The 103687-nt window shown below is 49.5% G+C and overlaps 30 protein-coding genes and 2 non-coding genes across 32 annotated transcripts; 16 read left to right on the forward strand and 16 right to left on the reverse strand.

Moving 5' to 3' along the window:
- Positions 1 to 395: 395 nt before the first annotated feature.
- On the reverse strand, positions 396 to 2417 carry C8Q69DRAFT_84333 (immunogenic protein). The gene is made up of 4 exons (XM_028634098.1): positions 2079 to 2417; positions 1814 to 2012; positions 1311 to 1758; positions 396 to 1259 (listed from the first exon to the last, which is right to left on the reverse strand). The coding sequence occupies exons 1-4, from the start codon at positions 2321 to 2323 to the stop codon at positions 592 to 594; spliced, it is 1560 nt and encodes a 519-aa protein (XP_028482268.1). The 5' UTR covers positions 2324 to 2417; the 3' UTR covers positions 396 to 591.
- Positions 2418 to 8385: 5968 nt separating this feature from the next.
- On the reverse strand, positions 8386 to 11891 carry C8Q69DRAFT_84459 (sulfate transporter family protein). The gene is made up of 4 exons (XM_028634099.1): positions 10254 to 11891; positions 9999 to 10198; positions 9713 to 9946; positions 8386 to 9663 (listed from the first exon to the last, which is right to left on the reverse strand). The coding sequence occupies exons 1-4, from the start codon at positions 11704 to 11706 to the stop codon at positions 8482 to 8484; spliced, it is 3069 nt and encodes a 1022-aa protein (XP_028482269.1). The 5' UTR covers positions 11707 to 11891; the 3' UTR covers positions 8386 to 8481.
- Positions 11892 to 13221: 1330 nt separating this feature from the next.
- On the reverse strand, positions 13222 to 14225 carry C8Q69DRAFT_447304 (PSF1 domain protein; the record flags this gene model as incomplete). Its single annotated transcript, XM_028629195.1, has 4 exons — positions 13222 to 13315; positions 13377 to 13867; positions 13960 to 13988; positions 14195 to 14225. 4 exons carry the CDS (start codon positions 14223 to 14225, stop codon positions 13222 to 13224), a joined length of 645 nt encoding a protein of 214 aa, XP_028482270.1.
- Positions 14204 to 14293, forward strand: C8Q69DRAFT_t118. Its single transcript has one exon. It is a non-coding gene; the product is annotated as a tRNA-Asp (tRNA).
- A 322-nt stretch (positions 14294 to 14615) lies between these two features.
- On the reverse strand, positions 14616 to 16674 carry C8Q69DRAFT_84492 (hypothetical protein). Its single transcript, XM_028634100.1, has 3 exons — positions 16224 to 16674; positions 16096 to 16167; positions 14616 to 16039 (listed from the first exon to the last, which is right to left on the reverse strand). Exons 1-3 carry the CDS (start codon positions 16428 to 16430, stop codon positions 14756 to 14758), a joined length of 1563 nt encoding a protein of 520 aa, XP_028482271.1. The 5' UTR covers positions 16431 to 16674; the 3' UTR covers positions 14616 to 14755.
- A 7627-nt stretch (positions 16675 to 24301) lies between these two features.
- On the reverse strand, positions 24302 to 24392 carry C8Q69DRAFT_t126. The gene has a single exon. It is a non-coding gene; the product is annotated as a tRNA-Tyr (tRNA).
- An 812-nt stretch (positions 24393 to 25204) lies between these two features.
- Positions 25205 to 28074, reverse strand: C8Q69DRAFT_407490 (hypothetical protein; the record flags this gene model as incomplete). Its single annotated transcript, XM_028628157.1, has 5 exons — positions 25205 to 26446; positions 26496 to 27326; positions 27380 to 27599; positions 27667 to 27764; positions 27904 to 28074. The coding sequence occupies 5 exons, from the start codon at positions 28072 to 28074 to the stop codon at positions 25205 to 25207; spliced, it is 2562 nt and encodes an 853-aa protein (XP_028482272.1).
- A 2219-nt stretch (positions 28075 to 30293) lies between these two features.
- Positions 30294 to 31430, forward strand: C8Q69DRAFT_84671 (hypothetical protein). Its single transcript, XM_028634101.1, has one exon. The coding sequence runs from the start codon at positions 30465 to 30467 to the stop codon at positions 31260 to 31262; it is 798 nt and encodes a 265-aa protein (XP_028482273.1). The 5' UTR covers positions 30294 to 30464; the 3' UTR covers positions 31263 to 31430.
- A 586-nt stretch (positions 31431 to 32016) lies between these two features.
- Positions 32017 to 34017, reverse strand: C8Q69DRAFT_477851 (hypothetical protein). The gene is made up of 3 exons (XM_028631348.1): positions 32659 to 34017; positions 32454 to 32576; positions 32017 to 32391 (listed from the first exon to the last, which is right to left on the reverse strand). The coding sequence occupies exons 1-3, from the start codon at positions 33739 to 33741 to the stop codon at positions 32128 to 32130; spliced, it is 1470 nt and encodes a 489-aa protein (XP_028482274.1). The 5' UTR covers positions 33742 to 34017; the 3' UTR covers positions 32017 to 32127.
- Positions 34018 to 37681: 3664 nt separating this feature from the next.
- C8Q69DRAFT_477864 (S-adenosyl-L-methionine-dependent methyltransferase) lies at positions 37682 to 39703 on the forward strand. Its single transcript, XM_028631349.1, has 10 exons — positions 37682 to 37942; positions 37999 to 38030; positions 38106 to 38191; positions 38243 to 38404; positions 38481 to 38503; positions 38554 to 38591; positions 38647 to 38784; positions 38834 to 39083; positions 39141 to 39307; positions 39354 to 39703. The coding sequence occupies exons 1-10, from the start codon at positions 37892 to 37894 to the stop codon at positions 39382 to 39384; spliced, it is 978 nt and encodes a 325-aa protein (XP_028482275.1). The 5' UTR covers positions 37682 to 37891; the 3' UTR covers positions 39385 to 39703.
- Positions 39704 to 40254: 551 nt separating this feature from the next.
- C8Q69DRAFT_501004 (hypothetical protein) lies at positions 40255 to 40996 on the forward strand (the record flags this gene model as incomplete). The annotated part of the gene is made up of 2 exons (XM_028632353.1): positions 40255 to 40899; positions 40934 to 40996. The coding sequence occupies 2 exons, from the start codon at positions 40255 to 40257 to the stop codon at positions 40994 to 40996; spliced, it is 708 nt and encodes a 235-aa protein (XP_028482276.1).
- Positions 40997 to 42017: 1021 nt separating this feature from the next.
- C8Q69DRAFT_447311 (hypothetical protein) lies at positions 42018 to 43179 on the forward strand (the record flags this gene model as incomplete). Its single annotated transcript, XM_028629196.1, has 2 exons — positions 42018 to 43044; positions 43106 to 43179. The coding sequence occupies 2 exons, from the start codon at positions 42018 to 42020 to the stop codon at positions 43177 to 43179; spliced, it is 1101 nt and encodes a 366-aa protein (XP_028482277.1).
- A 956-nt stretch (positions 43180 to 44135) lies between these two features.
- C8Q69DRAFT_84909 (putative cell differentiation protein) lies at positions 44136 to 45842 on the forward strand. The gene is made up of 4 exons (XM_028634102.1): positions 44136 to 44794; positions 44889 to 45044; positions 45104 to 45479; positions 45551 to 45842. Exons 1-4 carry the CDS (start codon positions 44341 to 44343, stop codon positions 45723 to 45725), a joined length of 1161 nt encoding a protein of 386 aa, XP_028482278.1. The 5' UTR covers positions 44136 to 44340; the 3' UTR covers positions 45726 to 45842.
- A 2014-nt stretch (positions 45843 to 47856) lies between these two features.
- On the reverse strand, positions 47857 to 48945 carry C8Q69DRAFT_447313 (hypothetical protein; the record flags this gene model as incomplete). Its single annotated transcript, XM_028629197.1, has 6 exons — positions 47857 to 47971; positions 48039 to 48065; positions 48128 to 48217; positions 48364 to 48452; positions 48691 to 48729; positions 48919 to 48945. The coding sequence occupies 6 exons, from the start codon at positions 48943 to 48945 to the stop codon at positions 47857 to 47859; spliced, it is 387 nt and encodes a 128-aa protein (XP_028482279.1).
- A 1490-nt stretch (positions 48946 to 50435) lies between these two features.
- Positions 50436 to 51079, forward strand: C8Q69DRAFT_85022 (hypothetical protein). The gene has a single exon (XM_028634104.1). It carries the CDS (start codon positions 50677 to 50679, stop codon positions 51001 to 51003), a length of 327 nt encoding a protein of 108 aa, XP_028482280.1. The 5' UTR covers positions 50436 to 50676; the 3' UTR covers positions 51004 to 51079.
- A 2323-nt stretch (positions 51080 to 53402) lies between these two features.
- Positions 53403 to 53981, forward strand: C8Q69DRAFT_509759 (Prefoldin; the record flags this gene model as incomplete). Its single annotated transcript, XM_028633126.1, has 3 exons — positions 53403 to 53432; positions 53520 to 53686; positions 53813 to 53981. 3 exons carry the CDS (start codon positions 53403 to 53405, stop codon positions 53979 to 53981), a joined length of 366 nt encoding a protein of 121 aa, XP_028482281.1.
- Positions 53982 to 56045: 2064 nt separating this feature from the next.
- C8Q69DRAFT_85107 (hypothetical protein) lies at positions 56046 to 58102 on the forward strand. The gene is made up of 3 exons (XM_028634106.1): positions 56046 to 57301; positions 57376 to 57441; positions 57555 to 58102. The coding sequence occupies exons 1-3, from the start codon at positions 56228 to 56230 to the stop codon at positions 57762 to 57764; spliced, it is 1350 nt and encodes a 449-aa protein (XP_028482282.1). The 5' UTR covers positions 56046 to 56227; the 3' UTR covers positions 57765 to 58102.
- C8Q69DRAFT_85117 (mitochondrial carrier protein) lies at positions 58005 to 59815 on the reverse strand. The gene is made up of 2 exons (XM_028634107.1): positions 59449 to 59815; positions 58005 to 59387 (listed from the first exon to the last, which is right to left on the reverse strand). The coding sequence occupies exons 1-2, from the start codon at positions 59537 to 59539 to the stop codon at positions 58441 to 58443; spliced, it is 1038 nt and encodes a 345-aa protein (XP_028482283.1). The 5' UTR covers positions 59540 to 59815; the 3' UTR covers positions 58005 to 58440.
- Positions 59816 to 60185: 370 nt separating this feature from the next.
- C8Q69DRAFT_85127 (hypothetical protein) lies at positions 60186 to 61441 on the forward strand. Its single transcript, XM_028634108.1, has 4 exons — positions 60186 to 60454; positions 60590 to 60895; positions 61026 to 61103; positions 61165 to 61441. The coding sequence occupies exons 1-4, from the start codon at positions 60321 to 60323 to the stop codon at positions 61226 to 61228; spliced, it is 582 nt and encodes a 193-aa protein (XP_028482284.1). The 5' UTR covers positions 60186 to 60320; the 3' UTR covers positions 61229 to 61441.
- Positions 61442 to 61747: 306 nt separating this feature from the next.
- On the reverse strand, positions 61748 to 63039 carry C8Q69DRAFT_447318 (gibberellin 20-oxidase; the record flags this gene model as incomplete). The annotated part of the gene is made up of 3 exons (XM_028629198.1): positions 61748 to 61977; positions 62067 to 62508; positions 62617 to 63039. The coding sequence occupies 3 exons, from the start codon at positions 63037 to 63039 to the stop codon at positions 61748 to 61750; spliced, it is 1095 nt and encodes a 364-aa protein (XP_028482285.1).
- Positions 63040 to 64222: 1183 nt separating this feature from the next.
- C8Q69DRAFT_85172 (rox3 family protein) lies at positions 64223 to 65989 on the reverse strand. Its single transcript, XM_028634109.1, has 3 exons — positions 65249 to 65989; positions 64513 to 65147; positions 64223 to 64459 (listed from the first exon to the last, which is right to left on the reverse strand). Exons 1-3 carry the CDS (start codon positions 65886 to 65888, stop codon positions 64376 to 64378), a joined length of 1359 nt encoding a protein of 452 aa, XP_028482286.1. The 5' UTR covers positions 65889 to 65989; the 3' UTR covers positions 64223 to 64375.
- A 1380-nt stretch (positions 65990 to 67369) lies between these two features.
- Positions 67370 to 70219, reverse strand: C8Q69DRAFT_85192 (putative C6 transcription factor). Its single transcript, XM_028634110.1, has 4 exons — positions 69983 to 70219; positions 69400 to 69898; positions 68578 to 69340; positions 67370 to 68513 (listed from the first exon to the last, which is right to left on the reverse strand). Exons 1-4 carry the CDS (start codon positions 70124 to 70126, stop codon positions 67439 to 67441), a joined length of 2481 nt encoding a protein of 826 aa, XP_028482287.1. The 5' UTR covers positions 70127 to 70219; the 3' UTR covers positions 67370 to 67438.
- A 1251-nt stretch (positions 70220 to 71470) lies between these two features.
- Positions 71471 to 73925, forward strand: C8Q69DRAFT_85305 (fungal-specific transcription factor domain-containing protein). Its single transcript, XM_028634112.1, has 3 exons — positions 71471 to 72172; positions 72222 to 72824; positions 72879 to 73925. Exons 1-3 carry the CDS (start codon positions 71775 to 71777, stop codon positions 73777 to 73779), a joined length of 1902 nt encoding a protein of 633 aa, XP_028482288.1. The 5' UTR covers positions 71471 to 71774; the 3' UTR covers positions 73780 to 73925.
- A 2625-nt stretch (positions 73926 to 76550) lies between these two features.
- On the forward strand, positions 76551 to 80699 carry C8Q69DRAFT_85206 (hypothetical protein). The gene is made up of 9 exons (XM_028634111.1): positions 76551 to 77101; positions 77168 to 77207; positions 77276 to 77301; positions 77363 to 77690; positions 77753 to 77952; positions 78015 to 78336; positions 78409 to 78548; positions 78605 to 78735; positions 78796 to 80699. Exons 1-9 carry the CDS (start codon positions 77051 to 77053, stop codon positions 80312 to 80314), a joined length of 2757 nt encoding a protein of 918 aa, XP_028482289.1. The 5' UTR covers positions 76551 to 77050; the 3' UTR covers positions 80315 to 80699.
- Positions 80700 to 81771: 1072 nt separating this feature from the next.
- Positions 81772 to 82685, forward strand: C8Q69DRAFT_509767 (putative phosphatase-like protein; the record flags this gene model as incomplete). Its single annotated transcript, XM_028633127.1, has 3 exons — positions 81772 to 82316; positions 82396 to 82535; positions 82612 to 82685. 3 exons carry the CDS (start codon positions 81772 to 81774, stop codon positions 82683 to 82685), a joined length of 759 nt encoding a protein of 252 aa, XP_028482290.1.
- A 165-nt stretch (positions 82686 to 82850) lies between these two features.
- On the reverse strand, positions 82851 to 84854 carry C8Q69DRAFT_85371 (alpha and gamma adaptin binding protein p34-domain-containing protein). Its single transcript, XM_028634115.1, has 3 exons — positions 83538 to 84854; positions 83161 to 83466; positions 82851 to 83095 (listed from the first exon to the last, which is right to left on the reverse strand). Exons 1-3 carry the CDS (start codon positions 84466 to 84468, stop codon positions 83016 to 83018), a joined length of 1317 nt encoding a protein of 438 aa, XP_028482291.1. The 5' UTR covers positions 84469 to 84854; the 3' UTR covers positions 82851 to 83015.
- On the reverse strand, positions 84855 to 86044 carry C8Q69DRAFT_85370 (putative small nuclear ribonucleo protein SmD3). Its single transcript, XM_028634114.1, has 4 exons — positions 85851 to 86044; positions 85713 to 85773; positions 85465 to 85594; positions 84855 to 85343 (listed from the first exon to the last, which is right to left on the reverse strand). The coding sequence occupies exons 1-4, from the start codon at positions 85905 to 85907 to the stop codon at positions 85241 to 85243; spliced, it is 351 nt and encodes a 116-aa protein (XP_028482292.1). The 5' UTR covers positions 85908 to 86044; the 3' UTR covers positions 84855 to 85240.
- Positions 86045 to 86312: 268 nt separating this feature from the next.
- On the forward strand, positions 86313 to 87092 carry C8Q69DRAFT_447326 (mitochondrial PGP phosphatase-domain-containing protein; the record flags this gene model as incomplete). The annotated part of the gene is made up of 1 exon (XM_028629199.1): positions 86313 to 87092. The coding sequence occupies one exon, from the start codon at positions 86313 to 86315 to the stop codon at positions 87090 to 87092; it is 780 nt and encodes a 259-aa protein (XP_028482293.1).
- A 1332-nt stretch (positions 87093 to 88424) lies between these two features.
- Positions 88425 to 90346, reverse strand: C8Q69DRAFT_407196 (putative homeobox transcription factor; the record flags this gene model as incomplete). Its single annotated transcript, XM_028628146.1, has 3 exons — positions 88425 to 89701; positions 89757 to 89965; positions 90033 to 90346. The coding sequence occupies 3 exons, from the start codon at positions 90344 to 90346 to the stop codon at positions 88425 to 88427; spliced, it is 1800 nt and encodes a 599-aa protein (XP_028482294.1).
- A 5668-nt stretch (positions 90347 to 96014) lies between these two features.
- C8Q69DRAFT_514321 (putative cation diffusion facilitator) lies at positions 96015 to 98304 on the forward strand (the record flags this gene model as incomplete). The annotated part of the gene is made up of 4 exons (XM_028633338.1): positions 96015 to 96780; positions 96883 to 96929; positions 96993 to 97846; positions 97910 to 98304. Coding segments are annotated over exons 1-4 (1737 nt in total), but the record flags the coding sequence as incomplete, so codon positions are not given.
- Positions 98305 to 98875: 571 nt separating this feature from the next.
- Positions 98876 to 101403, forward strand: C8Q69DRAFT_477962 (putative signal recognition particle protein). The gene is made up of 4 exons (XM_028631351.1): positions 98876 to 99408; positions 99501 to 99774; positions 99832 to 99976; positions 100031 to 101403. The coding sequence occupies exons 1-4, from the start codon at positions 99079 to 99081 to the stop codon at positions 101238 to 101240; spliced, it is 1959 nt and encodes a 652-aa protein (XP_028482296.1). The 5' UTR covers positions 98876 to 99078; the 3' UTR covers positions 101241 to 101403.
- A 41-nt stretch (positions 101404 to 101444) lies between these two features.
- Positions 101445 to 103001, reverse strand: C8Q69DRAFT_85525 (putative NAD binding Rossmann fold oxidoreductase). Its single transcript, XM_028634116.1, has one exon. It carries the CDS (start codon positions 102826 to 102828, stop codon positions 101632 to 101634), a length of 1197 nt encoding a protein of 398 aa, XP_028482297.1. The 5' UTR covers positions 102829 to 103001; the 3' UTR covers positions 101445 to 101631.
- Positions 103002 to 103687: the final 686 nt, after the last annotated feature.

The raw sequence follows: 103687 nt of genomic DNA on the forward strand, positions 1-103687 counted from the left end.
GGGTCGTGGTGACGACCGGTATCGTCTTCCATCATACTCGAAAGAATGGTAGACATGCAACACCGAACACACCCTCAACGGGTATCAAGATAAGCGCAGCCAAACAATAGGAAATCGAAAACGCAACAAGTGGTATCAATCTAGTCGGGTCGCGCACAACGTGAACACACGGTTCGGGTATCGTTGCGGAGTCAGACATAAAGAGCGAGAGCAGCCACACAAGCCACCACACACGTTAACGAAAGACGACTTGTCGCTGTTTTTTTGATAAAGAGAAAGGAGATAATATGGGTATCGTTGACATCCGCCACCTGGCACGTCCTTCAATGGCACATTATCAAGGTACAGCGCGAGAGAACACCAAAAAAAGAACGGGAGCGGTAGATTATTAAAAAAGCGAGTTTGAAGAATTGGAGGGGGTGGGGTTTTCCATCTGAAATCCTGCAGAGAACGATTTTTGCTTTTTTTTTTGTATGAAGATTCTCATGGAGCGACGTCAGTCATCAGGGCTGTAGAGATGCCAGAACGAGACGTATACCGCTGGTCCCACCACTTCTCAAACTCGACGACGCTCGTCCTGGTGGGAACCCTTCACGCGGCGGCCTGGATAGGAGCAGTGGTGGTGGCGACGTTGGCAGCAGCGGGAGCGTCAGCAACAGCCTCCTTCTCCTTCTCCTCCTCCTTGGCGGCCTCCTCAGCGGGCTTCTCCTCGGCGGGAGCGTCCTTGCTGATGGGCTCGGGCTTGTCCTCACCCTCGGGGATGGTCTCAGGCTCAGCGGGAGCGGCCTCCTTGTCCTTGCCGGACTTCACGGCCTTGCTGGGCTTGCGGAACAGACCACCAAGCTTGTTCTTGGGCTTGGCCTCGCCCTCGGAGTCCGAGGCCTCACCCTTCTTCGCATTCTTGCCGAAGGTGCCGAAGAAAGAGGTGCGGCGCTTGTCCTTGGGGGTGGTAGCCTCAGCGGTGGCCTCAGCAGCCGGGGCGGACTCGTCCTTCTTGGCAGCCTCACCCTCGGCGGGAGCCTCAGTCTCACCCTCAGCGGGCTTGTTGGCCTCCTCGACGGGGTTCTCCAGCTGAGGAGCGGTGCTGGAGACAGCAGTGGTCTCCTCAGTGCCGTTGGCCTCCTTCTCAGACTTCTCGGTGGTCGGGCTGGTGACCTTCTGGAAGAAGTTGCCGAAGATGGAGGTGCGCTTGTTCTTCGCAGGAGCCTCAGCCTTCTTCTCTTCCTTCTTGTCCTCGGTAGCCTCAGCAGCAGCAGGAGCTTAGGAAATGTTAGCTAGAGTTCTTTAGATGCCCAGTCGGATCGACTTACCCTCAGCAGGAGTCTCAGTGGCAGCGGAAGCCTCGGTGGTCTCAGCGGCGGGCTCAGCGGGCTTGGCCTCCTCAGCCTTGTCCTCCTTCTTCTCCTCCTTCTTCTCCTCAGCAGTCTCCTCCTTCTTGTTCAGGAAGGCACCGAAGATGCTGGCGCGCTTACGGGACTGGGAGCGGCTCTTGGTAGCCTTGTCCTCGTCAGCGGGGGCGGACTCGTCCTTCTTTGTGGCCTCAGGCTCAGCGCCCTTGTTCAGCTTCTCCAGCTCGGCCTTGTAGCCCTCGCTGGAGGTGATGGCCTCCTTCTCAGCCTTGGCCTCAGTGGCCTTGGCCTCGACGGCGGCGATCCAGCTGTCACGCTCTTCCGCAGAGGCGGCCTGGAAAGTGTGCTTCTGGCCGTTGGCCTTGATGATGAACTCAGAAGAGCCCTCCTTGGAGACGGTGACGTCGGCCTGTGCAGTCGTTAGTTTTGTGTTGTCTTCCTCCTGCATTCTCATCTAAGCTTACCAGAGAGAGGATACCGGCGGGGGTGGCCTTGTCCTCAGCGCGCTTGGCGAAGAACAGCAGACCCTTGCCAGACTGGCTGGCCCAGGCGGCGAGGGGGTGAGCGACGGAAGCCTTCTCGGTCTGGAGGTACTGGGAGAGAGACTTGACCTCGACGGGCTCCTCGCTGAAGTAGAAGTAGCGCTTGACGAAGCGAAGGCTCCTATTGTCATGATTAGCATCTTGGATGTTCCTGCTGGTCGAACCCTGTCTGAGGAGGATGACTCACTTGACGAGACCGGGAGCCTTGTATCCCAGCACACCGTCCGTCGCGGGGGTGACCTCCTTCTTGGCCTCCTCCTCCTTGGGGGCCTCCTCAGTGCTCTCCGCAGCGGGAGCAGCCTCAGTGGCCTCCGCGGGGGTCTCCTGGGGAGCTTCAGCAGCGGGAGTCTCCGTCGCAGGAGCCTCAGCAGGAGTCTCAGTGGCGGGGGCGGCCGCGGGGGTTTCCTCAACAGGCTTCTGGGTGTCCGACATGGTGAATTACAGGTGGTGGGGAGATTAGAATTTCAGTTAAGAAATTAATAAAAAAGCCGGTAATAAAGGTGTAGAAACGGGGGCGCGAGATCTGGGGTATCAGGGGTATCTCAACAAGCAAAAACAAAGGGGGAGCTTTCAGAGACGAAGAGCTCGGGTATCACAAGGGGACGCGCAGCAACCGGCTGATGGTCGAGAAGGAACCTGGGAATGGAACGGAGAGAGAGAAGAGAGAGGGAGAGAAAAGAGAAGCAAAAGAGAAAAAACGGGAGGGAGAGGCCAGAAAAAGTATCGGGGTTGTTGGTAAGGGGAGAGGGGGGGGGTCGGACGGGAGTGAGCACAGGACCAGGAGGGCAGGGAGCAGCAGGACGCTAGACGGTCTAGAGACGCTCTAGAGAGCGCCGGCGGGGACGTCGAGGGGCGGTCTAGTGGGTGGACAATCTCCCTTTTCCAGCTGTTGTTTCGCTCAGGAGGCCGACCACGCAGCACAGCAGAACACAATTTACCATACTGTATCTATGGTACAAAGGGATCTGGAGAATAATAGTGAGTTAGTTAACTAACTAACTAACTAACTAGTTAGTCAGGCTGGCTCGAGTAGCCTCCGTGCGCGACCCAAGGGGGCTCGACCCGTGCGGTGGAGTTGGTCGCCCAGGAACGGGCCCGTTTTGCGGTGACGGTACGTTGTAAATTCAACGACAATCGACCTGCGAGTCTTGGGCGTCTATCTAGTTACTAACAATCTACGTCTATTATGATTATTATCGATTCTTATTGGATTGACGCTCTTGTCTTGTCTGTTTCATGTGGAATGGCAGAACAACCAGTGACCCGTTGGCAGCACGGGCGCCGTGTTCGTCGACCTGAGACTCGTGCTATCACTGTATCATCACTCTAACTAGCTACACCATTGCGATACCAATCACTACTAGATTATAGATATTCCTACGACTCCAGCAAAAAAAAAAGGGTCGTGTCTGACCCTTAGTTTGCTGCCGCCACGCAGACCTGACAGGTCTTCTCCTCCTGATCGGCCGCCGGTGCTGCACGCTGCACAACGGTCGCCCAGTCGGATCTGGAGAGCATCACGATACAGACGCGATCCCGCATGCTGAATGGGCCAGCACCATCAACAGGGCTCTCCACTGGCAGCACAAGAATGGGAATTCTTCTGGAATCTAAGCCCTCTCCATGGAGTCCATGCTGGTTTCCACCCGTCCAAGAGTTGAAGTTGCATCTGTCTCCGCTGCTTGGGTTGACCCGTGGGGGAGTCTCTGACTCGAGCATCGCGACACGCAAGAAGAAGTATCTAGTAAGTACTCCGTAGAGCATGTAAGTAAAATACCATACTGACTGCTTCAGCCTTCGACACACCTTTCACGGTGGCGTCTGTCCCTCCACCAGGGATCATCGGACCAGCGTCGAGCACAATAATACATTGATCAATACGAAAGAATCTTTGCCCATCAAGCCATCTCGCTTCTCCCTTCTCCCTTGTCTTGTCGTGACGAGCGAATCGTGGCCCGTCGGGCGCATGACCGTTTCAAACTGCGAAGTTAGCGGGCCAGTGGTGGGATCCACTTGGTCTGCTTTCTTTTTTCTCTCCGGTCAGAAGCTCAACCCTGCAGCAAGCACGCGATGGGAGAAGAAGAAGAAAGAAGAGGAAGAGGAAGAAGTTGAACACACCTTTACTGCTCGCGTGCCGGATCTCATCGATGATGAGATTGCACGGGATTGCTTACTGTAGATAGATAACTCTCCTCGAGGAGATCTATGGTATAGTATGCAGCACAACCCTGAGAATTACTGGTTCCAAGTTACTCTAGTCTAGATATAGGAAACAGAAGCTATTCGTTAGTTAGCTACTTAATTATCACGGTTCACCACCACTCTCTCTGGCCACATCCAAGTGCAATAATTGCTGCTTTCTGTCTCTCTCTCTCTCTCTCTCTCTCCTGCAAATTATCTATCGAGTGCGAGACGCGGCTGCTGCCCAGCAGGGTGGAGTCCTGCTCCGTCCCCCGTGGCCATCGGGCGATCCTTTCATGTCGTTTCCCAGTTTCATATCAAGCACATCGGGATCACTTCAACACCGTCCAGATTGGCGCCGTCGACCACCCCACCGGAAACCGCCATGCTATCGTCTCATGTCTCAAGCAAGGTGAAACGGTGCATCGCAGGGCCAGCCCTACCGCGTCCCCTAGAGCAGGTACCAGCGTTAATAACATGGCTGGTCTTAGTTATATGTTACTACTAACTAACCTCTTATTGGTAATATTGGCAATAATTAATAACTAACTACTATCAACACCAGCGACCAGACAGCATGATACTACTGTTTGCCCTGCCCGATCGAAATAATGCTTCTGCTGCGACTAGACTATCTAACTATCTATCTAGTGTGGCAGCAGCCAAGCATCTCGACTTGCCGTGCTGGCATCGAGAACGTGCGATGCCCCCCTTTCTTTCGGGATGGGTTGACAGCCCACGACGCCGATCCACTGATCTCACCCCCCTTTCGCCTTCTTCCGGTAAGGCTCGCTTCCTGACTAAACAACCTTGGGGGAGCTCTCTGCCAATCCGTCCTCGCGTCGCCAGCCGATCCCAGGTCTATCGTGAGCTTGCTTTGCTTTCCTCACCACCACCATTTTTGATAAATAATCAAAAACCCCGTCCTTAGTGAAACGACCGTAACTAACCCTCTTTCAGCATGGACGCTTCCAACCGAGTTAGATGGTCGCACAAACAAGAAAAGAAAAGAGGAAGAAGGAAAAAAAAGATGAGAAAAGCAGAAACCGGAATGGAACACCGCCAGGAGGGTGGGTTTCGGTCCCTGAGTCAAGACAAGCTTGTCCAGGATGTTTCGCGGAGCTCTTCCAGGCGCGCGTAGATCCAGTCGATCCGTGGTCACTGGTGGATAGCGCCGTGACATCGTGGCTGGCCGGATTACTCAGTGTCAGACTCTCAGAGGCTCAGAGCTCTTCGCTCTGAGTCGTTATTTACGCTACATACGGAGCACTAGCTACGTATCTATCTAATATGCTGATCCTGAATAATTATTGTCTGCGATCAAATCACACTCGGTCAATCCGCGTCGTGATGACTCTCCCAGTTGCAAATTATTAACTACTTATTATTTATCTACGTAATATTCCCTTACTATATTATGATACTCCACTGGAGCTCCGCGGTCGGCCAACGGAATCATTCTTGGCGCCCGCAGCCCGAAAAGGCAGGCAGAGGAAACTTTCCGTAGTCTTTCCCGAACGAGTGGACTTTTTTGCGCCGCAATTCGGCCGTCTAGGAGGCAAAATATTAGGTACCAATACCATACTTAGCAGGTCATCGTTTCCTGATCACCGGGATTCTGCTTCCCGCCCATCTGGACAGAGTTCTCGGCGGGAATTTGGAAAGCCCATGATGCGCGGGGCAGTATAGCAAGATCGCAAGATGCGACTACTACTACTCCGTATCTACCCCTAGAATAATAATTCCCCGGTTCTAGCTATTCCATATGATCCGATCCCACATTGAATGGCCATCTTCCAGTCCCGACTGGCTGACCAGACAGTCAGGCATACGAAACAATAACGTGGCATCACTCAATAATAATAATAATAATCAATAAATTGTCTCTCGGACTTTTCCTCGCCGCCCTCCCTTGCAGAGTCTCGATTCTGGACCATTGCCCCTGCGGAGCCTTGCTTAAAGACCGTTTATTATCCCGCCATGGCGCTTATGATGGATTCAATGGTCTTGCTGGATCTGACTATTATTCAGATGGCTTTTCCATCACACTGGAATTGAATCAGAGTTCACACTGGTCTTTCTTTTTGAGTTTCCTATATTCATCCATTATTCCCCTTGCCGTGGGACATGTCACCCTGCACGTGAGAACAGCTGACCTCGTCGCGAACACGAGAGATGAACCTATACCTATCTATCTTTAGAAGATGGCGCAAACCCCGAAAGGAAAGACTGGCAGATCCGGGAAATTCTCCGGTGAAGATACCATATCCACGTCCCAAGGGAAAAAAAAAAACAATCATTTATCGGGAGAAGGCCACACCCATCCCATGAACCCCCCCCCCCCTCCCACGGTCTTTGCGTTTATAAGGCGCGGATTATTTATCCAATAGAAACCTCTCCCGCGTCACCAGAAGATCGTCCCATGCTTATCTATCTACATACTTCGCTCACGAGATCGAGTAGATTCACACACACCCCTCACCTACCATCAAATCAACAAGCAGTATACTATAGTACGAGCCTCAGCCTCAATCAGTCCAGTGTACCATAGCCCGCTGCTCGCGTGAGCGAACCCCCATATTGCGCATACCTACGGTAAGGGTCCTGGTTACTCGCTGTTATCTTTTTCTGTACGGTAGCACCCCTCACTCCACGAGTATTAAGAACGCCCTGACATCATCACGTCTAGTCCAAGACTGATATCTATGGTATGGTATGGCATGGTACTCTAGTTACATACCTACCTACGGTGATAATGGAGTGGTCGTCTGACCATACCATACATAGATAGATGCCCTCTCTACAAATTATCGATTCTGTTCGGTTCGGGTTGAACTTACTTGGTTACGCCTCATGGAATGTGGCGAACACATGACCATGAAGTAAAAAAAAAGAAAAGGTACTACATACGTACTCAAAACTCAAAAGAAACTTTACTTACTTACTTACTCACTAGAAAAAAACTCCCTTAGTTAATGAGAGTAAGGTGCCAGTTTAGTAATAGTAATAGTAATATACCACTGACAGAGGAGTATCTAACCATCTAACTAACTATTCATAGCGCTCTAGTCAAGTATCTAGTTACTCTATCCATATCCATGGAAGGATAGACGAGTACTGTATGTATGTACATATGCTAGGCGGGGCATCCCAGATCCCCACGTGAACCTCACATACCACATGCCACACCACACCACACCACACCACGCCACGCTATGCCATGCCATGCCATGCCACACTCCACCTGGATCTGGATCTGGATCTGGATCTAAATCCCAATTCCACGAGATAGACAAGCAGCCGATCGATCCGCGTGTATGGTATCAGATTCTTCCGATCGGAATGCATGAACAAGACAAGACAAGAAAAAGCATGCTAGATTGGATTAGATCGTATTAGGCTAGATTCTATCGGATAGATTGACTAGTTATGTATTTGACGTACCATATATGCGTTGATTATGGCATGCGTAACTTGTGCCGGTCTGCCGTTTGTGCCGTGTTATTCTAGGTATAGTATAGTAGAGTAAAGTGTAGTGACTTGATTACTTACTCTGTATACGTAGAAATGGAAATGGAAATACTATTGCTAATTACTATTCCTATTATTAATTAGTGGTATTGCTATTATTGTTCAATAACAGAGACAAAAAAGAAGAAGAAGAACAGAAAGGATGATATACGCTATTCATTTACTATACAGTACATATTACTGGTATGACTTAACCCGTAAGCTAATATTAATATGAAAAAAAAAAGGAGATTAGACCCGTCATTGACTTTAAATTTATAGAAAGACGGATCGGTAGAGGTTGGTAGGTAAGTAATACATACAGATTCAATGAATGGAGAGGTTTCTTTGGACGGGAGGAATATGCGGTATACGGTGTAGGAGAGAATGAAGCGCGGGTTGCATTGCGATGAGATATGGGTAGTTACCTAACTATGGTTATACATACTGAAGTTGATGCATTGTTGGATGGTAGCTCAATAATATACCTGATCCTGTCCAGCGCTGTCCAGCGCTGTTTTACGAGTTCGCATTGTGTACGATGGACTTGGATAAATTTACATACGATTACTAGATTGGATGACTCATTCTGTAGATTTCCTCATTTCTCAGGAAGAATCGAAGCAGGGCTCCAGTTGAATTTTTCTTCTCGGACAACAGAAGATAACAACCGCTCTTATATAGCAAAACGTAGCAAGTACAGTTGATTTCAATCGCTCAAAATACCACCCGCCTGAAATGGTTCTAGTCGCTATGTAGCAATGCATCGCTGGAAAAGAAACATAACACCAATAAGATAGAACGCGAGCAAAACCATCTTGCTCATCCGGCCATAGTGAGAACGTATCTATCATGCTAATGTCAGTATCAAGTACTCCAACAACCAGACTCAAGTCAACTTACGCTGTGATGCTCTCCATCCGCTCGGCTGTCAGCTTCAAACTGACTCTCAACAGCTCCTGTGCGATCTGCGGCTCGCGTTCCCGCAGTTCCTCCCACTTCTCCGCGCTCAGGCACCATGCAGTGCAGTCTTGCTCCGCTGTCACAGTGGCCGTCCGCTGTGTCTCGCTGAAGAAAGGCAGCTCTCCACAAGGTCGTCCTGCCACTATGAGTTCGAAATACTGGCCCTGCGGCATATGATACTCCGCACGGAGCATGCCAGACTCCAGAAGGTAGAAGTTCCTGGGCGCGTCGCCTTCATGGAACAGGACAGTTCCGGCCGGGTAGAACTCCTGCACAAAGTACGTGGTGGCAGGAAACCAGAAGTCTTCGTTCTGGGTCGTCATACCCTGGAAGGTCTGCAGGAGCAACGGCAGGGGCTGTCGGAAGGTGGACCACTTCGGCAGAACGGCCATAACAGCTTCGTCTTCGCGCAGAGTCGTTGTCGCTACCTGGTGGAGATAGCGCCGCCGCGGAGAGCTGAACAACGTATCAGCCGACAACGGAGCGCTATGTGCCTTGGGGACCTCGAGGTATTGCGTCGGTTGCTGCGGAATCTCAGATAACGCCTCCTTGCGGCTGTAGAACACCTTGAGGTAATCGTTTTCGCAGAACTCCAGCGCCGAGTTCAGATCCTCGAATATCTCCACACCAGCCTCCTCCTCGAAGAGCCCGACATTTTGCAGACTTCTTCCCACTTCACCTCCAACATTTATCCCCGATATGATGGTCTGGACGTTCCTCTTTCGAAGAATTCTGTTGATGCGCGTGAACGCTTCCGCGGCCGAGAAGTCCAGTCCGTAGACCCGGGAAAGATCGAGCACCAGGAACCGTATTGGACGCCGTGAGAATGCTTCCTCTTCTATAAGCCCTCGAGTCGTGTTCTCGACCTTGACGATGGTTCCGAAAAACAGGAATCCAGCCAGCTTGATAATAAGCGTTTGCTGTCCGGCTTCCTTTAGGTACCGTTGCTGGATAGGATGCCGTCTGACGGTTGAGCCAGCAACTGCGCCAGAGTAGGTCGCTCTGATGGCAGATTTGCGTGACGTCTGGACGACGAAGTTGACACACGCGAGGATTATGCCCACGAGGATACCCGCAACGAAATCCCAGGCACCCATTGTGACGACGATGATCACCACCTATAAGCGTCAGCATGCCGCAATCACAGACAGCAGATAAAAAACATACCGTCAGATACTCCAGTCTGTGCAATTTGCCCCACGTATCGATCAGCGCCTCCTCCATCAGTTCGATGCCCAGCAAGAAAATGAGAGCACCGACAACCATGATGGGTATGAATCCGATGATGACCGGTCCCACAATGAGAATACCTCCCGTAGCTACAGCCAGGAGTATGCCTGCTAGACGCGAGCTACCGCCGCTATCAATAAACAGGAGGCTGTTCGTGTAGACGAGATAGTTCTATTGCCGGTCAATACAAATCTACAACGAATGAACAAATCAGACAACGTACCTGTATGCTGCCCGCAAATCCAGAAAGGGCGTTCGTAACTCCATGAGCAATAAGCTCTCTGTCGACGTTCAAATTGTCTTCACCAGTCGAGATGCCCAAAGCCGGAACATTGATGGGAACGTGAAGCACACCGAAGAACGTCAGCGCAAACATGGCGGGAATAGTATCAACAAGAGCAGGCCAATTGACGGTGGAGAAGTCTGTTAACAAGTGTTAGCAGAACTCAGCCTATGTTCCGTCCCAAGTTGCACTCACCATAGAGCGTATAGAAATGGTACCACGGATTATTCGACGAAGGGGCATCAAATACCCATCCATTCTCTCGCAAAGTGCTCAAAGGAATCTTGGCGATAGAAATTACCACGTAAAATAGACCCGCAACCGCAATGAAGTAGCCACCAACAAGGAAGTTCGACTTGATAAAACGTTTCAGAACAAGAAGGAAAACTGCAAGCAACAAGGGTATCGTCCAAAGGAAAATTGTATCAAACTGAAAAAGCTTGTGCAAAGTCTCAAGATTATATTCGAGCGAGCCCGGCAGTCGACCTGAGACCTCGACACCTGTAGCCACCAAGAACCAGCCAACACCACCAATACAGCCTATAAGGATATGACGAGGGAAGAATCCAATAAGAGACCCGAGCTTGCAGGCACCCATGAGGAAAAATACAATGCCTGTCAAGACGGAGCTCATTGAGAAAGACAGAATAGTAGTTGCCAGAACGGACTTTGGATTATCCTCGCCCACTCTGTTCAGGATCATGAAGGCCATTTTGTGGAAAAATGGAACGACTTCAATCATCTCGCTCCCCACACCGCCTCTGAAGATGGAGCCGCCACTGGAAAACACCAATTGTGCAATTATAGTACTGACATAGAACATGGAGATGCCATCAGAACCAAGATCTGCAAATATCGGTTCGCCCAGCGGAAAGAGAATCATGCCGTAGGACAAAGCATCCAGGACGTTGAGAAGAAGTCCCAGGAACACAGCGGGAAGCAGGCTAACCGGCCGAACCACGCCCTCTTTCCATATCGTTCGTCTATTCCAAGACTTCGGATTCAGAACGAATCTCCGGAACTGCTCACCCTTCGAATGGGCCAGAGTGAATATATTCTCTTTCCTTCTTATCGCTGGGCCCTGGTTTTCAATGTCACCTATAGAGCCATAACCCTGTTGTTGATTCGACGATCTTGATGGCTTCCTAATCAGCGATGTCTGCTCGTTATCTGATAGCTCCGACTCGTCCGTCACTGTAAGGGCCGGTCTCGGGGTCAACTGCCCTTCACCATCCTCCTGGCTGCCAGTGTCATTGGGAGGGGAATTGCGTATCAATTCCGTCAATGCTGACGAACTGGGCTGGCGAGAGGGAGCAACCTGCGTCGATGGCAGTTGCGGGATCTCCTTTAAAATCTCTGTTGCGGAACTGTTCGCCTCCGACATTACCTCCGGATCATGTTGGTCTGGCTGCATGACATCCAGAATGGGCGGGATATCGGATATTTTTGGAAGCGACGTGCCGCTCAGTGCTGATTCCGCATCTGACAATGCTAACGAGGCCAGTTCAGCTGTCTGTTCCCGAACACCTTGAGAGGAATACTGGGCGGGGTCTGTTCGATTGCTTGTCAGTACGTAGATCTGCCTCAAATCCACCCCGTCTTTTGCCCGCGAAAGATTGTGTCCGGAGGGGCATACCTTGGGAGCCATGGAATAATGACCGATGGTAGAAAGATCGAGCGGGAGTCCGCAGACTGGTACCTGTGTACGAAGTCTCAGGTCTAAACGAACCGGAGGCTGCGTTATTAGGAAGATTCGCTTGGCCTCCAACAGCTACAGCAGCCTCTGAGCTGTTCTGGGCCCCCTCCTCCGCCATCGAAGGCTGTTCATGGCGTGACAGCGCCGAAGCACGGGAGTCACTCCGGCCGCGAGAGGTGAAAACACCCATGTCGATGCAGCTCAGGACCCCAGAGGCCTGTGTCGCAGCCGATGCAGCCGGACGGCCAGTCTCACGCGGAAATTTGCTGTGGTAGATCTCTGGCCGTGCGGACAAGTTCGAAGATCCTGGTGTATCGATAAGGATGACGCAAAGACAGGAACAGATCGAACAAGTGGCATTGCTCTGCGATGGAGGAAGAAGGACACGGAGTGATCAGAGCAGACGATGCAATGGCTCAGATACAGATAAGGTACGGCCCAGACGACTAATTGCTATCTCCAAAGAAAACCGGCCAAAGTCAATCATAGGACAAGCGCTTTAGTCTATCGCGGTGGAACTGCCAGGCATTCCGTCAGAGCCGCAGGCGCCCCTCTAGCTCGCGTGCTCTCCCGTGGTTATGCTGCTCAAGCGAGCTCAACAATGGGTTTTTGCGAGAGAACAAGAGCGCCCTGATCACTTAGCAAAAGAATAACTGAATAAAAAATTTCTCAGCTTGCTCGGGCCAAGGTACTTACTGCCTGCACCAGCAACGTGCATTGACATCGCCAGGCGAATTCTCGCGGAGCTAACGGGCATTTTACCGACCTAAGGTTGACTGGCCTCGATCCTTTATTCCTCCAAGTGTACCCCTCCTATCTAGCAGCTACGCTAGCAAAGGAGAACTGTCCGCGAACCAGATTCTACGAAGCCTCGAAGCTTGACAAACGATGCAAGCTGCCGCTTCATGGCAAATTATCCGACGAAGATCCTCCTCGAAGCCAGCAGATCTATAGCTGAAGAACGAACCGTCTCACGGCCGGGCTCACATATGAGGCCAAGATTGTCTCAGCGTTTTATGGTTGAAGTTAATTCTGCATAGCATATCGTCTAGACCCGAAGGAACATTTTAGCATATTTTATGGCCCACCTGGTTCAGGTTGTTGCTCTGCAAATCGTATAAGAGTACAATTCACTTTTTCCTTGATCCCTGCTGCCCTCCCGCCTGGACGTGATGTGCTGTGCTGTCTTACGAGTGTGGAAATGGTACGAGGACGAGGGAGGAGGACAAAGAATAAGCCGAGTTCACATGTCACTGTCATCATGATCATGTCGAATTCATATGCACTAGAGGAACATGACATGAGCTAATACTGGCCCTCTGGAGATTAGTTAAAGCAGGCAAAAAACATGCCTAAGCGTCATTGTGCCTCTGTAGTATATACACATCAATGTTTGGGTATCTTGACAAAACTCCCCAACTCCGTTTTATTTGCCCGGGGACGAGCCATCATGATCTCAAGCCAACATTAGCTCAGTCGTTGGAGGAACCCTTGCGCGATCAATCGTTCTACATCGCCCTGTCGCACATAGAATTGACTATTCTTGGTCAAATTGATAGCCCTATAGCGGCAATATCGGTCAGCATGGAGATCCCCACGAGTCGATCAACAACGCAACATACCCGTATTCTGTCTGGATCTCTCCTGCGTCCTTGAGAACACGCACATCGATAAACAGATCCTTCGGGGGCTCCAAGCTGCCCGTTAAATCGATATCGGTCCATTGACCCTTATATGCAGCAAGTAGATCACTATATTGTCGGAAGTATTCCTCCTCTTCCGGGCTGAGAGAGCTCTGACCACCACTTTGCGAGCTCATCGGGCCCTCCTCAGACTCCACGGGCTGCTGTTGCTCGAGCACGTCAATGCCGTTCCAACACATCTCCTCAAGCTTTTCCGTACGGACTCGATGGTAGGCGAGCAGACAGCGTTTGTTGCGCCGCATGCAGAGGTGATCGACGAGCAGTGCACATGCAATCGCTGGTTCCGCGGAGGGATTGAACGACCCCTCGAAGGGGGCCAGTGTGCGCGCGTTGTCCTTCTCTAGATCACGAACCTCACGAGCTACCGCCCGTACCATCTCGGTCTGATACGGAGGTAGATGGGCGAGGGACTGGGTTCGTTTCGCATGTTGGACCTGCCAGTCGTGGATAAATCGCGTCAGTGCTCAGCTCCGGCTTCAGGATCGGCCGGTCATGTACGTACCAATTTGTTCCCGATGTCACCGTACATATCTGCGGTATTCCAGAGTGGCTTTCGAGTAAAAATGTCAGAGACGTGGTGATCGAAGTTAAGTAATGTCGATAAGCGAAAGCAATCAGCTTAGGTATGGAGGCTATCCCGCTTAATCGGTACGCGCAGCGGGACGTGGCCGTGTATCACAGAAGAGCGCTTGGCGCATGCTTTGTCCCTTATTCTATCAATATCGCGCGCAACTAACCAATAAGCGTCTTCGATGGTCTAACGGTCATGATTTCCGCTTGTCACCCTCGAAAGGGAATAAGCGCGGGAGACCGGGGTTCGACTCCCCGTCGGAGAGTTTATTTTTTGCTTTTTTATTTTCGTTCCCCCCGGTGTATATACGCATCACTTGATTCTTCCTGTTTCCTCCCTCTCCCTGGAAGATATCTACTGCACATCTACATCGTCTATTATCTTGTCAAACCTGCTTATGGATCATATTCGACAGTCTTCTTTTTTGTAATGCAAATGCCTACGTGAGCTTATTATCGTACATACATAAGAGCACCCAAGAGCCGCTAGCCGTGTAAAGGCCTCAGAAAGCAGCGATCAAACAGAAGGAAACCAAACAGATTCTTGGAACAAAATGCAACATCAACCACTTAAACGCCCAAATGGACTCTCTCAAACTCCAGAATCCCCCCACCTGACTTTGCATTTCCCAACATGCCACCGGAATCCCGAAGTTCGAATGAGGACATACAGATCATGACATTCGTCAGTCACAAAAGACTCATAACGAAAGATGCATCACACCAGATTAGGTATCGATCCACTGGTCAAAGTCCTTGCCGACTTCACCGATGTTGGAGCCGTGACTAAGGTCCCAGATTTCGTGTCCATCTGGGAGGGCCTGCACAGATGGGTGGTAAGGGGCGTCGACAGTGTATTGCTGCTGTGGATTCGAGGTCACTCCCGTACTGAGAGGGAAATAACCATTGGCGCCACTATCGGCCTGCCAGAGAGTATACTGCGAGCAGTTGTAGGCTCCATTGCCACCCTCTGTTCCCCTGATGCCGTTGTCGAAGGCTAGCAACTGAGGATCCAGCTGACTGTCATCGGACTGGCCAGGCGTCGTGACGTTGGAGGGCGGCTGGAGTAGCTCATGATGCACAGCTCCCGGAAGACCCGAGAGCATGGTCGATGGGCTGTACTGGAACCCTGGAAGTCCCATCTTGCGGAATCGAACGTCTTCAACGTTAGGACCCATCATGCTTGGGTGAACGGACGGCTGCAGGTAGTGCATGTGCTCCGGAGGTGAAAGGATGCCGGCAATAGGTCGACCGGGGTTATTCATCTGCCACGAAGACCGGTTGGAGCCAGTGGGCCGAAGTGAGTCTCTATCATACGGAGTCGAACCGCGGCTGTAGCTGCTGTCGCAATCACCACTCCTTGCCCGCTTCCGTCCTTGCATCGAGTGAAGATCATAATCTGGATCACCAAGATCGCTAGGCTCTCTCTCCTCTAGAAAACGCTTCTTCTTGGGCGGCGTCTGGTTCTTGTTCGGTGTGAATTTGTACCCTGGATGAGCCTTCTGATGGTTGTCCCTCTCCAGCACTGCGAAAAGCTCGAACTTCTCTCTGACCTCTGGCGGCTCTAGAGGCCAGCTTTGACCAGATACTCTGGAAACCACTTGATGGTTGTTCTGCGAACACCACTCTTTGGTCCTGTCTGCGTATGCAGAGCGGTAGAGCATGAAGGAGTTCATTGGTCTCCCGATCCTCCCAGCTTTCTGGGCCTCCTTGTGACGCACATCGGCAGGTCGGTTCACCCAGGCCTCCATGTCTTTGACTGGAATGTGTGTGAGATGCGCTGTTAGCTGGCTCAACGGGGCAGATATGACTGGGCTAGAGCTTTTGTCTGGCTTTTCCTGCTTAGGTCGACGTCTTGTCCTAGGTGGCCTGATGACTCTTGGTTTGTCGCTTACAGTCTTCCTAATAGGAAGAGGGGATCCAAGAGACGCGGTTGACCTTTCGCTCCTTGCCATAATGCCTTCATCGGCAGCTGGAGGAGGTGTGGTCATCTGGACTGGCCGCACAAAAGCCTATCGATAAATGTTAGTTGCACAGCTCGATTCACATATACTGAGGTGAGTCTTACTGGATCGTGCATTGTCAACATCTGTGAACAGTTGTTCGACACATGGTAGCCGTTAAAAGAATCGTATCCATCCTTATCTCGTTAGCACTTTGTTTTGATCTCTGCAATAACAAGTCATCTCCACTTACGAACGCAGCTGTACCGTCTGGATGAAACATCATACCATGTGCAGGTATTTCAGGGTGCATCACCTGGTTGCCAAAATGTTCATTGTGGCCATATGTATGCTGCTGAAGGATTGCACAAGGTCCTAGCTGACTTTGAGTGAACTGCTCACTGTGCGTCGATTGCTGTGGCGACGGAGGAAGCCCGCCATTGATAGTTCCTGTGACCATCACGTTCGATGTCTAGGCTTGCAACAGGAGTGTGTGAGAAAATAGAGGACTCTGCCCTTCGCAACTCTATCGATCGTCCAGACCCGCTTTATGGGAAGGCACTGGAAAATTGAGTGGCGGGGCTCGATTGACAATAGAGCTTTGCTCAATGATGACAATGTGAATGAATGGGGTATTGGTGTGTTGTGTGTTATTGTCCTTTTTCTATTCAGCTGGTCGTCCGGGGCAATAGAACCTGATGGCTGATTCCGAAAAGGAAGACACCGATGCGTATGAACACCGTTTCTCGAGTGGCTTGCAATTGAAAATAAGCCAGAGGAAGATACCGATTCGGTTTCTCCCTTCTGAAAGATGATCGTCCCGTCCTCAATCAACCAAAAAGCGAAGTTAGGAAACGGAGATTGCGCGGACCGTTGTCGACTTCCCAACATAGGTCTGCAGCTATCAACAAGGAACTGTCCCTTGATATATCCAAAGACTGATCTGCAGAAGATATGTAAGAGAGAAGATATCAGAAGAGATATTAAAGGGATATCGCACTGCTTATGACCAAAATAATGCGGGGACTGAATCTAGATCCGGATGTAGGAAGATACCGAAAACTGGATCCGGGGGCGACCTGGCGGCGGCAGTGCGATCAGGCAGTGCCAGCAATCAGGCTCTTGGTGTCCAAATGCAGGTACTGGCGGGGAGATGTCTCATGGAACTCTTTGTCATGAGATTGGCGACTGTATGCCAGAACCCCAACGCTGAAGGTTAAGCTTTCAAATGGATGAAGGCTCTTTGTACTAGTCAACAGATTGCTATACTGGGAACGCGACAAGGACGGTTCTTCAGCTTCAGATGCTACAGTTTTGGCTGCTTGCGGCGGTGGACGTTCCCTGATATAGTTCACTGGACAGCAGTTGACCCGGTCAGGAGACGATGAGAAGCGATCTGAAGCCCCACAGAATGGCTACTGCCCCGTATGAAAAGAAGATCGGACGGTTGGGAAAAAGGTACAAGTTGATGTGTGTCGAAATGATATGCACCAGACTCCTATTTACCTACTTTTATGCAGTTGCCACGAGTAGTCCGTGGTTGTGTCCAGCCCAGGCAGGCGATGCTTGGCTCACTCTAACCCAACAGTGCTGATCCAAAAGGATTGGACCATAATTGAAGAGAGGGGTGCCATAGGGCGATGCCTTCTGGGATGCAAACGATAGGTAGCAGTCCGTCAAGACGCCGGTTCTAGCGGCTACGTAGGGTGAACAAACAAGGCCCCATGAGAGAGGCTTCTTGGGGATCTGACTGACCCTGCAAAACATCCCAATCGACCAGCAGGGGAATGCTTGTCGCAGAGGAGAAATATGGATACAATGCAGGAAAGCTCGCAAACGCCCAGGTACATTTCCATGGGACATCTTTGGGAGTGCGACCTGGGATGGGAATGGAGCCGCCAGCAGATCCCCTGTCGACACTAGTTAGTTCACGAACTGGAGCCGTCCGTACTTTTCGCTCTTACTACAATGTATCTAGGCGCCCACCAAATACCGATCTCCTCTCCACTATTACCAGGTGCCATACTATGGGCCCGATCAATACATGCTTAGTTCTACGCGGGCTGGTGAGAATTGAACCTAGATAGATACGAGACAGCACTCAGTCAGGTCCGGTGAAGACAGCATTCATGGGAGCTAGGCCAGCCCGGAGTCGAATTATCCGTCCTGCAGATTATGATGCGAAATATGCTCCCCAGTCCCTGTCAGGAAATATCTTCATTGGTCATTCGAACCGTCTTATTTTTGAGCCCAAGCCACACCGCTGTCGAGTCTTTCCCTTACCTCTTATCCTTCAAGTTCTCTGTCAGCGTCTAGGTTGGTCCTACCATGCCTGCCCTGTCTCTTCAGAAGCGATACGCGGGAAGGGCTCCAGTGAGATCGTGTAGATCTTCATGGTGATATTCTTCCAGGGGAGGCGACATTATGATCTTATCACGTGTGGGCGCTGTCCGTATGCAGCAAATACACACAGAGGTCAGAGAAGCCAGACCGCGGCTAATTCTTCTTAATAGGCTCAAATCGCGAACAGTATCTTTCCCTTACAGTGACCCCAGAGATTACGAGCTATCATGAAAGTGTCCTGATATCGCTGATGATTTCTAGTAGTACCCGTTATTGGTATATGCAGCACTCATGCTCAGGGGTACTGTGGTGGACTCCGTGAAGGAACCAACGTGCGAGGGATGATGCGATCTGCTGCCATTGGCGCGAACACCCCCGGGCTTGTTAGATTTTCCGCGGCTCCATTGGTTTGATTCCTTGTTTATTACCAAATGGTATCGCCATTACTAAGCTCTCTGGTTCTTAGTTAGTGTTGCTGATGGACTGCGCCGCATACAAATATCGGCAGGGATGAGCGGCTGGATTATGGGCCTAAAATGATCGCTCTTCACGATGACGGGCCAGTCGCACGATTTCTTATCTAAAGATATACGTTGGAGAGAGGGGTAAGGGTATCCAATCATTCGGCCGTACTGAATATGGGGCTTGATATGATGCGTGAGAAGCTTACTTGGCGCGAGTTCGAATGCTAACGGCTAAGCCAGGATCTATAAACGGCATGGACCAAGTTAGGAGCATCAATGATCTGCCGGCTCGCAACCTTCAGCAAGGGTCTAGCCTAGTGACTCTTCGGGGTCACATTGGGATTTCTCCGACTGAATGTATGATAGTTAGTTGACGTCTTGGCCAGTATATCATATGGCGGATGATCTACCAACTCCAGACCCTGCTCTTTTGCTATTTTTTCCCTAGCGCCCCTCTAAACGCTGCGGAAGATCATGGACTACCGCAGGGGCTGTATGCCACAGGTACCTCGATCCACTTGGTTCATCATCATTTCAGGATAGTGTTGGAGATATTTTTACATTTGAAAGAGAAAATAATGGCCGGGCCGAGCAGCTGGATGGCTTAACTATAAGCGGCGAAAAAAGCATCAGCTGTTTCAGACTGCTGCTTACCCGGCGCCAGAGAGATATCGTCGAATTGAACTTAATATCCATGACCTCGACAGTGCAATTGAAGTGAGAAATAAATCATCTGCTGGGTACATGGCGGAAGTAAAACGCCACGGGCTTAAGAGGAAGTTCTGGTATGTGGAGAAAATATGGAACTTGCAGCTGCGTGGTAGGGGTCAGTTAACTAGCAGTCCTGGAACCCAAGTCGGAAAGCCGGCTCCTATGAGATTGCAGATCCCCAATCTCAGACGATTTGCACCCCCGGCTGATCCCATCTGGGGGATCACTGTTTCAAGTTCTCCGGAGATCGAACGATCCTTTGTCACCGGTTCGTTTCAGTCCCATAACCAGCCTTGCGATCCGAATCCGAGATGATACTTAATTTAAACTCCGTGATTGCGCACGGGACCGCTCAGGACGGAGTCGAGAACAGGTGATTAGCATTTTGAGAACGACCTGGCTTGGAGGACCACCAGGTGAGTGTCTCTGGCTGTATGGTGCCAAGACGTTTGTGTGATACCTCCAGAAAGGAAAGGGATTACGGAGTATTATTAACTAGAGTACTTCGGCTAAGGGTCATCGGTGGTCCCGCACATGCTGAACGCAGATCAACCGAGTGATCGACCGTAGTGTGGTTCTCCAGATCACGATGTATATCTAGAGTACTATCCACAATGATCCCTTAGGCGAGATCTGATCTACAGGAAAAAGTTGACACCTTCTCTTTCAATGGGCTTGGGGACACATTGGCCGGACTTCAGTCTAGTCACCTCGTATTAACTAATACTTAGGATCACGGCCAGGGACTGTTCTAATTATTTTCGTCGTCGCATAGACCTCGAAGCGAACTAACCATGGTCTAATCTGCACATCTGACTAGGGTGATTTCCACCTTTGGCGAGAACCCCTATACATATTATGCTGAACTATTGTGCCGGCCGGCCCGTCATCAGTGCTCTCTGGACGTCGATATACGCAGCCCTCGAGTGGTACGCAAGGAAGACTACATGTTACTAAATGATATCCCCTATCATAGTAGATATCACTGCAGTGTCACTGTCACGCAAGCTATCACGAACTCCTCTGCGGTTCTCAGACCATGACTGACATGAAAAGCAGTTTAGTGTATGAATTGCCCCGACGCATAGACATGGATGTCAATTTGCACTGAAGGTTGCCTAGAAAAGGGACACACAAGCGCGGAATAATAATCTCTCGCTCTAAGCAAGTCAGTCTACCCCAACAGCGCTAATTTCAGAGCACTTATCAGTGATAGCTCAACGTGGAAATTAACTTTAAATGAGTTAGCCGAGCTCCGCTGTCCGAGCATCAACCGCTGATCAACTCGCGTGGACCCTGTGCGCTAGAACCTGTCAGCACGACTCAACACAGCCTGGGCGATTCTATCCAAAAACCGTCCGAATTTAACCGGATAGGCATCGCGAAGCTCAAAATGTACGTGTTTCTTTCCCCCCTGCAGACGGTGCTAATAGCCTAGAGGCCTTAGTCGTCCTATTATTACTACCTATCTACAGCACTTTTGGAACCCGTTTAACGAGCTGATTAGGATGCAGTCGCTTCTCTCCCCCCAAGCGCTGATCTTGATTCCCGTCTATTGATTATTCGTGATGCAGCACATGCTCGAAAAAAAAAAAAAAAATACACTCAGGATTTGGTGCCATATGAACGCTAGAATACTTCACGTGTCGATCATACCACTCCATCTTTGGGGCTGGTTAAGAACCAACGGTAAATCTATATTTCCTAGTCTGTTTTCCTTGGCGCCGTACCAACGCTTCCCTGCTTATAGTATCCCTGTTGACCAGTGTCCCATTGGTTATATTTGGCCACATGCGCTCGGCCCTCTTGTTTAAGGGACACTGGCAGACGCATCCGTGCGTGAAGACTCACCGATCATGGACAAGGTTAGTCTAGGGAGTACGTCCATGGGGACAAGTTGATAGGTTACTTACTCTCTTCGACGGCGCTTGGATATTGCTTACGCACTGAGAGGACTCAGAGGAGCCATCTCATAGCTCCAGAACATTTAGCGCAGCTCTTGCGAAGCGCGTAACTAATAGTAGATAGCTGAAAAATCGGTATCGACCCCGACGCTGAGATCGAGCAAACCCCTCAGGCAAAAGATGAGCCGAAAGCAGAGCGGCTCGAGCAAGTCTCTGGTGCGGCTTGATACAGGTGGTTAACAAACTCTTGCGTCTCTAAGACGATGATCATCCCGCCATCCGCTTCCTACACGGGATAGACGGGTGCACGCCAGAATAGAAGGTTCAAGTATCCCTGCTGGGATCTAATGATGGCGAGGTCATAGCAAAGCCAGACCCAGAGAGGCACTTCTAGCCATGGAGCTCACAGGGGGGCCGAGGAGCAATGACGTTTGGTGCACGATGCCACTAGGTCTACTCCGTACTATTTTGGAAGGCCTGGTTCGACCTCAGGAACGAACATTTAAGACGAAGCAACAATTGCCCTACCGCACCGTTGGGATAATCAAGGTCCGGCAGGCTGGTTGACTCGGCCTGCGGGAGTGATCGCCGCCTGGTCCGGAATCAGACACGTCAACGTCGGCTTCTTGGGATTGCTGTCTGCCAATCCCCCTCGATCACAGCTGCGGGGTGTGTATTACAGGGAAGGCATGGAAGGGGAGTACAATATCATTCGGAACATCCAAATTTGACAGAGCCCGCTTGTCATGTTGCTTAAGCGCCCCCTTTCGGTGCATGGCGGAAGATCACGCAGCGATGGGCATGAGAAGTGCCAAAAACGACCCTAGCACGGAGTCGTGCTTGTTTCCGGGTAATCCATGTGATGTCCATGCTGTATACGAGAAACGATGGACTCGTGAACGGAGCACTTGGTGAACACTCTACCTACCTACCTCTCTGCGCTCCGGGTAAGTTGCTATGACAAGCGAAGAAATTAATATCAGTTGAGACGCACACACAGTACTTTTGCAAACTTGAGCACCAAAACCAGTATGAAAATGGCCACTCCATCACTACTGACTACCAGATGAGCCCTCTCACTCCCAACGTCAAACCTACAGACTCCGCGCCCAGTTGCAGGTTCAGCAACCATTTGTGGCACCCTCTATATCCCATTTAGGCAGTTCTCGTCCCCCTCCCTATTTCACGCACCAGCGCGCGGGCGGTAACACAATCGAGGCGCGAACCCCGGCCAGTTCCTATTGAAACCGTGCATAAGAGTGGCCAACCGATAGTTACACCGATCTATCATGAAGGGAGAACAAATGCCTGTCCGTTCCATACTTAGCCTGGCGCTTCTCTCGGTAGCCGAGGACAATCACCATTTGGAAGTTCTTTTCTTTGCCTTCTTGTTCTTTTTTAGAACAATCCATTTGTCATTCTCTTATCACGCCGAAGCGGAAGGGGGTATCCCGGGAAGGCATCTCCCAGGGAAAAATTTAAAGTTCTATCACTGGCTTTCCTGTGCGTTTCTCATCGTGGGATTCCAAATATTATTCATTCGTACATTTACATACCCCATACATCCCTGTTGACTTGTACGTTCGAGAATCGCAGTTAGGATGCGGTGAGGGCTCTTTTCTGCAATCTGCGATGCATCGTTCTGAGAAGGACCGTCACACTGTACGTGGTGAACCGTACTTTACAGCTCCGCCTGCTTTCCACTTCGTGAATCAAATCCCTTATCTGCCATCGAACAAGATACGACTGAGAAACCTACGATCTACATCTATCTCTCAGCGTTGGTTGACTGTGCCATGCGTATAGTACAGTACTTTAGTTAGCACATCAGAGTAGTTACGCGCCCAATGAATAAGGCGCGAAGGAGAATCAATCAATCACCAACAGATATAATTCCAAATAAAATGTCATGTACTTCAGGAATATACAGACGTACGTAGATTACCTAACTATCCCCAATAACTAGTTAGTTGGTTATACCCCTCGATTACACAATACATCTAAAACATTCGGAAACCCACCTTAATCCGGAAATAAGGGTCTTCGAACCCCTCCTTATTATCCCTCTCTTACTCGCATAAAATATCATCATGATCACCAAGCGCTAAGTAGACAATATAACACCCCACATATGTTATCTGCAAGTACCCTTCATTCACCACGGCCGAAAGCAAACGGGAAAGCTTTCATAATCGTAACTTTCCCCCGCTCAGACTCAAACTCAAAGAAGTCTCATGCGAGCAGCCGGCTACTCCTAATTTCACTTCCCTTCTCTCAATGGTCAATAATAATCCCTAGTATACGTCACTAGAAGTAGCAGTAGTATAGCTAAGATGCATGGGTCAAACTCGAGCCAGCCAGCCCGTAGCAAACAATCTGCATTGTTCTAGAGCTGCCTCCTTGGGATTAAGGCAAAAAGCTTAGACTTATTGAACGATTAGTTATGTGCAGACTTGAAGGTTTCTGATGTGCAGATCCGTGAAGATAATGATAATGTATTGTATGTACATACATACATACGTACATACGTACAATGTGTATGTATGTATGTGCCCGGTTTCGAGTACGTACGTTATTCCTCGTAGAGAGAAAACATAGAGTAACTATCAAGTCCGATGGATTAACGACTACCCTCCGATACAACTTGATCTCGTAAAGTGAGGGCATCAGAACGATAATATATAATTCTGGATGCTCTCGCTTTCTCGAGGCCTCGATAGTATTATTCTCGAGACTCTATTATTATAGCGCTCGATATCGACCAAAAATATATAACTATTATTTTTCACTCCACCACTAAGAGAATAGAAAAGCTCTACCTTTTTTATTCACTGTACTCATTGAGAATATCAAAATAGATAGATACGAACTGAAGGGGGAAAAAAAAAAAGAAAAAGATATTATCCAACTCCCCCGAGCCGGAATCGAGCCGGCGACCTTTCGGTAACAATGGAAAATCCTATTACAGCCGAACGCCATATCCAACTAGACCATCGGGGGTTTTCGGGATGGCCGATCGGACGGGTTTTCGTCTCAACAGTGTAATGAATACGAAATACACTGTTTATTGATGCGATGCGATGCGATAACTAATTGGCCTGTTTGCATGTCGCATCGTGGGGTAATTCGAATCTTCGAATTCTATGCAAGTAGAATACATTGGAAAGTGCTTTCCCAAGGCCACGCTTGTCTATGAGATGGCTGCATTCTCGATCGACGTGTGGGATAGCTTTCGAGTGAACGCGCCAGGCGGCGTATAACTATCATAATCTTGAGAGTTTCTCTTTCCTCATTTCACAATACAGGACATTTATTTCCAGCTTATCCTCAAAGAACGACGGAGAAGTGTGTCTCTCGTTCAATGACTCGAAATTCTATTGTACAAAATGATCTTTGGGACGTACAAGACTCAGTGTTAAATACATGATGCGATCCCTTTCATCTTCATTGCCATGACCTGAGACGGAACCCGTCCATCACCAACGTTAACTCAAGTTTGAGAAGCAAAAGCAAAGAATACAAGCTGATCCCCTTTGACATTAGAAGTGAAATCTTGCCCAGCGAAATATATCCGAACTGGGCCCATCACAGGGTGCCCCAGCAGGAATAGCCACTTTTTTTCTTTTCTTTCTGGTGCGTGTACACCATGTGTTTTCCAATTGAAACATACCAAGCAAAGCCCATCCACTCAAGAGATGCCAGAAAGTCTATGACTCGAACACCACCAATGTCTATCAAAAACACGACGCGCGTGTTTCACACTCCAGACTGCGCCGAAAGGAAAATTTGGGGCCAGAAGAAAGCACAGCTGCTTATTGACGGTTAGGGTTTCCCGTTTGCTGGCCACTAGGCGCCTGCGCCTGTGCCATCATCTCATTCTCTCTCTGTCGCCTTTCTTCCTGCTCCGGTGTCATACACTTCACTGGCGGAGGAATTGGTGCATCAGCGGAGCTCCGGCCCATCAGCTTAGGGCTTGGTTCAAGTCGTTGAATCGGAGGCAAAACAGATGCAGCCCCCATGCCGCCAGATGTCATCGGCCGCGGAGAATGCTTCGTAGGGCTGAGACCGGACAAATGAATGCCCTGGGCGCCTTGAGGAGGTGGTGGCGTGTGAGAGAAAGAATTTCCAGCAGTAGGTGTGGCGGCGGAGAATGATGGAGGACGGCTATGGCCTGAAGAAGACGCGACAAAGCTAGCACTGCTTGGACGCGGTGTCTGCTGTTGTCCGAAAGGCGTAGAAGAGACTGCCATGTTTGGATGCGCAGGAGACGGAAAACCCGCAAGAGGACCAACATCGCGATTTCCCTGAGTCGGAGACATAGGTGGCCGGTTCTGAATTGGTGAGGGGAAGGAGTGGCTCTGAGTGGAGTGAGAGGAAGAGGGCCGAGGAGAGTTGAATGAGCCTCTGTTCAAATGAGCATGTGGAGTAGGCGGCGCAGTGTAGTTTGCCTGCTGGACAGGGTGTGGAGGAGGGTGGCCAAGAGTAAATTTAGGTAGATGATTCACCGGTGACATTCCAGTGCCGTTGAGATTCTTTGACGGGGAGAAAGGAGGTCGAAGATGACCATCCGAGCCGAAACTTCCATTCATAAAAGACAGCGAACGTCGTTCAGGTGAGGAAGGAGCGGGAGCGGTTTGGACCGATTCTTGAGCGCCATCTGTCTGTCTGAAAAGCTGCTGCGGAGGCAATTGCTCAACTATTGGCTTGTTGTCGGTATTCTGAGCCTGTGCAGATGCACCGTGGCCAACTTCTTCGGATGGGCGAGGGACGGAGACATGTTTGAGCTTGTTCGGTGTAGGAGAGGCATCGCCGTCCACGCTCGTCGGCTTCTCCCCATTGACAGCGTCGGTGGACTGCGGCGGTGAAGAAGAACCTCCAACGCGAAATTTGAGAGGCGGAAGCTTCGGACGTTTCGCTTCTTCCTCGTGGCGCTTGCAATCCTCACACACGAAGTGGAAGTCCTCCTTCTCCGCTTCTGCCTGAGGGATCCCTAGGCACTTGCTGTGCTGCCAGACATTGCACCTCTCGCATGCGACACTGTGAGAGCCATCATCCTGTCCCAGTGTCAGGAGTATCCACACGTAATCTGTAGGAGGGCCTTACCAAGTTCTTGCCATGGACACCGCAGCCGGAACAGTCAAAGACCCATTGATCTTCCTGCGCGAGCTCCTCCAGACTCTTCTTGCGCTTTTCCATCTCCGCTTTGAGATGTCTCTCAGACACTCTGCCCTCGCCGTTTTCAATCTTCTTTTGCTCCTCCGCCATCTTCCTGAGCTCCTCTTCGTGAAGGATCCGCTTCTGCTCCCGGTCCCTGATGCGTTGCTCCCGCGTCATCATACGTGACCGTCTCTCTTCTTCCATCTTCTTCTGTTGTTCCTGCGCCTTGCGAGCGGCAGCTAATTCCGCTTCACGCTTCCGTGCAGCCTCTGCCTCTTCTCTCTCGCGCTGCTCTCGCTCCTGCTTCTCGGCCAGACGGCCTGACCGCTTCGCTCCAGCAAGCAACTGCATGTTGAAGAGCTCTTTCTCGCGTTTGGCAATCTTCCGCTGCTGCGACTCTTCGATCTTTTCGAGTACCGGAAAGACGTCCTCCAGCAGTCTATCTCTGAGAATCTGCTCATTGGGATCTTTTGTCTTCCGAATTGTATCGACAAACGCCTGATATTCAGCGAGAGTAACAGCAATGCATTCCCATTTCAGACCGCCGGACGTGTCTTCCGCCTGGTTTTCATCGGCATCGTCCTTTTCTTCCTCATTCTCTTCGGAGACTCTCCTCCGTTTGGCAGCCCTGGCAGCAGCTCTCGCCTTTCTGGTATTTGCCTTGGGCTTGGCCGTTTTAGGTGCTGGGATAGGAGGGTCGGTACGACGGTACAGACGATTATCGTCTAGAACGTAGTATAGACGGTCTTCACGATCGTATCCTAGTTCTTCTATACGCTGTGGACAGAGTCAGAAGGCGGACACTCTAGTAACTGTCGTGAGGAGCTTACCCATTGTGTCTGTTCAGTCTCTCTCTGCTCCGGCATCTTTTCCCGGATGCGATCTGGGTTCCAGAACGTCCACACGGACAGCTGATGTAGGACACGCAGCTTCAGGAAGACATCGAAATCATTGAACTTCTTTGGCTCTTCTTCATATCCGAAAGGGTTTTTCAGATGAGGCGCCTTCGCGTTGTACTGACGCCGGGTATATTCGTCAAAATTGTCGCGCCTGTAGCTCATCGCCCCATTAGTACTGTTATCCACCACAGTCTCCTACCGCGATGTTGAATACGTACGTGAGTCCACGATGCGACGAAACGAACTTGAGCAGCGACAGCCCGATGTCGAGAAGCTTCTCCGAAGGGCCGGGTTTGAGGCATTCGGTCTCGAGATCCTGCGACCGGGGTAACACATTAGATCCAGCTCTCCACCAGGCACGTAGGTGATAAGAAGCGCATTGCATTGTAGTAGAAAGGAGGGCCTTCAGATAACACACGCGTTTCCGCAAATGACAGGATGAATTGGTGACATACCTCGATACCGAACTCTTCATCGATCTTGACGACCTTTCCGAAAATGTAGATATACTGCATGAGATTGGCAAACTCCCAGCAGTTCCGCAGGCGCGCGAGCAAGCCTGGCTCCTTGGGTTGCTGCTCGGACTCAGCCTCCACTTCGGAGTGGGCACGCTTTCGCGACACCATGGCGGCGGAAGTAGAGCGTCAGGCGCGGCGCCGCAGGGATGGTTCCCTCAACTTTTTTTTCCCTTTTCTCTTGCGGATGGTGTGGCCTTCAAGGAGCGGATACGATGGGGGATGGACTGAGTCAAAAGGAGTGAAGAATGACAGACAGACCCGCGAGGGACCAAAGGTGAGCTGGTTGTGGGAGAGAAAGTGGCAGCGCCAGAGAAGGGAGATCGCGGAGGACGTGTGGTTAGCTTCGTGCCTCGCTGGATGAGCTCACAGAGTAGACAGAGTCGAGAAGTCGCGTTCTGCCGCCCTAGACCGCGTCCGGTTAGTTTGGCCAGTCCATGATTATTTCGAAGTATACACAACTTCAACTTGCCTGCTCGCCGTCCCCATCCCGTTTTCTCTTCCCCATCTCCCTCTCTCTTCCCCTCTCACCCCCCAAAAGTCTCTCTGGCTGTGTGTTTTTCTCCCTCCATTTTTTTTTTTTTTTTTTTTTTTTTTTTTTTTTTTTTTTTCTCCGGCCCACCAACCCACCCGCGGCAATTGCCGCACCGGAACTATCTAATAAGAATATGGCGGGCTACCCCCGCCCCTATTATATACATGTATAAAAAAACAAAAACAAAAAAGAACGCCCGACCCCTTCCACCCCTATTATATACATATATAAAAACATACAAAAGAAACGAACGCCGGCCCGCCAAACCCTCCACCCCCCGCCGGGCCCAGAAAAGAAAGAATAAAAGAAAAAGAAAGACAGAACTAGTCGCTGGGTCCCTTACCTGTTCCTCGTCCTGGAGCCCTATCGATGTGGTCAGTACTAGTCTTACTACTATAAGCAGGGCATGTGAGGTATACTGTTGGGCTTCCACGTCGTCACCCCTGTACGAGCAGGTGATGCTGTCCGTTGACCCGCCGGACGGCGGGGGACGAGTTGGCCTTGGCGTATGCGTGCGAGGTCAAGGCGATCCGGATGGATCCCAAGACTATAACAATTATCATAAGTATCATTTTGCTGTTTATTCTCTTGATTATTCCAATTGACTTACCGAGCTCGTATGCGCGCCCGGCCCCACTCGAGGAACAGCACCAAACATGCCGTCCAGAAGGTGACAAGCATGAAGCGCAACAAGGCGGTCCAGTCAGAAGCAAAAGGGAGGTCCATATCGACACAAAGTTAATGAATGTATGTGGATAGTGATGTAGCAATAGTGATATACAGTATTGCTGTGGTGAGAAAAGGAAGAGAATAGTTGGGGGGGGCGTCCTCCAGTTCTATACCCGTTACTTCTGTCTCATCAGGAAGGTACCAAGTTACCACTACTCTACTACTGCTGTCCGTTGTTGCCCTTGCTCATACCCATACAGAAGTGGAAGCTAGAAGGAAAGAGCAAACGCCAGGTAAAGTGTACGGGAGGGATCCCCGACGTCTTTGCCGGAAACCGAGATCTTAGCTGTCTGGTTCTTGGAAGGTGAGGACTACCTACCTACCTAGGCAGGCAGTTAGGGAGCCCTTATCTCTTAGAGACTCAGTTGGAGTTTCTATGCGGACATTAATAAGAGCCAGTATAATAGAACCCCGAACGTAAACAGTAGGAAAGCTCTGCTAAGAAGTAAGCGTCGGGCAGGTGCAAGCCACGTACTTCTCTTCTCGAGCGTCTCCTCGATCTCATATGGAACCCGCTCACCCTCAAGCTCGACATCGTCGTAGGTGAAACTTCTCGCATTGCAGCTTACAGCAAGAATATGTGAATCAGCGCTGCCTCAGAGCTGGTTTCTACGTAGCCCAAGGGGACCGGAATACCGGGCCCTCCTATTTCTTTCATCCACACGATTGCATGGGAACTAGGTAGATTCTTGTATCTATATTGATGGCAACAAGTGCGATTGATTAATTGATCAGTCTAATGATAATCGACTAGAGTATTGCAGATGTTCTGATCGTAGATCGGATAGACTAAGTATCTAGAGTGGAGCGGCGGCAAGCAGCGGTTGCTGTGGCAGGGGATGTCGCAGTGGAGACAACTACTTAGCAGCCCATAATACATCACTTCTTCCTCCATCAACTAACTTATCTGCCACCAACTGCATGGAACCCATCAGGCGCCTTTCTCTTTGTTATCGGATGAGCCCTGTCTTACTCGCACAAGTGCCTGAAAGGAGCTATTAGCCGAACAAAGCTAATGCGCATGAATGTTTTGCTTGTGAGCAGATGTTGATAAGGCCCAGCACCCGGCTGTATGTACCTTGCACGATTTAGGTATCTGGTGAACTGTCGGACATCGAACGTCGCCGTCATACGGACGGGCCCTATTTCCGCTGGAGGACTCAAACGCGATTCCAAGGGCTATCGAGGTCAGAAATAAACGATCGAAGGGCAATTGGAGTCCCTCCGGGCCGCAACCATGAAGCCCTCTATACTTCCCGCTGGCCTGCTTCTCGCGCTATCAGTGCTAGCGATCGATACATCTCCTTTCTACCCACCATGGTCGGATCCGACAATCGAAAAAAGAGCTGCGGAGGTTCTGGATATTTTGTTAAAGCGGGATGATAACTGCCCGTCGGGGTATAATGCGTGTACTGGCCTGGGGAACTCGGGCGCATGCTGTCGAGATGGGACAATATGCTCTCTTGACGCTGCAAGCCACATTGCATGCTGTCCAACTGGCGCCAGCTGCACAGGATCACTTTCTGGATCGCCAACGGAGACGGGATCAACCTCAAGTGGATTTATGTTTCCGCAGCCAACATCCGCCTCCACCACGACCTCGGACTCGCCTTCGATAACCGGTACCACGGTCACCGGGGCGCCATACCCATTCGTATATATCCCGACGACGTTCGCAAATGCGCAGACTTGCTCTTCATACTACTCCCAATGCCAAAGTCAATACTCGAGCTGCCAGTCTTCTCTAGGAGGGACCAACGGGGTGACGGTGGCAGGGTCAGGTGGTGCCGGCATAACCGTCCAAGGAGCCACAGCAACGGCGGATGCACAGTCGATCTGTTCAAGCTTGAGTCGAAAGGCCTGTTATGGATTGCAAATCGGCTACTGTACTGCCTTTGGGAGTTCAGGTGAATCGGCTACCACAACAAACGGCCAGTTCGTCAACCCCAACGATGCGCCGTCCATTCGCGTATCGTCGAGTCTATACGATCTAGGTGTAGCTGTTGCTGTTGGTATCGCTGGAATATTTATCTGACGATATGATCTTTCTTCTTCTTTGGACGATTCTTTGAATTATTTTTTTTTTTGGATCAGAAGCCTATCATTCGAGACGATGAATGCATGATGAATGATTTGTGGTGGTGGACAGCGATCTCACGAAGTCATGATATCTCTCTTGATTTCTGAAGTACGCTGAATGAACAATGGGGTTCCTCATGGTCTTTATCTTGGGATCCCAGTTCCCCGCAACGGTTGGAATGCGATACGATTCACGTCCGGTATGCAAGATCGACGCTTAACGTTGAGTTATGACCATTATAGCATACGATTGGTCAAATTGTATTAGTAAATAAAAATAATATATCACCAGCTCAGAAAAGCGGACAACCGTAAGACCGTTTTGCCTTCCTGCGCTCGTGTGCTGTACATCGAATTGACTTTCCATATACATATGTAATTCGCGCGGCTCGCATTTCCTTTCCTGGAACGCCGCCCGTGATCATAGACAATAATAATAGCTTCTTCGTCGACAACATAGTCATGATCGCTCGACGCTGCGAGATGAAAAGTTGGACAAATTACCTAGATGATGTGAGGAAGAGGGGGGGAAGATGGGACGATCTCAGAAGTCTTTCCTTTTTTTTTTTGCGTACGGTTTGAGAATGTGGCGTATCTATAAAATGTTTTGTCTGTCAAGCTGCTGGTGAGAGAGGTAACTTATGTGCTTTATGCTTAGTTACCCTCTATTTCTTTACTTCTTTCTTTCTTTCTAATGGTGATCCGAGTTGACGGGTTCCTCGAGTATACTGAGCATGCGCATTAGGTATTTACGGTATGTCTGATACAGCTATATACATGTCCTAGAACCAAAGAATTTCAAGGTACTCCAGGGCAGGCCCTTAGATAGTAAACCCACCAGCCAGTTCCATGATTCCTTCAGGATCCACTTCCTCCCTGATCTGGCGCAGACGAGCTGCATTGGTCGCACCGTACAGCTCCTCAGCAGTCTTTCCGCTGATAGCGTAATTCGGATAGGCAGTATCCTCGTCCCTGTAGATGCCTTCGGAGATGGCAACCTTCTTGAGTCTCTCGATAGAAGCCTTCATCGCAGCGTACCAGAACTCGTCCTCCGATTCAAGATCCCATGCGAAGTAGAGATTGAGCTGAGAGAAAAGTTAGAATTGGGGTCTTGCACTTTTGCTTTTCAGATCCGATTGAAACGTACCGGAAGAGGGGAGTCTGAGTGTGGATAAGCGCTATCCGTAGCATATTTGCCGTAGTCCAGGAAAGGCTCGATGTCATAGCTGATGGAGGTACCGCTGTGCAGTGCCGAGATAGAGCCAAAGTACTGTTAAGAGAAGGGAAAAAAAAACTTCAAGTCAGTGATTCCGAGTCATACAGGACAGGACAGTATATCATGGATGACTCACATCAGTCTCGTTCTTGACGGCGTCGACAAAGCCCTGGGTCAATTTCGAAGTCGACAACGTGTTAAATGTACCGCGGATGTTGACCTCAAGGGTTGCTGGGAATTCTTGGACCACCTTGGAGAAGCTTTGTACCTTGGCTCCATTATATACGGCCGGGATCCCGTCGAACAGATCGAAGATTGCGGGCTTCGAAGGACCATCGTAAAAGAACAGGGTCAGCGAAGAAGTTCCTATCCCACTGCCCTCGAGGGTCGTGATAATCTGGGCCCTCGGGTCGGTGTTTCGTTTATAGAATTCGACAGTTGCATTCAAGATTGCTGGGACCTGGTCGGCAGCATAGTAGGCCAGGCCTCCATACACCTGATCGGTCTGCGGGTGGGTTCTATAGACCGCCGATGTCACAATGCCGAACCGGTTCAGACCTCCCTTGAGAGCAAAGAAGAGATCGGGCTGGGACGAGTCAACCGTAGTGATTGTTCCATTTGGCAGGACCAGGTTGAAGCTCTCTACTGTGTCCACGGTCAGCCCGTACTGGTTTGTCTTCCAGGAGAATCCACCGCCAAGTGTGAATCCTCCGACACCGGGACCAAGAGTCCTCCCTCCGACGACGTTCACTCCACTGCCGTCGATCTCTTCATAGAGATCGGACCAGATCACACCCATGCCAAGCTCAACTGTTGATTTATCGTCGTTGAAGATAACCTGGGCCATGCGGTTGAAAGAAATATGGACGCCAGTCGTGCTCGAGAACCCAGGGTTGGAGGCATGCCCGCCCGATTTGACCGCGAAGGGGGTCCTGTTTCTTGCGATGATCTTGATCGCAGTGGAAACATCGTCTGCAGAGCCTGCCTCTAGCACGCACGTTGGAATCTGCGTTGAAGAGACATACCAATGGTGAATGTCGCAGGAGAAATTGGCACTCAATGGGTATATCACATCACTGGCTCCGGTGATGCTGCCACTGATTTGCTCGCAGACGGACTTGACATCTGTACCATTTGATCGAGCATTAAGCTCATGCACGGCGGCCGACACTGATTGAATCGCCAGCACTGCGAGGAAAGACCGCTTCAATAGAGACATCTTGACAAATATCCGTGGGCACAGGCGTCAGTCCAGCTGCAAGCAGGGGGAGCAGCATTGGACTCTTTATAACTACATCTTCGGATACCGTACCGGGTAAACAAACATGTGCATCCGAGGGTCCTTGACTCGATTCAATAATGATTCGATGATGCTAATAGAAACCGCTTGTCCCATAGGAGGACCCGGGCCAGTTGAGGGCGGCATTATTAGCGGCGGCATCCAACATATCAAGGATGGGGCCCTAAAATAAGCGATCTTTTGAGTTTTGATGATCCTCCGAGTCAGAGTTGGCCATGGTCTTGGGCTTTTTCTTGTCCGCCGCCTCCGAGACGCTTAAAGTGGTTATGATCTTCACAGAATTCTGCATACCAGATCCCCTCGGCCTTTCCGCTTATGGTAAGTGATCCAGGTACAGCGGACGCTATTCCGCTCTTTCGAATGCTCATCCCATCAAGAAGGTCCATTCAATTGAATAATATCCACAGGAGGCTCTCTTTTCTGCCATGGGAATGCAATAATATTAATGTTCAGGCACCTCGTTTCTTTATACTGCCGGTGTGGGGAAATAGGCTTTGCCATGCTTCTTCGGTCAAACTTTATACACGTACGGCTTAATCGTGGGGTTGACAAGAAACGCCTGTACGGAGTAACTCAACATCATGGAACACGGATGCTGAGATGCCGCGTGGCAGCGCAAAATTGAATCGCGTTTCCGTCCAGTTGTGGGTCAGTGATTCATATCAAGGCCAATACTCTAATCCTCTTCAATCGTAGTTCTTAGTTATACCTATCCTAACATGGTAATTATCCGAAATTACCTGGACGATTGATAAGACAAGAAGCATCTCCGATCTCGCAGTGCAGCTGAGACCTTTCGAATCGAGGAGAATAAGGGTGTGCATGTGCTTGTATGTACTACCTGCAGGATATGTCCACCAATGATCCGTATCCCTGACAAGCCGGAACCCAGGGTATTCCCAGATAGTACCTAGTAGTTTCCGAGCGAAATCCCTCGTTCCTGAATTTCCTAACTAAGCTTCCGCTTCTTTAAAGTTTATGGTGTATGGTACATCCGCTATGTAGTTACGATCTGTTCAGAATCTAACAATATGCTTGAAAGATGAAAGCAGGTATCTATGATGAATATTAAGATGGACTTAAAATGGCATAGGTACCTAATCGAGTGCTTTTCTAGCTAGAAGAGAAGACTGAGAATACTCACATCATCATCAAATAGTATCTCAACCACCATCTGTGAGGATAAAACCGAAGTCAGTCTAAATAGAACAGTCAGTTACTCTCGTATGTCTCCACTGTCCTCGGAGTCTTGTGGGGCATCAGTCGTGTGGAGTAAAACGGCGAGGAGTTCCCGTCTCATAGTTATCCGAGATAACTTTTGATCGGTCTAGGTTCAGTTAGCGAGTCCTCATTTCTTCTAAACTAAAAGAATCGATGTGCATGTTGATGTGTACCTGACTAGTAGTCAAGATCTGCAACGATGTTCATTGTACAGTAGTACATAGCAGAAGCTTGGCTCCGACCGATACCTCCGAGGTCGGCTATTCAGGAGTTAGCATCACGGCATGAGTATGGTCGGGGCAGGCATGACTGTAAAAAAGTATTGAGAGTCGATCGGTGTCTGTTCATAACTTCATATAGTAGTTTGCCAGGTAGCTGCTCTATGAGATTTGATGTCAAAGTATATCTGCTGTACTTTTCTGTTTCCTCTGTCGTATTCCTCGTATCCCCAGAAAGCTAAAAGGGGAAGATCTAGACTTTCTTCAGGATACGATCTACCTTGCGGCCCGTGTTGAAGAGAGAGAGAACTGATGAAAATCTGACCCTCGCGATGGATTCATCAGTGCGTGCACTGAGAAAGAGAGAAAAACAAAATCCCAGAAAGAAAAGAGAAACAGAGTTCCAGTTCCAGTCAGGTCGTCAAAGAGCCATATTGGCTTGTGACTGTGCGGAATAGCTTAGTGCCCATCGCGTCCGGAAGGATCGTAATGGGCGGCGAAAAGGGAGACAGAGCGAAGCCAGGTACTGGAACACAAGACGCGCTCCATGATCTCGAAAAGGGGAAACATGGACTTTGATGCGTCTGGTGCGACAGACAGTCCATTCGGTTTCCCTACCGTCGAAGCTGCCGTATTCAACCAGTTTTATCAATTTGGACGTAGGAGTAGGTGTTTTTCTTAACATCACGTGCGACAGCAGTATATATGTCTCTTGAGTATTGGAAGCTCAACGATTCTCAGTAGCATGATTGGTGTCATAATCAGACCACGACATCATTAATTGGGAGTTTGATTCAGGAGAAGAAGAATATTGAGCATTTCCGAAAGTCTCAACAGGATGTGCGGAAGTATGAGATAAGAAATCACGAGTATGATGGTTATGAGAAGTGTTGTTAGACTTTGTAGATGTTTTTCGGGAGAGGTCGTCTCTGCCTGATGACTGTTCGAAATATCTTGGAAGTCTTATTGATAGACGGAAGGAGAGTTCATTGCGACTTTAGAACTACGCCTTGCAGGCTGTCTAGTCGCATGGAAGTTTCCTTCATACCAACACCGAATTCGTCTCGTACGCTTGGGACAAGGAGTTTCAGGTTCGCCTTCATGAGAAATGGCAGCAGAAAATCCAGAAGAAACAGCAACTCCGCGTCCACGGTTCCTATAAAAACCGCGACTGCGACTACTACGCGTAAAACGTCCTCTACCACTATAGCCCCGAGAAGTGGAGGTAGTTGCAGAATTAGAAAATTAAGGTTAGCCAGGAAACAATTTTATAAGGCATTTTCGTGAATATTATTGAGAGTAGACTGACTGATAACCTTCAGGAGCAGTAGCAGCGTTGACGCGAGATTTTGCGGCATGTTCTTGAGCAGCCTTTGATTTACGTTTCACGCTATCCGTAGCTGACTTCCTGAGTGTTGAAACCATGCAGCTTTGCTTATTATATAGAATGTTTAGAACGGTGCACAGTAGAAGGAAAGATGATGTTGATGTTTGGAGAGGATATAGAAGAGTCGAAGATATTTCAAGATGTTTAGGAAGGAAAATGTCTAAGACGGTGATAATTGCAGATGAAGATGCTGCAGGCGAAGATAGTCAAAGAGGAAGAGTTGAAGATGCAGAGAAGTAGTAGGTTGTAGAGTTCAGATACAGTGGGCAGTCAAGGCATGGATGAAGGAAACACCAGCCTCACTCGGGTCCACAGTGAACAATCCTAGGAAGCAAACCGAGGCTTGTACAGTAAAATTGCAGAGATCGAAGTGCAGTAAACATGGATGGGAATCAAAATGTACTTGGTGAGATCTTCTGCGGAACCAGCTGCGCCTAGGACTGAAAACAGGATGCCGGAAGTGTCCCTATTACCCACATGGAATTCGAACAGGGAAAATTATGGCAATGGGATTGATGTGCAATGAGAGGGTCATACTAGGTAGGTAAGAGAGAAGAGTAGATTACTGGAGCCGACACGATCAGAGAGTATGTCTAGCGACCTGGACTAGTGGAGCGCAAGCACGTCGCGGCTAAAGAGGCTGTAGATCCGTTCCTGTGCTCGCAAAGGGTAGATATCTAAGGCATGGCAAGGCTACAAGTGATTGGGTTCTCCAAGGTTTCAAGCGCTGAGGTGGCATCACGATGCATATGTAGGAAAAGCACAGCTGTCGCAGCTTGGCTTTCTTTGTCTAAAAACCATTCTTCGACAAGCCTGTCCTAATCCGTTTCTCCGAAATAATCTCAATAGTTAGACATTATAACTGATTGGTTTGAATAGTAACACCACAAGCATTCTAGCATGTTAACTGCAAGTACTACCGGGAACTAGAAACACTTCCCCGACATATTAAGCAGTTCTCATTGGCAGACATATCATATGATATACTCCTTCCCAACACATACAGGATGGACAGGCATTAAGAAATATTAACCTAGATGATCTGTATGCACCAGTTGCCTCTTCTAGAGTGTACGCCGTAATAGCCCCTACTTATTTGGAGCTTCGCTAGTCGGCTACTGGGAAAACACTAATAACCTCGTACAACATAGGTCATGTGAATTTCATTTTGGACACAAATACAAAGCTGACCCAGTTACTTCTTTGACTCTGAGAAAACCACCTTCTACAAATTTGTGCCATCATGCAAAGTACAGAAGGTGACAACAATACTCCAATCGAGGTTGATTATCAGGTTCGCCGTCCAGGCCGGTCCGAATTTTCTGGATCAACTGTAACTCAATATCGCAGACCACAGGTGACGAGTCATACGAAGATAGACTGTATGCTGGCATTGCTGTCCAAGCTCTTGAATGAGTGAGCATTTCACTTTGGGACCTTGTCTGACTTAACTCTAGATCAGCCTACAGTGCTTCTCTAACATCGTCTGTCACCAACTATCGCCATGAGAATGGTCGGAGATACCACGCATATGATGATGGAAGTATGACTTTAAAGATGAATTCTCTGAGCGAAACTGACCACTGAGCGCCAGGATACTTACTGCCAAATGATGAGCACGAGCAAGACCGTCTAGACATACACCATGCGCTATGTAAACAAATTCTCGACGGAAAACTTCTCTTAGCTCCGATTGAGAATCCCCAGAGAGTTCTCGATCTCGGAACGGGAACCGGAATTTGGGCGATTGAATTTGGTATGTAACTCTTTGCACGGATAAGATTCTAGGGCGGCCCTATGGGAATCTCTTAAGTACTAAAATACCTCCTTAGCGGACCAATACCAATCTGCGGAAGTTAGTTAGAACAGGAGAAATAATATTCAGATGGGAACTAATCAGGTCAGGTAATTGGTTGCGATTTGAGTCCGGTTCAGCCTGCTTGGTCAGTTCATATTCCTATCACCCATTCTAGATACTGAGAGGTTGCCTTCGCATAGGGTTCCTCCAAACGTACAGTTTTACATCGATAACATCGAGAAAGACTGGAACTATGAATCGCCCTTCGATTTCATTCACGCCCGTTATTTGGCAGTGGCAATGGAGGACTATGCCGGATTAGTGAAGAAGGCTTATCAGTCAGTGTTGATTTTTCTTAATTTTTGCAGAAACTGACCCGAGTTACAGACATGTGAAGCCAGGTTCTTGGGTAGAATTTCAGGACTGGGATCAATACCCGTTCTCCGAAGACAAGACTCTAGAAAACACCAACATGGAGAAATACTTCGCGGAAGTCATAGGTGCATTCGCTGAGAAAGGATACGAGGCTAGCCCAGGTCCAAAACTGGAACATTACTTCAAAGCTGCAGGTTTCCAAGATGTCCATGTTGAGAAATTTCGAGTGCCTCTCGGAATATGGCCAAAGTCACCACATCTTGTCTGCAAATATCCCGAGATCCCCCTAGTCTCGATATGCGACTGATATTCTTCTTAGAAAACGATTGGGACCTGGATGATGTTGCAAGGGGAAGAAGGTTATGAGGCAGGAGCGATGGCTATTCTGACTCGATACAAGGGCTGGTCGGAGGATGAAGTCCGTGTATTGGTGGACAAGACAAGGAAAGACGCCAAGGATCGTGATATCCATACTCAATTCCATTTGTAAGATCCTCTCACCAGATCATGAATTCTTGCTGATTGTATTTAGTTATGTGGTATATGGTCGCAAACCGGAATGAAAAAAGTTTCGAGCGACCAGAGACTGGGTGCTTTTTGAACACATCCATCATGATGGCCAACTCTCGTTTCATCGATTATATATGGAAAAGTGAATGAAATTTATTATTCACTTGGTAAATCTTAACGTTAGGAAATGAGAACAGCCAAGATGCGTAATTTCTCGGGGCAAACTGCTTTGTCGAGCCATATTTTCTATTATACTGGAACTCATAGCATGATCGGAATCAGTCTGCTTTCATTCTCTTTAGCTGCCAAAAATGGGGCATTGACCTGTCATTCTAATAACAAGCCACCGTAGGAGTCGATAATATGTGCTCGAGACAAACTCCATTTTCCCTTTCCCGCTACCTTATGGACAACTCTTTTTGTCTTAATACCTATCTCTCCGTCTGGGAATCGGACCTAAACTTTTCCTTCTGCGGAACGGCACTTTCCTCTTTAAAGCGATTTATTACCCATGGATGCATCTACCGTATGGTTCGGACGTCGACAGTATGTAAACTCCATTTTTCCTTTCCCGCTACATTATGGTCAACTATTTTTGTCTTAATATCTCTCCTTGTTGACATAAGGCGACTCGGGTAACTTCTACGGGCATCAAGTGCAGACGTTAGACACGAAAAGCATAGGGCACCGTGTATTCTAGCATGAGCTCACAGGATGACTGGTAAGTGACGCCAATGATACCTGTCTCCATTTCCTTTGAAACCATGGAAACTTCAAGGCAGCAATGATACGCAGTATACTGAGCATATATAGGTATCCTCTGTCGCTTCTGATTTCCACCCACAAATCGACCATTTTCATCAAATTCTCCGAGAACACTGAATATCCTCTTCATCGTGCACTCTGTTATCAGACCCCACAAAATGATCGAAGAGATCCTTGAATGTCTGGGTTTTTATCGACTTGCAAGATCGCTACGTCTCTGGCGAATCGAGTGCCAGTTTGAATGTGACCATAAAGATGAGATTAATTGGATCAGGGCATACAATGCCACAGAAAATCTCCAAATTGCTATCCTACAGCGCATACGTCGCCTCGAACGAGATCAGCAGGAACTTATGGCAACGGGAAAAATCCCTACCACTCCTCGCGCATTTGGAGATGACTGTTCCGACGTCTCAAAATACGGCGAGATTCTGGAAAAGGAGCTGGAAATGGCCCGGTGCATATGGCATACCAACAAGAAGGAACTGGCGGAGCTTCTGTTGACTCTGCCAGTGTATGGACGGGGCTTACGCCTTAGAGAATGGCGGAAGATTCGCGAGGTTAAAGAATTCCAGGACAAATCGATGCTTTGGATGGACGGCAGGGAGCGCTGTGCAATGATGGGAGGATGTTGTGGGAGAACTTGTCGCTGCTGCGACGAGCCATTAATGACATATTTCAAGCCGACAATGGATACGTTCGAATTGCAACGAGTCGAAGCACTCCATGGACATTGTACCTCAGAATGCAGATGCTGCATCCGACACCAGCGAGCCTATGTACCCGATGAGGATATCGAAAAAGTGCGTCGTAATTTATTGCTAAGCGACGTTGAAGAATGGTAAACGGCGAAATGAGGATAGTTCTTCAGAGGAGATGTGGGAGACGTGTTCCGGATGAAGCAGTCTTCTTAGCTATAGGACCAGTATTATTATTTGGGTATCCGATCATGCTATGAGATTCTGACTACACTACAAAGAGAATCTGGTAAAAAGACCGAACGGGTTATAGGATTGTATCGACTCAAGACTTGCTCAGCTTTAAGGGATATATTTTCTTCGAGACGTAAGTATTCATATGCTTCATGAAGACGGATCATAGTTGTAATTAAAATAATTAAAACCGGGTGTTGTGTTTGCTGAAACAGCACATATATCGCTAGCTAGCTGTGCACCTGAATGAAACGTGGGCTCTCATGTCAAGAGCACTGATTCTGACGAGGGGTAAACGGGCGTGCCTCTCCCCCGCGCCTGGATGAATTGACCAGTGATGAGCATTTCTACTTATCGTCGCTTTCTGTTGGAGGTGCGGTCCAAGGGCGGACGGGGTCCCTTGCCAACTCAACAGTCCAGCGCAGTATGGTGGTCATAGCGACAAAGTGATGCTAACTTGATTATTATTATTATTATTTAAATGATGCCCAGCCTCCTTGATGTACCGAGTAACTAGCTAGTAAGAGATCTATCTAAATTTGGATGTTCTCTTTGTGCCGTCTGCTGCCTGTAAACTTGCGCGATTGGCTGGGGTGCGCCCTCAGGAAATCGGGTGGTTGGTGTATGTACCTGGGAGGCTGGGATGGAAGGACATCGTCACAAGGCATGAGCAGGGCCCTCGCACTCTCTTTTCTCCCATCCTCTTTCTCCGTGAATTCATTCTCACATTCCTGGTACTCTTATCCAAACGTTAGGGAGTCGCAAGAACTACACTCGTTTCTCCGACAGTTGCGGTTGTTGTGCTCAGGCGATTTACCAGCCGACGGCTGTGGATACGACTCAAGCATAGCAACGCTTACAGCTGCTTTTCCACTGGCATTCTACGAGGAATTGGCAGTGTGAAGAACATACTCAAGGGCAAATTCGCCCATCTTGCCCTCATACTCTCGTTTTTTTTGTCTGTGGGTCGATCCAGCATTCCTTCTACCATGCGATCCTTCGAGATAGCGTCCGCGGCCTTATCGATACTGGGTCTGCTATCGCAATCACAGATCTCCCATGCAACTCCATTCCCACTCGAATATGATCTTGTTCTCGTGAATCGAGCCTGCGCAAATACGTGTGGTTACTACGGCCAGCTTTGTTGCACTTCCAGTCAAACCTGCAGCACAAACAGCGAGGGCCAGGCAGTATGCCTCGACGGGGAGAGTTCTGGCTCAGGAGAGGAATGGCAAATGTATACGACTACCTATGTAGTGACGGAGACGGACGTGGCGACCATTACCTCCACATGGAGTAGTCTCCTTGCCAGTTCTACAGCGGCGCCCGCCACGGGTACTTGCAGGCCAACGCTCGGAGAAACACCTTGCGGAGAATCCTGCTGCAGTGCATCCCAGATGTGTGAAAACAAGGTCTGTGTCGAAGGCGCTTCATCAGGGTACTGGAGCAGTTGGGCCTCCGCCTCCGCCACGGCAAGTCCTCCTCTTCGACCGACCAGCAGCGGTGAAGCTACCGTGACCCAAACCGGCGCAGCGACGACAACTGAGCCCTTTATCGCTCCGGTAGGAACTGGTGGAGCGACGCTCACGAGCGCCAGTGCAGGAAACAAGGGCCTCAGTGGAGGCGCTATCGCAGGAATTGTCATCGGAACGATTGCAGGCGTCATCTTCCTATTGGTTCTATGCGCCTGCCTCTGCTTCAAGGAGGCTCTGGATGGTCTCATGGCATTGTTCGGCCTAGGGGGACGAAGGACAAAGGAGACAACTTATATCGAGGAGCGTCACTCGCATCGTTCCCACGGCAGCAGGCCTGAACGGCGTACCTGGTTCGGCACTCGACCATCACGGCCAGCTGGTGAGAAGAAGTCGGGTGTTGGTGGACTCGCCACTATCGGACTGATTCTCGGTGCACTCGCTCTGTGCCTTGGACTGAAGAGACGCAGAGATCACGAGGATGAAAAGAGCGATTATACCTATCCTTCCTCGTACTATTATTCAGATTACTATACTAGCGCAAGTGAGTGATTTTTTCCTTTTCGCGGATCAATTGGGACAATGACTGACTATCTGTTCAACAGGCAGCGAAAGCTCAGATCGACGGACTAGAGACACGAGGAGATCACGGAGGTCACGCTCGCGCTCATATCGATAACGAACCTGACGCCACCAAAGAACTTCACGTTCCACTTCAACTCGCAAATGGATGTGCATGGTGACGGCACTCGCCTGGTCATCGGTATGCGGGGTTTGAGACGCTGTTTTCAACCGATACGAAATTCTTGTACATGCTTTCTCCGTCTTTTTTTGCGAATCATGACCAGGTACCTCGGGGATAGTGGTGCCAATGTAATTATGAGTGATATGGTTGGATGCTTTAATGACATTGATGGGTATGACTTTATGTATACTAAAAATAAACTGAAGAAACGAATGATAGTTAGAATGAAAAGGAATATTACTTAAGCTTCACGATCTAAGGTCCTTTGAAAAAAGTACTCTTAAGACCATCCACGACGGGCCTATACCACAGCAGCAATGATAGGCGAGCGGTTGAGCCCGACCAAACGCGACGCCAGTCGGGGACGTCACACATGCAGGTACTCGGGCAGCGTCCGGAAGCGATGCTCGTTCGTCGAAGCTTGAAGCAAGCCAGAGCTGTCAACCGGTTCAGCTGCTTTGCAGTCGCGACGTGGAGTACAGAGCAAGCCCTCGAGCCCGGATGATCCCGCTGGGTAGGCGATACCTTGCATGTCAGTCTGCTCGTGCATCGCTGCCCTATGCGAGGGAGACGTTGTCCTGTGGCGTGTCGTGGCTGACTATCCCGAGATACCCTGGTGGTGTAGCAGTCCCGGGAGCGGCGCAATCGAGACGGATGCTGTTGTCACCCAGGGCAAATGTATGATGTGAACGCAAAGTATTAGCGGTCTCTATCCTTCAACCGCAATGAGGTTGTTCAGCAGGATCGAGAGGAAGTTCAGATCAGATGGTGAAGGGTGGCGTCGACGCCAAACAGCACACACCCGGCGCTCGCTCCCCGCTCTCTGGCGTCTTCCCGCCCGATTACACATCCCCGAACTAACTCTCTTTCAGTTCCTCGACCTCGCCTACCCAGACTTCTCCATTTCTCTCTTCCGCCGCTCCTTCGACTCCCTCGGAAGCGCCCATGATTTTGCGCTTGACCCTTGTTCTCTGACGACCTTTACCTCCTCTGTGAGTTGATTCTGAGTTGGCAAGTCCTGTCTGTTACTCATCCCTTCGCGATTCCTCCCGACGAGGACCTCAATCAACCGACCCGTTCCTCTATCGCTTCGCCATGCTTCAAGCTCAGACTCCGCACGTCTTCTCCCACCAGCACCAGTATCCGCAGGCAGAGCCTTCCTGGCTCCAGCATCAGCAACAGCAGCATCACCAGCACCAGGCGCAGCACCAGCAGCACTCCTCCCTGGCTGCTCAGCAACATGCTCAGGCTCAAGCTGCTGCCGCGGCCGCCGCGGTGGCTCAACACCAGCATTATAACCAGATTGCTATGAGTGGCAACGGTGCTGCCAACGCTAGACAGGGTGCCGGCGCAGGAGCCATGGCAGCTGAGAATGCCCTCACTACTGCGGCATCAGCCATGGACGGTGGTATTAGCGAAGAGAACCGCAAGGTTTTCATCTGGGTCGCGGAACTGCTGGACCCTAACCGCAGGGAGGCTGCTCTTATGGAGCTCAGCAAGAAGAGAGAGCAGGTGCCGGAACTTGCATTGGTGATCTGGCATTCTTTCGGTACGTTGGACCCGTCATTATCCTGAGAGACACATCAATTGGGTTTCGCTGCAAACTACTTTTTAAGACGGCCATGCTGACTGCAGTTGAATAGGTGTTATGACCTCCTTGTTGCAGGAGATAATCTCCGTCTATCCTCTGCTAAATCCGTCCCAGCTGACTGCGGCCGCATCGAATCGAGTCTGCAATGCTCTCGCTTTGTTGCAGTGCGTCGCGTCTCACAACGAGACTCGCACTCTCTTCCTGAACGGTATGCTCTTTGGTCTTTACAAACGAGAGTCTAGGGTTCGACTAACTGATGTGTAACAGCTCACATCCCCCTTTTCCTCTATCCCTTCCTCAACACAACTTCCAAGTCGCGCCCTTTCGAGTACTTGCGACTCACTTCCCTGGGCGTCATCGGTGCACTGGTGAAGAATGACTCGTCCGATGTGATCAACTTCCTCCTGACGACCGAAATCATCCCGCTTTGCCTCCGCATTATGGAGACGGGGTCTGAACTTAGCAAAACAGTTGCAATTTTCATTGTACAGAAGATTCTCCTTGACGATATTGGTCTTGCATATATCTGTGCTACCTATGAGCGATTTTATGCGGTGGGAACCGTACTGAGCAACATGGTCACGCAGCTTGTTGAGCAACAGACTGTGAGGCTTCTGAAGCACGTCGTCCGCTGCTTTCTTCGGTAAGCTTATCTGCAGATGTTTTGTTTTGGTTTGGTCCCGTCTTTCAGGTCTCTTTACTGACTACTTCCAGACTGAGTGACAACAACAGGGCTCGTGAAGCTCTCCGTCAGTGCCTCCCCGAGCCACTGCGCGATGCCACATTCTCCTCGGTTCTTCGTGACGATGCGGCTACCAAACGTTGCCTCGCTCAGCTTCTCATCAACCTCTCCGATAACGTTGTCGATGGAACCGCCGCCACTATGTAAAGACAATTTCACTTAATATAATTGCTAAACCTTATGAACTTGCATGGAATGGCTACAGGCGAAATCGGATATTTACGGCGCAAAACAGCAGAAAGGTAAAATGTGCGAGAAAAGAATAATCGGGGGCGTGACGAAAAAAAAAAAAAAAAGAAAAAAAGAAAAAAAGCTGGGGCAAATTTTTTCTAAGCTTGAGATCGGAACATTGGGACTTTGGGCATCTGCTGTTCACGATGTATGGAATTTTTCTTGTTTTTCTGTTTCTTCTGTGTGGGTTGTCTTGCTTCGGTCTCGAACATCATGGCACGGTTTGTTTGGTGGCGGCGATATGGATGGTCTTGTCTCCCATGTGCATTTCCCTCTTCCCTTCTAAAACCCCCCTTTTTTTCTCTGTCACCACCTAGTCGGATAGACCTTCCTTGAGCGAGAGATACCAGGATCTATGCATTTTTGTCTCTTCTACTACCTTTTCAGTCTCTTCTCCCCCGACATGTCTTGCTTCATCTTAATGTGTAACACACCCATTCTTGTTGTACATGTCACCTTATTCCTGACTACTTGATGACTTATTTAGAGGCTCAGGTCTCTTTTTTTCTGTCTTCCCCCCTCGTCTCAGACTTGTCAAGGATCCGCGAGTGAGGAGCGCTCTCAAGGCCTGATTGGGGAATTTTTTTTCCATTTTGCATCAAAAGTGTTTATTGACGTCCATCTGTAATAATGCAAAGACATCTTTTTCAATCTTGTCGAATGTATGATACGTTTCTTTTCATATTATGTGAAATCCTAAAGTTATTCTGACTATCTTAGGACTCATCATTCTAACTTGCCGATCTCTTCCTCGCAACAGACGTGAATACTGGGTGTCTGGAAACCATGCTTCCCAAACTCCTGTCCAGTCAGTCAGATCTTAGTTATAATCGGAAATTCAACTAGTTATACATCTTTCCTGGAGGTATTCGGATCAAGATTGGGTGAAAAAGACAAACATCCTAGAGTTGCCAGACAAGCAGATATGATAGGCTTATATGTACTGTACAGTGACATCACACAGTAAGATGGGGAGAGTGAGTCTATTCGAGTCTTGGGAGTCCTATCGATATAGTAGTGATTTATCATTATGAACAGCCTTCCGAGGCTATCTCCGTAGCAGCTTGGGCACATGGAATGATTTCATTTGGCTGCTAATTGCATTAATGCCTTATCTTTTTTACCGTCGAAAACCTGCTGTACAGTCTAGTGTCGAATCTAAAAGCGCACGGAAGCAACGATATGATGATTTGAACCTCCTAGCTACTACCTAGGTTGCTTGATTTCCTTGCTTGATTTTAAGACCTAGGAGGGAGATTGACTCCATATTTATCTCTATAACGTACAAAGAATCTAGATCCTAGCGATCTACTAATGGGCTCTATCCTATAATTAGGATGCAAAGGACCTGCTCCAAACGGATGATTGACAGATCACCTGGGCGTACGCTTTGTTATGATATCCAAGTGGCGAATGTGAGGCGATCAACGACCCAATTGTGCTGATAACTTGTGTCTGAACAGTGAACTTTTGCCTGAACAGTGACAGCCCATAACCAACTGAGAGGATGTTCGACCTCAGTTTCGGAATAAGCAGACGTAACCTTTTTAAAGAGGCAGAGTGCAAAAGAACTTGGAACCTCCCAACCACTAGAACATCGTCCTTTCCCTGTACCGGAAACAGGCAGCAATGGCTTCCAAATAAAGTAAGAGCTTCCGCGAAATGTACAGGCTAGTCGCTTGTTCCGGGTCTTTTCACATTGTATATCTTGTTGTCATCTTTTAGCAGCCTCTTGGTTGAAGCCATGGGATTTGTATTGGCCGCTTCAGAAGTGCAGCAGATGAGGATTATAAAAGGCTAAAGGATGATGTGACAGTATAGGCATCCAGAGAGGAAAAAAAATAGTCTAAAGTACGTCAAGGGTAATTCTCTCAGGAACAGTCTTTGGAAAGTGAGAAACAAGACAAATTCTGGACATGGAGATCTGAAGCTATATTAAGGCTTGCTTGAACTCAACTTGAGGGCGAAGCTCCTGGGAATGAAAGGAAGATGCCCGCAGGTCCTATATGGGATATAAAGGGCTGGTGTGCAGGCGACTTCGCTTCCTCTAGAGCTTAGATGCGTTCCTAGTATATCTCTCGTGATTCAGTAAAAAATATGTCAACTCTTTCTTGCGTTCCCGCCGCTTCCGTAGACCGACAGCGAGATTACATGTACGTGTCCTAAGCGCCGATTAGTTAGTACTATACTAGTATTTGATATGTGAAGCAGCTTAGGGCAATCAAGTACCATAGGTGTATTTTCGGCATTGACGCTCTAGAAACAATCAATTAGTACCTGTACTTAAAGAAGTGAAGGATTAAGTACGGAGTACATACATTCGGTACGCCACCGCAGCGCCTAGTAGTATCAGTAGTACCACGCCAGCAGCCCCTGCAAAGATATGCGCGACGAATTTATTTGTGGGCCTAATTATATATTAGTTAGTATTTATTAATGCTTATGGGAAGAACATCCATAAGATCAGCCAGCGAACATGCCGTGGAGGATCGATAATTCATGCCGTGGAACTTTCTTCCATGCCTATTCTCCCAGTTTATCCCAATTGACCTACCGGCACTCGACGAACAGCACCAACAATGCGATCCAGAACGTGAGAGACCCGAAATGCCACCAGGCGTGCCCGTCAGAGAGTCGGGCCCCCTAAACGCCAAACGCCAAGAAACGAACGGATAGCTGCTCGTGGGGACTTGATAAATTCAATATGTAGTGAGTATGGATGTGGTCATCTCCTATTTTCGGGGGCAGGTCTTTTGACTTCGACCATGCCCCTGGCTCTCACTGGTGGGCGGTGCCAGTCTGCATGAATCCCCGCACTATTTAGCCACTGTTAGTTTTTCCGCAGTGTGAAAGAGTTATCTTCAAATTGCTGCTGACTTACAAATGATCCGCTGAGTTGTCGAGCCATTTTCTTTGCTATCTGTAGCATGAATATAAAAGGATTATTAAGTCTACCGGCTTTCTGGAGTTATTGAGCCTTCGATTTTTAAGGTATCCATTACCAATGGACCTTAGAATTTAAAAAGAATGTGTGCCTAATCTATGATAGTAGTGATTAGCCATTAGCTTTTTCTTGTGAAAGAGTCACCTTCAAATGCCTGCTACTTACTAGGAATCCGCGAGATTGTCGGACCATTCTCTCAGAAGTATGAGAAGAAAGTATAGAAATAACCCACTAATGAACTGCCTGAAGGTCAATGAGGATTTGAATTCGATCCCTTCCATTAAAGATGAGTAAATATGGTTAAGTATTACTGCAGTATAAGTGATAACAACATCCCCACTGAAGAGAAACAAAGGAAAAAGAATATACAGCCGGGGTGCTGTCCTCGAGCTCTATCAATATGGTCAGTAACAGTCTTTTTATAAGCAGGACTTCCAAAGCATACTTAAATTTTTTTCCCGCACTCCATAAGAGTTATCTTCAAATTCCTGCAGGTCATCTGATTGGAACCGCCCTACTTGGCCATTAGTAAGTTGTTTCTGCACTGTATAAGAGTTATCTTCAAAAGGCTCGCTGACTTACAACCTATCGGCCAGATTTTTGGCCCACTTTCGGGCTGTCGATAGCACAAAGTCCAGGATTGTCAACAAATGTATGTGTATAAAGAATATAAACCAGGTCAACCAGGAGAAGTTGGATCCCTTGACTATAACAATTGTCACGAGTATTACGATGCTGTTTATCCTCTCAGTTTATCCCAATCGAATTACCGAGACTAGATCGCTGCCATGGCCCAGAAGCACGGCACCCACAACAGCGCGACGAAGATGAGAGCTAGGCTCGAAAGAAACGAGGAACTGCCTTTAAGTATTTTCCTCAAGCAATAAATAAACGTCCACAGAACAGGAATTAATTAATGTAGTTGTGTAACGATGTCGCAATAGAGATGTACAATATTGCCATGGGGCGTATACCATCAGTGCTATGTCGAGGAAAGGAAAAGGAGAAGAGAACCAAGATTAAATGCTGCCGAGAGGCGACACCGCAGTAGTGACTAGTTCTTCCATTGACTGGATGTCTAGAGTGTCCTGTGGTAGTGACTAACCCTCTTGTTGAACAACAGATACTGAAGTTACTCCATAGTAGTGATTGGACCTTCAGGTGAATCGATAACCCAATCGCTCTGCGGTAGTGACTACTGGTCTCCTGGCGAATCGATTACGTAAAGCTTTTTCGATAGGAAATCTTACAGTAGCACAGATGAATATATCGCTGATGTTCTGATCTTAGATTATTATATCTGGTTTGTTAGTAGGATCCCGCGGATCGCAACTCCAGACGATGATATGCTTCTCAGAGTTCCAGGAGTATCGGATCTGAGGATAGCATTGTCGAAAGTCCGGCGAGTATAATTCACTGGCCTGCGCATCCGCCGTCCCCATTCATCTTTCTCTCCCTCTCATTAACCGCCGACAGACTCTCTGGCTATGCTTTTCTCCCAATCTTTCCCCACCAAACGCCGAGAAAGACGGAGCGAACTACGCCGCTACACCTCTTCAAGTTCTCTCGATATAGCCAGTAGCGATCTCTTATTATAGAAGGACCGAATTTGGATGAATTGCTTGGTCCCTATGTGCACCAGCTTCCCCGCTACCACCATTTTCACAACTTGATCCAAGTTTCCATCAAGATTAACCCGAAAGGCTACCTACCTAGCCATGACTACATTGGCAAATATCCTACGTCGCTTTTATCCCCAGACGTCGAAACAAACGAGTCAAGTCCACCTGCCGTTTTACCATACTTTGCCTATTCGTTACTACATTCTTCTGAATTTGAGCTCACCTGGACTGGGTTCAAAAAAAGCTACTTCCTGTGTTGAACCGCAGAATTCGTTAGTACCTTCCTCGTGAGAGAGCAACAATGGGCACAGTAAACTTCCCCGCCACAGTTTTGTTATCTCTCTCATTCTCTCTCTCTTCTTTTTTTCCTTTTCTTTTCTTCAATACATCAATAATTATATGTCTCTGTTGCCACATTCGATATCAGATTCGATGGCAGATTAGATGCTTTTCTTTCTTTTCTTTCTTCTTACCGTGCTATTATACAGCATTGTTTACATTACTTAATACCATTCACTTAATTTATTCAATAACTCAAAACCCTTTCGTTAATATGGCGTTCAACGTCAAATTTAATATTTCTTCCTGGGGGGCCGCGGGGAACCAGAATCCAGCAGACAAACTGTGAGTTAACAGACATTTCAAAGTAACTCCTATACAGCGCGGAAAAACTAATGGCTAAATAGGGTCGGGATCCATCCCGACCGGCGCAGTCTGCATTGACGATCCTATTCATTCCTTTCCTCTTCGTGAAGCGATCTTACCAGCAGGGTAATGAACTCAGATCAGAGCTGGTAGCCATCGACCCCGAGGGTGAACCTTTGAATACGATTTCATCTCTGCAGATACAGTGAGGTGGCTACTGTAGACGATGTGCGTCGTCAGGAATATCTCGACGTTCTGTATTGGATATCCAAACCACTCGACCAAAAAAAGAGGTCTCCTTTTGGTCATCCTGGATCCTGGATCTAGCATTCTATTTATGAGCAAAGAATGGTCGATCATGAGGCTGGTAAGTTTCACGGATCTATGAAAGCATTGTGCTGTCCAGAAACTTCTGAGAAACTGCATATGATGGAGCGCTGTAGTTAACCATTCCAAGATCCATGTTGCAGTCAACCTTTTGCCATTGCTTAAAAATGCCCCTGTGTTCCGACGTGTTCTGTCGGTATTCGACGCAGGCCTTGACGGCAAGGTCGTGATTGACGATATGGACGGGAGAAAAAGCTCGCAACTCAGCCACCGGGGCAATTTTGCATCTACTTGCATTGGTCCAGCTGTGGGAAGAGGCGCCTCAGGTCTCCTGATGTGTTGAACTCAGCCTTTACAAGCCAATGTGTGGTTTCCTCGCGGTCATTGCTACGAAGTGGATGGCACTCAAGACATAGTTGGGGGATGTGCTGTACTATGGGGACTTTTAAGAGAGTAACTGGCAAGGAGAGGCTGAAAGGCAGAGAACGTTCTCGTTAGCCAAAGAGCCCAGGATGGTTGTATGTACTTGGTTGCTTCTGCGTGTTACTAATCTCACATTGCTGATTTTCTGGGCCGTGAATTGAACACGAAGCGCATAGCTGTAGCTACTATCTGTAAAAGCGGAAGCTAATAGCAGCTAAAATATTTACTCATCCCTTCATGATCTTCTGGTGCCGAATCTCAAGAATAGGACTGACGAATTCAATTCTCCCTACAACAGTATGAGTATTCCAGCAGGCGTGTAGCGGCAGCAAGCGGTCTTGAGACGCTCGAGGAGATCCCGACAGGCCCCAACAGGCTCTCTCGAGACGACTTGTCCTGTTTACGTACAGGTATCGCAGCAGGCAATAGCGGGAACAGCGACGCTCCAGAGGATTGAGGTTTTGAACCACGCGTTGACCTAACAAAAGGATCCCACTGAGATTCTCCCAACACCCTTGGTTGCTCCGACGAGATGAGCGACGGACGATACGATAAGAAATGAAATCCTGCCCCAACCTGGGTATTGGAATCTCGCATGGATTTCAGATCGCACCATCGTGGATGAAAGGCCTCGTTGGCTCTATTCTAGTCTTCCTTAATGCTGCGATGTCAGATTCTGAATCGCATATGCAATTTCCTACGCTCCTTATACTATAGATTAGCGAGTCGAAGTAGTTGGAATTGAGTCAAATCTCCACTTGTACGTATCCCGAGAACTGAATTGAAATGACCACTCATAGACACAAGTCGAGTTTCTTCTCGGTGATTAGAAAAGTCATCTCGGATGGAGTTTGTAGTTTTTTCTCTTTATCAAAGACAAGGCAAAACGGAGCGATGCATTAGGAACTCAGTTATCCTGGGTGACTCCGGTACATTCATAACTATGATCTGCTTAATCCTGTCACACGCTCATGTGAGGGAGGTTACGATGGTTATCTATGGGTAGTTACTAATTGCTATTCTTGTCTATTTTACCAGTTAATAACCAGGTGTCATGGAACTATCGGGGATAGGTATAGCATAAGGTATCGTCTAGATAGTATCACTGTGCAGTTATATGCCTACCTAGCATCAACGATCTGGGCATGATATTTTGAAACTTGTGTATTCTATACGTTAATTGTCTATCTTCACCAGGCTCCATTCTAAGACAGATAGGAACAAGTAGGATGGTCTATAAAACATGCAGAGTAAGATCAATGAAGAGCGAGTTCATCCGGATTTTGAAGTCAAGACTCCCGCCCCGTCAGGTCTGACCGACACGGTAGAATAATTACTCATACCAACGCTATCGAGAATTTAATACCGCCCCTTGAAAAGAAAAAAATTCTCTCGCGTCTCAAATACTTGCTCTTGATTAAAGTTCCGACCTTCGACACCAGTTCAAGTTGCGTGTTGTAGTAACTACTTCTACTTAACTACCTTGGTGGGGTTGGCCAACGCGAGAAGACGGGTTCGGGTTCCCCTCATCAGCAAGCGCCTTACCGTAGTTAAACTAACAGCTCCGTGTTAATTACCACCTGCAACCTACGTATCAACAACGCAAAAAACACGAACAGCCAATATCCCAAGATGTCGATTCCCAACGAAGCGCTCCAGAAGGTACGTCGGAACATGAAACCGTCCCCAGGGAGGTAGGTACACATGTTATTTTTAGTCTCAGCGGCTAAGATTCGTGCGTGGCTACAGTTGGTGCAGGAGATCGAGTCGCGAGCCATCGTCTCGCAGCAGCAGCTTGGGCTCGTGAAGGCCCAGATCGGCGCGAAGCAGCGGGATATTCGTCTCTTGGAACTTACATCTACTGAGCTTGGTGGGCTACCGAAGGAGACGAATGTGTACGAGGGCGTGGGAAAGATGTGAGTGATTTGGGCACACTCGGTGGTGGTGGTGGTGGTGGTCGCGATTGGCGATCCTGGAGAAACTCCGGATCCAAGCTGGTGAACGAAAGACTGACAGGCCGGTTCTGGCGATCGTTTTTGTAGGTTCGTAGCTACGCCGATCTCGAGCGTCAACAAGCGTCTGGAGAGCGAGACGAGGGAATTGAAGACGGATATAACGGATCTGGAGAAGAAGCTACACTACCTCGAGACGACGCACAAGAACAGCGTGGATAATATCGATCAGATTCTGAAGTCTGGAGGGAGGGCGTAAAATCAAGCTATGAGCTACGAGACATGTCTCGTTCTTTCAGAAAGGGCTGGTGTTTCTCTGGCTGGGATGACGAGTTGAGGTCAAAACTCCATCCAAGCTGTACTACCGTGACCTTTCCACGTGCTTTCCACCCAGGAGAGGGTGCTCGTGGATCAAAATCTCAGATTCAAAATGAGAGAAAAAACAGCCGTTGGCGATGGTCAAGTACTTGTCTTGTCTGGGAGTCAGGAAACCACACTCGAGGCGACTTGACCGTCTTCAATGCAAATTATAGGATAGCCCCGCCTTATTGCCGACCAGCAATACCGGGCGGGCCATACTCTTTTTTCCCATCATATTCCCAATGTGGGAACGTTGTATGTATATAGCATTAGAAGCCTCACGAAAAGATACTCCAGAATAGCTGCCCAGAGCTCGCCACCGGCTTGTCTCGCCTTATCAGCAGCGAGATCCGGTGTGCTTGCTTTTGGGTCATCTGCATGTTGCAAGAAGAGGTTGAATCGGGCAGCAAGATGGTTGGTTCGGTCCACAGTCACGCCTTTCGGTCAGTCGCGCCGACGGGATATCATACTCTTGGTAGAACACCAGAGAACCGCCTCATGTGGTTCACGAAAGTGGCCTTGTCTGTTTTCAGGCGCTGGGAGAAAAAATATCAAACCACGTGTTGTTGGGCCAGCTTGCTGAGTGCCTTGTTTCCACGGTCATGATTCGAATGGATGATCACTGGCTATATGAAATGTTTCTTAATGTAGAATATACGTAAAACCAGCCACAACGATGTTCTGTATCAATCAAGAGCAGAAAAACCTACAGATAGATACACCTTGAAACACTCCCCCCTGCAGGAGGCGAAGAGCAAGATTCACTCAGAAAGTAGATTAGATACCCTAAGCGCCGTCCTCCAAGGTATTACAGCGCCAGGGCGAACCTAATAATCGTCATTTTACCTAGATACCCAACGTGAGTGGACGAAAGGGAAAGGATCGGGCTATCCCAGTAACTTAGTTACTGCTGTCTCTGAAAAAGGACATGATCGACTTAAGGTACCGGGAGGATGTTCTTCTAAGTTGTTCTTTTCTAATTCGCATACTCGGAAAGAAGGGTATGTGCGGAGTGGTTGGTTATTATTATTACTGTTCTGTGCATCCAACAAATAGTTACTTAATAGCTAGGATGCACTCACTCAACATGTGTGTAAGTACTGTAGATCTACCCATGCGGCGAAACATCAACATGTAGGACAAGACAGAAAACAGCAGAAAAAAGAGAAAAGGTCTGCGCCACTGTACGTACCTTAGGAGTAGGTACTTATTTTACTGGAGGTATATTCTACCATAAGCGCCTCTACGGCCCAATACGATCTTAGATTATGACTCCTGCGACACTGCCCTGTAAGTGGACCAGCCTTCGGCGCCATGAACCCGTTTCATAATCTCACGATTGCTCGATCGTCAATAACGGATGGAGCCCGATATCTAAGTAGTGGTTCAGTTGGTTAGTTGGACAGCGAACGCCTCTTCTCGAACCGCTGGCCAGCTCGACGATCGACTGTTCCGATCTCCATAGCCCATACGGAGTACTTACTCCTCGCTGGCACTAATGATCACTCTCGAACTATCGAGTAGGCACATAAGAAGCCTCATTCCCAGCGGGAAAGAAGAAAAAGGGATCGGTCTTCTGCCCCCATGCCCATTTTATCGTGTCACCACCCCCTCCCATTCTTCTTATTGCCCCATTGCCCACCCGCCGCAAAGTCCAGCTGAGCCGGTCCAGATACGAGCAGACGACCCCGCCATTGTATTATTACTTACTCTACGACGACTTTCGCATCTTTTCTTTTCTTTTTCATTTCCCCCTTCTGCCTTTTTCGTGCGTGTGTGATCTTCTCCCGCTAGATCCCACACAATAAAAAAAAAGAAGAATATCTTTCATCGCGAAACCTTGATCTGCCTCGGTCTTTGTTGTTGTCTGCCCTGCTGTGCTGTCCGCCCCCACATCTGCATCCGCAACTGCACCCAACCCGTCCGAGGAGAAACTGGACCAACGCTCTCTCTCAGGGCTTTCGGACGGTCCGTTGTGACTGGAGGGGATCCAGGTCAAATAGATAATAAATAGACCGCTGATCGCATCCCCCCCGTCTTCTTGAAGTTGGGGTGTGATTCTTTAAAACCGCCAGGCCAGGAGGGATAGTTAAAAGATACGGAGTACCTTCTATCTCAGGCAACAATCATCACCGGAGATCCAAGATGGCGAGGAGATACTCCTATTCCGAGTCATCGGAATCCGAGTACAGTGAGACGGATGAGTCTATCGATATCCCCTTCCCCAGGAAGAGGGTGGTCTACCGCCGACGCTCCATATCACGACACCGTGCCAGTCCAGATCTCTCCAATACCTATCTGAGCCCCGGTGTCCATATCCACCGTTCGGTATCGACGGGGCCCCGACGACGGAAGGAGGAGCCACCAACGCTCGTTGTCGATATCAATAATGACGTCCGGAATCGCGCTAAGAGCAAGACTCGTCTCTCCCGTAAAGACACTCTGTACGATGACTCGGAAGAAGAGACTCGACAGAAACATCGACGGCCGCGGGCACGCACCACCACCCGCGTGCCGTCTCCGCCGGTTCGTGATTGGGAAATGATGGTGGACCAACGGATCCTGGCGAAGAATGACGCACGTCAGGATCTCGAGTTGAACCGACTCGAGCAAGAGATTGCACGGCTCGAGCGGGAGGTTGCCCGGCGGACCGCGGAGGTGCGTCTCCTGAGACCGGGAGAGGATCGATACGAAGAGGAGACGGGCCGAATAAAGAAGCTGGAGAAGTGGGAAAAGAAACTGGAGGAAGCGCGCCGCGAAGCGGAATGGCGGGAGAAGATCAAACGGCGTGAGGAGAAGGAAGAATCCCATCGCGAGGCCGAGCTGCGGGAGGAATTGAAGAAATACAAGGAGAGAGAGGCAGCCCGTCGCGAAGCGGAATGGCAGGAGAAGCTGAAGAAGTATGAAGAAAAGGAGGCAGCCGAGGCCGAAAAGGAGCGCATCATCAAAGAGCTCCGCGATGCAGAGGCCCGCAAACTGCTGGAAGAGCAGGAACGCCAGAGGGAGCTTGCAAAGCTCAAAGCAGAAGCCATCGAAGAGTATAAGGCAAAAGAACTGGAGCGGATGGAACAGGAAAGGAAGGAGAAGGAGGAAAAAGAGAGATATTTCCGAGAGAGGCTAAAGGAACTGGGTTACGTCGAAGAGCAGATTGATAGCCTGGTTATCAACAAGGATAAGGAGAGCCGACGAAAGGAGGAGAACAAGACGACGTGGGTCAAGGTGAGAGGCCGAATCTACTTATCGTCATGGCTTCACTGTCCTGGATATGCTAACATCATCGTCTCAACTTCCAGGTCCACCGCAAATACCTCCTTCCTGAGACCTTGGATGCCTTCAACCTGCCATGGGAATGGGACAAAGTACGTCAATAACGCCCCAGTCCGATCCCAATCTTTTTTCTTCCAGTGAAATGCTGAAGCGATCGCAATCTGCTTCTGGTATGGAACCATACTGACCCTTCACAGAACGACAGGAACTACATCCTGATCAAAGAGTACATCTCCGAAGAAGTGCAGGAGGAACTCTTCGCCCACACCGAGCGCATTCGCGGCGGAAGAAAACTCATCGAACACACCTCCAGCTCCCAAGTCGAGCTCAAAATCCCCGAAAAGGGCAACAAAGACAAGATGTATCTCGTTCGCAAGAAGAGCCCCAGGCGATCGTGGATCTTCACGTGAGCTGAATCCGGGGATGCGGAAAAAGGGAAAAGAGAGCCACAAAAGCTTGGACGCAGTGGAGATTGATTCTGTATTTTGGATTCCGTCGCCGCTTTCCCCCACTTTCCCCATACTGAGTCTTTTGTTTCTGCTCAAGCATGCGTGATGTTTATCAGAATGCCGGCATTCGATTTTAGCTGTCTCTTTTTGTTGTCTTATTCTTTTTGGTTTGCGAGTATAAGAATGTCTCTGGGGATTCGGACTATATACCACCCATCTGACGAAGTTAGTGACGATTGTTGATACCACGATGAAATGAATGGCCTGTCTTGAGTTGATTGTAATGTTATGGCTGTTTCTCTCTTCGTTTAGATGCTTTGCTTCATTCTGCTGAAGCCTGACAAATCAATGACCTGACGAGTAGAGTTGTGATCTCACATTCCTTGCTTAACGTTACCCAAGGGGATATCAATAAAGTCCAGTACGCAGTAACTTCAAAGCAACAAAAGGAAATAACAATCGCGACGTCCATACAGCGCCATTCCAATATGGTTGTACATATATAGGTTCTGCATCATCATAATCATCGTACATACGACATACAGGGAAAAACAGCGGTTCCGCGAACCTGCATAGAACTCTCATATATATGAGTCTCCTGGTCCCACTCAGTACTTATCATATCACCGCCTGAGGCCCACCTTATAGACTCATCTTTTGTTCATTCAGTGCCCAGCGATTTTCCGCTCGCAGGATCAGTTCTTCGTATACCGTCCACGCAAGGGCCGAGCTAAGTGCCTTCCTCGCCATCCGGAGACCCAATCCGCCAAACAAACTACGCACTCCGTCCTCCTGGATCATCAATCGCGTTGCGCGTAGCATGTTCCCATACTTGCCAGGCATGAGCTGTAAACGGGTCTTGACAGCATCGAAAGGGTTAGTTATGGCGGTTGCGAGACCAGCGGCCATGGCACCCGAGGCGAAGTTGATCGATGGGGAAGAGGACGAGAGAGGGATGGCCCCTCCGCTCGAATCGATCAGACCAGCGAGGCGTCGCTTCGACTGCTCGTAGAAAACAACGTAGAGTCCAGCGTAGGGGGCATCCCGGACAGCGGTCGCCCCAAATCCGGCAAACAGACCACGGAAGCCTTCAGTGCGCACGATGTCGCGGGCTGCCCCAAGCAGACTGCGATAGGCATAGTAGTCGGACTCGTAGCGCACCTTGAGTACGGTTACGGGCATCATAACAAACCCTGCAGCCACTCGGGCGACAGCACCCGTGGCCAGGTTCGCCGTGTTGGAGAGTTTAGGGAGCGCAGATGAGCGGGCACCTGCTTGGGAATTCCCATGTTCGGGATTGGCAAGGACGCCGGGGGGCCCAGCTTGCGCGATGCCCTGACGCAGGGCATTGAGGGATGTGAAGTATAGGGCGGATCCGAAACCAGTTCGGAGTGCAGACGGCAGAGTACCGCGCCAGAGACTGCGGATGGGGTGTGGAGAGGAGAGTATGGCGTTAAGGGTTGTACGAAGGGAGGCGGTCTTTCGAGACTGCTGAACGCGTGTCTTGAGCAGGTCCGCAGGTTGGAGGAGGATCGAGGAAGTCAGTCCTGAGAGGAGGCCGGCTGCAAAATGAAAGGTTGTTTTGGAGGCTGCAGAGAGGGTCAGTCAGTCCATTGCATAATAACAATGCAGTCCTTGAAAGACACGTACATGTCGACGTCTTCAATTGCGACCCCGCAGGGGATCCATTCGACATTTCTGCCATCCGCTTCTGCGCTTCTGCAGCAGCTGGTATCGTCATGAGGATGAAAAACGAAAGAAGGATAAGTTGAAATTCAAATGACAGTTGACGATAGCATAACTCCGCAATGGCAATAACAAGGTCGAAGAATCATCAATGAGCAAGAAAAACGCCAACCACCCTGATGTTTTTAACCGACACTTCAATTCGTACTGATAGCCGGCCACATCCTGGGACCGATAAATGATCAAGAGAATGAAAGGGCGAGCGAGTGCAGCAAAATGAAAAGACGGTCGGGGAAGCTGGCGGTAGCAACGGGTTCTTAACAAAAAGTGGACGATCTGCAGTGAAGTCATCAGCAGCGGGATCGCCCTTATTGGTTGCGGATCCGGAGCCGCCGGCTGTTCGCTTTTGGTTTAGTCAGCTCACTGGACAGCTTCATGTCTTTAGCTTCATGTCTTTACCACTACTATCTATGGCAGAGTGCTCCTAGGGAGCCAATGTATACAGTCAAACTTAGTTGCAAACTTATCTAGTTCCAAAGATCACACAATTACATGCTCTCCATGACCAAGGTTATCACCTACTAGGTACATACATACCTTAGGTAGCTACCATAATGTGTCATTCTTTCGGCCTATCTGCAATAGATTAGCTTCCATGTATTATTCTTCTGACTCTCCCTCGATCCATCTGCCGCTTTTCTGTGTCGACGCTCTCTATCACCTCTATCCACCATCTTTAAAACGTTCGAGAACATGGGATTCTTTGCGTCTCTCGGGTAGGGTCGGAAGTTAAGTTCACGGGTGCCAATCCGTCCACATGGACGCTCGTCAAGAAGATGAGCGAGAGGGACGACCAAGATGATGAAGATCAATACCAAGAAGACCCGGCTCCTTCTTCAGCATGGGCCCTTTTTCAATGTAGAGAGAACAATAACAGCAACAACACAGCAATCATGAAGATATACATGCAGTCAGTTTCCCTCCTTTTGCATAGCTCATTAGGCTGTGTTGGAGCTCTTCGTCCCTAGCAGTAGGCTGTTCCTAGAGACAATTATTTGTTGACTTGTCGGTCGAACGGTGTTCAGAAATAGTGACCTGGATTTAGAATTCCATACGCAGGTTCAGAATTTGAATTACCAGCAGTTAGACGACGGCAAGCCGACGGTTTCGATCGTTTTGCGCATAACGAGTTTACGTCTCTAAAGACTTTAACGAGCAATCAATGCAAATCAACCCCATCACTCCTTGACTATAAAGATGAGAAGCAAGACGACTTTGGACCAGTCCCGGGTGGGTTCATTTTGTATCTGTTGATGAATGAGCTGCCGGGTGTTCGCCTCACGGATGACTTTTGGAACTTGGAAAGAGCCGAGCGTGATAAGATCCGCCAGTCATTCAAGGCTGCATGGGAGTATGTATCGCCCTTACTAACCTCTATTGCTCTATCTCCCTCTCCCTTTCTGTTCGTCTGTCTGTCTGCAAGGGACCAAGCTTTTCCTCTGGCGTCTATCATGGCTAATAAGTATTTTGCGTTAATATAGGGATTGCGTTCGATGCGGTGTCTACAAATTCGGGGCTGACATCTCGAATCTACTTTGGGATAAACATCGAGAAAAAATGTATGCTTTTTCTTTGTCAAGTCCTCTTCATATTGGCTGACTTATGCTTTGATAATAACAGTTACATCGTGGGTTTTCAGATGAGCCGCCCCTCAAGACCTGAAGATGTCTGGTGTGATGTCTGATGGCTCACATGGGGCTTAGCGAAGGGACAGCCAGGTTATCGGTCGTACAAAGAGGTTCCAAAGACCTCGGATACCTCTAAGTGGACAATGTGAATGTGATTCTGTAGCTCAACCCCCATGCGGAAAACTTCCCCCCTTTAACTGATGTTTCGAATGCTATTGCTTTCACGCTATGATTCTGGCAGGTCAAAAAAGAATCTGCGGTACTCATATGATTTTCTAATTAGCGTGCAGCAATGGTGATTTGGCATTCCCATTGTTTTGTCCGGATGGTACCGACACAGATCGTGGTGCCCATTTCAAGCAAGATCCAGTCAGTAACATTAATCCCATGAACAATCGACTAACTACCGCGCAAGTGCTTAAGTATGCCTCGTCAAGATAAAAATAGCATCCGATCCAACCAACACTATCACTAATCATACCATGAAAGACAATCCCTACACCAAGGAAAAGCCCCAATTTCTCAAACAAGTCATGCCAAGCTCCCTACCCATACAACTAATATTCCCTTCTTTCTCAGTACTGCACAGAAGCGCGCATCCGGTTATAATCCGCCTGCGTGATCGGTTCGTATTTGGCGGGATTCTGCTCGCTCATACAAGCAGGAATACACTCAATCAGAGACGTAGGATCCGGGCTGAGAAAATATGGAATCGAGTATCGCTCTCGAGTCATTCGATTTGGTCCCTCCAAACGGTCAGAGAGCGGCGGTAGGGCGACACGGTGGTTGGTGGAGCGTAGAGAATCTAGTTATCGTATTAAGTATTTAGTTCTGGACGAACTAAAACAAATAAAATAAAAAATAAAAAGAGAGGAGGGGTAATATTAAGCATACCATTACTCCACATCTGCAACAAATCACCCACATTCATAATAATCGCATTCTTAACCGGCGTTGCGGACACGAAAGTCCCTGGATTAGTGATATCTTCAACTTCCAAACCACCGCAGTCATCCTGAAATAGCATCGTGATAGTACTCCAGTCCGTATGCGCGGGACAGCGTGCCATTCTCTGGCTCTCAAGTTCCTCCGCAGGCACCGGTGGGTAGTGTAGCAGACGAATCTGGTTGTTATGGCCCGAGTGTTTCTTCAGGATGTAATCCTCATCGTTGTCGAGGCCGAGACCCAAGGCTATGGCACGCAGAATCTCTCCGCCCACTTTGAAACACTTCCAGTAAAATGCGTTCATGAAATTTCGGAATCCAGGAATGACTTCGTCTGGGATCCACTGGTTTGGCTGATCGGGATTATTCTCACTGCCAATATCGAAGCTCTCCTGAGAATCATGTTAGCACACACCGTCAAACACGCAATCATAAAAAAAAAAAAAGGCGCAGCAATCTCCCCACAGAAAAGCAGATACCTTGGAAACCAAATACCCTACCTTACAATCAACAACCTCCCTCAACTTCTTCACCAATTCCTCATCCCCATTACCACTACCCTCTCCCCGAGTCTTTTCCTGCGACACCTTCTCCAACCCCGGCCACGAATATCCTCTATGCACAGCCCATCCTTCCGGATGCGGTGCCTTCATCTTATCTTCGTGGCTGAGTGAAAATAGCTTCTTTGACCAGTCGAAGGCTTCTTCAAGTAATGTCTCTGCAAGTCCGTGGTTGATGATGTAGACGAATCCGACGTCTTTACAGGCGCTGACGAGTTCTTGTGCCACGCGGAGACGGGCCTCGGGATTATCATCTTTCCATAAGGAGAAGTCGATGGTTGGGATCTTGAAGGTGGATGTGGATGAGGAGGAGAGGTTGGTGCCGTTGATGGTGGCTTGGTTAGATGTGTTTGGAGATAGCATCTTGGGTCGGATAGAGAGGGTGTGTGTTGATTCGCATATGATAGCAGAATGGCAGAGTTGAATTTGATATGTCTTTAGTTCTCGATTCGCTTTTTAGTCACTGAGACTTCGAAAGATAGTTCACCACTTATATATATAGAATATCTTCACTTCATAATCAGTCTTATTGTCTCGACACAGTGAGCACAAGAAAACACATGCATGCATGTCTGCCGTATAATACTCACACTCTATAATTACCCAAGTTCAAGCTTCTCGAATCGAGACTCAACGACGAGAACCAGAACTTAAAAAGAAGGGTTCCATAAGACTTTCGAGATTCAACTCCTTCGATCGTTGGTTTTAATACCTACTTATCTTCGCTTCCCCCCGCGGAATATCTCCGCCGTTAGATAAGAGCAAGCTTAACCCCACCTATCAGGCTGTGTGAAGGCCGAATACCATAAGCCGCGGGGTATACAGAGATGGCATTCCGTAGTAAGTTCGGAATCGATGTGAGTACTGTCTGAATCGATATCTTGAGGCCATGTCTTGATTCATGGCAATATTTACGTTACGATTTTCTAGTCTATACTCTGGGGCTGTGAAGCCACCGCCGTATACATTGCCTCTTTCTCCTTGGATGATTGATATGCGCGGCAGACTACTTGAAAAAATGCAGAGAAGACGTCCAATAGATTTATCCATCATATTTCATTTCATCTATTTGGATACATAGGGGCTCATGGACATGCTTTATGCCGCACAAGCAGAAGCTGGCTAGGCAACTGCTCTAACCCCGCAAGGCGACTTCGAGAAATGTGGACGGCCGTCAGCGTACATTGCAAGGAAGAATATCTTTTTTTGTAATCCCTCAACCGTTCGCACCCGATCGACAGTAGTCACTCCGTCTGTCTTGCCACAACTTTGACCGTAAGCGTAAAACTGCATCATCTGCGATATGGGCAAAAGCGGAGTAAATAGAACAATAGTAAAACGGAGAAGCTTGAGAAAACCGCAGTGACGGAACAACAAAGACCAGGGAAACCATAGTAATTCTGAGGAACCTTTAATAGTCGGATAGCAGTAAAGGACCAAACGAAACCGTTTCCGCCACGAGATGTGCCTCCCCCCAAACGCCGTCCGATTGGTAGTAAAAGGCGGGTATATCCAGCACCACGATGCAAAATGTACGGAGAATAAAAAGGAGCGATGAAGGAGAAAGCGGACGTTAAACACGACACTCCCGCATAAAGATATTTTTTTTTTCCGTCGAGATTGTCGCCGTCATTTAGTTGGACTTTCCGCCCGGAGCGCCCCAAAAGATTATTATGTCGAAAATTTCTATCCCTCTCCATTATCTGGCCCCAATGCCGAACATGCCGACACCATAGCTGCCACTCCGTTCAGGTATCGGGGGCGGGCCTCTAGGAATATTGTCCTGAAAATTATTAGTACTCCAGCAGTCCAAGGCAGTCCAGGTATTATCTATACCTTCTTCCGCCTTTTCTTGCCGGATTCGCTGTTGGAATACAAAGCGTCATCGTCATCATCCACGTAGCCCTCGCCATAGCCCACGAAACTATTATCATCATAATGTCTCTTGCGCCCACGACTCGGTCGAGTGCGCTCGGGTTCTGTAGCAGTCGGCGTGCCATTCGGTTGACTGGGTTGTCGAGCAGCGTTTGGAGTCGCAGCGCCAGACACTTTCTTGCTGTCTCCGGGGCCTGGATGCTTCGGTGGCTTTTCATGACCCAAAGCATCCTCCCAGAACTCGTGGTTCGGAACCGTTCCCGGTTCCATCTTCATGGCCTTCATCTGCAGCTTGTAGAATGCTGAGTCGAGGTCTGCGACCCGTATCTCCTTGCCAGAAACCTTTTGGTTCTGCCACTCCTCCTCGGGCCACATCGTCAGGTCCCGCAGGCCGCCAGGCGCTCCCGGATCATGCTTGACGGGTTTATTCCTTCCCGCCAAACCGAGGCCTTTAAGCTTTCCCTCATAAGACTTCCTGAGCCGGTTGATCTTCTCTCCCGTGACGGGATCCGTCCTGGCAACGGATTTCGCGATGGGGCCTAGTCCATAGAGTGACACCAAATCCCAACTTGGATCTGGGCCTGTCATGGTATGGGCTATGAATAGGAACATCGCGTTAACACACGTCCACAACCAAGGAGAGAAACCAGAGTGTATATGTTGGACGGGGAAAAAGACCGCCACGGGGAAACCTTACAAGTTTTGCAGAGATGGAAAGCTGGGCCAAAATCTTTCTCTAGAGAGGACAAACTGAATTCTCCTTCGTCTCGAGAAATGCCCGCTCCTCCATCCACGTCCATCGCGTCTTCATCTTTGACTGTTGTTGAATCATTCAACTTCGTCCTTCCCTCTCCTCCCCGCTGTCGGTCATGATCTGACCGGTGATGTCCCGAATCGTCCATCGTCATTGAGTCTGCCATTGATCCCGAATCCTGGCCCTGTATCCGGGCGCCCGATTTCTCCGCATTCTCTAGATCTTCCGCAGATGCTGTTCCCATCAGGTGACCACTGACGCTGCTTGCTGGAGTAGGAAAAGAGTTTGTCGCCGCTACAGTCGGCTGCTGCGACAGCTGCGTAGACATCGGAGTTGAGGAAGGAGGTGAAGAGAGAGGTGCTGTTTGTGACGTCGTCGTCTGGCCGGGTGATGCCTGTGTGGTAGTGAAGCTGGAGGCATAGTTTTGAGACCCGACTGACATCAACGGAGGAGATGTGGGTGTCTGTGGAGTGTGATCGATCCCAGAAAGCAGCGGTTGGGTCGCCTTGCACGATCCAGCCGCTGGAGACGATGGGGAGAGAGGTCCTGCTCGGTAGGAAGTCGTCGAACCCGAGACCGACATGAGTTATCGGGAGCCGGTCAAGCGCAGAGAGTGCAGGCAGGAGCCTGAGCCGCCCAGAGTCTGTACCGACAACGAGATCTCGGGTCGCTGAATCGGCAATGAGGGCGAGAGAACGAGGTTGTGGCTGGGGTCTGCCGGGTGGAGGATGGCTCACCGGCCCTGGGGAGGTAGGATGCGACCGTTCTAGCAGAGGCACATTCCAATCAATCGACACGGCTGCCAGCAAGAAGACTGTGCAGGCAAGAGGATCGATAGGTAGACAGATGGTGAGGGGGATCGTAGGGAGGAGACTGATGGTCGGCGGTGGTTGTCGAGCGACGCCCTTTGTTCCTCAGTCTGGGAGAAAGCGACGTTACGAGGTGTTGGATGACGGCAAAGGCGAGGAGAGCCCGCGCACGTGACTGGCCGGGCTCGTTTCGCCTGCTCGCGGCGGCACGCGCGCTGGTTGGTCCGCGCCCGCCGGTTCTGGGCCATCGCGTCTCCATGGGGGATTCTCATAGTTAGTTAATACCATAGTTAAATAGTTAAAAAGATAGCGGGTTATTACAGAATACAGCCACCATCACGGTGTTTCTTATCCATTGTCTCTATCCTAATTTCGTTGAGTATCCTATTATCAGGTCGCCCAGTCCCAGTCAACAAGTTGCTTGATTCTTTCTTCAGCGCATTGTCCTCGCTCGCATCGCACTATGTGAGGCTGGTCTCTAAGTAGTCCCGCAAGGCAATAGTTACCACTCGTAGTCTAGTGTCGGGAATTACTATGACCAGTGGGCCATGATATACCATCCCTTCCATCTATCATCCCTACGGACCAGACAGTGACTGTGCTACTAAATCATTCCCGATTGTTACTATGGTCCCTAGCCGCGCAGGGATACAGTAGCCGGTGAGGGGGGCAAAAGTCCGACCAACCGGGGCGCATCCCATCCTGCTGGTCAACGAACGTTCGGTCCCGTGACACGTGCAGGCTTCCCACTCCTCCTCGACGAGCTTTTTCTGTAGTTGGCCGCGAAACTGAGAGATGGAGATGGTGATCTATCGACGGTGAAGGGGAATGGAATGCAACGTCTACCTTCTTGTCTGTCAAGATAAATGGCCTTTTTAATCATTTCCTAGTACTACGTAGTATGGCCAAGAAGCACACGAAGAATGGGTTTCAAACGGCTATGAGGGATGTACCCTTATATAGAAGATGGGAAATAAATGGCAAATCATTCCGTCGAAATACAGGGTATTATTGCTTCCACACAGAGTCATCAACCTGTCATTCTCGTCCACAAGCATACCGATTCGGGAGACGTGACGAGATTATAGACCATGTTCGTGCACACATCAAATACCATCAGAAAAGCATAGCCAGATCTCGCAGGAGACCCTTTGTTTGCTACCACCAGGGTGCACCACAGAGATAACGAGCGCCTTGCATATGAAGCCCCAACTCGCTTATTGATATAATATGCCAAAAAGAAAAGCCGTCGCTGCCGTCCAGAGGCCGTCATGAGATGCCTTGTCCATCTATATATAGTGGGTAATAATCCAAGTCAGGAGGCTCACGATCGGTAAAAAGTAGCCGATTCGTTCACTAGATACGCAGAAACATCCGGGATGTCCTCCTCTAAGGACGCCATCAATTCGACTTGCTCTTGCTGACTGAGAGTCCGGTTCCGCCACGGAGGCACTGGATATGGCGCATTCGAATACTGCGAGTACTGATCACCGATACTGCCTAGCCACATCGGATCAACGCTTGCGTCCACATATGCTAGGTGGCTGGCAGTAGTCGACGCAACAGTGAAATTCGGATCCCAGCCCGGAAGGCCGGGAACAACGGAGGGAAACGTATTAAAAGGGGTAGCAGGGTCGAATTCATAGCCGGCAAAGTTGGTGTTGAACGGTACATACGACTGGTTGCCGTAGTTCGCCTGCTCAACGCCTTGCTGGGTGGATACCTGAGACTGAACTGGCGGTGCAGTCGTGAAGATCTGTGGTATCTTCGATGCCTCTACCGCAGGTACGTTGGGACCGGAAGAGAAATGAAATGGAGGATCCGCTGAATGCCCCCTTGAGACCGTCCCCGTCGAGGATCTATCTGAAATGGAATAATCACCGCGTCGGGGTTGTTGTGTTGAACGTATTGACGTGGTTGTAGTACTGGATGGACTAGACATCGGTGGTGGTGTAGCGACGTCTTGCCCTGACGAGGGAGTCGCGTGGTTGGATGGTGAGTGTACCACGAACGAATCTGCGGTATCGTACGCTTTCAGGCACGCGGAGATAAGGCTCCTATACAGCCGCAGGGCGGACTCCACCCCGGGCCATCTTTCCGCAGCCAGTTGAAGTCCTTCAAGTGCCACATGGATGTACTCGAGCACTTCATCAAGAGGGTGTTCCTGCCGAATTTCTGGGTAAGATAGAGACCAAAGAATGGTATTCAGAGCCATGAAGAGAGATTGCGTAAAGATCCAAGTCAGGTCAACGGACCCGGTGGCAATCTGCTCGCGATGCATTCCCACATTAAACGCCGATGCTTCATAACACATCTGAGCAGCACGTAGGGAGGGCTCGGGAACCTGTGGGGATGGCCGAAACATGAAGACAATCATTGTATTACGTCGCCCTTTGAACCTGCAGGAAGGTGTTATTCGCATTTCTCTGTAGCGTCCGAATTTCCATGAGAGGATGCGCTTACCATTTCTCACTCAGACCGCTTCCTCCATCATTTTTCGGACAAGAAGCGACCCAGTCATCTAGCTTTGCGAGCATTTGTGTAAACCATGGATCCTCGTCGTTCACAGGAGTCTCTCGCTTTTTGAGATATAGAGTGCGTCTGATCTCTGCCTGCAGAAGACGCATTTTGAAGAAGTGGATGGCGATGCATTTGGCTAATACGGGCTTGGCCCCTGGCAAAACCCCTTCGGGTGTGATGAAGCGATCATCGACTAGCTCAAAGAATTTCACGTCAATGTGGTCGTGGCTGATGCAGAAGGCGCTGGGACGGCCCAAGCTATGGGAAAGGCCGTACTCCATGGAAGTGACAATCCAGAAAAGCCTCCTTCGCATTTCGATCTCAAGCGCATTCAACGGCTCACCGGTTGGTGATCGAGTGATTGTGGATTCTTCTGTCAGACGTAGGTCCTGGCAGAGTTTTACCGCTACGCCGACAACCCAGTATGCAGCAGTCCTCGTCGGGGTCAACAGGGAGTATTGAGCGATAAGGACCAAGCATTGGAGAGAGCCCAGGTCCATCCTTCTTAAGGAAGGCTCCAGGAATGGCAAAGCTGCCAGATAATAACTATCTGCCAAACCTGCATACGCTGTGCTTAGCTTTTGCATACTAATTGCAATGACAAGTCGCAGCTGGAAATTTTTGCAAGGGTCATCGCAGCCGTTGAAGACGTCTTCTACGTCTTGTCGGAACGATGGTTCGTGGAGAGTGGGGAGCATGTATTGTGCTGGTTATCATTAGCAAAGACCTGTTCAATTCTGCGTAGATAGGGAACTTGGGACGTACCCCGCACCACGAAGAGGTCGATAAGCCGATATGTCAAGTTTCGAGGTGGAAGCTCTTCCTGCGGCATGGAACTAATCATAGGATAAATCTTTGACGTTGGTTTAGAACTTTCCTTAGTGAAAGTATCCTTAATTTCCTGCGCTGTCACTTCGGGAACGACGTCTTTGATGCTTTTCGAGTCCGTGTTCTGCTTCGCCATCTCCATGACCAAACGGGTAATTGCGAGACCGCTGGATGGACCGAGATATTTGGGCTCGTCATTCTCCTTAAATTTGATACGGCCGGCACCTCGTACCATCATCTCCGCATTCGCAGCATGCTGTATGTCCCGCTCAGCTTCCGCAAGCTCCCTTTCTAACGTACGGGCTTTTTCCCTCAACTGTAGAATATACGTCCTAGGAATGGTACAATTCCTGGCAGGATCGTAGTATACACATCTCGCATTGCTCCGTTCACATGGCTCGCATCGTGGAATTCCCGGATCGCATCTGGATTTGCGCTATCACAGAAGCCACATCAGTGGACGTCGCACAAAAGAAGGATTACAGGCCATTCCGTTACTGGCCTGATAGCCTAGACTCACCTGTCTACAGCGCGTACAAGCAGTTAAAGTGTGCGCAATCCGACCATCTGGAATGTGCACTGATTTCTGTGAACCTCTCGACGAAGAGTGCCTCCATGGATCCGTAAACTCGGGCCCGGACGGAGAGGAGTTCCTCTGCGCCATGGTTGAAAACCCCCGTTATCCCCAAACAAGGGCCACCAGTGTCGTCAAAGAGGGTTCGATGGTCTGTGTCACAGAGATTCTCCAGTCCGCCAAGTGACCTTGTTTCAAGATCCTAGATTGAAGAGATCGGAGCTCGGGCGCAATGTCGGGGTGAACAACGACGCCGTCATGATCTCCCTAGGAGCTGTCAGGACACGTCCGGGGCCCCAAACACAGCACGAGGAACAGGAGGGCTGGTCCTACGTATATTTTTCACGTATCTGAGTTCGAATTGACCCAGCGTGTCTGGTTGATCGGATGCTGAAGTGGCTGTCGCCGATGGTCGGCGCCGCAGCCCAGATTGGCGCAAGGTGCAGTCCGTCTGTCGTCCGGCCTTGGTATCAGAGGGCAAGCGTCTCGTCCCCCTGGTCTGTATAGAGTAGAGTAGAGTAGAGCAGCCACTGCCAGCCAGAGAATCTGCCCGAAGCCTAGACTTTGGGGAGACGAACAATAATACTCGGTTCTCAGACTCACAGACTGCGCCGTTGTGAACGACGGCCCGTGACTCGTCTGGTGGGGCTGGCGTGGGGTCCCAGAGCAGAGTCCATCCGCCAAAAGTACTAGAGTCGAGTTCTGAACCACAATCCTACCACTAGCGACCTCTTAGTTGGCCTCTCATTCAACCTGCGTTGCTGACGCTTATCCGGCCTTGCGGTTGGAGGGAAGCAGAAGCGGTCGCTCTCTTGACGTCTAGCGAGCTAAATAATCCTAGTCCAGCGCCCTTTTCCTATCACCCGTCTCTCCTGAGATATTATTATTACACCCGGACTGCGAATTGATGCACTGGAATGTGTTCTGTCTCTTTTCTTGGACTAGAGTATCCAACCGTTGATCACCATCCGTTGGTCTTATGTACTACATGATCGACGTTCCCCGTTAACGTCTCGAAGCTCAATCCGCTACTCGCACTGGAGGAGGGACGCAGACGGAGACAACCGCAGCAGTCACTTAGTCGAACCCCTCCGCCGCATGCGCTGGATGAAAAAGCCTTGGGCCCCATCTGAGATCCACCAATATTGATCCGTTGAACGCCTCCGCGGAGCAATCAAGCTCGTCAGTGTATCTCTTTCTCGTGGCATCTATCTGTCCGGCCCCTGAATGCTCGGCTACTGTGCACTACTTAGCCGTCGTGGAAGGCTTCACAGTTCACACAATATTGTTGTTGCCGGACAAGAACGCCAGTTCCGGCTCCGGCTCCGTGACACTGCGACAGCCCTATAGGATCCAGCCCACTAGTCGCCCGTCCATCACTGTCATCCAAATTTACCGATAAGGCTGGCTGCCATTCAGCTCATGCAGGTCCTGCGCCGGGCACCATCAGCTGCACGAAACGCGGTCTAACCAACTGACAGACAAACTAGTTGGCGGTGGTGAGGTCAGTTACATAATATGATCTCCTCGGTCATATTCCATTTCCTGAACGTTTTTCTCTCAATTTGCACCGTCACCTCGCTCCTGTCCCGCAGTCCTCCAATTGCCGTTCTTCAGGCTTGTCTGTACTCTGCCGGAGATGGAAGCGATATAACCATAGTCAATATGCCCGTTAATCATGTATGTCTTTCCTGGACTAGCATGCTGACTGTTCCGTAGATAATGTCCGAAGACGAGGATGTCCACAGCATCATTTCTGGAAAATCCTTTGCTGAAGGTCAGTCGACCTGTGGCAGCCTGCTCCAGGTGTCGCACCGCAAAGATCAAATGTGATGGGAAGCTACCTGCATGTTCTGCTTGTGAGAAAGCGGGCAAAGCAAGTAGCTGTTCCGGAGCGACCGATGAATTTGCCAAAGGAAAGGAAAGGAGCTATGTAGCATCTCTGGAGGGGCATTGCGAAAGACTCGAAAGGAAGATTCGTGAGGTCCGTCGTCGTCAGCAGGCTCTGACACAGGATGGCTCCGAAACTGCCCAGGAAAGTTCCATCACGTCCATCTCAGCGGGGGAATTCAGGGAGAAGGCACGCCGTAAGGAGGTATCTGATATAGATGACCTTGTTGGAGATTTTGGGTATTTGTAAGGAGAGCGATAGGCAGTGTCTGCGACCATCGCTAACCAGTCCCAGATCTGTCAATGCCACATCGAGAGATTTCAAGGGGATCACATCGCGGACTTCATTTGCGCAGCTCCTTCTCACTGTCGCTATGGGAGAACCGCTTCCTCGACACCCGTCGAAGACCCTACCGCCTCGCCATGAAGCCACAGGACTTCTCGAATTCTACTTCGATAATATATTCACCCAGCTACCGTTCTTTGCGGAGACAAACTTTTGGACCTCTGTAGATGCAGTATACCAGGAAGGTGGCCGTTTTGCGAAGCCCTTCGACCATTGGATTGTTCGGATGGTACTAGCCATCGCGTCCACTTCGTTTTCGCAGCAACGCGGCGACCAGGATCAAAAGAGAGCCCTCTCCTTGGTTTCCGCAGCATTGGATTATTCAGAGGATGTTCTTCACCCGGGATCAATACCTGGCATCCAAGCTATTCTATTGCTCGCCCAGTACTCTCTAGTTGACCCCGAGCATTTTCGCAGCTGGTATTTGGTCGGATGCGCTGCTCGAGTCATGGCGGATCTTGGGTTGCATCAGGATCTACCTTCGGGTGCCATGGCAAAGGATCGTTTGGAACTGCGCCGTAAAGTCTTCCATTGCATATACTCCTTAGACAGGTCCGTTACCTCTTCCTATGAGTGTGTTTACTACATGCTGATGTGCCCAATCAGATACGTGAGCACAGTGTCACAGCGGGCCTTCACATTCTCAGACGACTCCGTCAGTGTTCCTCTGCCTCCTATCACACCTTCATCTACACAACCGGCCGCCTCGTACCAGAATCATGTCTTCCTCAGAAGCACTGAACCGGCGTTCTATCTATTCCAGATACGTCGCATTCTGTCATCCGGCTATCAAGAGATGTTTTTCAATAATCATAATCCGTCACCGCAACCACTAGTCCTCACATGGACAATATGTGCGAAGGCTCGCGACTGGTTTAACAAGGCCCCGAAGAATGCACCACATTTCTTCACTCTCCTGTATCGCCTAGAGCTGCTTTATACCATTGTCGTGGCAGTTTCCCCATCTCACCGGGATCCTTCGATTTGCGATTTCAGCAAAACTATACTCTTCGACCGGGCCATTGATTACATCAGTCAAGTCCATCATGTGATTGGGAACACTGGATCGTTACCATTTTTGACGTTCATCGATATTCAGCGAGTCGACTATGTTGGGCGACGGTTGATCGATCTGCTGAGCCAAGACTATGAGCTGCTTCTCAGCAATTCTATCCCCGAACCTCCTCCGGTACCAGCGGGGACTCCAGAACCGCCCTATCTAGCACCGGAAGACCGCATCAATTGTCTTGGCAGAGCAGTGAGGTGTTTCCGCTACATTCGAGACATTTTGGAGTTCTCTGTGCGAAAATGGAATGCGCATGAGCTCTTGGAAAGATTTGAACTAGACTCGACAGTCGTAAGGCGGCGACTCGCAGAGACTCCTGCAGTTTATAGGGCCCCACCCCATACATCCTTTGTCACTGGGGAGAATATGCCATTGAATAGCTCCTCCGGTGGATATTCTGGATTTGGTCCTGGAAATATGACCTCTCGCAGACCTTATTGAATCTGCGTCCCCGCCCTAATGAACGGTCGCCCGACATACGGATTGAATGAGCGCCACGTTATCTGGCACCGTTCCTTCGGGAGGTGGAATCTCACACTGAAGTCTGCCAGCAGGTTACACGTTGAGAACGCCTTTGTCATCAGTTCCTCGTGTCACTACAATCAGTGATGATTTTATCCTGAAATGAAGATACCCAAATTTACGATTACAAGGAAATCTCAACGGCACAAATTATATATGCGACGGGTTGCGCTTTCGGCGTATGAACTCAACAACATTATTGTCTGTAATTTCAGGAACCGGTATATACGTACCCATGCATATTATATATCGCTTGTTGGTGCGGGTTTCTGCGATAACACGTCATATACTTCGAATATTGGGGAAATATTTCCAGCACTCTGAATAACCCATGCGCGTATATACAATGGATAGTACCAATGTCGAGGCATCGTGCAAGAAGAGGAAAGAAAGTCGTTACTGATAGTACACGCATGTATAGTATATATTGGCTTTCTGCAAGCTCAAGTCTCCGGCACTCTTATGCGATGCGGACCCGGACTGTTCGTAAGATGAGGATAGGATTATGGCAATCTGGACTGGGGAATCCATACCAATCCTGCTCTTGCTACCTTTAGAATCTTGGGAGCACCTTCTGTGACCTACCAGGTACTGTAGCTCTTGCTTGCTCAGTATCATTCGTCACTGGAATAGCTATCCCGTCGTTGATATCTGGGGCGGAGTAAAATCCCGGCCAACGGCGTAAAGCGTAACCATCACGCCTCTCATGTGTAGGAGATAAACTCGACCTATTTAGTATATACTCCACCTTGATTGTATGATATAGCAGGTGAGGTCGATGAGAACAAGAATTTCCTCGTGAAGGCGTGTTCTTTCTTAACTACGTTATTTTCATATCCGCAGCTTTTTGGTAGGTTATGCTTTTGCGTAGTGGGTTATCTTTTTGCTCGTCTTACCCTATATACAGGTAAAATGGTTGAAACAGACGAATTATGCGATCTTAACACTGCGCCTATGTCAACTGCTTCATAAGTCGAGAACCCATCGGCTGACAAGTCTACAATAGAACCAATTATCGAATGCGTTATAAATGTATAAAATCAGTATAGTAATAGTACTTGAGAACTTGGAACTCTCCAGAGAAGGGCGAAAGGGCTGTGCTACTAAAGCATTAGTCCACCTAAGCTAGTACCTGAATGACTATCTTCCAGAATAATGATCTCGGCACTCAAAGATAACAATACCTCAGCCACAGCGGCTTGCACTTCCACCTGATGGCGGTGTCTAGGTCTTGCATCGATCCTTGCGTCTTTTCCGATTGTAGGACGCGGAATAATGGACCGCAGGGGAACCAGGGTTCTTCTTCCAACTGGGAACAAGCAGGTCCCAGGAGATGACCAACGCGTTTTGACCCCGTATGGCTGTGCAAGCCTGCCACGACAGTGGGACCCTGGTAGAGTAAAGCTATGAGGTACCGCTGGCGTGGAAAGGTCCGCATACCTTTCAAAGCTCCCTACTGCAAATCAATAAACCTCTGTCGAATCGAGTGTCTCAAGATTCTCGAAATTATATGACGACGTGGATCGGCCAAATTCGCCTTTCTTTGCTTCTGCTGTCGCGTGGTGCAGGATAGTTAAGAGTATGACGGAAGTCAAGGCCCTGTTCGATTATATAATCCGGGCTGGGGGCCACAGAAAGCATCTCGATCATCTCATGGCGTAATTAGACAAAACCGGTCAGATATTGAATATTGATGTATCCCAATAGCTCATTGTTGTGATGCTAGTCCCCCTGACTGCTACACAATAATCATATGCACCGCCACCTTTTCGTTCCCGGCGCGCGGGGGAGTATGTGAAATATTGAAAGTGATAATCGCAAGGGGCGCGTACGTCTAGATCTTAGATTAGGGCCCACTCAAGTCCATATAGACTTAGAGTGATGGTTCCTCTGCGAGTCTGGGGCGACGTCTATCTTATACAAGGATACCCACCACGGATGATAGAACCTTCGATCGCCGCCCGAGGACCTGTAAACAACAGCCTTGTCATCCTCCTGGGAGTCGGGACATGCTCTGGATCTGAAGTAGGGCCAGCTCCATTGAACGCTACAGGAAGAAATCGGATTATTCTCGCGGGTATGGAAGCACGAGCGGTCAATCGTACGAAAAACAAGACGCCAAGTCTCCGTGTGGTCTATCGTTGCCAGTTACCTGTATTAGCCATGTCTCGGGCCTGTCTAAACACGTGAAGCTATAGAGCATGAACCCTCCCGGCGAAGTAAAAGGGCCCAGAACCAGGCGAGGAGGCTTGTGAATATCCGGAAATGGCAACACTACCAGGTCAATGGGTGGTTTTGTGTCCGTAACAGCGTGCACTCGAAAGACAGGCCATGCTTGATGTCGCGATGTCTAGTTAATTCGTGTCATGACGTCAAATTGATGCGGTGCAGGCGCTGAGCAGGGAAGAAGTCGAGAGGATGTATCGACAGACAAGGTTTGAACTCACGATGCAACTCCTGAGCCGTGTGCGCCAATCTCTTACTTGAACAGGATAAGAGACACCTGCCGTCTCTTCCCAGCTCGATCCAGAAAAACGAGAACCGCCCGTGCTTTTGCTGTCATAGCTTCTTCTTGGCTTGGGCTCTTAGGGCTGGCCCACCTGGGAAGCTGGGGATGGCGAACGACGTAGGAAGACTAAGCTTGCCATTACTGCAGAGGCTGGAATAGCAGAGACGGGAACAGACAACAACCATGGCAGCGAGACGACGCTCAGTCTCTGCGTCCGTGTAAGTAAGTTAGTAAGTTATCCAGGAAGAATTCCGACGATGGGTTGTCCAGTGACACGACACCGTGACGTCAACCAACCAAGCTCCCTTTGGGCGCCTCCTTTGTGAGGCCATGAATCACTCCATGCCAAACATGCACATTCCCTCCCTCACGCAACCAAACCCCCCTTGACATTTATAACAGTCAATGGCTCTCTCTCCTGCCCATCTTCTCCTGAATGTTTTGACTGCCATATACCCTGAAGCCCTCCAATACAGTGCTTACACCCACCCCCATACCCCCTTCATTCCTCAAGTGATACCCCAGTGACGGCTGTACTACTAGACGAACCTCGATATCCCCACACAGTATAATTTCCCTAATATACCCTAATTGCTGCTGTCGTTGAGCTCGATCCTTTTACTTGACTTGACTGGAGACTCTCTTGGTGAAAGAACCAGCAATAAACAAACCGGTGCCATCATGTCGCCGAAAGCAGTTAACCGTCCTGTCGACGCCAAGCAGAAGGACAAGGCAAGTCCATTGTGCTAACACTTCGATTCCAGATCAGAGCAATCATGCTGACAACTGTATTGACAGGACATCAACACTAAGCTCCAGCTCTACGGCATCTACTCAGGTAAGTAGCCTAGATTCCAGCTTCCTGAATCATTATCAGATTGTACGAACTGACGACTTATATTACAGCCTTCGAAAATGGAAAGCTTCCAACCGTATGGCCTCCCAATTGTGCTCCCATCCATAACGAGGACACGTGTATGACAACCCCCACAGAATAGGCAGTGTGATGTCGCCTTGAACAGCGCTCTCAAGTCTAAGGCTCTCACCTCTCCCCCGAAAGAACTCTCCAGCGAAGGCCGGCGTCTCGTTCAGGATCTGCGTGACGTCATTGACCAGTCCAAAAAGCTCTGGCTCTCCAAGAACGACGGCAACCTGCTCCAGGAATTCATCTGGAATGCCACGCATCTCAATGCCGGTCAAGCCAACAAGCCTAATGTGCCTATTGACAAGCAGTCCGCACAGCAGGACGGTAGCCAGGCTCTCGAGGGTTTGAAGACCCTGGGAGAGCTCCTCATCACGAACGGAGAATTCCGAAAGCTTCGTACGTCGCTTCATTCAAGAGAATTGAAAATTTTTGTGCTCAATACTGACAACCTTGCACAGTCAGTGATGCCACTATTTTGCTTCGTGACATTGCAGGTGACGCTGCTTTGAAAGCGGGCAGCAAGGTCAAGCCTTCCGAAGAGCAGCTCGCTGCCATCGACGAACCTGCCCCGGAGAATACTTGGCACGAGAAGCCCAACATTTCCGCGGACCAACTGAAGTCTCAGGTGAAATCTAAGACGCAGAGGAATGCGCCCGGGGTAAGTTCGATCTTTAAAGATCTCAGATGAGTTAAAGCACCATATGCTTATTTGACAATCAGGACCGTCAGACTCTCGAAGAAACTGCAAACACTGCTACCCAGGCGGCCACGGGTGGTCAGGATCCCAGAGAGACTGGCAACATTGATGTCCGCTCCGGGGCTCAGGCGGCCACCTCGAAGGCCCAGGAGGCGGTTGAGCAGGGTGTTCCAGAGGAGACGAAGGGCCAGGCGCGCGAAGTCACTCAAAAGACGAAGGAAGTCACGAATGAGACGAGGGAACGTACGAAGAATTACCTGAATGAGAAGGTTCCTGAGGAGCGACGGGACCAGTTCATTGGACGGGTCAAGAAGATGCTCGTGGAGATCCAGAGTCACCCTGACTGTAAGTACTCCTGCAACGAAGTCTCAGACCGACGGCCAACGAGATTGCTGACATTGCTATCGCGTTTTTTAGACCAGCAAGCTATTGAGACACTGCTTACTCTCGCCGAGAAGTACACAGGTCACGGCAAGGATCTGACTTCTCAGACTGGTGGATCAGTGAAAAACCTTACTTCTGATGACAACCTGAAGTCCGCACAGACTAAGCTGAGAGTACGTCTTCCCGCCGCATGTGAATCGATGTAGATTATACTGACGGGTGTTCCAAGGTCCTGATCGAGCGTTTTGCCAACTACACTTCGACCGATGATTTCTTCGATTCTTTGAACGCCATCTACCGCGACGCTGACCAGGATTCTCAGCTTAAAGGCTGGTTCAAGCATGTAAACTCCTTCATTCGGTAAGTGGATGATGTATAGAATGTAGTCATTATATCAAAAGCTAATCTTAAGTCAATTAGAAAATGCCTGCGGGAGCAAGGCTACGTCCTGAAGGATGAGGCGACCAACGAGTGGAGGGAGCTCTATGACGACGGTCGCTTCCTGCTGCGCGAGCGCTACAGAAATCATACCGACCGTGTTGCCGATGAGGTCAAGTTCTTGGCCGACCAGTTCAACCAGGATCCTCAGAACAGGGCCTTTGCAAACTCTATGGAGAGACTGTTTAAGGACCTCGGCCAGGATCAGAGCGGAAAGCCTGCATTCAAGAAGCATCTGATCAAGGATATCACCAACGTCATCTTGCCAACCATCTTTGAGAACGTTCGCTACGTCCCAATCCCTCGCATTGAGGTCTCTGACCCAATGGTCGATGTGATTGTTGAAAATCTGGTGATCGAGAGTGACAGCTTGATGCCGAACGTTGTCGAATTTGGCACCGACAACTATTGGCGCTGGGGTCGTAAGAATATCGGCAACAAGGCCGACAACAAGATGATGATTTCTGCTTCCGGTATTCAGCTTGACTTGAGAGATGTCAGCTACTATGTCAAGAAGAAGCAGGGATTCCCGTCGCTCACCGACCTGGGTGTCATGGATATCTTCCTTGGCGGCGAGGGATTCAGTTTCAAGCTTGCTGCTTCCAATGCTCAGAAGAAGGACCGACAGAACTTGTTCAAAATAGACGATGTCAAGGTCAAGGTCCACAACCTTGACTTGAAGGTCAAGAAATCCAAGCACAAGGCGCTCTTCACTGTGTTCAAACCCCTGCTGTTCAAGGTTGTCCGTCCTGCTCTTGAGAAGGTCTTGGAGAAGCAGATCCGGGACTCCTTCGAGAAAGCTGACGCCTTTGCTTACGATATCCAGACCGAGGTGAAGCGTGCCCGCGAGTCTGTCAGGGAAGGGGAGGATCTCCCGAACGTCTATTCACAGTACATTAGTGTTTTCCGCAAGAAGATGACGGAGAGTAAACAGAAGGCTGAACAGATCGCTAAGCGCGACACCAAGGTGCAGACTGCAGTCACGCACCATGACTCCATGTTCAAGGATATTAAGTTGCCTGGCGGTATTAGCAACAAGGCGACTGAGTACAAGGAGCTTGCGCAGAAGGGCGAGCGCTGGCAATCTCCCGTGTTCGATTGGGGCAGCGCATCTGAATCCACAGATTTGCCTCGTGCCCAAGAGATCAGACGCAAGCCTCATAGCACTACCCAGAGCCGCCTCAGGGATCGTGGAGAAGCAGGCCAAGAGAATGGCCAAGAAAGTGCTTCTGGAAGATACGCCCTCACCGACGCTGATACTACCAACGCCTACACCAACGGTCGTACCACGAACGGCTACAGCAACGGCGGATACAAGGCCACTGCACCCAACGGAAGCGTTTCTGCTACCAACGTGGACGGATACCCCACTGATGGCTTTTCAAAGCAGATCAACCAGGCCTTCTCCGCAGACACCTCTCGTGATCTCTCCGGTACTCTCAAGCAGGGTTCTGATGGTCTGACGGTGCCTGGGACCTCCGCTACCGTTGACCGCGTCTAAATGGCCAACAGGACCCGGTAGGGAGAACCTAATGCGCTGATACCCAAACAGTCTGTTCTATGACGAATAGATGTGCTACTTGCAACGCGTGATACCATTTCCTATGTATTGTGTTTTCGTGATTGATTTATGCGCAGATTCTGACGGCCATGTACCTGACGGGACAGACGCCGTAAACAACAGCTAACATGATGTCAAGCATATTATGACCAAGCCGTATCCAATCCTTTCTTATTTCATATCATGCGATCTAATCTTAATACTGCTACCCTCGAGAGGGCCATGAGACTAATACAACCCTACAAAAACAAACACCATTCATTTGCGTTCTGTACTACTAGCTAGTCTTTGTCAGACGAATCTCATTTCTCTTCCGTTTATTTATGATGAACCTTCAGCTCTATCTTGAAATGTCCTAAGCGGAGTTTCTGCTTCTATAGTATGACGCGGCTAGAACCTGTTCTCGCGACACATGGTGTATTCTACACTATTAGAATACTTATTGGGCAAGGGCTGAAATCTACCTTGGTGGATTTCGTCATTGCCTTGGTACTACACAACGCTATCGAGGTCTGAACGCAGCTTCTTAGCATCTAGTTTTCCCTCTCATTATGGCCGCACAAAGGCCGCATGGACTTGCTAGATCTTTCGGATCTAGATTTTTTATGTAGTGACAATATAAATACCTACGGAGTAAATGTCCCCGTTCAGGATAGACCGTTTGCTTCCCTGTCATAGGATTCGACACATCAACAGCTTGTCAATAGCCTCAGATACAAAATAAGAGGACCGGGGCAATCTCATCCATTGCTGGATGCGCAAGTATAGCGTTGCTTTTCGTCTTTCCTTCGCTCTTTTCGTACCGTGAACAAACTCTGGCGTCGACGAAGAGTAGTTTCATGATCTTGTGGTACTTATATATCGTACCGCACACTTGTGATCGATGCACTTCGACATGAGATCTAGAGTCCAGCGATATACCACACGCCAGTACACGGACCAAGAGATCCATGTTATACTTACGTTCCTCTAGTCTAATTGGATTTTAGTGTCTTGTACTAAAAGTGTAAGCAGGGCGTGTCCCAACCAACGCCAAAACAGGAACCGGACCAACGAGCCACATGCAAGGTGGTTTCGCTTGCCGGGACCTCGAACCTATTTTTTGCTTCCCTGTCGTATCTATAAAGCTAGGGAGGAAACAATCGCGCATATCTTAATTGCGAATATTTTAGAGGTTCAGGGGTCCTCCTGCCTTCTTTATTAGAGCTCCTTCCGGCTGCGAATTCGCTGCCTCGGCTTGTAAGTAGAGTTCTCGCGCTAAGTAGGAGGTCAGATCAGATCTTCCAAGGCTTCCAACCTACAAAGCGAGCGGCTTTTCTGAATATCAACGCCGATCCAGGGCTCTCCGCGAAGAATTCGAGATTTCAGACCGTGGAAATAACTGCGAATCCACAGCAATGCCGCCCTCGAAGACCACGCAGGCCTCCACGGCCCCGAGCTCGCGCTCCGCCTCCTCCCCTCTGGTGCGATACTATCTCGCAGCGTACAACCTCGTCTGCGTTGCCCTCTGGACTACCTGCACGCTCCGGACCTTCCTCCTTGTGCCCATACTAGCACCGAGGGGCCACCTCCCCGCTATCTTCACGCATGTCTTCTCCCCGCTCCTCACCGTCACGCAGACGCTGGCGGTGCTCGAGATCCTGCACTCGTTGATCGGAATCGTGCGCGCTCCATTCTTCACGACTTTCCTGCAGGTTGCGAGTCGATTGCTGCTTGTCTGGGGTGTCATGTTTCTCTTCCGTGACCAGGGCAATGGCGGTATCGTTGGCGGTGACTATGAGGGCGCAGGGAAGGGACTCACTCAAGGACCAGGCGCGAAGGTCGGCGACTTCGCTTTCCTCGGCTGCATGGGCGCATGGGGTGTTACGGAAATTATCCGTTATGGATTCTTTGCTCTGCAGGTGCTGGGTTTGAGAGTTCCGAGCTGGTGGATGTGGTTGCGGTGAGTTTCTTTCTTCTCTTTTCTGGTTATTTTTTTGCAGGAGACCGCAATCTGACGATGGACAATTTGCTACGATTAGATACAACACCTTCTTTGTCCTCTACCCGATTGGTATCTCTTCGGAGTGTATCCTCATCTTCAAGGCACTCGAGCCTGCTGCGGAATTGAACCCGCTGTACAAGTGGTTCCTGATTGCGAACCTGGTCATTTACGTTCCTGGTATGTCTGCTGTGGTTTTCATTTAATGGAGCAATGCTGTATCTGGAACCAATACTGATAATTATGTTCGTTTCAGGCTCCTACATCCTCTACACCCACATGATGGCGCAAAGGCGCAGAGTTCTGAGAGGCAAGAAGAGAGTGGACTAGATGTCCCGCCAATGGAAGAGTTATCTAAGATGCTACTTTGGCAGTCATAATCCGGGCATCATCAGTTGTTCAGCTAGACCGAGTCTGCAGTAAAAGCTTGGTCACTGTCCGCTCATGATACACTTGATTCATGCAGACATCACAGATATCTGTCGACGGTGCCCGACCTGATGTCCACGATTCTTGCCGTATGAAAGGACTGAAAGGACTGAAACGGATCGAAATCACCTGCCTGCTAGAGGGGGGTACCCAAAGCCTGTATATGTACACGTAGACATGAAATAAAAGAAGTATGATCACAACCGCGGAGACTGTATCATATGTACGACATCATAGCTCTTTCATGATATCCCGGACGGCCTTTGCAGCGAACGACTTGCGCTCGTGCTCGGGGAGTTCAGCGCTCATATCTATATCACATATGTCAGCAAGAATGCAAGATAATGCTTATCAGATAGCCGGGGAGCACGCAGACCTTTGATAGCTTGCATTCTTATCATGAGAGTCTCTAATGCCTCGACTTTCATTTCCCGATCTTCGTCGTCGTCATCATCGTCAAACCCATTGAAATTGTTGTCAGTTTCACTTCCAAAATCGTCTCCATCACCGCCGCCATTCTCGATCGCGAATCGCAAACCCATCATTTCACGTCCGAGCTCATTAACCTCGAAATCGAATCCGGCTTCGCTGTTGTTGTCGTCGCTGCCCTCCTGGTCATAGGAAGATGCTGACCAGTCCGTCGCTTCGAGGACCTCTTTGATGCGGGGAATACCTTCGAGTTCTGCAAAACATTAGACCATTACCGACAAAGATGATACGATAAGCAACAGCTAGGATAAAGCGCCAACAAACCTCCATATGGATTCCTCCTCACCGGACCATTTTCCTCTTCCTTATTCTTCGGGTCCCACTCGACGACCTCAAACTCCATCACGCCCATATCGTACAATTCATCTTCCCACCATCCTACCCCGAACCTCTGCTCTTCCTTCGGCTCACCCACTTCATCACCACCTGTCCGCATTCTCTCTTTCCCTTTCTCTTTCTCTTTACCAGAAGAAGAAGAAGAAGCAAGCACCAACAAGGTAGGCACTTCACCCATACCCCCCCTCTCCTCCTCAATCTGTCCCTTCACTTCTCCCACAACTTTTATCAAATCCTTAAGCGCGCGCACCTCCTCATCAACACCATCACGCTCGTCCGCAGGGACTGCTTCTTCCGGGATCGCTGAGCTCAGAGCTTCCGGATTACGCACACAAAGAACCACCGCGCCGATGGCGTCTCGAACGACGCGCGCATCCGCTCCGAGGAATTCATCTTTCCATCGTGTAGACGTAGGGTATGTAGAAGCGTTTTCTGACGATGCGTTCGAAGGAGAAGAATCAGTCGTAAGCAGAAGCGGCACTTCATCAACCCAAATCGGTACTTCGGCCGTGTAATACTTTGTTTGTATTCGGAATGGAGCGTGTGTTGTGTAGCCTGCGAATGTTGTGGTGGTCGTCGTCGTAGTAGTAGTAGCTGTTACAGTCGCTTGTCCTTCCTCCTCATTATTATTATTATTCTTCTTCTCTTTTTCCTTTCCCTCTCCAAGATCGTTTGATGACTCTGTCGTAGCGCTTGTGGTCGTCTGCGGCGGGGTACTGACCGGTACACCAGTGAGGGAATGTAACAGCGACGGAATGGTCGATTGCGCATGCGATGCCGGCGAAAGGATAAGGAGACGGCGCGGATTAGAGATGTTTTTCACATCTTTTGCGCTCTTTTCGCCTGCGACGGTGGGCATTGTGGCAAGGGGAAATGTTGGTGGTTGGCGGTGGTGGTGGTGGTGCTGATGTCGGATAAGTAGTTACCTAGTGGCGGTGGGAGGAGGATCGAGGTTGGTTTTTGCGGAAGTATCGAGGGGAGTAACTAGGAGGTTTCAAGTTAAATGAGGATAAGTGAGATGAAGGCACTCATTATTTGTAAGGATGATTCCCGAGTGAGATTCTGGAAAGAGGGAATAAGATATACGTAGCTATATGATAAAGATGTGAATGGAGCTCGGGGGATTTGCGCGCGGAGAATGATGCGGAGAGAGCGGAGACTAAGTAGGTCCGTAATAATTCCGCTGCCAGCCAAGGATATATAGAACCATCACCGCTTTTTATTACAAACTGGAAAGACAAAAAAAAAAGAAATTTCGGACTAGGTCATTTTTCATTGTAGCTCTCTGTGGCCTTCTAGAAAAAAGCAATCTCAAAAGTCGCCATAAATTTCAAGCCATTAAAAGTATCCGACATGCTTTCCACCTTCCTGACCCAGTCCGAACAGGCTGACCGGGCAGTGAAGAACTGAAGTTGTGCCCTGGTTGATGCCCGTATAGATCTCAGATCTCAGACCTGGAAACAGATCGAGAGATATCCCGTCGAAACAACTGGCGCGGATATAAGGTGAAGGTGAAAAGGGGATACGCATGAAAATAATGCCACATATCTCCCCAGCGCCGGGATGAACATGTACTGATGTTCCTTTTTTCCTTTTTTTTTTTGAATGAGTCCCCAAATGAAAATACGCATCTATCCTCTCCTTTGGCCTCTGGCTCTGTTGACTGTGGCCTTACCACGAGCGAGACCGACACCACGTCCACGCTGGCCTCGGGAACGGAACATGGGGGCGTTTCTGTGGTAAATCCAGAGTCAGTTACAAATGATACTCAGAAGACTGAAGCACGGCTATCGTAAAACTCTGCCAGAAGAACCTCGCTGTTCTGATATAGCATTGGACCGCGAATCCAACATACCTCAGCATATCCGGCACGATGAAGAATCGCACATGGCTTCCCCGAATGTAGACCTGGTCCAGATGTGACACACGACCATCGCGCGCTGTAACGGTGATATCCTTGAGCTGAACGTTCATGTTGTCCTCAGCTGTAAATCGCATTCGTCAGCGTGCCGCAAAGACAGATACAGAATGGTGGACGTCGATGAAAAGAGACATTGCCAGCCACCAACAGCGTCAAGATGAGACACTCCGCATGATACGCACCTTCAAGGAGCTTTCCTCTGTAAACCTGGCCGGACGTGATCTCGAGGGTGACAACATGGCCCTACGCGAACATCTCGTTAGCCAAGCTATCCACGACGTGCGCTTCAACCAAACTGAAACCCCAGGGGGATAACACACCTGCGCTTCGTTAAGAAGCTTGATCGGGATTCCGATCGTGCTAGTCTGCTTACCCATCTTTGCGATGATGTGAGCGATGGAGAGAGGGAGAGAGAGATAGGTTGCTGTCGTCTGAGCTTCGGCGGACAATCGAAGATCCAGGGCGGACCCGTGGGGCGCGAGTTTTGCGGCTCTGCTGAAGCTTTCCGCCTTCCAGGAACGTTTCCGGCCTACAAAGAATCGAGAAATTAGAAGAGTCTATATTTGCCCTGGAAGTTCTGATTATCATTATTATTATTATTACTATTTTTTTTTCGAAGATCAGGGAGTCCTCCCCCCCTAGATCTTTCCACAATATCATGTCTCTGACCTCTTGACCCAACTATCAACTCCATCACCCCAAAAGTCCTCTTCCGCCCATCGCAACAACCAGCATAAAATAACTAACCAAATAATCAAGAACACTATATTATTCTCACCACAATGCCCACCCAACTGAACTCCAGCTTACAAGCATTCAACCTCGCCGTGTCCACATTTCTCAAAAACCCCTCACAACTCCTCCCGAACCTCACCATCCCAACATTCATCCAACTCCCCGAACAACTCGGTCCGCACGTCTACCCATCACAACCGCAACAATCAAGGAACTCTCCTTCTTCTTCTACATCTCCTTCTCCTCCTAGCAGATCACCACCCTTAATCCGCGCTCTCGTCGTCGATAAAGACAACACCCTCTGCCCACCCAAAACGACACTCTTCCCAAAACCATACCTAGATAAACTCCACTCTCTCCGAACATCGCCTACCTCGCCATTCAACAAAGACAAGAACCCCCACTCGATTCTCATCGTGTCAAACCGCGCCGGAAGCAGCGCAATCCACGAGGCAGAGGCGCAGGATCTGGAATCGAAGCTATCCGATCTGAAGATCCCCGTGTTTCGACTACCCGCAGGGTCGAGGAAGAAGCCGTTCTGCGGCGCGGAGGTTCTTGCGTGGTTCCAGGAGAGGGGCGTCGTTGAGCGCGCGGATGAGATTGCGGTCGTTGGGGATCGGATTGGGACGGATGTCTTGATGGCTGTGGGAATGGGTGCTTGGAGTGTTTGGTGTAAGGATGGGGTTACCGAGGGGGTGGGTAGGGATGCGGGCAAGACGGGGTTGGATTATAGGGGGTTTCTGGCGAAGATGGAAATCGTGGTTGAGCGGTATTTGAGGGAAACGAAGGGGTTGAGACCTTCTGTGCCAGAGGGTTGGGAGGCTTAATTGGAATGAGTGTCTGAATAGACTGAAGGGTGGAATCCAGGCGTTGAGTTGAGACGCACCCTGCTGGTTGGATACTTCAGCAGGAGAGAAATCTATACAGAGATGCCACGAGGGCTTTGATGGCATAGCGTGTGACCCGCCTCGGTCTCAAGACTGGAAGGCGTCCGGATATTCTCAACCGGCTTATGTGCCAGACGATGATGCACGCCTGCGAATACTTGGTTTGTCGGGTTACACGTGTACATTGGTCATCTTGACTCTAATCTGGGCGGTAGATCGGGGATAGGTGGTGTACTGCCATACAGGAGGACATGGGCAAGATATACCCGAGATGTTTAAACATTTTCGAAGACACATAGTTAATGGGGGAAAACACATTCTCATTCTGATCTGCTGTCCGATTTTGTATATTTATTTACCCCAAATGACTCGCGATCCCTGACAAAGCTGGACTCGCAGTCTTAGCATACGAAACATACCCATGAGAATACAGCGAATGGCGCTCTACGAGAACTGTACATAACTATATGTGGCGTCAAATGGATGCCAAGGAGCAACTACACACCACCAAAATTCCCAGACCATGACTCAGATTTGCATATAGATATATAATGGAAGTGGAGTTCCAACACCTGTAAGGGCACGAATCAAGTAGAAACAATAAGGAAACTAATGTCAATATTCCCTTGTCCCCCGACCCAGAAATGCTAACTTTAGTCGCTTCTCAGACCGACTTTCTCGCATGCTCACGTAAAAAGATTCGAGAAGATCAACAATATCACAAATAAATCTTTAGACTGGGACCGACATCGAGCCTTCGGTTATAGGTATAAAAAATAACCAATAGAAGTGAAAAAAAAAGAAGAACCAGTGACCAATGTGCTACAGAGCCGGCCGTAGAAAGAGAAGGGTATTAATACAACCAAAGGAGACAGTGCCAGCAGTAATGATCAAAAAAAAAAAGAAAGAATTCGACTGGCACAGGTTCACTGTCCTGACAGTCGCTGCCTGAACCATGCGGATTCGTAGGGTAGCCTCAAAATATCACCCACACCCGTGGTGACTCCATGAGAAATCCTGGAAGTTAAGAATATAAAAAACAAACACCTCCCGACTAATTTGTGGGTTTGACGCCATGGGGCCGGCCATTCCGAGACCGACCATCCATAAGCCTTTCGAGACTTGGTAGGAAAACCATATAGAAACAAAGAACATCACAAATGCACCCACTCGATGCAAAGAAATGTCGATAGTGGGGGGGTATATCCGGCAAAGCCTCGCGTAAATAACGTCGATACGAGCTAGCCACATCTTCACGATCCAGTAGCCAAGCTACCGGGGGTCAACAGTATCGAAAGAAATGAGGCCATTAAAATCGGCCTGATTGCTATTCGGATGTTGACTTTGCAATCCTTGCATCGCGAAGTCGAACCCGGAGCCATCCAGCCCACCCGGAGACGACAGGCCTAGGTTGAGATTCTGCTTCGAGTACATCTCGCTCAGCATTGTGCCATCATCCGAGAAGGTAGACGGGTGTTCGCTACCCAGGGCCAACATGTCTGGAGTCGGGCCATGGTGGATGGTCGAGAGGGGTGGTGACTGATCTGCGATCAGAGGGTCGGCTGGGCCAACGGTCGAGACTGGGGACGCTGTTTGCATCATCATCTTAGAGTGGTCCACCATCGGAGACGGAGACATGAAGCCAAGGTTATACTGAGCGCCCATGTTAGTAACAAGAGACATCGGCTCAGATGTACGCCCTGGTGCGAAGAACGAAGGACTGGCAAAGTCCGAAGTGGAGGCTGTCGTGGTAGCTGACATGGGGTACGAGCGGAAGTCCATCCCATAAGCACCTGACGTGTCAATACGCAAATTTGGTGCCAACGGTTGAGCGGACTGAGGAATAGGAGCGAAAATGCTAGGGTCAGGCGTGAACTGAGTCGTTGGCTGCTGCATGTGGAACGATGGCATCGGGTTCTGCATAGCAGAAAAGTCAATGGCAACCGGCACAGACCGACTGCGTTGGCGCTTGTGTCCGCGACCAGCCTGCAAATGCATCGGGAAGTGGTTCTCAGGGTACATTCCCATGAAGTTCTGGGCCACATGGTTTGGCTGTGAGGCCGGACGGTGGATGACAGGAGACGACATGGGAGCAGACATCGGATAATGGTTGAAAGCCAGACGGTTCTGAAATGATTCAAGAGACACAAGCTTCGCAAGCTGAACGCTCAGGACTTTAGGATGACCTCCGAGGTGATGGACTAAGATCTGGCTGGCCTGCTGATCTTCCGTGAAATCTCCACACTGGTAAAATCCGCCTGAGTTCGACGAATCCATGTAGAACAACGGCGGCCGATTCAACTCGACAATGAGACCACCAGGCCGTGGTGGGGTACCGTTGGCATTAGGCGTTTGGTCGCCAGATTCAAGAGTGATGTTTTTGATATGGGAAAAGGGGTATTCGATTTTGTACCCTGCAGAATCGTTGTTGATATAGTAGGTCATACTGGCCTTCTCTGGGGAGTAGAAAATAACCAGATCCATCGCGTTTTGTCCAACGCGGCGCCAGCTGCCAATGCTCAGAGAGCGGCAGGTAAAGTGATGAATGACTGCGATTCAATCAGTAACCTCAGGGCAAACAAATTTTGCGATCTCGCAACATACCGATTTTGCCGGAGTGCGCAGATTCACCGTTATACGCTCCAGCAGTGCCGTATCCTCCCAGGCCGCTCGTGCGACCAAAAAGGTCTCTGGTTCCAGGTTTATTTGGGTCAAATTGCATAGCCAGGTATTGACGCATTGATTCCGGGATCGAATCGCAGTCTTCGCCAGTCTCGATGCTCTTTTTCGCGATCATCTTGATCTTGGCTCGTCTATCGCAAAGAATCAGTTCTTAGCCCCCAGAGCGCATGACACAATAACCGTCCAAGACTGTCCTACCTGTTCTGGAACCAGATCTGCACCGATCGTTCCGTCATGTTGATCTCCTGCGCTATCCTTTCACGGACGGCAGCTGTCGGAGTGGGGTTCTTGTTGAACTCGAGCTCGAGCGTGACCAATTGATCCTGGGTCGCCCGCTGACGTTTCTGGTTCTTCTGCTGCTGCGTCAAGGTGCTCTTTCGCGCTGGACGACGAGAGCCAGACTGCGATGCAGGGGCGGTCGAGCTCGAGTTCGATGGCGAGGGGGTGGAGGCCGTAGGCGTCGTAGTTGCCGACGTCGACGACGACGGGGCGGGAGTGTCTGTCGAAGACATAGTTCAGGATATATATAAAGAAGAAACCGGGTCGACGATCAGAGATGGGCGTTATCCGGGATGCCGGATCCGCCGTGATCGGGTCGAAAGAGTAAATCGAGAAGAGGCCAATTCGTCTGTCTCGAAGCCGCCTCAAGCGCGCAAGAAAGACAGTCAAAGGAATGGAAGCCCTGCTCCGCGACCGGACGACGCGAGTCCGTCCGGTTGTCTTTTTGGGATCGAGAAGCCGTGCTGACAGGCGTGGACAGGCGATGAAGGAAGAAGCTGACCTAGGCAGCTGGAGTGTAGAAGACGAGGCCGTGAGGGCGAGTTGAGTCGGAAACGACTGAACTGGGCTGGCACGAAGTGAGTGTCCTGGCAGTTGTAGTTGTAGTAGTCTTGTGTGGTAAAAGCTGGTCAGGCAAAGGTGAGAACGGTAGGGACCGATCGAATGAATCGAAGAGAGCCGAATGAGCGGTATGGACGCCGTAAAGGAGTGAACGGACGATCCGTGAGGCAGGAAAAGAGAAAGGAAAGGAAAGAAACGGGAGGGAAAGATGGACAGCAGGTAGGGTCGGAGATGACGTTGGAGGATATGAAAGATTGGAGGAGAGAAAGGGAAAAGGAAGGCGAAGAGAGGGAGAGAGATCGTGAGGGACTGACTGACTGGGCTGGGCAGCGAGGAGAGAGAGGGCGCGACAGGGCCCAGCGGGCCGGGAGGGAGTGGACGGGTTCCTAAGCCCGGCGGTTGGTGGGCTGTACCAGATGGTACGGTCTTGTTCCTGTCTGGTTCCTGGCATTATTTTGCCCTGGAGGGGGAAGAACGGCGGCCTGACTGGTGGACCGTGCGAGGCCTGAGACCGCCTTTGCGGACCCTGCGGAGGGCGGTCAGGCCTGCCCCAGGAGCAAAAAGTCAGGAAAAACACACCGAATTGCCCAACTTTGCCTGTCTGTCGTCCTCTAGTTACCATACCCATACCATACCATACCGTAGGTACCGTATCTAGGTACCCTCTCTGCGCTGCCGCCGTTGTCCGTCTGTCGCCCTATTCTACTTTTTTACTACGTACTACTTTGGCTCTCGAATCGGCTTGGAGCACCACTCCAGAGTCCAGGGAGAAAGACCACCCTGCCTTCTTCTCCACGACATCATCCCACCGCTGACGGGTTAGGTATTACATTCGTGTCCCCAGTATGAGTTGCACTATATCAATCATTCACGTCCTCATACAGAAGGTGAGATAATCCTCAAGAGGTAAATAGACACCTAATGATACGGTCGAGGACTCCAGAGACTCCATAGGCTGGTGTAAGTCCAGTGACGAAAGAACTACTGGGCTCAACATGGATCAACCAGTTGTGCTCCGTCCACCCTCAGTGGTATCACGGTTACGACGATACGAAAACCCTCGCCAATCCACGGGTGAGTGATGCTGGCTGAGGCAGTTGTTTTGCTCCGCTGTGCCTGTTGTTGTTCCTGCGCACACCTGTATCATGAGAGCAGCACTTGATTGGACATGAGAGCCAGAATACAGTTACCAATGGAGCAGACGCTGCAGACAAGGTTGACCACGTAGGTACGCCTGGGACACAGAGTGGTGCCACGGCATAGCAAGCATTCTAGAGGACAGCATCGGGTGCATGGTTGATCTCCAATGCAGGGCGAGAGAGCGTCCCGTTGCCCTGGCTGGCTGGCGACAAGGCGCATCGCTGCGAACAGGAAAACTCGTCCATTTCCTGTCAATGCAGGAGTCACGTTTCACTCGGGGAATAATGGCCGAGAATTTTGTCTCTATCAATTCTTTCCTTTTTATCGACGACGATTGATATCAAGAGAAGAAAGGCAACGACAGCGGCACCCTTCTCGCCACCAGCAAGGGGAAAGCTCATGCCAGATAGAGGACTCCCTATCATTATTTGCATAGATAGACCCGTGCTTTCAACAATACCATAATCCTTCTATAGAGGCTTTCGGACATCAAACGGAAACCAGCTCTGCGCTGGGCGGGGCGTTCTTCGTTGGGATCCAGTTCTTGTTGCACTGGTCCGCCGCCAACAAGACTGGTAGAAGACGATCGTTCTCGATAGAGGAGAGGCCTATGCAGCGGCGGATGCGCCTCGAACACCGGAAGCCATGATGAGCCAACTGACTTCTAAACAAAGACAAGTTGTCGCGTGCAAAGTTTCACGTCCGCGCCCCCGGGGCACACAAGGGATCATCCAGGTACATAAACTTTGTCAAGGATGCATTTCTTTTCGTATTGTATCAGGAAGCCATTGCGTAACACGGCGGCAAGCCAGTGTTTACAGCACCTTTTACTTGTGCAACAATCTGAACCTTCAGGTAGTAGAAGACCGGTACCTTGGATGAAGGGTTCTTCGGTCAGTCTCGACCACTTCTATCCTTGGATTCTAGCGGGTATCTGTGACCGGGACGCGCGACTCGGGATCAACAGAAACCGCCAAGGGTGTCCCCCTGAAACGTGCAACAGGTTTCGACGGCGTCTGACGGGAGTGCGCGTCCGCTCCCCTCCGTGTTGAAGCCCGCATTGGTCCACTTGGCGGCGGCCACTTCCAGCCTAGCGTCAGGTACCCGCGGATCGCTCGCACTCTGGGCTGCGCTCATTGGACACTCGGTTCTGACAGCTGGAGATGCACGATGCTGGCGCCTCAGAGGCTGGCCTTGGACAGATCATATCCACCGTTCAGAAACACGGCAGCCCATCCACGGTTCGATACGCGCTGCTCTGCTCAGATCCTGCTGCAAAGTTTGCGCACAGATATAGAACCGCGTGATTAAGTTAACCGTCGAAGATGTCAAGCAGTATCGCCGTAGCACTGTCGCTTCCAGAACAACATCAAGATGGACCAAGGCCAAGAAGAACAATCAGGTGGGATGCAAGACGGAGGATGCCCCGCAGAGCCGTCGGGACGCGGAGCTTCTCTGGCAGTTCCGGGCCAAACGGCCAAACTGGAATTGGCGTAGTGATGGCCCAGAACGGGAAGATGCTAAAGCTACTAAGACGTTCGATCGATTTGTGAGAGATCCGCTGCGTGTGGGATACCGAGAAGTCCGCGAAGCACGAATGGCAGGCAAGGGTGCCTTGTCTGGCCTCCCGCGCTTCTTGGAGGTCTTCATCACTGGCAAAACCTCGGACCTGTAGAATGCTTAGTCGTCAGGGAGGAGAAGCAAAGAGAGCCTTGGAACATGTGACCGGTTTGGCAGTAAGCCAACGTACCTCGATTTCGTCTCTCGCTCGCTCTCTCTTGGGGTGGGTAAAGGCATCTGTGCCCCATTGTGCGACGGTTAGATGCTGCTTAGAGACACGTTTGTGCTTTATGTTGCATCTCTGCAACATCAACATTGCGCCGCCGTATCCTCCATCGTGGATCACTCGTCTATGCCCAATTATAAGTCTCGATTTTTCTCGATTGACGTACTGCAGTTGTTTTTTGTTTCGGGGGCTGGACAATGGGCGCGCGCACTCAAGCTTCCAGGTCAGCTCGGATCGTTGCAACTGAATGGCGATGCCAGGAAATTTTGCTGTGGCTCCCTTCGGGCCTGCTTCCTTGCGAATGAGGAAATGACCCAAGAAAGAAAAGAACTTTTCTTTCTCGCTCACGGAACTGAAGGGTTAAATATTAACAACTTCGGCCTTTATCAGAGCCTCAAGGGGCTCAACGTTGATGCAACGCTAACGGATGTTGCTGCTAGATAGCGAACTATTGTATTTATTCATTCTTAGTTCCGCAATTATAGGCACAGTGGACTGGTGATCCTCAAAAGACAGCAGCGCACTTAGCCATTGACATGTTATGCTGGCATTTGCGTTTCGACTGCGTTTTGCAGTCATTCCCACAATGGCATTCTCTAACGATCTGGCACCATCTGCTGCCTCTCGAAAGTCTCAGATATCAACCGAAAACTTTTTATTACGCATTGAAACCCGGAGTCAACCATCCAGCTCTAGTTTAGAGTCGTGTCCTATAGTGGTAATCTGTCCGCTGTTTTAGGGTATAATGACGGCAGCTAATCTCATGGGACGGATGGCATCGGCCACAATATGTGCTCTAAGCCTCTAACTGTCCAAAATTGGATTATGGCCGGCACTATCAGCCTTCTCTCACTCGCTGTCCCGTTTTCTGATTTCCTTCCAAATGTTCTGTGTGCATCTATCAGCTCTGAGCGGTGAAGGATACCTGTGCACAAGGGAAAAGAGCACCGAGGCAGACCCCACTGTTCACAGTCCTTATCTACAGACGTCCCAGGCACTCTTAAAGTATAGGACAAGGTTTCAACTATTGAACCAGACTTCAACCGCTCTATGCGATCTCACAGGATGGTGCGACCGTTTACTTATGTGCGGGGTAAGATCGACATTCGACGTTTGATCCGCGACTGTACGAGTCCAGCATAGTTCGTTCCATGGTCCATGCTCGATGGCTTTACATTGTGGTTATCAAGAGCAACTTCAAAATTCGACCCTTTGAACCGTCTGGTCCAACTGTTTGGCCTCAATAATCACGCCGGTCTTGATTCTCCTCTTCGATGTGATCACCCGCGGCCAACCTCATATGAGTTTCACATATCGCTAGACCACAGGCTACCGATTTCCCAATATAAGATGCCAAGAGTGGTAGCCATAACCCCTGTTACACGCATGAACCGTTATGACTGTTATAGATGGGTCGATAAGATGTGCGAAACGGATTGCACGGGACATCAATCTATTATGGGTGACCTTTGGAGTAAGCTTGTTTCACCCACCAAACATGCTCATCCAGTGGTCACTTGAACATGGCAAAGGCGCTCTCGATTGTGGCTCCCATTCTCCTATTGAACAGATTAACTTAGTCATGGGCAGATGGGCATACATAGAATAGTTACTATTAATGATTCTGCGCGGGGCTTCGGTGGAATCTATCATCTGGGCACAATCTGAAGATGACACAGCCCATTTATCCAGCGTCAGGCGAGTCTCACCACCGCCTACTAAGTAATTAGCATTACTAGGTACTCTAGTCAGCCCAGAATCTGTAACGCAGTCCTAAATATGCCACATACGGGAGGTGACTCGGGCGCAGTAGAAGTTGCGGTGGCGGTTTATCCTTACTCTATACACCGTGAAAGGCTCCCAGGCTAACATTGATAGCTGTACATGGTAACTGCTTCTAGTCAGGTAAGGGCGAGAGCTTCGCTTAGAAGAGTAAGTTATACTAAATTGATGCAGTGCTGCGCCACTACCTACGCGCAGGAGACTTGAATACTCTGCGTTGCGGAGAATCTTTAAAGCTGAAGCCTTGGCAGTGACTATCGCATTAAGATTCATGCTTTGATTCTTGCGACCATAATCGCGAGAGAGGATATCGTCGACTATTCAATTGTGTGAGTTTTCTGTCTGGGAGACTAGGATGACTATCTATCTACCTTCCCATATTTGTCGTAGATTCCGTCAGCAGACGGAGTGCTCCTGCTGCTAGGATACTCAAACAAGTCTTCCCCCTGCGATCTGGTGGTGAGATTCTCCAGGGTGGAGTCGTTTCCGATACCCCTTGGGACCTCTGAACGACGATCATATGCGCAGTCGGTGTGATACTGGAATTATTTCTAATAAAGGTCGCGGACAAGGAGCGCTCTGACTAGCCGTCTCCTTCTTTCTTACTCTCCGGCCTTTGACTTGTACAGTACGACAGTGTCACCGTTGGACTGCTGAGTTCTGCGTCTTCTCCATATCCGTTCCATCGCGTTTCCTATCGCAGCAGAGGCCAAGTTCGAACATTCTCTTGTCATTCTCTTGATATTCCTCCAGAAAGTAAGTTCCCAATGCTAAACGGCCAGGCTTGATTCGTGGATGGCTTCTCTTGAGCTCGCGATCCGATCGATGTACGCCTGGCTCTAGGCTGACTGACGGGCCAATCCGACCACCGAGCGGCGATGGCTAACATGGCCGGCAGTAGCGCTTGGCACGGACGCTGCACGTAAAAAGTTCCCGGGCGCCGCTGGATCGAGAACTATGTACTCGAACAACAGTGTCATCGAGGAAGTAGATGCTCCCATAATGTCGACGTCCACTTCCTTTCCTAAATACGAGTCCACATTTCTTCCGCTCGCTCCCGATCCGGAACGGGAGATTGTGTCTACCCGCGGCCAGCATTTGCCAGGCATTTTGCGACGGTTCTCGGGGGCGAGCTTACAGCAACCGTCATCATCGCCATTTTCCGATGGTGCCACTGGAATCGGCGAGTTCGATAGCAGACTCTCCGATTGGGAAGGGTTTGCCGCTAGGAACGACGATATCGAGACCGGGAACTGGGTGAGGGATGTTCGATTGCTGTCGCACCGGGCGCTGGGAGATGCTTCTTCAGAGCTTCTTCCTCCAGACGGGGAGGCCGTCCAGCCGATCAAGCGCAGTGCGAGATTGATTGGGAATATTGGGCCGCGGTATCCATGGTATGTTTTCTGTGGTACCTCTCGTGCATGTGTGAAGCGGTTCACTGCGGATCGCATGGCGCAGTCCTCCTGAAGTCGGCTCACGATGGATTGGTGATTCAGGGAGCAATTCTACACACCGCCTGAGAAACTGAAGAAGCTTCGTACCCCAGTGTACGTCCTCTTTGCTTGAGATCCTTTTTTATTTGCGTAGTATTCAGCTGATATTCATTCTAGTCGGAATTATTACGAGCGGATGAACTTTCTGATCACTCGATACCTCTTCATTGACCGAATGCTGAGCTCGTCAATCGCACAAGAACTTATCGAAGATTATGAGCAGAAGCATAAGAATTCTCGAAACCGCCTGCACACGATTGCTGAGGAAGCGCCGGGAACTCCCCAGCCTGTTTCTCCCCCCGACTCGCGTCAAGGTTCCCGGGAAGGATCATCGGCCGAAGGGATAGAGAACAACAGCGATGGAAGGACAGCAGGCGTGAGCGTCGATCAACCTGCTGGTGAAACCACTCCTCTGCTGTCTTCTCGCTCTGACGAGCATCCTCACCCAACGGCTGGTGTGAGAAGCGGCCCAGTTGAAAGCACGAATCGCATTGTCATTCTTGCCATCTATGTCAATCTGATAGCGAATGTCCTTCTGCTGGCCTCGAAAGTCGTCATCACACTCATGACGAGCTCCGTATCAGTTCTTGCGAGTCTGGTAGATGCTTCACTGGACTTTTTGAGTACGGCCATCGTATGGTTCACGACCAGACTCACAGCAAGGCGTGATCGATACCAGTATCCAGTTGGCCGTAACCGTCTGGAGCCTATTGGTGTGCTTATTTTCGCGACGATCATGATAACCTCTTTCTTCCAAGTTGGAATCATATCCGTACAGAAATTGGCATCAGATGACCATGAGGTTGTCAGGCTTGGAGTTCCTGCGATCGCAATCATGGGCAGTACCGTGGCTGTCAAGTTGCTCTGCTGGGTATGGTGCCGAAATATCAACAATTCGAACGTTCAAGCCCTAGCACAGGACGCCATGACCGATGTCATTTTCAACGTCTTCAGTATCATCTTTCCCTTGGGTAAGTTCATAACTCTCCTCCTCAGACTTGACTCCAGTGGACACAGCAGCTAATACCAAACAGTGGGTACTTTCACAAACACTTGGTTCCTTGATCCTTTGGGTGGTCTCTTTCTGTCCCTGTATATCATGATGAATTGGGCCAAGACCGCCAGAGAACACGTTCATCATCTTACGGGCGCTGCTGCCAGCTCCGATGATCGTAGTGTCCTCATCTACCTGGTCATGCGCTTTGCGGAGAGTATCAAGTGGATCCAGGGTTTGGAGGCCTATCACTCAGGAGACAAACTCAACGTCGAAGTCGATGTCGTCTTGGACGGCAACACCACCTTGCATGACAGCCACGATATCGGAGAGAGTCTGCAATATATGATCGAGAGCATCCCGACGGTCGATCGCGCATTCGTCCACCTGGATTATGCTTACTACAACCTTCCTACTCATTTTGAACGAGAAGCTCGGTGAGTGATAAAGGAGGCGTAAGCTCTACAATTCTGAGACGGTTTGCCGTGAAGATCTCCCGTGGGAATAACATCGTCATGGTTTATATTCGAGGCAAGCAAGTTCTCGTCAGTTGCTGGTTTATAAAGATGAAGGCTCAAGACAAGCGTTCTGGACACTGCCTGGCCTGGATCAAAAGGCGATTCAGCATTCATCAATAGAAGGGGCAGGAAATGTCAATATAGATTTCTCCTATCCTACGATACCCTTATTTTTTTTTACCTCCTTTTTTGGCCGTTTGGGATTGTTTGGTTAAGAGGGTTTTTGGAATGGAGGTTGAGACTATGGTGTTAGACCCTGGATATTCCGTATAAATCGATATCCATAAAAGAATATATATATATATACAATGTTAACAAACCCCAAAATTCATGTCTATTCCATTTCACCTAACACAAAGTTTGCGTCGAGTAGAGAGAGCAATGGTTGTGCGATACTACGATATACGGTCAGCGGTAAACACCACCAACGCAACAATTCCTGATGTGGAAATATCGGTTCCGCACAAGCTCGAGATGTGCGGTTAGGCCAGCTGTACCCCGGACATTTGGTTTAGCAGTCTCTCTGGTCAAAAACAAACAGAGACCAAACAGAAACAAGTCCTTCGTCAATCCTTCGATCCCCCTACACTTCACCGCCGTCCCAACAAACCGGCAAAGAACTCCTACTCCTGCGGACCTTCACGCTCATCACCTCCGCCGCCGACACATCTCCTACTAGCCATCTACCGCGATGGCCGCTGCAGCAGTGCAGTCCATAAGCTCATTGCTGCAACGAGCAACGATCGAAGACCATGAAGAAGTACTGAAAACATGCAACGCGGCACTTAAAAAATCCAAAAACGACACACAGGCACAACATGTCAAAGTTGTAGCTTTGTTGAATCTCGATCGATACGATGATGCATTGCGGGTCATTGAAGAGGGCGGGGACGCGCTCAAGAAGAGAGCTGCGTTGGAATATGCTTATGCGCTTTATAAGTCGGGGAAGCTGAGTGAAGCCGTGGACGTTGCGGCCAGATCGGGTGCGGGGAGAGGGGCTAAGCATGTGGAAGCGCAGGCGGTACGTATTATCTTAATTGTGATTTTGGGACTATGGAAGTATGGTGTATGATTTTGGGGAGATTACTTTTGCTGATGGGTGATTCGATATAGTCATACCGTGCTGAGGACTTCGTTCGAACTGCTGCGCTTTATGAGGAACTTTCCCGCGATAAGGAGTCGTTGGGCAACGAGGAGAACGATCTGCGTATCAATTCCTGGGCTACGGATGCTCAGCTACAATGGAAGCGACAGACGGATGCTGTGCGGCATAAGAGACCGTCGAGGGAGGATCTGGAGTCATTCGAGACGGTTTACAATGCGGCATGCGGGAGTCTGGCGAGAGGGGATCTCAACGAAGGCGCACTGCTGCTGAACAGAGCGAAAGGTCAGCAAATGAAACTTGATTCTGAGAGATTGGAATGGTTATACTGAGAGATAACAGAGCTTTGTAAGACTACGGAGGATTTGACACCAGAGGATAAGGTTGCGGAATTGCTGCCCATCGCTGTGCAGCAACTTTACGTCTTGATCCGGCAAGGGAAGTTGGACGAGGCGGAAGAGCTGATTAAGGAGATATCTGTCAATGAGTATGTTGACTGCAAATTGGATTTGTTCGAGAGGGGAGCTAACTCGATTGCCAGAATCTCGGAACTTTCTACGAAGAAGATCGCCCAGAACAATATAATCCTAGCTGGCCGGACACAGGCAAATCCCTTCCTTCTCTACAAGGCATTCCACGAGACGCCTTCTTCGACAGACGGTGACAAGCTCTTTGACTTCCAGAACAAGGTCATGACGGCAAATTCATATTCTGCGGAACTACTGGTGCAGAAATATGACGGGGTGATTCGATCTACGTCAAAGGCGCTTTCTCAGCACCCCTCGCCTTCAGTTTCGGGAGACGTGAACCTCCTCTCCGTGTACAATGCAGCAGCCCATGCGCGGGAACAGGTGGGCCAGAAAGGTCTGAAGGAGATTCTACCTCTACTCGAGAACCGACCTAAAGATATCGGGCTGGTCCTGACCGTGGTCCAACTGTATGTGGCCGTTGGTAACATCACGGCTGCTATTGGTACGTTAGAGAGTCTATTACGCAGACTGGATGAATCAATCTCAGAAGACGACCACGATGCACGATTCAATCCAGGACTGTTGAGCGTGCTTATTGCTCTTTACAAGCGTGAAGGCCGCAGAGTTCAGATCAGGTCGGAACTTGCCAAAGCCGCGACTCATTGGCATCAACGATCAAACCCGCCAGTTACTCTTCTCCGGGCCGCAGGTGCATCTCTTCTGCATTCCTCAGACCCCTCAGATCTCTCACAAGCGGCCGTACTGTTCAGCAGCCTTCGCCAGCAGGATCCGTCTGATCGATTCGCTCTAGCAGGCTATGCTGCTTCGCATGCGACTCTAGACCCATCCAAGGTCGAAGCCGAAATCGAGAAACTGCCCTCGGTACAGGAGCTGGTATCAGATGTCGATGTCGCAGCTTTGGAACAAGCTGGTGTCCCCCTGTCCTCTGTGACCGTCGCAGCCGCGGCCGCGGCCTTCGCCGGTGCAAGGAAGAGACCTGCAAGCGACAAAGAGGGCGCAGCAAAGAAGCGCGTGCGGAAGTCCCGTCTTCCCAAAGACTACGACCCCAACAAGACAGCCGACCCAGAACGGTGGTTGCCACTGCGTGACCGCTCCACGTATCGGCCCAAGGGCAAGAAGGGCAAGCAGAGAGCGGCTGACAGAACGCAGGGTGGCGTTGTCAATGAGAAGACAGAGGAAGCTGCACAGCAGCAGAGATCGCAGACACCTAGCGGTGGAGGCGGCGCAAGTTCGAAGAAGAAGAAGAAAGGAAAGAGGTAATCTAGACGCTTCCTTGTGGATGGTTAGGGGAATGGTTTTATCATCTTGCATTATCATGGCTAGAGACTCATGTTTTAAAAAGGCCCACTTATATCTAGAATCGAGGCTGAAACTGTTACTTAGCCTCTTTTACAATAAAAACGAGCTCGAAATAGAGTCTACACTACATTATCTGATATAGAAGCTCTGTAGGAAGTAAATATGGTTCCTGGCGTAGCTGTATATAGTTCATGACATGCTGGAAATCGTGTTTGATAGAACTATATTAGCATTACATTACTATCATTTCATCATACTCAATCTCGATCCAATATAACCCCCAAGTAACAGCCAAATTAAACACCACGGCAAACATAACCCCAGCTAAGAAAACGCCTAGCAATCAACCCTTTCAACCAAGTGGTGTCCGAATCGTCCCACACTGCCTATCGTGCTGCTCAAATATCATCCTCGACACCCTCAAATCCTTAATCGCATCCTGCACACTCGTCTTCACCGGCTTTCCATCTACCACCGACGCATAAAGAGCCTTGAGTTCTTCCACATATGCATCCTGCTCAGTACCGCTGCTCACCACTTCTCTCTTCCTCACCTGTCCATCATTCTTGACCTCGTCGACAACGACCTGTACCAAATTCGGCGACTTATACTCAATGCTCACTGTCTTGTTCGACCCATGAACGACGAGACATGCATCTTGCCGCGGGATAGAGTCCACTCCAGACTCATACACCACGGGAAAGACCCGCTCGTGACTATCATGATAGTAGAGCGAAGCCGAGTAAAATGGATCATTAACAGTAACCCCCACGACTGCATCAGGTAGACCGAACAACTCCCTTATTAATGATAGATCATGACATCCCAATGAGCAGAGGAATCGACACATCGAGACCCGTTCCGGAGTAACGTCCTGGTAAATAAACGTCTCTTGGAGCAACGTATGGAAAAGTTCCACGACTCCTTCCTCCCTCCCGGAGGGAGGTTCCGGACCCGTCGCAAGGGTAGAGGAAGAAGAAGACGATGCTGCTGCTGCTGCTGCTGCTGCTGCTGCTGCTGCTCTCTGAGTATAATAAATCTGTCCGACGAAATCCCAACATCGAACATGCATGATCCGCTCAATACTATCGACTTCTCTCTTAAACGACTCAACATAACTAGGCGCAAACCGTCGTGCATATCCTACGAATACTTTCTTCCCCATCCCATTCCCTGGTACTGTTTCCGTCTGTCTCTCCGCAGCCAGAATGCGCTGCGCACTCTGAATACTAAATGTAAGTGGCGTTTCCACGAAAACATGCTTTCCCGCCTGTAAGGTCGCGATGGAGTATGTTTCATGATATTCATCCGGGGTGAGGATGAAGATGAGATCGAGGTCTGGGTCGTGGATGAGCTCGTGTGGGATAGTGGTGGCTTTGGGGATCTTGTGATGCGTTTGGACGAAGTTGAGGGTTTGAGGGTCGATGTCGCAGATAGATGTTAGGGTGTATTGGTGGTTGAGGGATTGGAGGGTCGGGATGAAGGTGTTTTGGGCGAGGTTGCCAACCCCGATTATCCCGACGCGGAGAGGAGATTCTGGCATCCTCATCGTGGAGTGTGGTGGGGATTTAAATCTGAGTGGCTTTTGCACGGAGTATGTATGTGGTTGAGGCCGTTTTCGAGAGATTTTCCACGAGAGCGAATGCCAGTCTGGAGTAGGCTTTGGTATTTTAATAAGATCTAGGTAGTGATACGAGTAGTAAAGATATCAGAAGTGATAAGTCAGTAAAAAGAATTATTAAATTCAAGAAGAGCATTCCGTAAAAAAGAATCCTGCATGGAATATTTTCGATATGACATATCAGCTGCGTCTACTCTCTATGTATGCTGCGCTGCCTGCCTACCACCCGCTCACACTCACCCAAGGTTCAGTGAAGGTCAATGACTCGGAGCCATGATACGTGACCAGGATGAAATAAGTAAAGTAGATGTTCCTTATAGATGCGATAATACAGGATTTACATGTTTTTGTTTAACAATGCCTTGCTTATTCTCTCTTACCATAGAGGGCCTTGGGACGGTAGAAAGCGACAGTGCTCCATATTACATGGCTGGGAGAAGATTGCATGCGGTGTATGAAAACGCGGGCGGATGTACTGCACATATGGTACACATTGGAGAATGCGATACCAATAATGTAAGGGGTTGCGGAAACCGCACTGCTCAACGTGACATCAGTGGCTGGTAGAGATCTTTTTGTTGGGGTATGGTTGCTGGTGATGGAGTCTGTTAATATATTTCATCGATAGATGAAGCTAATTGATGTTGTTGGAGATGGTTTCAGTTCTCGTGGCACGTTATATGTGTAGGGAGCTCTGTTCATTGTGTATTGAGGATCTGCCATAGATACTCTTGAAGATTAGAGCTCTCTGTGTGGGGAATCCAATACTACGTAAAGGTAGAAGCTG

The sequence above is a fragment of the Paecilomyces variotii genome, assembly GCF_004022145.1.
Source record: "Paecilomyces variotii strain CBS 101075 chromosome Unknown C8Q69scaffold_12, whole genome shotgun sequence".
NCBI lineage: Eukaryota > Fungi > Ascomycota > Eurotiomycetes > Eurotiales > Thermoascaceae > Paecilomyces > Paecilomyces variotii.

Coding starts and splice junctions, on each gene's coding strand:
- C8Q69DRAFT_84333 (XM_028634098.1), bottom strand. CDS start 2,323: ATGTCGGACACCCAGAAGCCTGTTGAGGAAACCCCCGCGGCCGCCCCC. Junction 2,013..2,078: donor AAGGCTCCCGGTCTCGTCAA/GTGAGTCATCCT, acceptor TCATGACAATAG/GAGCCTTCGCTTCGTCAAGC. Junction 1,260..1,310: donor CACTGAGACTCCTGCTGAGG/GTAAGTCGATCC, acceptor ACATTTCCTAAG/CTCCTGCTGCTGCTGAGGCT.
- C8Q69DRAFT_84459 (XM_028634099.1), bottom strand. CDS start 11,706: ATGGCTCCCAAGGTATGCCCCTCCGGACACAATCTTTCGCGGGCAAAA. Junction 10,199..10,253: donor CCATTTCTATACGCTCTATG/GTGAGTGCAACT, acceptor ACTTGTTAACAG/ACTTCTCCACCGTCAATTGG. Junction 9,664..9,712: donor ACAGACTGGAGTATCTGACG/GTATGTTTTTTA, acceptor TGACGCTTATAG/GTGGTGATCATCGTCGTCAC.
- C8Q69DRAFT_84492 (XM_028634100.1), bottom strand. CDS start 16,430: ATGGTCACAGGAACTATCAATGGCGGGCTTCCTCCGTCGCCACAGCAA. Junction 16,168..16,223: donor CAGACGGTACAGCTGCGTTC/GTAAGTGGAGAT, acceptor TAACGAGATAAG/GATGGATACGATTCTTTTAA. Junction 16,040..16,095: donor TGTTGACAATGCACGATCCA/GTAAGACTCACC, acceptor ATTTATCGATAG/GCTTTTGTGCGGCCAGTCCA.
- C8Q69DRAFT_84671 (XM_028634101.1), top strand. CDS start 30,465: ATGAAGCCCTCTATACTTCCCGCTGGCCTGCTTCTCGCGCTATCAGTG.
- C8Q69DRAFT_477851 (XM_028631348.1), bottom strand. CDS start 33,741: ATGTCTCTATTGAAGCGGTCTTTCCTCGCAGTGCTGGCGATTCAATCA. Junction 32,577..32,658: donor CCGTCAAGAACGAGACTGAT/GTGAGTCATCCA, acceptor TTCTCTTAACAG/TACTTTGGCTCTATCTCGGC. Junction 32,392..32,453: donor ACTCAGACTCCCCTCTTCCG/GTACGTTTCAAT, acceptor CTTTTCTCTCAG/CTCAATCTCTACTTCGCATG.
- C8Q69DRAFT_477864 (XM_028631349.1), top strand. CDS start 37,892: ATGCAAAGTACAGAAGGTGACAACAATACTCCAATCGAGGTTGATTAT. Junction 38,031..38,105: donor GAGTCATACGAAGATAGACT/GTATGCTGGCAT, acceptor ACTTAACTCTAG/ATCAGCCTACAGTGCTTCTC. Junction 38,192..38,242: donor CCACGCATATGATGATGGAA/GTATGACTTTAA, acceptor ACTGAGCGCCAG/GATACTTACTGCCAAATGAT.
- C8Q69DRAFT_84909 (XM_028634102.1), top strand. CDS start 44,341: ATGCTTCAAGCTCAGACTCCGCACGTCTTCTCCCACCAGCACCAGTAT. Junction 44,795..44,888: donor GGTGATCTGGCATTCTTTCG/GTACGTTGGACC, acceptor GCAGTTGAATAG/GTGTTATGACCTCCTTGTTG. Junction 45,480..45,550: donor GTCGTCCGCTGCTTTCTTCG/GTAAGCTTATCT, acceptor GACTACTTCCAG/ACTGAGTGACAACAACAGGG.
- C8Q69DRAFT_85022 (XM_028634104.1), top strand. CDS start 50,677: ATGGGCACAGTAAACTTCCCCGCCACAGTTTTGTTATCTCTCTCATTC.
- C8Q69DRAFT_85107 (XM_028634106.1), top strand. CDS start 56,228: ATGGCGAGGAGATACTCCTATTCCGAGTCATCGGAATCCGAGTACAGT. Junction 57,302..57,375: donor ACAAGACGACGTGGGTCAAG/GTGAGAGGCCGA, acceptor CTCAACTTCCAG/GTCCACCGCAAATACCTCCT. Junction 57,442..57,554: donor TGCCATGGGAATGGGACAAA/GTACGTCAATAA, acceptor ACAGAACGACAG/GAACTACATCCTGATCAAAG.
- C8Q69DRAFT_85117 (XM_028634107.1), bottom strand. CDS start 59,539: ATGACGATACCAGCTGCTGCAGAAGCGCAGAAGCGGATGGCAGAAATG. Junction 59,388..59,448: donor GCAATTGAAGACGTCGACAT/GTACGTGTCTTT, acceptor CCCTCTCTGCAG/CCTCCAAAACAACCTTTCAT.
- C8Q69DRAFT_85127 (XM_028634108.1), top strand. CDS start 60,321: ATGAGCGAGAGGGACGACCAAGATGATGAAGATCAATACCAAGAAGAC. Junction 60,455..60,589: donor ATCATGAAGATATACATGCA/GTCAGTTTCCCT, acceptor ACCTGGATTTAG/AATTCCATACGCAGGTTCAG. Junction 60,896..61,025: donor TCATTCAAGGCTGCATGGGA/GTATGTATCGCC, acceptor GCGTTAATATAG/GGATTGCGTTCGATGCGGTG.
- C8Q69DRAFT_85172 (XM_028634109.1), bottom strand. CDS start 65,888: ATGTCGGTCTCGGGTTCGACGACTTCCTACCGAGCAGGACCTCTCTCC. Junction 65,148..65,248: donor TTTCCATCTCTGCAAAACTT/GTAAGGTTTCCC, acceptor TCCTATTCATAG/CCCATACCATGACAGGCCCA. Junction 64,460..64,512: donor GCAAGAAAAGGCGGAAGAAG/GTATAGATAATA, acceptor AATAATTTTCAG/GACAATATTCCTAGAGGCCC.
- C8Q69DRAFT_85192 (XM_028634110.1), bottom strand. CDS start 70,126: ATGGCGCAGAGGAACTCCTCTCCGTCCGGGCCCGAGTTTACGGATCCA. Junction 69,341..69,399: donor CGACCTCTTCGTGGTGCGGG/GTACGTCCCAAG, acceptor AATGATAACCAG/CACAATACATGCTCCCCACT. Junction 68,514..68,577: donor AGCGGTCTGAGTGAGAAATG/GTAAGCGCATCC, acceptor ACCTTCCTGCAG/GTTCAAAGGGCGACGTAATA.
- C8Q69DRAFT_85305 (XM_028634112.1), top strand. CDS start 71,775: ATGTCCACAGCATCATTTCTGGAAAATCCTTTGCTGAAGGTCAGTCGA. Junction 72,173..72,221: donor GTTGGAGATTTTGGGTATTT/GTAAGGAGAGCG, acceptor AACCAGTCCCAG/ATCTGTCAATGCCACATCGA. Junction 72,825..72,878: donor TGCATATACTCCTTAGACAG/GTCCGTTACCTC, acceptor GTGCCCAATCAG/ATACGTGAGCACAGTGTCAC.
- C8Q69DRAFT_85206 (XM_028634111.1), top strand. CDS start 77,051: ATGTCGCCGAAAGCAGTTAACCGTCCTGTCGACGCCAAGCAGAAGGAC. Junction 77,953..78,014: donor CGCAGAGGAATGCGCCCGGG/GTAAGTTCGATC, acceptor TTTGACAATCAG/GACCGTCAGACTCTCGAAGA. Junction 78,736..78,795: donor CATGTAAACTCCTTCATTCG/GTAAGTGGATGA, acceptor TAAGTCAATTAG/AAAATGCCTGCGGGAGCAAG.
- C8Q69DRAFT_85371 (XM_028634115.1), bottom strand. CDS start 84,468: ATGCCCACCGTCGCAGGCGAAAAGAGCGCAAAAGATGTGAAAAACATC. Junction 83,467..83,537: donor GAGGAGGAATCCATATGGAG/GTTTGTTGGCGC, acceptor AATGTTTTGCAG/AACTCGAAGGTATTCCCCGC. Junction 83,096..83,160: donor AAGAATGCAAGCTATCAAAG/GTCTGCGTGCTC, acceptor TATGTGATATAG/ATATGAGCGCTGAACTCCCC.
- C8Q69DRAFT_85370 (XM_028634114.1), bottom strand. CDS start 85,907: ATGGGTAAGCAGACTAGCACGATCGGAATCCCGATCAAGCTTCTTAAC. Junction 85,595..85,712: donor CAGAGGAAAGCTCCTTGAAG/GTGCGTATCATG, acceptor TGCGATTTACAG/CTGAGGACAACATGAACGTT. Junction 85,344..85,464: donor ATCGTGCCGGATATGCTGAG/GTATGTTGGATT, acceptor GATTTACCACAG/AAACGCCCCCATGTTCCGTT.
- C8Q69DRAFT_477962 (XM_028631351.1), top strand. CDS start 99,079: ATGGCCGCTGCAGCAGTGCAGTCCATAAGCTCATTGCTGCAACGAGCA. Junction 99,775..99,831: donor GCTGCTGAACAGAGCGAAAG/GTCAGCAAATGA, acceptor GAGAGATAACAG/AGCTTTGTAAGACTACGGAG. Junction 99,977..100,030: donor AAGGAGATATCTGTCAATGA/GTATGTTGACTG, acceptor CTCGATTGCCAG/AATCTCGGAACTTTCTACGA.
- C8Q69DRAFT_85525 (XM_028634116.1), bottom strand. CDS start 102,828: ATGAGGATGCCAGAATCTCCTCTCCGCGTCGGGATAATCGGGGTTGGC.